Source organism: Ammospiza caudacuta, chromosome 13 (genome assembly GCF_027887145.1).
Source record: "Ammospiza caudacuta isolate bAmmCau1 chromosome 13, bAmmCau1.pri, whole genome shotgun sequence".
In the NCBI taxonomy this organism is placed as follows: Eukaryota; Metazoa; Chordata; class Aves; order Passeriformes; family Passerellidae; genus Ammospiza; species Ammospiza caudacuta.
Genome location: NC_080605.1, coordinates 9,192,603 through 9,318,175, shown reverse-complemented (window position 1 = coordinate 9,318,175; position 125,573 = coordinate 9,192,603). Strand labels below are relative to the sequence as shown.

The 125,573-nt window shown below is 37.5% G+C and overlaps 1 long non-coding RNA gene across 2 annotated transcripts; it reads right to left on the bottom strand.

The window, feature by feature from the left end:
* Nucleotides 1-6,325: 6,325 nt before the first annotated feature.
* Nucleotides 6,326-124,140, bottom strand: LOC131563641 (uncharacterized). 2 transcript variants are annotated; one of them, XR_009275305.1, is made up of 6 exons: nucleotides 124,090-124,140; nucleotides 108,586-108,673; nucleotides 59,705-59,810; nucleotides 7,925-8,026; nucleotides 6,607-6,657; nucleotides 6,326-6,436 (listed from the first exon to the last, which is right to left on the bottom strand). It is a non-coding gene; the product is annotated as an uncharacterized LOC131563641 (long non-coding RNA). The 2 variants fall into 2 exon arrangements; XR_009275306.1 differs by lacking the exon at nucleotides 124,090-124,140 and adding an exon at nucleotides 113,126-113,276.
* Nucleotides 124,141-125,573: the final 1,433 nt, after the last annotated feature.

The following is a 125,573-nucleotide window of genomic DNA, read 5'->3' as shown; positions in this document are numbered from 1 at the left end:
ACAAAGACAAAAAAATCACTGTATGATAATTTCATTGTTCTGAACTGCCACTGTGGTTAGTTACATATGTGACTGATGGGTTCCCTCTGACCTGAACAAGGCCTGAACACTTCTTGTTTTCCAAACTAGGCAAACTGAGATTTATCTTCTATTAGGGTAAGCTGCTTTATTAACACAAAGTAATCTTCCAAATACTTTGAAGCCAATATGATAATTACAACATAATTGATTGCAATTATTTCTTTTCCTAAGATGAAAGCAAATAATATTTCTGGCAAGTGTCTCTAATTTTTTGTCTCTAAACTTTATATAGACTTCTGTTGGCTGGACTCTCACTGTAAATCTGTAACTTAGACAACTGTTTCCTCCCTGTCATGCTGGAAATGAAATATTCCTTTTGACCATGATTTATTTTTGTCACCTATCCCCTGTCTTGGTAGCAAACACTGAGTTTTATTTTCTGATGGGCCAGATTTTTTTCTAGTTTTGCATATAAAAATTCCCAATAAGCCATCTTGGAGAGGATGATATCAGCCTGAATTCCCACTACTTTCCTCTCATCGAGGTATGTTAAAACATTATTTTGTTGCTCATCACAGGGCCTGATGTAACTGCAGTGTGGCTGGAAGGGCCTTTCTTCTGATGCAGCCATAAAATACCCCCAGCCTCTTTCACCATGTAACTGGGAAACTATGCACCCTGCAACAATCTCAAAAGGAATGGAAGCAGAAAATACTGCAGCTGCCAGTGAGAGGTAAAATTTGAATTCAGTTAAAGATTTGAATATCAGAGATACCTGAACACCAGGTGTTCTCAGTGTTCTCAGCACTGCCTTTTCATTTTGAAAAATGTAACACAGAGCTCCCATTTTGAGAGTTTAAGGGTTTCTCATTTCAGAGTTTAGGCTCTACCTTTTGGAGAGACCTTGGTTTGTAACATCCCAAATTATAAGGTGGCCAAACATAGCACTCTGACCTAACTCAATCCAACATTTCCTCCCATTCCTTCACCTTACAAAACCATTCACAAAAAGTCCTGGTTTGCCTATAGGATTCATTACTGCAATTAGACTGGGCTTCCAAGCTAGTCCCTGGAGACATTGCATTTCTACTTTGTAATGATTTTACCATTGGAAAAGTTCATATAGAAAGATGCCTGGAAAACAATGAAGCCACCAGGGGAATTCTTCACTTGAAGTATCCATCACTCCTCAGCAGAGGAACTGGAGGGATATGTTAGGGTTGCTACATCCTCTGTCAATCTTTTGTTTATTACATTATCAAGTTCCTTGCACTGTGAAAGATTAAAACAGTTGAGTAAGAGCAAAGCATGGAGTTAGTGAGCACTTTGATTATAAGTCAGACATCAAACTGGTATTTGAAGTGCAGAACTACTGAGCTTTTTCTTTGTCACACGAGCAGATGTTGCCGGAGGCAAGAAGGAACAGAGCCCTGCATTTTTTTATCTTGGCTGCTGAACTTTGCACTACCTGAAGAACCAGGCACTGTGTGCAGTTCCTGGTTAGATGCCTTTCAAACATGTCTTCTGCCTAAGGGCTACCAGATGTGCAGCTGAGGCAAACAGGTAGATTTTCCCATTGTGTATCTCCTCAACCTGAGAACGTGCTGCTTATTGCTCTAAGTGCTTGGGCTGCTTTATTAATTTAGGAGTCTGACAATGGTATTTTTCCCTTTTGCTCTACTTTAAGGAGAGTTCTTTCCAGTATGAGAATGACTATTAATGAGCAAAGATAGTCATATAACCAGGGAGGAAGACTTCATCCTGGATATTTATTTAGAATTTCATCTTGAAAGATCCAATCAGAACCATTTGCCATACATATTACTGCCTGATAACTGTGGTGTGCCACACATGCATTCTGACAACCTTTAAAGATCGGTGGGGATTTGTCCACAGGGGAATCCTTAAGTCTGGTGACTTACCCATCCCACTACCTAGATGTCCATTGAAGGATCCAAGAAACATCCAGTAAATGACTTTCCATGCACAATGAACTTACTCATGGGTTTTGGGTAAGTACATCTGTGTCTCTTAGTGTTCAAGTAAAAAAGTGTTTCCCTCTCTTTTCAACAGGCCTTAAGTAAACCTACAAGGAAGTACTATAACACATTTAACAGGTGTGAAATTCATCTAAATGTTTATGATGGAGAATGCCAGGGATTTTATTGACCATCAGTAGAACTGCACCCATCTCCCTCAAACATCACAAGCTGTTACAACATTTCCTACAGATTTTCCTCCTTTACATGCATCATATACACATCACTTGTGTGTTTGCAAGTACCTCCACTGCTGCTGCCTGTCACTCCTTATAATAATGTCCAAAACACCAGGGTGGAAAGCTGTGTATCTGTGTCCCTTACAGAGAGATGAAGGTTTGAGCTGGTGAGGTATTCCCCCACGTGGCTGCCACAAGCCCATGTCACCACAGATGCTCTGTGTCACTGAGGGAGCAGACAGAGGCTGGCATGGAAAGGGAAAGTGGCTTTTGGAGGTGAACTAATGCAAATGCCACAGTTACAGAAGTGAGAGTTCATTTAGTTCATTTCATCCATTTGAGAAGAGAACTTACAGAAGATTAACAATACAATGAGGTGCACCTCAGAGCAGAAACCCTCCTCTGAGCAAATGTGGGCCACAATAATATTTTCTAATTTACAGCTATCTATAGTCTCTTTTAAAGTGTATTAGTCTATGCCTACTTCCAAAAAAACCTGCTATCTTGCTAAGATTTTTTGTGTATAAAGAAATAAATATTAGACATTAGAATTGTATGTAGAATTACTTTTTCCCTAGATAGGTCCCTGGTGTCTTTTTGCATTATGTGCCATCATGAGTGACCCCAAGGTCAATTATTAACAAAACCTCACAGAAATCCCTGCTATATAGGGAGAAACATGAAAATCTCAAGGAACAAAGTATTTGACTGCCTGCCTAAGACCAAACCTCATTAGGGAGGTCCTCCAGGCAAACTTCCTCTCATTATTTATTGTCATGGTTTGCTGAAGATTCCTCAGTGTAACTCACAATTGGGTTTTAAATAAATCTCTCTGTATAGTAAATGTGACATTCTTGCATCTAAGCAACAGGGTTAGCTGAAAACGAAATAAGACCAAAATTTCACATTTCAGGGACTCATAAACAGCTTAGAGTCTGACAGCAATGCAACAAGAGGCAAAAATATGACTGACAACATATGGCTGAAAAGTAGGGTCACAGTGGCTGTACAACATAACAACAGAACAGTAAGACTGAAAAGCAAAAAGAATTAGCTACAAGTCTTGCTAATGTGGAATTATTTATGGTGAATAACTTCCTTATAGCACAAGGATGGTGCTGTGGTTATGATTAACATTTAAGGCATGAGGGCCTTGGATTTAAAGTTTTGCTTCCCATCCTTCATTCTGGCCTCTAGAGGGTCAGTCAGGACTGGGCTCTCAAATGTTTTGAGGCACTCTGATATCCTGGAGGAACTGGTCTAAGGGTCCTGGAGTTCAGCTGCTCATCTCAAAATTAGGGATGCTAAAGCTCTTTCTCATAACAGGTACTGTGAATGGGAGGGTGCTAAAGACTGGGAGTGTTTTATCAAATAGTTTTGCTATGAATCTTTTCAAAGTGGTGAAGGTCTGATAAGATTTTAGAAATCTTATCACATCCAAGGGTTAACTGATGTTTATGCCTAAGGTTACCATGACTTCCATTTTTAATTCCACTAAACTGCTGAGACCTCTTAAAGAAGTCCAGAATACCTCAGAAATTTCCATCTCTAATCAGAACAGTGTGGAGTTCTCTTCAAGGAGAAAATCCTCTGGTGTGGTCCATTTTTCTGCTGTAGTTAAATATTCTTGGGCTGATTCAGCATCTGGGCTGATGAGCTGGCCCCTGGAAGCTCCTGCTTTGGTTGCTCTGGAGGAGGCAGGAGGGGCAGCACAGTGGAAAGTTCCTCTCCTCACCAGAGGACATGCACAGGCCACCCTTGCCAGGGCACAGTCTCCTGACTCCCTTGCTTGGCTCAGTGCACTGCCTCTGCTCCTGCCCATAAAAGATTCATTCTCCTAAATTTCATATTTATCACTTTCCATAACAAGGTTTCTCTACTAAGGTAATACTATAGTCAAACAAATGTAAAGGTGGTGAGGATAGAGGGTAAAATAACTGAAAAGGTCTTTTTTACTCAGTGTGGTGAAAGGGGATATTATACAAACAGATGGCTTTTTTTAGTGCACCTATTATAGAGTCATGCCCACTCTTTGCTGAATGCATACCTATGAGACTCTGTGTGTGCAATAAAACCCTTAGTTTATTAAGCATTTTTTTCTATTCTGCTATGTCAGTCTAAATTCACTTTGAAGGCAGGAATGATGGAATTGTTCAATATATTGTGTGCACAAGGTTGTGACCTCTGCAGTCAGGCCCTGAAACACCACTGTGCTTACCACTGGGGCAGCTGAAATGAGTTATGAGGAAGCCTCATAAAACATTGTACTAAATCTGAGACCTCTGAATATGCAGTACTTGAGCATTTCTGTATTCTTTCTAACTTCCAAAATATTTACAACCTCTATAGGACTTAAGAAATGAAAATTGAAAATACTGTTTTTACTGAACGTCTTGTTTCTAAACAAGGTCTTAATCCTGCCAGAGCTCAGTTGGGTGAATGGCCTTGTTCTTGTAAAAAAATGTGCCACTGATTTCTGCATCCATTTCTGTTTGTGTTTTGCAGGAGACATCCTGGAATTGTTACTGTGTCATCCATTAGGAAGGCACAGGTACATCTGCCTGAGTGCTGGACTGTGCTGTGCAGGACACGTCTCTACACTGAGGCACATCCTAACCAGGGGAGTGGGGGGAAATGCTTTTGTTTTAGAAGGAGGCAGAAGGAACACCCTCAACAATAAATATGATTCACCAAATACCCTGCTCTTCACATAAGATCTGTTTGAAGACTGACCCAGCCAAGCTGGAGCACCCAATGTAAAGCTGTCATCACCCTGTATTTCCACACTCACTGAACGTACTTTCTTTCTTCTCTGTAACATGTAACTAGAATTATATCAGCCACAACAACAATCTTTTCCTTTCATCAGCTCTGTGGCAGCAGCTCTGCCTCCCTTCTGTGCTGTTACTAGCAGGGTAGCTCCAAATAATTGTTTCTTTTCCACACACAACAAAGGCCTATACAGCTTCAGCAGGGCCCATGAAATGGGAACCAACAAACAGAAATTCCAGTTGCTGAAGTTTATCATTGGTGCCTCTTATTCTGTAAAATTTTTAAGCACCACACTTTTACTAAAGCTGCTGTGAATATTCATTCAGTGCTCACAGGTGAATCCAGCTCACCATACCCCTGTATTAACACCACAGCTTTCACTCACTTACAGAACTTAAAAACATTCCTAGCAGGACCCTTTGAACAGATGTAATTTATATAATAGTTTTTTAAAATGAAGCTTTATTTATTCCTACCTTGAAGGTACAGGGCCTTGAGGAAAATGTGTTAACATGGTGAAAGGCCAAGCTTAACCACTCCATGCTCCAGGAAGGGAAAGCTGTCACTGAGCTGGGAAAAGCCAGGCTGTCACACTCACAAAATGTTGTCTTTGTTCTCTACATGAATCAATTTGTATTTGCTGATAACCCACTTCTTTCCAAGGATTTCAGGTTTAGGATTCCCTTTGATGCCAGACTCACTGCTGGAAACAGTAAACCACTCTAACTTTGATGGAGCTACAATTATTCCCTCTAGTCAGCTATTTGATTGTTTCTGCTAAAAATATTATGTCACCATTTCCTGTTTGGTAGGCTTGCCCTCCATCCTTTCTGATTTAAACCATGCCAGTCAAAAGTTACAAACCAGACAGCCCAAGAGGCATGTAATGTTTTCATATAAAATATGCACAAATTCATCCTTCCCTATAACATGTATGACTAAAATGATACCAGTGACCCCAGCAATCATTTTTCCTTTCATCACGCCCTGTCCAGCAGCTGTGCTTCCCACCTGTGCTGCCACCAGCAGTGCAGCCCTGGTACCTCTGACAGAGCCACAGGAGCACAGACACCACCACGCCCAGGGCTGGAGGTGCCTTGATCTGAACACGTGTTGGTGCCAACACTTGAGAGGGTTTCAGCCTGCCTGGAGCACAGGAGTGTTACATCAGGCTGGTAATGGTAACCTAAGCTACAGCAGCAGGGAGGCGTCGGTGCTGTGCTTTGCTCGGAGCAGCGCTCAGAGCTGTGACACTGTCTGACACTGACTGATTAAGATCCAGGTACTGTGGTGCTGTCAGGAAAGAAGAAAGAGGACTTGCCGTGCTGTTGTTGCTCATGGATCTCCAGCAGGGCAGCAGCCAGACACCAGTGCACAGCAGCATCGTGCTCTTCCACCTCTTCAGAGAATTACTTTCCAGTCAGCCTGAGGAGATGAAGAACACACCTTGTTTTTAACACAGCCTGGCCCTCCACACAGACTCCAAAGTCTGTGTATCACAGGTGATCCAGTCCTCATGACTGGGGAGGGGACTTTGAGAGGAGATGAGGGAGATGTGAGAAGAACAAAAATATGAACTCAATAATGAGCCTTACCAGGAAACCATTAGGAAGGCTGCTCCTGACTGCAGCAAACAAGACCAGGTCCTAACAAGGAAAGAAACAGAGCTACCTAGTTATGCCGCAGGTATAATCTTCCTTTTCTCCCTGGCTTCTACTTGGCATCTGTAAAAAACAGACACCCAAATTTCTCCCTGATCCCAATTTTCTGGGTGTCTCCAAAGCCCAGACTACACTACTAGTGGGAATGGAGAAAAGGATTATTTTTCCAGGCAGTCTAAGATGTGAGACTAGAATTTTAGTTTTATTTAGTTTAATTCTCAGGTCTTTCTCCAATACAAAAATGCAGGGTTTCCCAATGTACCTTTTCATCCAATCTCATAGATGATGAAATAATAATTTCCCTTCTCTCCGAGGGTGATGTGAAACCCTCAAAAAGACTAACATACATGATGTCCAGACTCAGGGAGACTCTGAAGCTCAGGGTTACATTTTTTGCCTTCTGGAATCACTTCTCCATACAGCTCATGCAGGTAGGAAGGCAAGCAGGAATACAGAAAGTCTCAGAGAAATCTCTGCAGACCTGACATTCTCTTACTCATTTGTGTGCCAAACCAGGCATGGTTCTGTCACCTTTGTGGTGATAGAATTGTCCTTGTCCTCCACAAAGCAGAGGAAACTGGAAAGATTCTGATCTTCCTCCACCACAGAGGAGGTAACTTGGCTTCCAGGAACCTCTATTCTTTACAACAACCAGGCTCTTTTCATCTTGGCTTTCTTAATAAAAATTTAGAGGGCAGTTCACGTTTTCCCTTCTGCTCTATGTAACAGAGCTGATTATTGCTAAGGTCAGGTGGCTCCATGAGCTAATTAATATTCACAGGTAGCAGTAAGAAATAAGTGCAAACCTCATCTCTCTCCTCAGCTTTAATTACAATATTAGTGCTATCAAATTCCATGTGGATACACCTCCTGCATCAGCTCCAAACAATTTCAGATGTGTATACAGGAATTCACAGCATCTTTAACTCATGATCTTCTGTCATTACCATATAATTACTCTAATGCATTTTTACTGTGCAACACCCACCAGAACTAACAACCATGGAGTGCCTTGAGTAATGACAGAATAGAGACATCAGAGTGGAATTTCAGCTCACAGGGACCTGCAGCATTCCTTCCAATCCCATTATTCAACATTTCTGAGCAACCTGACTCTTACCTGCCTCCCTTCCTTCTCTAAATTTACTTTATGAAACATTCATGTCACTCTAGCACTGAGAAGCCCCAGGTGGCACTGAAATCCCAGTGGGAATGTAGCACAAATCAATGAAGTGGCAATAAATTGTCTCACCTTGATCTGTTCTGTGGATACAGGAGAGGAATAGAAGAAGGTGAGTCAGGGAAGAGCAGCTGCATTCTGCACCTTGCTGTGCTATGGGTGAGGATCTGGGCCCTGTGCAGGCATGGGAAAAGAGGTTTGGAGAAATTTGACAGAAAATGCAATACTGACTACTTAAGTTAGCAAATATCCCTCAATTAAGTGCTGGTGGAGGTCAGATACAAAAGTCAGAGAGAACTGGGCAAGCTTCAAAGGGTCTTTGTGGCAAAAAGCTGAAGGATGAGCCAGTGCAATAACCTGTGAAATGACAAGCTATGGAGATGATTTTAGCCTTTCATTTCTACTACTATAGAAAATGAAGAACAAAGTACACATTATAAAGACACAAAATGGGATGAATTTTTGAACCTGTGTAAGGATTTTTAAAGAATAACTAGCTGCAGACATATCTCACAATGCCCTATGCAAAGTATTCCTGTGCCTTTGCAGAGATTTACAAAACTCTCTCAGTATATCAATTCCATCAGTCCTTTTACTTTTCTTAAATGGCAATCATTTCAAACTGAATAATAGCATCTGTATTTGTTGCATTTGGCTTTCTATGTGTTAACAGTCACTGTGATTAAAACACGTTATCAAGACTTGAAAAAGACAGTTAAACAGGAATGGCATTACATTGTCACCTATCCAAATTGTAATTGGTATTTAATTGTAGCTCTTCAAGCAAACACAAAAAGACAAACAACAAAGAAACCTCTGCTCTGATTGAAAGCAATTAAGAGAGGAAAACCCAAGAGAGCTAATATATGAAGTTTCAGGGAGGAAGCATTCCTTCCCTGAAATGCAAAGGCCCTTCTTGATTCTGAGAGAGGTAAAGCATGGGAATAGTGCAGCTGTTTCTGGGAAGTTGCCTTTTGAGTGGAAATGGAAATTAAAAGCTGCCAGGCTGATTTTTATCTCTCTTGTCAAATTTATATTGTATATGTTTGCTGATGCTCTGTAATATCCCAGTTAGCTCTGTTGTTTGCATATTAACTGTTTTGTGTCCCAGATGCTCATACTAGAATCATAAATATTTTGTGAAAGATACAACCATCACTTTCAACAGCATAAACTAATTTTTTTTTTTCTAAACAGCTTTCCCTCTGTTCTTGCAGAAGACTCAAATAATCCCTGAAGTACTTTAGGATGGGCTTTTTCACCATCAGCTGGGAGGGATATGCAGGAGGCTGTTCCTGAGCAAAAGGACTTCCACAAAGTGAGTTTGCCTTTAGGGCTACACTGATCCCAGCCATGGAGAGATGGAGGTGAAGCAGTTTCAGGGGAGCTGAAATTCTCAGTGCCTGAATCCAGGCCTTGGCTCTCTCCAGGGGTACCTGTGTGACAATAAGGGTGACATGTGCAGTTCATGCATGGAACTGAAAAGAGTTCCCTGGCAATAGACAGGGTTTGTGGTTTCACAGGGTGTCATCTCTAATTATCAGGAAGGTTCCTTGGTTCTGTTTCAGAATGGAAAAGGAAAATATTTTTATCTACTTTAACATCACACTGGCACTGGCAGATGATTCATGGGCTCTGGAGAGCACAGACATTACCAGCTCAGCACATTTGTGTACCAATCACCATTTGTCATATGTGAGTACTTCCCACAGTCCTAAAAAGGGATTTGTTTTCTGTATTATTTGCAGGAAATGTAGCAAACTCCACACTGAATAGCAAAATAAAAACAGCACTTGATTGTTTTATCGAATAGTTGCCTATTTACTTGGCAAAACTTCACTTTAGGACTTTTTTTATGCTGTCTAATAAAAGGACCCCCACAGCTGTCTTCTCTGTGGAGAAAAGCTGTCGACATCCAGTATAATTTTCTGCATATTGAGTGAAGTACTTGGAAGTCCCAGATCCATTTTAATATGTGAGCTGCTCTCCCATTTGTATGCAGCTGGAGAGAGTAGTTTTATCCTCATTTAAAAAAGCCATATGATGGATTTCTTTCTTTAAACAAATACTGTCTGAAACTTTTCTTTCTTCTTGCTCTTTCCCCCAGCATACACCTTTCCTCTCTTGTTAGGCACCAGTGTGCTGAAATCACTGCACAGTGCTGACATCTCACTCGTTACACATAAAATGATGTCAGCACCATTTCTTTTTTGATGTCTCTGTGCATGATCTGCTGGAATAATTCCCAGATTAACTGTTTTTTAATATAATTTTGGCAAAAAAGTTGGTGAGGAAATTCCATTGCACTGCCTTGAATAAGGTCTTCACTATGCTTTTCTGAATTTTCTGATTCTGGATATTGACAGCTTCCAATCCTTCCAACCCAGCCCTGGCCTGAGCTCTCTCCAATGCTGATCCTGCAAGCACTTTGCCACACAGCACGAGGCAGCAGTGCTCAGTCCTTGCACTCTGATGCAATGAAATGTTGTTGTTATGGGTTGCAGGGAGCATGTTTAACATCCACAGCTATTTTTAATGATTCTGTCAAGAGGAAGGATTATAGCTCTGAAAGCACAGGGAGGCTTTGTGTAACAGTCACAAAGCTTTGAACTCTGCACACACCATGACTGAGCATACTGTTCCTGTGCTTCAACACAGCCTGACACTGCAAAAGTCATGGCTGAAAAACAAGATATCTGAAGGTTACAGAACATTTAATGGCTCTAGTGTAAACAATACAGCACCAAGAACTAAGTGCCAAACATTACCCATCTCCCAGTCTGGATATGCCACATCTCACAGGCTGAGAATGACTCACTCAAACAAGCTCAGATGGCAAATCCAGGCAGGCAGGCTTGCAGTGATGCTACCAATTCAGCATGGAGCATGTGGTCCAAGGAGCAGGCACTGAGTAATTCTCCAGACAGTTCTTGCAGATGCTTTCACCCAAATTCAAGATTTCTGTTCTACATTTTTGTTTTGAATGAAAGTAAAGTAGTAGATTCTAAAAATTTTCTGTGGAATTAAAATTCTGAAAATTTTTCATTGAAAAAAAGAAATTGTTTTATTGCTGATAATTTTGTCTGAACAAAAAGGAAATGTCTGAAATGGTAAAAATCTTGGATGAACCTGGAAACAAGAACCCTTATGAAGGCAGCAGAACTGAGAGCCTCAGGGTTCTTGGGATTGCTTGTTCTCACCTACCAACAGAGTAGGAACCTCAGAAATATGGGCATTCACTTTAACCAGAAATCTTGGAATTTACAGTGACCACTGCTGGAGGAGAAAAAGAGTGAACCACTACCGGGGAAGCTTTCCTAGGGCTACCAGGTTTCCACCTCCACTGGCTGGGTATTGGGATAGGAATTAAGATATCCAAATTTTTGAATAAATGAGTCAAAGCTTCAGGAACCCCAACTTGGATCAGAGATCTCAGAAATTCAAGGTTTCCTACTCTACCAAAGATACCTGGAAGATATGTGAGCTCCTAACTGGACTTCAGGAAGCCTGCTCAGTGCCCTGGAGCTGGAGGAAGGCCATACAAAACCCAACATAAAAACTCAGGGACCCAGAGAATTTCCTGTGATATATTTTTGATCTCAGTAACTCAGCATTTTCTAATGAAGTAGTGCTTACTGGAAAGTTTCTGCCTATTTCCATTTGGGAGGACATTATTCAGATGGACATGACATATTTTGGATGACATGAGAAAATTAAGTTTGGTCTTCTTGCCAAATTACATCCTGGCAGATAATTTCTTACCTATTTAAATCCACCTCATATTAACAGAGCACAATTTTTTAGCTCCCATTCTGTCTTGCAGCTCTTGTACTGTTAAGTATTATCCACATTTCATCCCTTGTGCATCTGCTTTTCACCAAATTTAGTCCCAGGTTAGAGTATGGGATCTGTATTTGGGACTGGGAGCTCTAGGGGTCTCTAAAATCACCTGTGCTACTGCAAGAACATCAGTGCCATATGAAGGATCATTTTTAGTATTGGAGAAGTTTTTGCAGAGCAGGGTATGGTCCCACACAGAATGGAACCAGGCTGATGTCAAATTATTTTTTGCCATTACGGCACATGACTGCATTACAGAGTAGCTCTTGTATTTTTCTATCTCCTCAGGAACATTTCTGTCCTACAATGGGGATCCTGCACTGATTCCAGTGAAGACCCAGGCCCCTATTGTGCTAGGCACTATAGCAACAGACAGTAAAAGGCAGTCCTTGTTCCTTTCTATCTAAATAGACAAGACATTGCCACAGATTTATTCTTCCATTTATAACAGTTGCAAAACAACTTGGATGAAGAATAAAAAATGCAATGAATAGCATGTGATGATCCCAGCTGTGGGATGGGTCCATATGGAGGTGGGAAACCCCAAGCCAGTGAAAGCATCGAGGGGTATAATCCTGAACCAGCTGAAGCAACATGAGAACTCCTACAGACTCTGCTGGGAGCCAGATTTCCCTCTCTGCTCCTGTTTCACCAGGTGCCTGTGTGCAAAACACACTCAGAGTTGCAGTGATATTTCCAAATTCCCTGGCACTACAAGCAGAGCTGCAGTATGGTCCCACTGCTCCCATCAGGGGGATGAGCCTGGTGCTGTCCCTGTGCCTGTGATGCTGTGATGCTGTCCCTGTGCCCGTGGTGCTGTCCCTGTGCCCGTGGTGCTGTCCCTGTGCCTGTGGTGCTGTCCCTGTGCCTGTGGTGCTGTGATGCTGTGGTGCTGTCCCTGTGCCCGTGGTGCTGTCCCTGTGCCTGTGATGCTGTCCCTGTGCCCGTGGTGCTGTCCCTGTGCCTGTGGTGCTGTCCCTGTGCCCGTGGTGCTGTCCCTGTGCCTGTGGTGCTGTCCCTGTGCCCGTGGTGCTGTCCCTGTGCCTGTGGTGCTGCGATGCTGTGGTGCTGTCCCTGTGCCCGTGGTGCTGTCCCTGTGCCCGTGATGGTGCTGTGTGAGCAGAAGCAGAGTCCTGCTGCCCAGGCTCCTGCAGAGCTGCCTCAGAACAGCTCACTGGGAGAGCTCACAAGCTGCCCAGGTTCACTGGGCTGTCACCACATCACTGACCTACCACAGATAGTAAACTGAAAGATTAATTATGGTCTGCAACACTCCATGGTCTCCAGTGCAGGGGCTATTTAGGTGACAGTGAACTCCCTGAACATACTGTGTTTCTTGCTGCAAATCCTCTCTCTAAGGAATAAAAACTAAAAATATTCCTGAGGTATAGCTTGTAAACAGACATTCCCTGTTCTGATCTTGCTGATGTTCTGTGCTGTTATTTACTCACATTGCATAGCTCCCCAGCACTAATAGGACACTCTGGTAACTTTTTTCTTTTCTTTTGTAAGCAATGCAATGCACAACAAAGCAGAGATGATAATGATTTAAAAGATGCAGGTCTCTTTTTTGGACATTCTGACTATGAATATAATATAATAGAGGTTAGAGTGATGCTTGTTTTTACCCCTGAGTCTATCATAAGATTAACAGTCTTTATTATTTTGCAGAACAAGCAGTAACGCCTCATCAAGGGTATAATCACCTTAGTCAAAAAACAAAAAAGCTTTTCCTTAAGGTGCTAAAAATATAGTTGAGAAACCTTCGATCTCAAGCCGTGTGATAAAATAGACTGTGTTGACTGAGCAAATCAGCAGCTGCTGCTGTGCCGGCTCCTGCACCCTAACAATGCTTGCCTTTTTCTCTCCCCACCAAATTTAGAGATGATGTCAGTGTAGCCAACCCCAGGAGTTCAAAAATCAGAAGACAAACCAAAATAGAATCACAGCGCTGATATCAAAGCCATGGAAGTTATTGAAACTGAAGCCTATGATTTGGGGGGTCAGCCTTTAGATTTTTAATTCATAGCAGACAGCCTTCTCCCTTCCAGTCGTCTGCTCAGCTCTCCTGCCTGTCTGATATGCCCTATTTCAGAGTGAGAGACAACACTGGACAATGGGAAGCACAAAGGATTGGGAATCTATTTAAAGTACAGATGGAGCTCAATTCTCCACTGTATGTGGAGCCTTAATCCTGCAAAAACCTTCCCTGAATGCTCAGCTTCATTCATACAAGCAGCCCCATGGATGCCAGTGGGGGTCCCCTTGTACCTGAAGTTTGCCCCTTATGACTATTGCACATCAGAAATGTTGGCCTGCATCACAATATTAAGAATCAGCTAAGAATGAAGAGCTCTATTGCTGTTTTCCCTGTGATCTTGGGCAAGTCTTGATTCATTCTATACCCCAGCTTCCTGCTCTTTAAAAAGGGGTAGAATTTATCTCTACAAGGTTCTTGGAAGCCTCCAGAAAAGAGATAATAAAATGCAGAAAATTGATACATTGTCTCTTTCTGATGTAAATTGATTTCTAGATAACACAACTGGAAAGGATGCTTAAAAATCAGAAGTATGTCATAATTAAATCTCCTAATAAAACCAAACTCCTAGAACTGGACTTAACCCACTATGGATCAAGTCTGACTGAGCAGCTGAGAGAAGCAGAGAACATTCTTAGTGCAGAGAAGACAAACTTACCTCTAATTTCACTCACTGGACCTTCTGCACTTCAACAGGAGAACAGAACCCTCTCCTAAAAAGAGCAGTTCCTGGGAGCCAGGAATAACTCATACAGGGGTTTATCAAGATGTAAACCTTTAGTTTATTTTTTTTTTCCTATCCAAAATATCAAATTCCTCTGAATTTTAAATTAAAATAATTTATCCTATTTTAAAATTTAGTCTGAATGTCAAGTCCAATATTTTGAAGCAGCAGCAGCATGTCACAAGGAAACAGTTTTTTGGGAAAGTACTCACTTAAAATAATGGGAGACTTTCATCTTTTATTAAACATTAGAAATTACTAAAAGATACTACCTTAGAGTTGCTTAATTTAAAGAGGCAAACTGATGCATTTTGTTAATTAAACCATTAAAAAACTCATTTATGTGTAAATAAGTCTAGGTCATTAAATCATAATGTACAGTGTCAACGGGAAACTTCAAACTTTCTAGTCATGTTAAATGACTAAAAATTAATTAAAAATAGAATCAGCATCAAAGAACTTATTTCCTCCCTCCTATTTTTAAAGAAAAAAAGATGTATTTGTAGTAATAAAAAGTGCTATTTCTGCTCAGTCCTCCAGTTACACATTCTACAAGGCTTTGTTCAAACTTAGAGGTACAACACCTATGTGTTGATATCAATGATCTGTTTGAATATTTTTAGAACACAGCAAAAAACAGCTAGCAGTGATATTGTCACTAATTTTCATGACAGCAAGAAGGGGATGTGATTTCAGTGAAATCACATCTTGTGAATTAACAGCATAACAAGGCACAATGAGTCAAAAATGTTATTTGGCACAGTTGAAAAGGAAAGGCTAAAAGGTTGTCTTCTGTTAAGGTTTGTGAGTATCACAGTCACAAAGTCATATGCTCAGTTGCTCATAGCTTTGTGAAAAAGGATGTATTTAGATTAAAAACCTCTAGGAAATTTCCAAGATTGTCAGGCTGATTTTAGAAAACATCAGGGAAGAAAATATAAAAAAGATTTTTGAAAGTTCAGCTGTTCCCAGGAACAGAATAGAAGCTGTCCCATTTGATTCCAGAGAGATCCTGGCAGAAGCTGTTGCCAAGACACAGAAGACAGGATTGAGAGGAACTGGAACTGGGCAGTGCAATGCAGGAGAGAAAGAGGCTGAGTGGTCAGTGAGGTGCTGCAAGAGCAGCCTGTGCATCCTGACAGCTGAACAAAATGAGACTGAACTGGGGGCAGGAAAGGGCACAGGAGATAATGGTGGGATGGAAGAGACACCGTAGAGAGCAGCAGAGTGCAGCCTGGGGAAATGGCCTGAGGCCACTCCAGTCTGGAGAGCAAATCCCAAGGGTGCCGGAATCCCACTCCTCCTGTAAAAGCAAGCAGTAATTATCATTTAATACCCACAGGTCACAGATTCAAACATATAATAGTAACTGGTGAAGATTATTGATTTTCCTTTGTTTACCCTTTAATGAACAGGTAAAATTCCTTTCTTTTCCAGGTGCCTAAAATCAAGAGGATACAGAAATGCCAGTTCTGTGTGCTCCTAACCAGGCTTGCAATGCTGACATAACACACGGGGTGGGGGAAGGAAGAAAGATAGAACAGTGAAAATCATATGAAGGCTGTGAGGAGAAGGGATGCTTTTGAGGTAGTAGCAGTGACACCAGGTGAGCTGTAATGAGGAACTCCCACTGCCAGGAATGCTGCCCAGCCTTGGCAGGAACATTCTCTGCATTCAATACAAGACTCTATTTGCTTCCTGACTTAGGGACTGGTTGATATATGGACACATAAAACTCAGGGTGTTTAAAAATACAAAAATACTTTAATTGTTTTGAATCTTCCTGATCCACTTGAGCACACTACACTAACAAAAGACATTCTCTTTGCCTTACATGCAGACTGGATTCTTGCTTCGTAGATAACAATCTGCCCAGGAGCAGATGACTGACAAGAATCTTTTCACTGAAGGACTGCATTAAATATGGTTTTTCCTGCTCAAATCCAATATATGTAAATTATTCATGCTATATATGAAACCATATTACAGTTATATAGGAGAAGTAATTGCTCCCACTGTAGCATTCTTTGGAGTTGTGTGACACATGCACAATTAAGCATGACACAAGAAAATTCATCAAAGAATATTTAAATATACTTTAGGGAGCCACTGAATTTTCTGATGGTTTTACAGAAAGAAAACTAATTGCATCTGCACAATACAACAGTTTTGTAAGGGATGAGCTTATCAATGCTTTTACTTTTTTCCCTGGTAATCATTTAAAACAGTTTATTTAAATTGATTTAAAAAAATCAGAAACTACTGAATGTTTTGAATATATTAAGATTTCTTCCATTTTAGGTATGCTTACTTGTTCCTACTGACTTTCTGCAATATCAGCAATGCATAGAAATTCTTGACCAATCAAGGTGGCATCAGAGTGGATAATAACAGGCAATTATTCTTACAAAGATCTTGCACTTTTTCTAAGACTTGAAATTAAAGTCAAGCTAATTATATAAAATAATTCGTTGAAATCACTAAAAATTCTTCTGACATACATAATCAAGTTTGTTATACTGAATACATTTGGTTTTAGTAAGACTAAAAGGTTTTCATCTGTAATGGTATATACACCCTCTGAACGCATTAATGTAATTATAAGAAATTCTGTAAACTTTCTAGATTATTGCTGTCTTGGAAATTCTCTTAGTGTTCAGAAATGTGCAGAAAGAACCAAATAAATACTTAATTCTGTTGTGACTTATCCAATTATCTGGTGGGGCATTATGAGGGACAGGCTACAATCAGTAGTCTGAAATCGTCAAATTTCACACAGCTTTGATGTTTTCTTAAGTGGCTTTCTGACAAATTGTACTAGATGTGCAAAATCCCATATGGAGTCTGCTGTATTATATGGTCTTGCTTTACAATTTATCTAAAAGAATATTTTGCTAAGGCAATTTAATTCCTTGTTAAATTGGAAACAACAATGGTGCTACTGATCCATTCACACACCATGTTCAAGTTTCTTATTTAGAACACTGTGGAGCACTTAAATTGGAAGTCTTTGTTCCCCTTGGACAGGTGAAGATTGATTCCAGTGGTCTCCCAAACAGACTAAAAATCAGGATTGTTGAGATTGACATTTCATTGGTCTGAGCAAGAGAAGAGTCAGATTATTCTTTGCCAAGCTCTATGACTATGGAGCACCATCCTAATATTTCTAACTCTCTTCCCACCTCACTACTGATATTGTGACAGGATTTGTAATACCATTAGGCTGTGTTGCCAAGAGCAATTCTTTTAAAGAGTGTGACACTGAATATAGGCTCTGGTAAATTATGCCTTCAGTTAGAAAGTATTAATGTGACAGATCTCTTCCCAAACCTTTTACAGGGAATATGTCTTGACCAAAAAGTGACAAAAGAGAAAATAGTGCTTAAACCTGTGCAACACAGCACTGAGACAGAAAAATCTCTGCTGAAAATGCCTTTTTGTGCAAGAATTGATCTCACTGTCATTTTTAGTAATGTAAATCACAAAGAACCATTGAAATCAGTGGGAACTACAGCAGTATAAATCAGGTGTCATGAATAACAAAGTTGTAAGATATTGTTATTGGGTCACTTAGTTCTGCTGCATAGTTTTATTTTAGCTCTAACATTTATCAGCTTTGCTTGTCCATACCAACTCTTACAATCGAAATATTTTCTGCAGTTTGGCAACAATGGCTATTCTGGACTGAGTATTCACAGAGCAAGTAATAGAGAATTTGTCATAATGGGTCCATCTTCTGTTCTACAGCTCCTCTCATACTTTATGTGCCTACTTTATATACCCATAAAATATCTGAAATGACAGTGGGAAAAAGAAAGGAGTGTTCCCTTTCCATCATATTTCTCTGACACATGAGATTTGATCATCTGCATTATCACAGCCACAAATAGGATTAGCAAACACATTACCCAGCCCCATTGCATACAGACAGGTTATCTGCCATGGAAATTCCCATGGGCAAATTATTTTCTGCATAAAAAATTTTCTTTCATTTGTTCTAAGTTCATTAGTCCTTAATATCATGATGCATTTATTGCACTGAGCTGCAAAATAAACAAAAAAAAAGCAGAACATACCCCAGTCACTGTTCCTGCTACTCCCCAAAAAAACCATTTTAGGATGAAAATTTCCATGGTATGAAGTGGTAAATGATCCAGAGGAGTGTCATTTCATAACTTCTGAATCTTTATAGTCTTTGAGATGGTCTGTAAGTAAATCTTACTGTAGATCTCATGGGCTCTGTCACCTGTATATGAGCATTCACAGTCAGTCTATACATCAGTTGTCTTGACCAAAATTTTGAGTAACTCTTATAAAAAATAGAAACACAGCTCTTGAAAATGATCACTTTCATATCATCAGGATGTCATGAAAGCATAATAAAATAAATGCAAACTTTCAGACTTCTAGGTATTATACTGTTCTACAGTTCTCACTAGAAACTCAGCTCTTTTTGCTGTTTGGTTTTTTGGGGTTTTTTGTTTGGTTTTGGGTTTTTGGGTTTTTTCTGTTTTTTAGGTTGGTTTCTTTGTTGGGGGGGGGGGAGTGGTATTTTGATTTTTTTTCCCCCTGTTTCTTTCTTAGTTAAAGATTACCCCACAAAGACACAGTGCTATTTTCATGGGGTTTCGTTCCTCTGGAAATAATTTTGTCTAGTAATAATTTATAATCTCTAAAAATACATCTCCACTTGTGATCCAGTTTCTATTCTAATGCTGCTAATTTATGGAATTAGCATACTACTGATGAAATTTATAATGCTGCATGTGATTATTGCTTCACTAATCACTATGTATTCCACTGCTAGCTGTATGTGAGATCATTAATACAGTATATGTATAAACATTAAGCTTAATGGAGTTAAATGATGATATGGAAAGGCAGGATGGCTAATTAATGATCACACAAACAATTAGTACTCTTTCTTACCTAATTCACAAGCTGTTCTATGAGGGACTGCAGCTTGTAGGGCAAAATTCAGTGCATCTCCTAATTACAAATAAGCTAGGGACTTGTGAAAGCACAGAATACCTCTTAACCTTCTGTTACTATAGATTGGATTTAAGCTTCTCAGCAAGATTTTTCCTAGTCAGAAGGTAATTTAAAAGAAAACCCTTTCTACTATTTTTATTGGTCACCTTTAAGATGGGACCTAGTCAAGTTTTACATTTAAGAGACACTTAATGAAACAGTCTTAAATGGTCCTTAATTGGTTCATGTGAAATGGCTGTGTTGGTACTTAGTGCAGTTCTGAATTTCACACTAAAGGCTTATTTCTAGTAACCCTTAACTCATGCTGAGTATACCTCCGTCCCTTGTGCATAGTCTCATCAAAGACTGATATTGCCAGAGTAATTGTCTTTCTCTGTTCTACAATTCTAAATCTTTGGATTGATTCAATTAATTCTAACTTAATTCTACTATAGGACAAGCTATAAAAAGCATCTATGTGAATTAAAAACCTTACATTCACTTTTTCCATCTTACATATAGACTTTAAAATAACAACTTGTGTCCTCTCAAATGAGGTTCAGTTCTGTTACAGAGGAAGACCTGTTGTGAGGAAGAGAATTTCAAACAGTCCCTGTCACAAAATGATCAATTAACCAACAGAGAATTCCATGGCAAAAGTCATTTTGGAAGTTGTCATTAAGTACAATGCAAGACAATGTCCATTATAACCAAAATATTGGGAGATCCATCCATTCAACAATCTTCTTGCAAATCACCTTAACTAATCAATAGCAAAACCCAAATTAATTTAATTTAAAACATTGAGTAGCTCTGGAGTTTCACTTATGAGTACATTTAAATATCCTAATGATTCATCATTCAGTGCTTTCCATTAACTGAAAATGGCTCAATAACTTTCATTACCTAGAAAAGTCCAATAATAATTTTAGGGCTTTGCAAGACAGTGCTGGCTCTTTAGGAACACATAACAAGAGATACAATTCTGAGGTGCCTAATGATGTGCAATTATCTTAAACATCTTCATCACACCTTGAGTTTTGTTAATGGGATACTGAGTAATCCAAGCAACAGGCTTGGCCACATAATGACTTCCACAATTAAAACAAAAACATCTTGATCATGCCATTCAAAATAATTCCAGGAAGATATATTAGGCATAATATAGTAAGCATGTACTCAGAACACCTGGAAAGTGTTGCTTTTCTCCTGTCCCTTGGGCACAAACTGGCAGCCAAAATACTAGTAATTTAAAAATTTGTTTTCACAATTTTTAATAATTTATGGATTATTATGGTGTTCTTCAAACTACCTGTTGCATATTAAGCACAAATGTTTGAAAAAGTTTTTAAAAAAGTTTCATATGCTTTCCAGGGACTCCTTCTGCAGGTGTTCTTGCTGAAGGAGGTTAATTTGGTAAACTAAAAATAGCAACAATTGTGTTCCACAACTTATGGACAAAAAGAAAACAATACAACAGCAATGTAACAAAACCAAACATGAGAATTAGGATATGGAACTGTGTTGGGGACTGCTACCTGACTGCACCTGTAAACATATAAATAAAATATAAATGTTTAGAATAAAAACAAGAAGTGTGTTATTTACTATTGATTTTCAAGGCAGTGATGATAACAATGATAACTGTGATTTGAAATGCTTTTCATTATTTGAGTAAACTCTAAATAACTACTTTATGGTCATTCTTCTACTAATTCACTAACTGATTTGAACAAATTTCATTTCAATATGAACCTTGTCATTTGATATATGCCACAGAGAGGAAGAAGAGAAAGAGTTGAGGAAATATAAATGTCTCATTTTGAAGAATTATACCTCTCTCTTCCAGCAGAACGTGTCATGATTAAGTAGTAATGATCCTTTTGAACCATTACTCTGTGTGCTCATCTGCCAGCAGAGATTTAAGCCACTTTCATGTCATACAATGGTAAATTATTCTGGCAATTCTATTAGTGTTTTATTTCCCACATAACTCCACTACATTCTAGGAAAAATAGTTCTTCTCATTCTGAATTACAAATCTAAACACTCTTGGATGGTTTACTTGATTGAATATGATAGTCTATTATGTAAAAAAAACTACTGAGAATTTTTAATCAGGTAATCATTGACCCAACTGACTTAAATGCTTCAGACAGAGCTGTTAATGTCTGCTAGGTTAGTGCATGTGCTATTAACTCATAAACTAAACACCTCTTTGAATCTGCTTAAAACCTATTAGGAAAACTGACAGAAATTCCTTTCCTGGGGACTTCCAAGCCAATATCTTATGTTTCATTCACTCCACAACGTAAAAAAGAAAGCCTGAATACTCCCACATGAGACTTAAATAGAATGTTATCACAGGGGAGAGCTGAGGAGCTGAGTAACTTACTATGGAAATTCCACCTGCTTTACACTCATTCTGTGCTGAAGACAATTGAAACTGGTTGAGTTGTGGAAGGCATTAAAAGAAATGATTGTGGGATATGGGAGTACAGAAAGCACATTCCCATCATTTCTATGTGTGATCAAATATCCCAAGCCACAATTCATGAAAATGTCCCTTTTTATGTAATCCACTGAGAAGAGATTGACTCCATCACCTTTGTAATTGCTCTTCAAGTGGCTGTAGGTAGCTTTAGAATCTTTGCCAGATTAAACAAGGGCATCTCCCTCATCCTGAGGGCTGCTGCTTTGAGTCCCTCATGGTCTGGGCCACCCTCCACTGCATCCACTGCGGTTTGTCACCCTCCCTGTAGCTCTGGAGGGCCTGAACTGGTGCAGTGTATGGGGGAGCAGCCTCAGCAGAAGGGAGCAGACACATATAATGTAGCCCAACTGGGGATTTGCCTTATCCCTGCTAAGGACACTGGCAGCTCTTGCCAGTCCTGCATCACTCCAAACCCTTCCCAGCAGTGCTGGCTCTCTCTTTGCCAACACCTTCCTCACCTATATCTGTACAAATTTTTGTGCTTCACTTTCTTCATATTTATTAGGTTTATGTCAGCCAGATTCTGGAGTTTTTCCAGATCCTTCTGCACTGATGCAGAGGCATTTTGTTATGTCCCACTCCTATTAAGTATCATCTGCATTTCTGCCTACTTTCTATTTACCTGCATCATCCAGATGACTGACAAGGACTTTTGACATCAGCAGGAATTTCTAAATCTCCTAAAATGAACTATTGTGCATTGGTTTTCTGTATTCAGTAAAAATCAGAATGTTTTTTAGTGTGTAAATTTATACCAACCAAAACATCTATACAAATTTTTCTATTCATCATATACTACAGTCACATATAGACAAATAAAAGTGAATCACAATTTTGCCCATTTACAGGCTGTACCACTCAGATCCATCAAGACTGGGGCAATTCTAGGCCTGTCATGATGTACAAAAGAGGAGCCTGGTGATAACACTGTGGAGAAAAAATCCTGTCTTTTCCTCCCAGGTTAGGCAGAAGGCAGGCAGGCATTTTCAGCATTGTGATTTTGGAGACAGGTACCTCAGATCCACCTGCTTCCTGAAGCTTGCCAGACCACTGCAGTTATTTTGCACAATTCTGTCACTTCAGCAAGCCAGTATGCAAATCCTCCCTGTTGCACCTTATGTGGACACACCTGCCCAGTTCAATGTCAAGCACAAACAGAACAATGGGGGTTTCCTGTAGTCAAAAATAAAAAAGGACTTAAGCTTGAAATATCTGGCTTTAGAATGCCTTCCAAGATCTGTCTCTTGTGGCTGTCTCAAATTCTAGCAAAGCTTTGTTTTTTTAAGAAATTATTTTATAAAAATCAATTTTATACAGCAGGAAAATGGGAAGGATCTACATCTACCCAATCCATTTTAGTTATCAGTAAGCATTCATTAATATTAAAATGTCTATTTGGCATTCTTTTTCCAGTCTTACATCTTTTACAAAAGACATATGTATTACAGAGCAAACAGATCTTTCCCACAAACACAACTTCTAAAATAAAACAAATATTATTTAATATAAAATTGAATCTTATTAATTCAATGTATACTAAAGGAGCATTTTAAGCCTTTTTTTTCACAAGTGGCAGGTGTTATGAATAATAATCCATAAAATCTTCTGAATTTAAAAGAAGTGTATTACATAAAACTTTCATTTAAATCTTTCATAGTGCTCAAACACACTGAACAGTGATAGTAGTAAAACATTAAAGGCAAACCATTAGAATTAACTGAAATAAAATTTGATATTTTAAAAATCATTTAAAAGGATAATACTTCTCCCTGTAGATCTCTTCACAACACTTTATGTAGGCTAAACAAATGTAACTACCTACTGAACCACTGCAATTTCTGTTCCAAAAACTGAAGTACATGTAAATTTTTCTGAAAAAAAGAGCAACATCTGCCCTTTAATGTGCTAGAGAATGTAATACTTTCACCTTAAGAAAAAGAGAATCAGTAAAAATGATCTTATCCTTTTCATCTTTAGACATCTTGGGGGAAGAAAATGAAACAACACAAATAAAATACAGTTTAGTGGAAAACTAAACATCTTTAAAAATATTGTCCCAATAGATCTTAGTTTACAGTGGATCAGTAGTGCTAAAGGATGAAGTCAAGAGCAAGCTATAAACTGCTTCAATAGAAGCCAATTAACCCCTGCTTGCTGCTGCAGCCCCTCTGCCAAGTGGGCAATGTGCAGTGGAACTGTGGAAATCCAAGAATGAAGCAGTTAAATGAACTCTGCCAGAATAATTACCCACTGAGACAATAACAGCCACTAATGCATATGCAGAACCAAAGCTTGTGCTGGTTTCTGACTTTAAAAGCAGGATGTACTGTACAACAGAAGGTGTTTTCCAGTCATCTCCTGCTAATACCCCCAGGCTGAGAGACCTCTGGAAAGATATAAATCAGGCCTTGTTTATATTAGGAGATTGCATATGAATGATGGACACTTCTTCCTTTAAATTAACCCAACTCAGTGAAGAAAACCAAACTTACAGAATCAGAGATGACTAGAAAATATTTTCCCTGTTAGAATTTTAATGTGAAGGTATCACTTCTTTTCATTAAAGTTATTGAACTGGAATGCACTGTAAGAAAGCTAATGGCTTCAGTAAGTGTTTTTGAAATGCTAACTTTTGTTTAAAGATCAGCCAAGTAGCATAAAATGCTTTGCTACACAGCAATTAATTTTAGGTGTGTAGCACTTCCCACAGTAATTCTACACCTTGCATTTTCAAAATGCAAGAAAGTCATGGCTCTGCCAAATCTGATTCTGATATAGATTTTACTTCATGAAACTCCCACAAAAAACTGAGCTATGATGGCACTATATTCTTTCAGTCACAAGTAAATTATCCCCTCCTCTAGACAAAATACAGCAGTGATTTAATTTTGTACAGCAGTACTATACAATAGAAAGTGGAAATAAATGAGTCTACAGGAAGAATTGGTTCAGACAGAATTGCATTACACAGCCATCGGATCAGGGTTCAAGAGAAGATTTATTGCCATGCATTATCTACACATAGCACCTAGTTTGGAATATGTTAAAAACTCAGGGAATTCCCTACCTGGAGTTTTGAGTATCTTAAATTTGCATTTCATTTCATTTTAACCACTTTCATCTATGAAGTATTCTCTGATATCATCTGGGTATTGGTAGAGTGCTACTTGCTGAGTCACTCATTTTCCCACTCATCAGACTCCTTGATTTCCATTTGCATTTTCATCTGCGCCCTCTCCATTGTCTTCTCTGAGCAGTCCTGGATGTGGTGATACACATCAATGATATGCTATTTTGTAAGTTATCTGTAGTCTGAATCTAACCTCTTACCATGCCTGAAAGTGTCTATATGGAGACAGCAGAACAAATTTAATATTTGCTCTAATATTTTGAAACAGTCCAATTCTTCTATACTTTACTAAAGGCTGATGAAAATTCATCAGAGATGCCTGAAAATGAAATGCACAGTCATTAAGTTGTGATTATACTGGAAACACCACAGCACCCAGAGACTGTACAACTAAATATATACAGTACAGCAAACAGACAAAGAAATTTCAATTAAATAAGGTTAATATTATGTTGGCTCTTGCTAATTTAATGCTCACTACAGCAACAAATGCAAGACTCTCTTGCCTCTGCTCCCTTGCTGTTGAGATAGACAAGTCTCAGTTCTCAGAATACACAAGAACAGTTTGTGACTCACTTAGAAAAATGAATGTGAATGAATTAATCTGGTGGGTATTTCCCTCCTTCAGAACTCAAATACCATCCTCTCCCCTTGGACGTTTCAAGCTGACCCCCATTTAGATCAATGGCACTTTATGGGTTTCCTACTTAGATCAATGACACCACATAAACGTGGCTGAAGGAATCAATTTCTTGGCACTTTACACGTATTTTACAGAGTTAATGAAACATAACATAAAAACAAGCCACATTCTGAAACAAAGAGGTAACAATTTGGAGCACTTTCACTAAAAATCACAAATTTATCCTTCACTGTAAAAACCACAGTAAAGTCTTTTCCCTGACTCAGCTCCTGGTCCTTGGGATCCTTTCTTTGGGGTCTATTCCAGATTTGTTCACTGCTCATCATTAATGGATAATTATTGTGCCCATCAATATTTACAAACACTACTTTTTCCTGATGCAGTACACCTCTCTGTAGTTTCATGTTATACAAGAGAATTAGAATCCTGCCTCTTGCAGGGTTAGACAATAGGCTGAGAATTCATTTTCCTTGACCTCACTTAGGATTAATTTGACCCAAAGAATTCAAAAGTATTGGTGAAGACTTTGAAGGTATTCATAAATCCAGAACAGTAAACTCTAGCATGGAAGATTAGCTTTTGCCTCAGCCTAAATGTAGAGGCTAAAATGTGTCTCTGGGTAATACTTGCACAGGCCTCAGAAGGGAATAGGGCTGTAATTAAAAGCAGCACATGACCTCTGCAAGACATAACAGCAGAAGCAGATTCCTGCAACTAGTAAGATTGAGGTAGGAACAAAAATGAAAAAGGAAAAATATTTTTTAAATAGCTTTTAAAGTAATTTTATCCTATTTTCGGAAGAAACAAGGCAGAATATATGTCTGGAAAACTGAGATTTTTAGCCACAGTTTTTCTTGGGTAGAGATTTATGGTGAAAACTTTGAAGATGCTTTTGCACAAGCTTTGGCGGATGATTAGGAATATAAGGTCTGGTATTCAAGACAGTCTCAACAAAGTCATCCTTTCAGCCAGTTTCAAATTTTACACACTTTTGCCTTTAGGAAATACTGTCAAAATGGCAGAATGGGCATGGGCAAAGAAAGCAAGAAAGATACATAATGAAAATACAGTGCAAAAAATGTCATCATCTATTTTAGAAATTATAATAATATTAAATTATGTGGGAATGAAACCCAAGAAGCTGATAAAATATAAGCATTAAAAAGAAGAAGTTTACAGTTTCTGTGTTTTGTTCCTTATTTGCTGCATCTAATTTCTTTCCTTATAAATTGAACATTCTTTTTCATGCTAACAGTACAAAGTGCTGCATTCTGCCAGCCACTCTGTTAAGCTTCTATGAGAGATTAGTGAATTAAAAAAGGTGAGGAAACAGGATAAAGAAACAAACTCTTCCCTGGTTTTTGTACTACAGTCATTTCCCCTCAGGCTAGAAACCTCTATGTATTTGGAGAAAACAACCATAAAGTAAAGTGTTAAAGAATGAAAATAGATTTTGGAGAAAATCTAATTTGGTAGAGTATCAAGTAATATGAGATATTTTTTCAAAAAGTGAATAATTTTCTTAGTTTCCAGTGTGTTTCAGGGCACAAACTGGATTTCCAATGGAAATTTTTTAAGGACTTCAAAGACTGATGAATTCTTTGCTTACTCTTCAGAATATCTGAAGTCAAAAAGTAGGGAAAAGAATTCAGCTATTTGCATCAGTGTTAACAACCAGAATCATGACATATTTCCCCCAAGAGATATATGAAGAGTAGCAAGAAAAATGTATTCTCTATAGCACAGTGGGATGACCAAGCATAATTAGTAAAGGACTGTATGGACTTAATTCCATTTAATGTTTAATAAATCTTATCTTTAAAATATTCCCCTGGTAGCTGTACCCAAAAGATGCTGCTAGCTGCAATTTTGGAAATTCTTTTCCTCAGGTGCTATTTCTGCAAAGAATAACCTCTTTGTTACTGGGGTTTCACTGCTGAGGTTGTGATGCTTAGAGAAGGATTTGTTAACCTGCAATTGCTAAGGTTGCACTGTCTGCTGGGACTTCACTGAAAGCCTGCAAATTGTTTAGAACACTGTTCTGGGTGGATCCAGGTGCGTCTGTGGAAATTTTAGGAAATCATCTGGGTCAGATTAAACCCAAGGGAGTCAGCAGAGTTAAACAGTGCTTTTCCACAGAAACCCCAATCATTTCCTAAACAAGATAAGGTAATTTTGTTCTAATCTAGGAAATCCAACAGTAATGATAGATGGGATCACACAAGCACCATCCACAGGTTTCCAGGGGCAGGGAGAAATGTTACTGGTAGGAACAAACACACTTTCCAGTTATCTGGAATGCAGATTAATGGTGTTGATTAACTCACATGTATCAATAGCAAATAGAAAATTGTTCCCAGCAGTCAGCTCAAGGGAAGAAAACTGATGACAAGGTGGTGAAGGACAAAGTGAACCTGAGTCATCCCCAACACCACATACAGACCTGTTCCACTGAGACACCCTCCCAAGTTTTGTCTGCACTTTTTTCCTTGAGATTTCCTATAAGGTGATTATAGAATATGCCCCCAGTTGTCAATGGAGAGCTACATTTTTAGAGCATAGGAAAGTGGTTCTTCAGCCTCTCATATATTGTTTTCTCCTATTGATTTTGTCTTGATTCAAGGGAAATGTATTCACAGGATCAAAGCAAATTATTAGCTTTGAAAAATCTCTCAGATTTCTGAATTAAAATCCAGTTGGGAGGAGGAGTAAAACAATTCTGTGTCAGCAAGTAATTTGGATTACAATATTACAAACACCTTCTCTTGTTTTATCTACCTTTTTAAATTTTTTTTAAGTTCAGACAAAAATGGTCCTTCAGAATTATGAATTTGGGAATAATTTAAAACACTTGGGGTAGGGCGCAAAGCATGTCTACTAGGAGTGCCTTGGATGCTTCCTTTTTTCCAATTTTTACATAAACAAATTCACATGAAGTCTGAGAAAAAAAATATTAGGTCATTTTCTTTTTCTGTAGATTTAACTGTTTCTACAGCTCTGCTGCAGGTTTGTACAGCTACCTTTTTTAGGTTTTCTCTTCCCAAAAAGGCAAATTATATCGACCTTTTGTGTTTAGCTGCACAAGTTTTAGAACTACAAAACCAACAGACCTTTCTGGATTCTTTTAAAGCAGGAACAGTTCCCAGCATGCTGGAGAGCTAGTGGCAAAAGCAGTCAACCTGTTACTGTTTGATAGCAGTGGAGTGACAAAAGGAGCATTTCCAGAACACAAAACTTTCTAAACAGGGATTACTTGGTATCTCCCAGTATTAAACTAGATCTGATTAATAGAGGAGAGAAAAACACAAGATCAAATCTCTTCATTTTTAGATAAAAGCAGAACGTGTCTGAGTGGAAATACAAGACCAAAAAATTGTTTTCCTGGTTGATCAGAATGGAGAAAAGTAACAAAGTCATTGTTTAATTATGGAACAAAACTATTTCATGAAATAACTAGGTAAGATGAAATTTAATACTAAACACTGCTCAAAATAGTGCTTCAGAAAAGATTTTTCAGGACTATCAAAATGAGTTGCAATAGGGAGTCATCTTTCTGAGGAGATCCCAGAGAGCCCCAACACTGCACCAGGAATTGTCACCTTTGACTCTGCACCCTGGTACAAATGTCACTCCTAGAGAAGGCTGTGTGGAATTACATATGAAAAGAAAATACAAATGGCATTTGGGGATAAACTCTGAGAAACCAAAGATGGAGTGATAGGTTTGTAAGACACCTTTTCCCTCCATATATTTTTGTGAACTGTGGGACCCATCCATTGTATAAGTGGAAATTAGATCGTGTTTCTCTGTAATGAGAGCTGTGTTCAGAGGAAAAACCAATGCATCTTTTTGTGAGGAAGCCCTGTGTCAGCCTGATCTTATGTCTCCCCAGTTCAATAGAAATGAGGAAGAAACTGCCATGGATTAGCCAGGATCGGCTAGCAGAGAAGTCTGGTTCTGTGACATGAGGGAAAGGGAAACCTTTTTACTGAATAACAGTTTGGAAGAAAAATCTGCAAGAATCTGTAACCTCACTGAGTTCTATTTCCTGCCTGTCTTCTCTCCCCTTTCATCATTTATATACCCCTTCAAAGCAAGGCTCACAGGCTCTGTTTGAGTAACGCTTATTATGGCCTGATGAAGTTGCTTTGTAAAGTGAGATAAAAAGGAGAGAATAGCAGAGGTTACTGAGATGGCTAGATAGGCAATTATTTCTATTCATATGACTAATCTTGCACAGTAAGTAATCTTCAAAAACCACCATTTACCTAAATTATCTGAAGCAATTAGCAACATGGATATTTACTTATACTAATCTAGCAGAAAGCTTGCCCCTGAAAAAAACAGGAAAGATATTCTTCATATACGGTCCTCAGACATACCTAGTATTTACATTATGTAGCCCCTCTCCAGGGAAAATCAAATCTTTAGAAGCTATTTCTATAAAACTAGCAGGTTTTAATGTTACTCTTCCCTTGGGTCAGTCCCTGGATTTGCACTGGCTGCTGTAGCTTCAAAGACTAAAGAGCTGACAGAATCATCTTTAACATCATCTTCTTCTACATCTGTATTCATTAAGAAGTTCCACACCTTGCAAATCTCTGTTTTCACCCATCTAGAATAGTTAGAGGCAGAGAAATAATCTGATAAAGTATAATTTTATTTTCTCCTAGTACATAAAATTTTATGGGCAGCCTATAATAACACACCTAATAAAATCTACCATAATAAATGACAAGATCATACAACATTATCACTGACCAAAGGCAAGAACCAATAATTTTCCCTTCAGTCATTTGGTAAGTCTATTTATCAGCATGGTCATGCTGAATACTTCAAGAATGCTTTATTCAGACATGCACTGAATGTTCTGGTTTTTTCACAAAGATCTTATGAGCCATTAATTTCACATATTTCACAGCTATTTGTTTTACTATCAAGAACAAGTCATGAAGAAAGAAGTTTATCTAATCCCAAAGCACCTTGTTCTGGCTACTCTGTACAGCCACCTGTAAGAATCCAGCAGGTGAAAGAGGGAATCCAGAACAGAAATATATTTTCAGCCATCTGCTTTCCAGGCCTAAGAGAGTTGGACAGAGAGAAGCACAGGCAGTGGTTTGTTGTGTTTCACCACCTTAGTGGGAGTCCAGCTTGTCAGGATTTGGCACTGGGGTCACCTTTAACAGCCCCATGGCTGTTCATGAGCTCTACAAGACTTGGAAATCCCAATACTGCCTCTCTGGCTTTTTAGTTTTCTAAAGCAGTGAAATTTTCCAATGTAATGCTGATTCCCGGACAAGAAGCCAAAATAATTTTTTTCAGTGGGTAAAGTTTATTTAGTTCAGCCCTGCAGATTTTGTTATATATATTACAAAACTCAATATGATCCTTGTAGTACTGAGTTCTAGACTAAGGATAAGTTACAGTGATGTCATTTCCTGTCTCAGCATTAATTTACTTTTATTTCTAACACTAGTATTTGTATTTATATATGTTTTGATTTGGTAGAAGCTTTTGCAGGAAAAGTAAAGTTCTTTTTTAAGTCAAGATCTATATTAAGATCTCTTAATACATCTTTTTTTGGTCCTCTCAATAGCAAAATATTTAAGATGCTTATTCATGATCTGATTTTCCATCCCTATATTTAAGTGGAAGAATCACAATTGCTGCATTAACCCAGCATCATGTGAACTGGCTCATAAAAATGGATGGCATGATCATATCTGGAATTTACACAGGACCCTATTCAATAAAGCATATTCTGTCCTTACTGTAATATCATCCTCCAGAGCTTTAAAGTCTTTCAAGTGGAATAAAGATGTTGCTATAATGACAGTGAATGTAATGAGATTAAATGTAGTTGGGAGTCAAGGTAAATGGCCTTACATCAGAAAGAATGTAGTAACACAGATCCTTATAATGAAGACAAAGGATATTACCAGCACATTTTTGCTACATTTCTTTGGCAAAGCAAGGCCACAGCAGGACATGCTATGTAATATGAATTCTGTGTTCCTTTCAGTATTTTACATTTAATAAAACCTGCATGCTTTTAGACATAAAGGAATAACTAAAAAGTATCTTCAATAAGCATCGAGATCTCTGCTAGCAATGGTAACACCTCTAAAAACACCTGACAATCTGTTTTATTTAGGAATTAAAATAATTTAATATAAGAAATTGCTTTAGAATTGGGATAATTTTTTTGCTGTTAAATCAAAATAATCACAGGGGAGAATTCAAGGCCCATTCTGAGTCTGCCCAACAAAGGACATTACAGGTTTGATGCACACAGGTTTGCCCCAAGCTTGCACATTATTATGCAGAGCTTTATTCCAATAGTAAAGCCTAACTGGTTCTGAATTTTACTTTGATTCTATTACTTTTAACATTTCTGAAGGAATTTATTAATAATTTTGTCCTATTTAACTTGAGAATCTACCTTTCAATACATGAAATTAAAAGAGATGCTCAGGAGTCTTATTTATCACAGAGGTCAGCAAGGTCACAGACTGTTATCAAGCAACCAGGGATCTTTGAAATAATATTAGCTTTAATGTTAGCGATGTCTGTCTTAAAGTGCTAACCTACACTGGGAAATAAGCAATAAAATATGACAATACAGGGTTCTGAGAGATAAGATTATTTCTAGCAATAGCAAGTCACGTATCAGTGGTTTGTCCCAGCAATACTCATCTTTGTACATAGGAAACATAAGATATTAAACAGAACTTTCGTGAAAACTTTTAGTGGTAGTTGTGCTCTAATTATTTTTTCTATCTATTAAAATCAGTAGTTGGTGAAGATAAGTGTTTTCAAAAAAAAATTGATTTTAAAGAGAATTAAATATCAATATCCCCTGATTAGCTTTAAAAACATAAACCTCAAAATCTAAAGGCCCACATTTCTGAAAGCCTCAGATTCAATACAATCCCTAGAAATGTACCAATAGTGGTAAATGAAAATTAGGTCTCTCTGCCTGTGGGTAGTTACCCAGCTCTGTAGGTTTTCATATGTGCAATGACCAGGAGATTCTCTCAGTAAAATCCCTAGGGATTGAGGGTGGATTGCTGCAAATCCACCTTAATTAGTTCTGCAATTTATGTGCCTAAACTTCCTTTCCCATCCACCTGATTAGAAGGCAAGTTTTTGGGTAGACTTCTCTTACTCAGCTGAAATAAAAATGGAAACAGCAGTATCAACATAAGCAAAGTGCACAGTGGAACATGTGCACTGCATGACAGGCAGTTATTTAGGAGCTGCTTTCTAAATTAGTAATATGTTAATGTTTATGGTTTTTCCAAAAGACCTTAATTACTACAAAAAATCATTTGATTGTGAAAGGAAAGCAATAAAAGAGAGTTTAACCTTAACAGATTATAGTCTCCTACTGCTGCTGTGAGCCTGGAGGAGCATGGAAGGAAAACCTCCCTCTCAGGGACTGCACAGGGCAGAGTCACCAGCACCAACTGAACAAACTGCTCATCTCATCTCTGGTTAGAAAAGAAAAGAAACCAGCTCAAATCCTTCCACATTTCTGTCTTTTTGATTTCACCTTCTGCAAGGCAGCTTGGAAGGTTTCTGTCTTCTGAGATGTTGCAAGGTGCCACATGAATTTGTTTTACCTATCCAGACAGAGCATCCATAGCTCATGGTGGACTACACTGGAAACAGAATGAAAGGCAATTCACCTCAGTAATCACCCAGCTAATCCTTCTCTGAATCTCAGCAGAGCTTGCAATTCACACAGCTTTATTTGGCCCTGCCTGCTATTGAATTTCTGCTAATCCTAACAAAAGCCAAGTTTATTCTGTCTTCTCAGAATTGACATCACTTTCTCAAGGTTAACAAACTATCACTCTGTTTAATTGTCAGTAGAGCTGCCTTATTACTGAATTTGTGGTGTCAGAATAAACATGCTTTGTTGCATTGACTTTCTTGTCTATGAAATGAGACCTGTGATGGTAACTCAGCATGGCTAATGTAACCAAAACCAAGAGAGGAAAAGTGTAACATGAGTGTGGAAGCTCAAGAATGTGGACAGAATCATCAGCACTTTGTACGTGGCTAAGAACACCTAAATTCAAATAATTTTTCCAAATATCTTACAAATATTGTCAACACATGAAAACCTCAGCAAAAACAAGTTTGACTTTTTTAGCAGCAGAGGAGTCCTGAAGTCCCCGTAAATCACTGAGTGTGTAAAATCAACTTGCAAAGCCCACGTTCTCTATGTTACTTGAGTCTTCACCAAAACTTGCTCCTGCAGAGACCCTCCTCTTTTGAAATTTTAGTGTGATCAAAGTAAATTGAAAGAAAAGAGATTAAAAAAGCCTGACCTGCTTCCAATCCATGTTCAAGTGATGTGAAGTATTACAATGTTATGGAGCCTGAAAAGGATTCTTGCAGACGTGTTTATACCACCTTCTCTAAAGAGCCCTTACTATTTGCAGTCTTTCATAATAAACTTTATCATTTGAAGCTGTAAATAAGTGTAGGTAAGTGTTAATAATGAAAGAACAGCACAATTTAAGAATTCAAAGATACAGTCGGGGCACTATATATAAAAGAAGCTCTCTACTAAATATTCAGGTGCTGACAGCAAGGGAGGGAATTCTGCCTATCTTTAAAATTACAAAGGAAAAAAACAGAGTACAGCTGTAGCAATAAAATGTTTTTTCTTGAGAAGTGAGGATCTGAAGGATACATCTCAGATACACTTGTTGGAAAAATCAAAATTTGTAGGAGCTCTTTGGAGGTGATAACACTTTAGCTCAGAACTAAGTGCAGGATTTCCTCTACAGCTTGCATTTCTCTCCCTATGGTTCTTGTCATTCCTCCCAGAAAAAGCTTCAGAAATTTAATTTAGCAATATAAACACTAGGAAGGTCAGAAGAGGAGTAGATTCTGAACTATTCTCATTTTTAATTTTTGGTTATTTCTAAGAAACCATAGCAATAGTGACCAAACAAAAGTGAAGACTACATTAGACAGAAAGAGAAATTGGAAGTGACTTTTATCACTAGTGTTTGTATCTATGAAGGTTTCAGCAGAGCCTGTTATTATTCTGTTTCAACTGATTAAATGCTTTAAAACCCTGGCATGTTTTCCTATTTTGTAAGTAGGAAACAGAGGCAATATTTTATTCCATAAAAAATAAGATTCAGGAAGCTAAATCTGAGCCTTATTGGGAAAGCAGCATGTGGAATAAAAATTGCCAGTAGTCATCAGTTGTGTTTTATAATGACTTTAGGGAAAAATTTTGAAAAGAAGAGAGAGAGAGAGACTCAGTACCTCCTGTGCTGCCTGACGCAAGTCTAGAATGAAGTGACTCATTTGTGTGTTTTCTTTCTTTTGAACCTGGTGAGTGTTTGTTCCCATCTCTGTTCTCACAATCATCACTGCTATCTCCACTTTACTGGAAGATGTACATTTAGAAATCCATAATTTTACTCCTTTTTTGTTTTTTCCTGCACTGGTGATAATTATCATAAAATAAGCAATAAAAGTACTAAGTCCTTCTTCTTTCACATACAAAGAAGAAAGCTTCTTGTAGGAAGATCTCTCATTGACCCTGGCAGTAAGCAAAGCTCAAGGAAGAGACAAGCAGGTTGGGAAGTTGTCTGTTAAGTAAAAGATTGGGACAATTTTTAAGAATTCAATAATTTTCAGAAATTCTTGTCAAAGTTTGCTTATATATTTTCCCCTTTACGTAAACTGAAATTATGAACAGACAGGACAAACATCTACAGAAAAGGGTGACTAATAAGGCATGGTGGTGTTCCTTGTGGCAGCAAGGCATGAGTTCAGTAAGATACATCTACAAAGCAGCCTGAGCCTTCTGAAGGTCGCTTCTTTCCAGTGTGCTCTGCATGTCAGAGCAGCTGAGACCCACAAAGTGCTCTGCAGGATAAAGAACTCTCAGGAAATACCTCAGTAAGGGTCAAAGGAATCTTCATAATACTCATGAAAATGAAATGGGGATTTGTAGATCTCACTCTGAACATTTCAATTCCTTCAGCTCTGTTGGATTCCATCTAAGGAACAATTTGACTTTGACTTTCTTGTGGGCAGGTAAGTCACTGACATGCTCTTGCAATTGTTTGTGAGAATCATTTTAGACTCACTTATAAATGTGTGCCTGATGGGAACACTTAGGTTTATGATCAGAAGATTCATGCCAAATAAATGATAAGAACCACACAAGCAAAGCCTTGTCTGCCTTGAAGAGCTTATGTAGCTTTAGCTTTGGTGTCAGCAATAATGCAGAATGAGATGGCAAATCCCACTGGAACCAGCACAACCCCTGGGTGCTTCTGAATCAGTCAAGTAAAGATACAAAGGCTCTGAAAAGTCCCATAACCTTCTGATAAGTGCCTAGAAATTTTGTAGTGCCTCAAATGGTGAAGGCATTTTATTCTACTCACAAAAAACTGTTTTTCAGGATTATTTTAATTTAAGTATTTGTAGATACCAAAATAATTAGAAGTCAACATTTAAGAAACACTTCAGTATCTCATGTAACAATGATTTGTCTCTTATAAAACAAAAGACTAACTCTTATTTTCTATTTTTCTCTTTTTGATTGGAAAGGGAACGATACTATGCCAACAGTAACATTCTGAATATCATGAGGTTTATCTTAGTGAACCCTTAAAACACATTAACACATCTACAGAAGAAGTAAATGTTAGATGTAATTAATCCAGCAACTACCTGTTCTGTGAGTATTCTATCTCACAATGTGTCCTAGAAGGACCAACTGGTAAAATGACTTGCAGCAATGTATATTTAAGGGTTTTTCTTGTTTGTCTTTATGTCAGAAGATCAGAACTGCTGCTCTTAAAGTAAGAGTATTGCCTCCAAATTTAGACATTCATTTAGAAATCTTTCAAATTTGTCTTACAGTTTAATTTCCCACAGATTCATAAATTATTTCTGATTAGTTATAGAAAAGCATCAACACTTTCTAAATCTTATTTCAAACAAGACTTTCTGAGAATAACAGTCATGGCCATGTTAAAATTTAGGAAATATCAGGTCAATAAAAGTAAGTTTTGACTAAAATCAATTATATTTATGCTTTATGCATGTTTGTGTGTCTGACCTTTTCTCTCATTCTAGAAACTTCTGCTGAATTAGAATGAAATTCTGGCAGCATGGAAATCACACTGGGTTTTGCTATGCATTTTAGTGATGCCATATTTCACTCAGCCTTTTTATAGCTCAGCTCTCACAACAACCATTTCTATGCTTTGCTCCAGAAGGTGTCTGTGTGTGTTGTGGGCTCTGAATCTGCCCTGCCACAGCAGTGTCCCTTCCACATGAGAACAGAAGACTGCTCGTCCTCAAGCCAATACATTTCTGTTAATGGCAAAATAATATTCAGTCCCAAACTTATTAATCTCCATATCACTTTGGAGCAAAAATTTCCCAGACAATTGGAGAAACTTCATATTATTTGATTAAAACATTATAAATTCACCCCTCCCCCAAAATCTGCAGAAGGTAATGTCCACAAGCCCATCATCATGACCAATAAGTTGAGATTAGTACAACATTGCCAATGTTTTTTACAGAAAATATATGATATTTCAATAAAAATTTTTCTGTAATTGTATTGTGTTGAATATGCTTTCATAGATATCTCCTAAATAGTCCCACATTAATTATTCAAGCAGGGTGAAATAAAAAGAGAAAATGGGACACAGGCTGAATTGCAAAATGGGAATTCTAGTTTTTCATCATCTGCGGTTCTTCACAGTTCAGCCTTTGTTGTGTGATTTGTAGGCACAGAGTCAATATTGTTGCAGGAGCCATATGCTCCACAGGGAGTGCAGGAGCTGCACTGGCTGTGTTACTGAGATGCTGAGGCACTGCAGTTTGAATAAAGAACACCCCCACAGGACCCTGGCAGGGTGGGGAGGCCCTGGCACAGCTGTGGCTGCCCCTGGATCCCTGGGGGTGCTCAAGGCTGGGCTGGAGGGGTCTCAGGGTTACCTGGTTGAGTGGAAGGTGTCCCTGGTCACAGTAGGGGATGGAACCAGATGAGCTTTAAGGTCCCTTCCAACCCAAGCCATTCTGTGGGTCTAAGATAGACACAGAAATCACAGAAAAATTGTTTTCCACAGTGAATAAATATCTGGAAAAATGCTTAATTCTGCATGAGTTTTTGTTACAGGAAAAATGAACTAGGAAAATATTTTAAAACCTATTATGCATTTTAGAATTGAAAAAAACCCTTCATTTCAATTTACATTAGGATTCCCTTCATAAAACAGAACACAAGAAAGCTATTCTCCACAAATAACAGTTCTACATTCATTTCTCATCTGAATTTTTTTCTGCAAATTCCCCCAATCAGGAAGGATAAAGAAGTTCCAGAAAGATATGAAGTTGTGAGGACATGAAGAAAAATATGAAGTTCCAGACCAATGTGAATTGAGTCTCACCCTGAGCAATACACAGGCACTCCTTGTCTTTGGCACACAAATGCAGCACCGTAGCAAACAGAAAATGTTCAAACTACCTGAATATACAACAAGAAGATGTTCAAACTAATGGAAGGACAGAAAAGCATGGGGAAGAGTTAAGGTACTGTTCAGAGGCAGTGACATTGCAATATTTCCCTCAATAATTAAGATGTTTTCCTAACGCATACACTACATCATGCTGGATGCACATAGTTGCTACGCACGTGTCTAGGACTAAATTTATCTTCAGTTATGTGGTGAAATAATTACAGTGTCATTTATGCATTACAGTAAGCATCAGAACTTAGCCTCATTTTATGCTCAGTGTGTGATTTGAACAACTTTAGCACATTATATGATTTACTTCAAATGGAAGCTGCACAGAGCTTTAAGCTCTAGCATATTTTCAACTGAAAATGTACTTACACTGAACCAAAGTTCATTCCTTCAGGTGACAAAGGAAAACAGAACTATGTAAGAGTATTCCTTTTTCAGGAGTTGATTCCCATGTGTAGCTCACACTAGCACTAATCTTTTTATTCAATAAGTATATTTTCCCTTTTCTGGGCTTCAGGATAGTGCAAGGTTGTGCATTCATCACTGCCATGGTTTCATGTGTGTGTTTGTATATTCAGGTAGGTCCAGTATTTCAAACCCAAGGCACACAGTTATATTTAAGGGTTTTTATATTGCCTGTTCTGGAGTAAAGAGCAAAGAACATTGCTATTTATTTCACATTCTCTGTGATGGCAAATAAACCAACTCAAGAGACTTCATTTTAAATCAAATAAATGTATAACCTCTTAGGTGCTTGGAAATTACACCCTGTAAGGCACTAATTTCTTATATGTCAGAAATCAAAGAATGGGTTATAATTAAGGATTAGAAAAATTGCTATCTCTTTCTCTCATGTCTGTTTCTCTCATATTCTGAGTTGCTGAGTTAACTAATCCTAATTATTGCTTAGTGTGCTACTACTTCAAACAAACAAAAACCAAAACCAATTCTCATTTTAGCTGGGAAGTGCCAAAACTCCAGAGTGGAGGAAAGATGTGCATAATTATTTTAGCACGTTTTTTTTTGCAGTCACTACAAAACACAAACCCATTCCTCACTATTTCCTTTTTCAAACTAAGCAGCAATCTGGTCTTCTCCAAGGAATATTTCAATATCAAGATTCATTACTATGTTTGCTGCAAACCCTAGAGCATGGCAAGCTTTTTTTACTCTCCCAAAGTTATAAAAAGCACTTAACTTCATTTAGTTAGTTACAGGTGTAACCTACAGAAAAGAAAACCCCACATTGTGAACATTTGAACAGCTATAAATATATTGTCACCACCTATGCAGGCCTAAGATACAGCAGGTGAAACATCCCTTAATATAAAGAGCTAGTATATAATACATAACTGGTCTACAATAAACATTTCTTGTTGTACACACAAGTGCATAAAAGGTTTCAACTTTGATAAATAGAGGAGAAACTATGAATGTTCTAGGCTGCTAAGAGAAAGATGTTTTATTCAGTTGGTTCATCTCATCTATGTCAGCAAAAAAGCAGTGAAGTATAGAAAAAAGCACATAAAATGTCCCTCATTTCATTCCTCTCTCTCTCATTTCCTAAGTTTTGCCTGGGAATGATAAGAAAATAATAATCATACAACTTAAACACCTAAAGATATTTCTGCCAGGAAGCAGAAATACTTAGTAGTATATATAGAGATTATACTGTAAATATATGCTACAGGGTAATCTTTTTTAAGAGGAAAACCACCTGTGTTTATGTGTATAAAATAAGTGACAAAGAATAACTGCTCCAGATGTAAATCTCAGTGTACACTAATTAACAGTGAGGGTCTCAGCAGCTATAGGTTAACTTTGCAAACAACATTTCAGAATTTGTGGCAAATGACTGAAATATTTACCCCAGCTAACAAGTATTCCTGTGTTCCTAAAGGCAGGTAGCATAAATCTGAAGTCCTGTCAAAAAGAGATTTTTTTTCCTCAGCCCAGCTCAGTATTGATGTTTTGGGTCGTTGGCATTTTAAAAGTTTTTAAAACTTTTCTCTTACAGCAACCCAGGAGCACAATTTTTTAACATTTTCTTTTTAATAAGCTATACCTTTACAAGCATTTTCTCCATTTCATTGTATGTATTTTCTGCTTAAATAGCACTATCAGAAGGAAAACTGAAACCTATGAAAAGCTTTGACAACAATGTATCTTAATGCCTTTTCTCCTTGTTCTTGTGTCACTGATCAATAGACCCAAATACCATGCATTCATCAAGCTACAAGGTTTGATTGCAAAAGCTGTCTTAGCTCGTGCTTATCTCTTGTGTCCTACACGCCCAGAAATGTCACAGAGGAGGAAATCCCCACCCTACATGTGTCAGCTTCTGTCAGATGAACAGAGGTCCTGAATGAGGGGTGTTCTGGCATTCTTTTGTCTATCATGAGTAACTGGAGCAACAGTCCACTTCAAGGCAAAGAGAAGAAATAAAGACTCCTTGTTCCTTGGACTTCTTTTTCTGGTAATTATGAAATCAGCTGTTGATTTTGCAATCCTAATCTGCAGTTGAATTCAACAGCCTCCTAATGCTGCTCAATACTCATTGACACCATTATCTTTTATACTTATTTATACTATGATATTCTGCAAATAAATCTCCCAGATTTAGAGAAGCAGAGGGGAAAAAAAGGGGGACACAGACACATTTGTTTATCTCAAAAGTTATTTAGAGAGAAATTAAAAACTGTTATTGTGTAAAGCCAAAGAACTGCAAGATGTAAGAGAGTTGCCCCATTGATTTGTCTGTTTATCAAATGGAAAAAGCCCTCAGAGCTTCTGAAAAATGGCCATTTTCTCCCCTTCAGCCTGAAGACATAGACAAAAATAACAGAGAGGAAAATATAAGAGTAAATTGAGAGAATTCTAGCAGGTTCTCCTCTTCTACTTGATGTTATTGTTCAAGTTATTACTAGAGCCCAGATCAAAGGAGATTCAATTTTTAAGAGCACTGAATATTCTTCCAAATGCCTTATTTTGTTGTGAGAAAGTTAATGACATATGTGAGTGCACCTCAACAGTCTCACTGATCTCTGTAGAAAAGTCATTTAACCTCTCCTTCTCTCCTCTCTATCAAAATAAGCAAGAACATGCATTCATGGGATTCCTAAGAGATAGAAAAATGATCATTTTATTTATCAAAATCTAACATTTTGATTCATGTTCTTCTAAATAACATTGCCCATCATAAATAATTTAAAAGCTCATATGCATTAGAGAGGATACAAACTGAAGTAGCAGCACAGAGAAAATGAGCATGTTAAACCTATTCTAAGATATTCTTAAAGAGCTGGCTGAGAGTGCTATCAAAGGTAACAAATGTTACATGGTTTAAGAATTAGGGCAAAACAAATTGAGAGCAGCATATTACATCTGTTTCAGCTGGCAAGAAAACATTTTGCTGCTTTCAGAACATGTTTTATGTGATGCAAAAACCCTGTCAAGTGTCCCAAGGGGAGGTTACAGTTTTGCTTCAAACTGTTGCCAATGAATAAATAAGGAAAAAGTCCTTTACCATTTGAGCAGCAGTGAACACACTGTCAGAACTAAGTTGGCAGCAAACAGGACACTTCTCCCACTGTTATAAGACACAAGTTCAATCAAGTTATTTACAAAAAACATTGCAAGAATTCTTCCAAACCTGAAAATATTTATCGAAAGACATAAGCAGCTCAGAGGAGTCACTCATCAGGCCCTGTATGTCTGCATTAAAAGCCTTGATCACCTTCAGTGGGAGATCCTGCCCCTTGGACAGGTGAAGAGCTTGTCCTCAGCCCCACCAGGTGAACTGCGATGTCCTGCCATTTTTCAGGCTTAATCCTTAAACAGCAAACCTCCTTCTGTGGTTTTTTTTTTGTGCTTTTCTGTTACCATATAGAAAATTGTCCCAGTAATATTCAGAGCAGATGCCTGAGCACCAGGCATCATCCTGCACTTACACTGCAGTTCCTGCATCTTGCTCCTCTTCCCTCCCTATCCCACTCTCGTTTGCAGCTTGTCTATGATTTACTTGTGTTTATTCTTTGCATCTTCATTTAAACTATTGACTGATAAGAACACTGGATTAGAATTCAAGAGAGGAAATTTTTATTAATTTGCTTTAATTTAATATTTATGCAAATTACTCAGAAAAGGGAATATTCTACAAAATTATATTATTCTATTTGAAAAAGAATCATAATCAATTTTCTTTCAAGAATATTAGTTATTGAAAAGTTGTCTTCTTTGAAGATAGAAGAACTGTTTATCTCTGTTTCTTCCTGGTAAAGATGAATTTAGTTGTTTAGAAAAAGCTTTTCACATGTATGGGGAGTGTACTCAATTCTTTGTTGTTTTTTATTTTGATGATACAAAATAAGCTAATTTTTTCCCTGCATTCTGATGTCTAATTGTATTTCCAGGACCAACTTGTTTGAAAGCAATGAAATCAATTACACAAGTCTTTTCAATAGAATGAATGTATAAGGCTTTTTTCAACACGGCAGATTAATCTTTTTTGATAATCTCAATGTCCTTTAATTAACTAAGAGATAATTTTACTTGCATTTTCTTATTAAATTAGGCCTTGAGCTAATATTTTTTCAGTTTTGAATACTTCAGATGTAAAAAGGGATAGGACTTTTTTGGTGTTATTTTTTTATGCAAGAGTAAAATATCTTTGTGTGAGAAATGTCTCAATTAACATAAATACAGTTTTCACCAAAGGTTCTCAAATACTCAAAGGCAACTAAACTTTATGCTTTGTTAACAAAGAATAATGATTCCAAAGTACACTGAGAACTGCTCTGGCTGGTTTTCCACATACACTGTAATTGTGGGGAAAAATCATCCTGCACCTTGAAAGGCTGAGGGGGCCTAAAGATGGCAAAGACCCACAAAAACAAGAGCAAAGTCACGTGGTGGAAGAGCTGGCCCAGAGGGGCTGTTCCTGTCCTTGGGAATCGTAGGGATAAAGCCCTGGAGACCTGCTCTGACAGGGTTAACGCTGCTTTGAGGAGGAGGCTGAACTAGGGATCACCAGGGCTCTCTGCCAATTTGAAATATCTTCAATAAGAACTCTTCCCTTTTATTATTTTCCCTTACATTTTAATGATATTTCTCACAGAAGACTCATCTACAAGGTAAATAAAAAGGTCTTAAAGGCTGTTGTCAGATCTCCCCCTTTTCCTATGGTGAGTTACAGTCAGTTTTGCCTCTGTCACATTACAGAGGTGCAGTAGGGGGTTGGTCTGTGACTGCAGATACCTGTGAGCTCAGGCTAGGCTTTCTTCTCACTATTGTTGCAGCTCTCTTACCACCAATTTATAACCTTACCATCATTCTGTAGTCAATGCCTTCCAAGGAATTTTTAAAACTGAAAAATGTTGAAAACTATTGATCTAGAGAATTTCAGAGAGAAAGGAGCTTTCCTAGTGAGCAGAGCTTTATAAGCAATCTCTTTCTAAAGTTAAATTCCAGCTGTCTCTGAAGACAGGAAGTGAGGACCCTGATCTTTTCACAAACAGGTCATATGGTTTTCTGCACAAGGCCACTTTCCAGACCAAGTCAAGTTTATCAGTGCACTTTCTTGACAACCTTGCCTTGGAGAGAACAGGAGAATTTCCATGGCAGTGGGACAGCAAATATGTTAATTAACTTCTCAAATTAAGACCTTCACTCTGCAAACAGAATCCCAATTTTATTTAGTACAAGAAGTCTTAAGTGACAGGGGATACAGAAATTTCCATATAGGATTCTGATTGAAGAATCTAGAGATTAATGTTAGTTTGAATAATTTTATTGCATTGCTGGCTATATACTGAAATCGCTTCTGAATTTTTGTCAATAAAAATATCAAAGGTCATTTGTAGCAGATTCTCTGTGCTTGGATAGTTCTTTTCTCCCCTGGGAGCTAAAACATTATTTTATAGATTCATAACAGGACTGGAAGGGATCTCAAGAGGTCATTTCAGCCATCCTCTGTTCCAAGGCAAGATCAAACATATTAATCTTGACAGATATTTGTCTAGACTGTCTTTTTAAAAACTTCCAATCACAAGGATTCCAAAATCTCTCCAGGCAATCTATTCCAATGCATTGCTATCATTACCTTTAAAAGATTTTTTTCCTACTAACTGATCTTAATTTTCCTTATTGCAGGTTAAATCCAAAACTGCTTCTTCGATTGTCATTGACAATGAGCTTAGATTGTTTCCTTCCTCTTACAGATCTTTTAAAAATGCAAACTTCTACCCAACCATTCGCTCCCATCTTGTCATCCTGCCAAAACACAGTACCTTGAACATATACAAGCTGGACTACATCCTAATTTTTTTCCAAATATTGTTAGCCAATTTTGATACTTTCTGTAGAGGTTCTCCAGAGAGCATCTGCTCACTGGCTTAATCCCCTGCATGTACCAAGGAAGGCTGAACAAAGATGTCCCCAGGCTCCTCAGAAGGTTCTCCTTAAATTCTCCTAGAAATTTGCTTTCTTTCCTTTATTCAATAAGCTGGTAATATTTGATGACTGTGATATATTTCTTACTTGATTAGCTGCACAGCAGCTACCCAGAAAGTTATTAGTTCCTTGCTGATATGGGCTTATTCCCTTCTCAGCTAATGGCAGTGAATCCAGGATTTACTCCTAAACATCCTAAATAACATCCCTGAGGCAGAGCTCTGATGCAAAGTTATGTTTTCTGTTCCTGCCATGAATATACATAACCCAGGACAAAAGGGGATACAGGTAATCAATCACATTTAAAGCCCTCAATTGTGTAAATCAATACAGTGGTTTCAGAGATGCATGAGAAGAGTTAAACAGTGAAAGAAAGCTGGAAAGAGTTGGTTTGGGTTTATTCCTTGTTTTTAGAAAGTTTTATAATTAGTGCTGGGGAATACTGGGCACTGAATTCATCTTCTAGTATCACACATAAAAGCAAGCTGAATTCCTCTCAGTGCAAAACCAACCTCAAGCTACCTTGACAACAAGATAACAATAACCCTGTAATTTCAATTGTTCACTTTTTTTATAGGTTCTGTATCTCAGTGAAGTCTCATCTTCCCAGCCCAGTGCCATAGGCTAATAATCTGTAACAAAACTCACCCTCAAAAAATGTCAGATATAATGAAAAACACAACTTCACAGATGAGAAAGTCGGCCCTAGCTAAATCCTAAGGGCCCTAGCTCTCAGATTCTCTAGGTTCTGCTGTTTCATCCTCTAACCCTGAATTAGAAGGCTGTGTGAAATTGAACTATTCCTGCTTCTTTCTACTGAATCACTCATTCCTCATCAAAGAACAACTGACTTCCAAAGATTGAAAATTCCATTGACAGTTGATAAAAAAATTACTCCAGCAGTTGAACCCAAAACCTGACCACTCACCCTCATGATGTGCAAAGTGATATTTTTATTAATGAAGACATAGTTCTTCAATTGCCACTTATAGAATTTGAGTGGTTATCACCCAAAAATGATGAAGTATTTCCTCCCACTTAGGTAAGAATTGGAATATTTGGATTTGTGAATAAGCATTGAACCTTAACTCTAATGTCCTTTGATACACTATAAAAGTTGAAAAGTTTCATTTTGATTTGTGTTAAAACAATTATTTTCTGTCAGCAATCTAAAAAAAAATCACCCCAAACCACTTCTTTGCTCTTGGCTTTATCCCTGTCTAGTCTAAACACTGAAAATGTCAAGTTTTCTCACTAATTAAACATGTCTGTCTTAGACTCCACTTCTATCTTTCATCATAATGGTGCAGAGTTCCAGGGAGACATTATATATTCATGTTTTCAAATATAAGATGTAAAAAAATACAAATATAAATTTAATGCAGAAATCTCTTAATGAGCAAAGCAATTATGACATGGGAGAATTGAAGGAATTAGCCTTCCAAAAAGTTCTCAGTATTTATGGGCCCCGGGCTTCAGAGTCTGCTTAAGACCAGTTTTTATGCAGATCCTCTCTAAAGGAGTAGAAGAAAATGTGAGTTATTAGTGGAAGTCAGGTAAAATGGGCCTAAAAAGAGAGGATGGAATCACAATTAAATTTATAAGATAAATGATAAAATACTCAATTTTTAAGCCTGGAACTGAAATCTTGTAGGAAAATATTCTTAATATTTCACTTCGACTGTCAAAAAAGAACAACAAATAAAAAATATTATAGCAAGAATGAATCCTAAAAATTCAAAACTTTAGCAAAAGAGGTTTTTGTAAAGTCTAGGTTTAAAAATGGCTGAAGCTTCTTGGGGCTTGTGTAATATCTCCTAGATTATAGCAGCTGACACATTCATAGCATATATTCTCATTTTGCTGCTTTTTGTCATTTTCTTTGAGGTCTCTCTGTTGCCAGTGATTATTATGATTAGTAAACTGAATTTAACAAAAATAACAGCTCATGGAAAGTATATATTGTTAGTATTTTTCATAAAATAAGGAATAATCTATGAAAGGAGTAGAGTGTATTTCGATGGAAAGGATCTGTAACCATGGAATAAATTCAAAAGGTAATCAAATGTGCAATATGAACAACTGGGAAAATTCGATGGAGAAGAAACACATATAAATTTAAAATTCTATCAAGCAAAAAGGATGAGAGTAAAGCATGGAGTCATCCTTGCTCCTCCATTAAGGGGCACTGTCTGTCCAGTGCCAGCGGGAGGCTCACACAGGCTGGCCTGGCTGTCCTGCTTGCAGAGCTGCAAGGTCTCCATTCCAACGCGCAGCACAAGGAAAAGGCCACCTGTGTGCCAGGACTGTCAGGGCAGGGAGGGCTCCTGAGCACACCCAGGGTGGATGTGAACCTACAGAACAAAGTGAAAGCTGAGAGTGCACAGGGAGCTGCTCTGCACCTCCCAGGATGTGGTTCCTGGACAAGACCTAAGATCAGACACTTTCCTCCCCTCACCTGGGAGGAGCTCTGCCACCAGCTCTGCCCCTTCCCTCTTGCACAGCCCCACACAAAGAGCTTCAGCTGGGGAACATTTGTTCAGCTGATTGCAGAGCACAGCTCAAAATGCAGGTTGGAAAATCTCAAAACAACAAGCATTTGCTGGCCAAACCTGGAAAACTCTGCATTTTGAGCAGAAATATGGCACATAACTTTAAGAAACAGATTTGGGGAAGGTACCAGACAGACAAGTACTGCCATCTGGGCTGACTGTGGTCTTCTCTAGGGCACCCTCTCAGCACTGAAATGGTGCCCCAAAGCTTAGTGCAGCACTGAAGAACTGGCACACACCAAACTACTGGGGTTCACTGCCTCTTAACCCATCAGACTTTCCTGTAAGAGAAGCTCTTCCATGCAGGAGCAGACCCACACCACTCAAAGCAGAGCTGCACCCCTGCCACCTTTACCTTCCATTCCCATTTCTCAGTGGTGTTGCCCAGTGAGTGCCAAGGAAACAGGGAGTGGCAGTGGGTTGGGAAGATCAAGTGCCTGATGAAATTAAAGTGTTGCAGATTTAGCAGGCAGTATGTGGGTACGAAGAAGAGCACAGAGTTGTACAATTGTGGGAAGAAAAAGAGGAAGAAGATGAATTGAGATTTAGGGCAAAAAATGAGATTAAAGTGGTGTTTGGGCAGGGCTAACAAAGGATTTAAAGAAGAAATTACTCAAGCACCATTGAAAGAGAAAAACTATGTTATAGCTTGATTATTAATGTTAAGGAAAACCAAATCAATCTGAGAATTTTAATCTTAAAATATTTTTGAAAGCACCACTCATCTATTAGACAAATCACTCAAGCATTACTCCTGAAAATCCATCAATGGCTTCTGATTGTGATACAATTAAACTACTAAAATAATTAACCTCTTTTTCTGATATTGGTTTCATCTTCAACACCTTCTTTATATATTCATACTCCATCTTTCTCACCACAATAAGTATCTCTAAGAGCAGCAAGAAAGTCACTCAAATTCTGTTATAAATCCCATTTATGAGGCCTCCATACCTTACCCTCTCTATTGACTGTGTTCTTTTAAATCCTTGCCAGTGTTTAACAAGCTGACATGCAACACTACAGAAATTGTTGGGTAGTTCCTACACTCCCCCAGCCACCTTTCCTTTGCAGTCATCCAGTTCATCCAACTGGAAGGTCACTGTCCAGTTTTATTCCCTATACCCTTATCAATTTTGAGTTCTTTTAGGATATAATTCAATTTTGAAATATGTATTTTTGACCCTTTCAGTGGGAGTTGTTACATCAGCTTTTCATGGATATGGTTTATTTCCCCTGCACAATCAATATTATTCAACAATGTTCTATTTTCTTCAAAATATTTTTACTCACATCAATCACATGCTTTTCTTCTCTCAGGATTTCTCTGGTTTCTGATTTAATAACCTTAGTTGGTGGTGTGAAATCTCCCATCAATAAGATTCTTTCCCAGACATCTCTCCTGAGTGACTACTCTCTCTGGTGCCATCTTCTATTCTGACTTGCTCTCTTGATTTTGTATGACCACTTTCAAATTTTTTTATTTAACATTTTCTTTGGGCTCCATTTATGTCCTCACTAATCATAAACACTTTGTCTGAGAACAATTTTCTTTTGTGATCCTCTCCTTCAGCACAAACATTCTCAGCTGTGCCCATGAGGGTTACATCAGTAACTTCTCACTTAACACTGATCTCTCACCCTCCTTCAGATTCAGCAGAGTTTGAAAATGACTATTGACATCAGCTGTGTCTGTTCCAATAGTAACTCAGTGACATTTCAGGGCAGCCAGGACTCTAACTTCTTAACTTTTAATTAAAATGTAGATACATACATTCAGCTCTCTGTACCACAGATTTCTTCAGGATAAATTCTGCAGCCTAGATGAAAACTCTCAGTCTTTTCACTAACACAGAGTATCTGCTTTCTTGAGTGGTACTTTGATAATCTCTGAACAGCCTCTTTACAAAGGAACAGTGTTTTTGAATTGACATGCTACAGCATATTTTATTGCTACAATAAACCTGTAGCTATTAAAGAAATTAAACAATGAGTATGATGTGCTTGAGCTTTTAGCAAGTGCGTGTGGGTTAGTTATTTTATGATATCTGACTCAGCTACTTCTGATGAACTGACCAGAGAGAATACTCATATTGCTAGGAGAGCACTTTCAGTAGACTCAGAAGAGAAAACAGACACAAACTGAACTTTCCTTTCCTATTCCCAGGGTCACTAACCTAGTTTAAAGTGATGTGACATCACTAGAGAAAAGATAAATCCTACCTTAACAGAATTTTTCCCCTGTTTATTACATCTCAGCCAGAACCAATCCTGCAGGCATAAATGCCAGGTGCATGTGTATTTATGTGAGGAATGCAAAAAGCAGCAGGAATGTGGAAAAACTGTCTCAATGAGTATTTCCGTAACTTTGACTACAGCCAGTAAGATCCTGTGTTCTTTTTTGAAGGATAATGAGTAAAGCCATCCAAAAAACAAAGTGAGGGTAGGTGATTGGTAAAATGTCCAACTTCTTGTCAATTTTCAATTACTACCTGTGACATGTCTATTTACATGGAATCAGGACAGTTTCTTAAGAAAGTCAGAACAAATTAAACTGCACATAAGGAAAGTTATCTGTGACCTGGGGCACCAAAAGAATGGAGGCAAAAATTCAGAAAACTACATTGACAGAAATTTAGGGAACACTTCTATCCTAAAATTTATTTTTAATAGAATTTTTATGATCATATTTTATTCTAACTGACAGAGTGATGTTTTAATTGAACTTCTGCATATTTGTCTTTCCTCTCCCTAATTATTTATGATGACTGGGCATGTAGGGACTACAGATGATGAATCAAATTTTCCCATAATTACTTTTGAATTTTTTACTATCTGCAATATACAAAAGCCAAGGTCACAGAAGTTGCCACTTATTGGTGATTACAATAGGCCTGCCTTTTTCACATCCTAAAATCTGAATCTAAACATGGAAAAATGCCAAGAATTTAGAGAAATGGAAGGCCTTAAACAAATTTCTGGATGCCAGGCTTTGCTTTGGGAGGGAAAAAAAATGGAACAAAACCTGCCATAAAGGGACTATGAACATCCCACAAAAACTGTCTGCCTCATTTAAACCTTCCATGTTTATTAGGATGTCTGCTCACATGCTCTGAACTTTAGTGTGCTGATGACCTTACTTACAGAAGCAGCCATAAACTTCTGCTCCATTTCTGCTTGCACTGATAAAGGAAGGACGTTCTGCACTCAGAATTACAAGCTTTGAAGATAGTAAGGTAATTCAGAAAGAAATTTCATATTCCAATGATAGTTTGGACATGGGAAAAAGTCACTACAGCAGTAAAAGAAAGAAAGGTAAAACAGTTGAATACATAAAATGTCAACGATTACAAAGATGTTACATCCACCCATAAGGGTCTAGATACTACTGCCATAAAAATTGGCAAACTTCTATTTACACAGGGTAAAAGGGCAAATTTAATGGACTGAATTATGCCCATTAATTTGTTTCATTAATTTCATTTTATAGCTTTGTGAAGATTTTAATAGAAGATTTAAGGTGTGGCATGAGCTTAATATATCTGGTATTTAGCAACTGTGCAAAACAGTAGATTCATTTCACAAAGCTTAAAAGACTATAACAAATTTGGCCTGCATTTCGACACATTTTTATAACTCTTCTCAAACAAAACAGATTTTTCAAAAATTCCCTATCATAGTAAGAGCTAGAAAGCATTTAGTAGGTGTTAGTGAACATTCTAATTTTTTAAAAAACCTTTTCATCAAGTAGAGAGGGCAAAGCAACTATTACATGTACTTTTTCATTTTTGACGTGATAGGAAATGACATTAGAGTCAGGTATGGAAAATTAGATGTAAAAAAATGTCATTAACAAATTGGCAGGATTGACTTATCCTTCAAATATACTTCATTACATTATAGATATATTTGAAGTTCCATGCCCATAATGTGAAGTGGTTTACTGACATTGTGAAGAGAAAATTTCTTCATAAAACATGGCCATCATAGGGTTTGTAATCCTTTTCTAACCTTTCCCTTAGATATGTTCCTTTTGGATTTTTCCACAGAGTTTCCTTTACACAAATATTCTCTTGTGAATCTAAAGTCCCAGCAATTGTATTGCAGAGTTTTGAATACTAAAAACCCACATAAAGACTTGAGTAAGATGAAGCTCTATTATTTGGAAATAAACCCTTTTTTACACTGATGTTTATACAGTAGTAAGGCACCATAAAGCTCCAACTAAAGTGCAAGCAGCTGTGATATATGTGCCCCATTTATAGAATATGCAGATAATTTGTCAGCTACACTAGCAAATCTAACTAAATGTTGTATTTTGTATTAATGTAAAGAAATACATTTTTGTGGTGCATTTTTCTTCCCCAAGGAAGTGTAAGAATAATACTGTTTGTGTTAACCACATTAAAAAGAATTACAAAATAAGTACCTATGATAATAGGTAATTTTTAGGCATTTTTGAATAAAAAAATGCCTAAAGATTTACTATTCAAAAGCAATGGAAAGAAGTCGTTGGATTGGATTACCAAGAAGTTACCATTAGAAAAATTACAAACAATTCAGCTATCAAGGGAAAGGATACAAATTATTGCATGGGGATTTAGAGGCATAGACATGTAATGAACTGTAAATTAAAGTCATTTATAAGGCACTACTGGAAACCATATATAAAAGCAACTGCTTAGTCAGCAAAGGTGAGCTGAAATATTTGCCACTGCAAGAAGAAATCCATGGGATAGCCCACTACAGGCTTATCAAATGCTTGCTGTCTTCAAAATTTTCAAGACTATTGCTATGTCTGAAGGACAGCCACCAAGTTCATTGTTACTGCAACACTCTCAGCCACTGTCCCTGCAATGGTGAAAGAGGACACAGCCAAAAGTCTCACTGAGTGGATATAGAAAGTTCCTTTACCACATCCCCTCCGCTCCCCTCACTGTTAAAAGGTCAATTATATAAAGTAGTGATGGTAAGGAAGGAGCTTTAGGGAGAGCAACAATCTCGCAGATCTGAGATAAAAACGGACTTGGGAAGTGCAGCTATCCTCCTCCCACAGGAAGCTTTCACATTAGAATATCTGGTATGGACATTGGAGACCTCTAGCCAGTCTTTAAAAGAGTCTTGGGTTTGTTTTACTTTTGTATTATTTAATACAAGTGTGTATGTTATACCTATCTTGTACCATTGTCCTAAAATATTGTGAATTTATACTCATTAACAATTCCATTTCATAACAGCATATCACTTAAGTAAAGATGCTACCTGGTGCCATATAAAATAGAGTCATAATGGAAAGCACAGTAAAATCCTCAAATACCAATATTATTTTATTTTTATTGATTAAAATAGAATAAAAATGATGCTATGTTCTTAAAATACAATGGAGAGAAAGAGTAAAAGAAGTCATTCTCATGGGCTCCAGATTTGCCACAATGAGAGTCATTCTCAGATTTTCTCTTGTTATGGCTGCTTCAAGTTTTAAAAAGATTCTGAAAAGCTGCAGAACTATTGAGAATGTAAAATGTATTATATCTTGATTTTTTTTCCTAAAAACTTAATACAGTAGAAGACATGAACATATGCTTTTAATTGCCTTGCTGGAAATTGCAAGAATAAGGCACATGAATAAATAATATATTAAAGAGCAAGTGATAGAATGGTTACCATGGTTAAGGTCTGCAGGCTTTTCATATTGAATGGTAAATAGTTAAATATCTATATATACTCCAACAAGTGGACAGAGCAGGAAGAAATCAGCCACATAAATGTAAGATTTTTTTCTCCTCCTTTTAACTTGTTTCTATAACCCTCTTTTCCTTTCTTTAGTGCTGTTATCCTCCTCCCCTCTTTTGAAGAGGAAAGTGAGGGTTATTTTTGCCTCTAAAAAGAAAAATGATAAAGTGAAGATTGCAGGCTATCTGTAAACCTAGATTTCAGTTGGATGTGAAAAGCTCTCAGTATTTTGTACACATTTTGGTTCATTAGTAGAGGAATGTTATTTCAGACGGTTATTATGTGTTACAGGTTTTATTATTTGCCTCCCACAAATATTATACCAAAGCAACAAAGTCTTTAGAATTAAATCAGAACAACTCTGCTTATGGGTGCAGTGGCATTAAAATACAGATCTTCAGATGAAGATATTATCTATGAATTTTATGGTCAACCAAAGCAACTTGTCAAGCAAAGGGAAATAATTCAGTTATTTGAATAAATAACTCCTATAAAGAAGACCTTCCACATTTGACTGTAAAATACTATTAGAGAATAACTGGTCTTGCCTTTCAGCTGTGCTGACACACAGGTAATAAACTGGAAATAACATTTACCTCCACACAGGTTATAAATTCTTAGGAACTCAAGTCATTTATTTATTTAGATGGTGATATTGGAATTTAGTTGCCTCATTTCAGACACATGAAAGTTGCTTGGAATCATTCAAAGCTGGATATTGCTCTTCAATGATTTAAAATCATTTCACAAACAAATTAAGTATAAAGGGAAGTATCCCATTTTCAGAACCGTCTATCCACAAATATTTTTTTAAGAAATATTTGCAGTCCTATGGGATATATAGACTCTCACATTTGATAACATTTTCTGAAGTTGAATTAATGATAGGATACATCATTCATCCTAAGTATTGGCTCTTCAAATTGCTACAGTTACACAAAATGACTCATGTGTATTGCAGTTTGCTCTGGTCTTTTTTTAAATGTACATATCATAGCAAACAGATCATTTTTACTAAATGGTGATTTCCTCTACCTTAGACAATATTTACATGACACTTTTTTTTTTTCTAGAATATCTGCCTTCCTTATAGATGTGGAAGTGTTTTTGCAATGCCCTGGCTCTACAGCCAAGATTGATTTGTGGAGAATGGCTGGCAAGTAAAAGAAGGGGAAGACACTTTTTAAATCTGTCATGGGCATTTCTACGTCTTCTGTGGTATTTGAATTGTGTGTCCTTTCTGACAAAAAGGCCATTGCCTGCTGTGAAATAGATCAATGGGTGATATTGTGCAGTGATTGCTATTTGTTTAAGAGAAATCTCACTGACTGACCCACTTCCTGTAATGCATAAAAAATAAATGACAGAAGTAATATTTTTGCTCTTGTTTCACTTTCATTCATCTTATTTGATCAGCACTGAACAAAACTGACATCTCATCAAACCCAGAAGTGTATTTCTGCACCAGGTTCATCAGAGGGTGGCATTTAAACACAGACATTGCAGGAACAAATGTATTTGCTGGCTCTGTCCATGGATGTAAACCTGACCTTTATCCTGTAGATTTATTGACACCTTGCTGCCTTGTATCATATTTTATTACTATGTGAAAAGCCTGGAAGGTCCTCCCTGTAACACCACTCCTGATTTTGATCTGAAAATTTTTGTATCTTTAATAGATTCATCTAAAGATTGAGAAAACTTTGATATGTCTTAATCTTACATAACCAAGATGACTTAACTACACTTTATAAAAATGCCTCCACACTGGTCTGTGTTTGGTGACACCAGTTCTTAGGGACACCAGGCAAGGAGGGCAGCATCGCTGAAAAGTATTTTCCTACAGTCCTTTTCACCACCTCACAAAGCCTGTGTGTTAGTAATCATGTTCCAGAAAAGAACCTATTACATATAGTCTTGTGATTAGTATTTACAGGTGAAAAATAGTCAAATAAATTCCCTGTACAAAACACAAACCAGGCTCCAACAACTAAATTCCTAAAGTAACAATGGATTTACCTTGTTGTGATGCAGTATATTGCCACTTTGTTCCTACAATCACCTAGGAGACACATAAAGCCCTTAATAAACAGGGTATTCTAAAAGTCTTTGGATTCATACATAACCATTTTAACTATAACAGGTATATAGATAACAGGTCTGTGACTAAATATTTTGTTGTGTGGGAAATTTTGATGAAAGTAAATAACAATTAACAAAGCGAATTTGAATCATGCTGAAAAAACACTTCTTTCCAACTAATTGGCAAAATAACAGTTTGTATTTCTTCAGTATGTTCTTTTCCTAAATCCCCTGGAAGCTTTCCAACAAGCCAGAACACTGAAGCACCATGCTGCTGAGCCCTATGTGAATCACATCTGTGTCATTGTTTTCAGCCTTCTAGGCTTGAACATACTGAAAGAGTCAATGCTTGGCAGTAAAGCAAATAGACGATTTTCCTTCAAGAAATAAAAATCTATTATTCTTGTGCTAAAGTCTAAATTCCTAATATTTACCCTCATCTAAATGATGTGTCATTGAGTACTAACATAAACCAATTCCAGATTTCCCTCAAAACTATTGTTTCCTTTCTTAAAATAGAAGTGGAAAGCAAATGAAAATCATGTTTTCATTCCTGCATTAATTGAGGATAAATATTAGAGCTCAGTCCTTGAAGTCAAGAGATAGCCATGGGAAGGGCAGCATAAAAGGGGCATTTCCACTTGTCTGCTAAGTGTCTGAATCTGCACAGACATCTGTATCTAGGTAGTTGCCTGAAATCACTTTACAGGCAATGGAAAGAAATGGGCATTTCTAGAGGGCAATTTCGCTGACATACAATATCTTTTTTTGGGATATGGTAAACCGATGCATCCCAAAAGTAAGTAAAGCTTTAGGTAAAGCCGAAGGTCACACACACTGATTTCAGTGAAGCTCCGAACTTACATTTTTTTCCCCTTTGAGTGAATTTTGGAAATTTAAAACAGCGCTTTTCCAAGCAACAATTTAAAATAAACAACATCACAAAGTCAGAAGAAGGAAGGTACAGATTTTTTTACACATGCACAAAGGTCAGTTTCTCATTCACTAGATTTAGATTTCTCTAAATTTCTCACTTTTTAGATTTCTCAAAAATTAAAAGCAGAAATTTCCATGTATATAACTAAGATATCAGGTTTTATTTATTCATAAAATATCACAGTATATATAGATATTCATTGACTATCCTGAGTTGGAAGAGACCCACAAATATCTTTGAAGTTCAGCTCCTGATCCCTCATAGGACAGCCCAGCACTTCCCCCTGTGCCTGAGAGCATTGTCCAAAGTCTTCCTGAGCTTTGTCAGGCTGGTGCTGTGTCCACTGCCCTGGGGAGCCTGGTCAGTGTCCAGCCCCCCTCTGGTGAGGAAGGAACCTTTTCCTGATATCCAACCTAAACCTCCCTGAGACAGTTTCATGCCATTCCCTCAGCTCCTGTCCCTCAGTTCCTCACACTGTCACATGGAGCAAAGATCAGTGCCTGCCCCTCCTGTTCCCCTCTCAAGGAAACTGTACCTGCACTGAGGTCTCCCCTCAGCCTCCTCTGCTCCAGGCTGAACAGACCAAGCATCCTCAGCTGCTCCTCACAGAGCTTCTCCTCAAAGCCCTTCACCATCCTCATGTCCTCCTCTGGACACTCTCTAATGGCTCAATGTCCATCCTCTATTGTGGCCCCCTTTGGACACTCTCTAATGGCTCAGTCTGTCCTCCATTGTGCCTCCAAAGCTGTCCCAGCCCTGGAGGTGAGGCCACCCCAGCCCCGAGCAGAGTGGGACAATGCCCTGCCTGGGCCCCACGGTCACCCCAACCTTTGTGCCAGGGGCTCACACCACGTGCTTGTCCCCCTGATGTGCCATACTTCATCCAGAAGGATACTGCAAGAGACAGTATTGAAAGCTTTACTGAAATCCTAAAACATTACATCTGGAAGGGAACATTACATTTTCCCTTCATTAATGCTGGCAGTGCTTATCCCTTTACAGATACTATGGGAAACAGGAGAAGAAAATGTCACCTTCAGAACTAAGATCAATTAATAAAATTTAATATTTAACTGGTTTTATGGAAAGAAAACAAACAGTTCCAGTAGTTCATATAGAGCCCCATCTAGCTGGAATGAGATAGAAGTGTTTCCAGTTTTAAGAATTGATATCTATTGATTAGACATAATCAACAGTTACTTTTGAAATGTTCTGGGAATTTCTGTGTTTTTTCAAGAGATATTTTTGTGCCTTAAAATTGAATTTTATTTTGCTGTTAATACTGCTTTTTAAAAATTCAAAAAGAATTTTCTTTCTTAAAAATAAACTTCCTAAAATGCTGATCCATATGAACCATTTATTGCCATAGTTTGTTTGTTATAACAATGGCAAATAAAGTGTTTAAGACTAAGACTCCCATAATACTTCATTAAAATTGAAGGTCAGTACCTTACTCCTGGATGATCTCTGTTCCTAATTATGAAGCAACAACTCAAGTGATGAACAAAAGTCAATTTAAAGAAGATAAACTAGATGAATTGACTACTTATCTCCAGACTCATTTGAATTTCTCTTTCAACCTCTTATAGAGAAGAAAGGAAGTTCTAGAAGTGTAGTCTATAAATTGTGATAAACAAGAAGAGATAGATGATGAGAAGATGAAAGGAAGGAAGCTGACCATCTCTGCTGGCCAATGAAACAGGAAAAACAGATTTATTTTATAATTCAGAGACCTCATTAGAATAGAAAATAGCTACAGCAGTTGTATTCACATATAAGGAATATGACTTGTAAAAACAGATGCTTTCTCCATCATCTGCATTCTGTATCTAAAAATGAGTCTTTAAACCCATCCCTTTAGTTTACTGCCTGATTACCATTACAGATTTAATATTTGTCACAACTACATTCTACGAGTAAGTTCAAGCCCATTTTCATGTGAAATGCTTAGATGTCCAGCCAATTAGACATGGCCATGAGCTCATCACATAAAACTTATTTAGTAGCAAAGTTAGTTCAAGTGATAATGATATTGCCTGTTGAGACTTGCTGGGGGATCCCTGAAATGGTTGTTTTAATTATGTTATGAATATACTGTCTGGAGATCACTGTCCTTGTGTCTAAAGGATGAAGCCCAGCAAGCCTATACAAGCAGTTCACATTAGTTTGTCTAAGGATCCAGCAAAATATGAGCAACTTTCACCCAATAGAATGTTCAAATTATTTGCCTGCACCAATTTTTCCTGCAGTTAAAATGCAGCTTCTAGAACATGTTTGTTAGTAGAAATGTAATTTGCATGGGCAAAACTTTCATCCTGACAAAATGTTCCATTTTTAGCGTTGGAGGATGTCAGTTTTTGGTTAAAATGAAAAAGCCACTGTACAGTGTGTTTTCCCTGCTCAGATCTCTGTGGCCTCTTACAACTCCAGAGAAGGTTTTTAATATTTTGTGGCACTGCCCAGGGAGGTAACTGGCAAACAACAAAGAGTATTGGAAACAAGGAGCTTGAGAGCAATTTAAAAATGGGGAATGTGCTTAGGTGCATGTATACATCATCTGAAATCATATTTACTTTTACAAACTTCCTTATCTTCATAGAACTTCAGCTCTGGCTTACAGTAGTGATTATGAAAATCATTAACAATCACCATTAATCTTATCAAGACAAAAACCAATCAATGTGAAAATAGAAGTCTTTTGCAGGCAACCATGGACAGACACTGATTTTTACTGCCAGGAAAACATTGTTTTCTGCAATAGCCATATATATTTTACTGAGGATAAAGCTGGATTTAACAATGATAACATTTAATACGGACTTAATCAGTCAGCCTTACCTCTAGTACTTAAGAAAGTTGCATTCAATTGTCTGCTCTAGTGCTTTTCTTAACATATCTCATTTGAGGTATACTCTGCAAACAGCCTGACAATGATTCCTTGGTTTGGGATCAAGAGGCAAACATTTGCAGATGCTATTTTATGTCCTGGCTCAATTAGCAGGGAAGGGTTGTGAGAAGCAGTTTTATCCTGGTGCTGATAAATTGCCTGACTAAGCACACTTTTGGTACCGGCTGCAGATGTTTACCTGACTCACAGATTCATGGAATCTGACAGAGATGACTTTGAGGTCTCCATGCACATACCTGATGTATGCAAATATAATTAATATATTAAATATGAACCATGCTGGCGCAGTAATTACTAAATTGCTTTATCTTTGCAGATATAATGCCAATAATATTTATACAGCTCCCTCAGACTGCATTTTCTAAATACTATGTGAAATTATTCTCTAAAAGTAGGCAATGATAATAATATTAATAACATCAAAAAGGAAATTAGTTCTTTCTTACTGAAGGACAGAATCACAAAACGGGTTGGAAAATTACTGGAAGTCCTCTGGTCCAACCTCCCTGCTTGGCAGGATGCTGTAGATAGAGCATGTTAGTCAGGACTGTGTCTGGTTGGCTCTAGGATATCTCCAGGGAAGGAGACTCCACAAGATCTCTGGGCAGCCTGCAAAGGTCATTTTGAAATTCCCTTGATTCACACATGACAATTACTGTGATAGGGAGGTGGAATGTGTGTGATACAGGAGCTGTTTGCCTTCAGTTGCAGAAGTTGTCATCAGACAGGAGAGGGCTTCAAGGACAATGCACCATGGAGTATAAACACACAAGCAGATAGGAGCATCAGCAAGTGTCAAAGATAAAAGCAACCTTCTTACCTCAAGAATGCTGGCAATCTAGTATGGTTTGGGTCACTTATCTTGACTAAACCAGGCTTTCTTTCATGGAAAACTGCAGTTCCAAGACACACAGCAACATTGATAACTAGAAGGTAGAACAAGAGAAAAAGAAAAATCACTGATGGTAAGGAATAATTATATCCTCAACAAAGAAGTGTGTGCAGCTGTAAATAACTGCAGCACATCTCACAGAAAACCAGTTTAGTATCTGCTGCTTGGAAATGAGGTGGACCTGGTCCCCTGGAGACACTGGATCAAGAAGAAATAACAAAACAGTTTAGAGGATATTTAACCTACAAAGCAAGCCAACTTTTACATTTTGAAAATCCTCAGCCTGATCCAACCATTGTAACACAAGTTAATTGAAAAGATCAAATTAAAAAAATCCACTTTAACACAAGAATTTAGGAGGAAAACAGCGCATACTTTAATACCTCATACTATTCAAAAGAATGGCAGTGCAGTGTAGGAAAACTATATCCAGCAGTTAAAAATGCTTTATTCCTACATCTTCTACCATTGGAGCAGTTTCTTCTCAGCAAGGCTAAAGGATCAATGATAGGTATCCTTAAGTGTCTTAAACCCAAACACCCCAAGAAAGGGAGAAAAACCTATTTATTGTGGCTCAAAGGGTAGGAATAATAGGATGCAACAGAGCAAAGGCTGGATTTGGAAAGGAAATACTGATAATTAGATGTATCTGACCATGTAATAGTCTTCTAAGCATCCCGGTGAAATGCTGTCATTTAAGGTATTTTAAAAAGGATTAAACCCTTGGAAATGTGCGGTAAAGATCTTTTCTGTATTGACATAGGAACAGACAAGGTAATGATGTGAGTAAACCTTGTTTATTTAGAACTTTTTTAATGCTATGATTTCTAGATTTTATGTGCTGGAAAATTATGGTTTTCCTCATACTATTTTTTGCTATTGCATTGTTTTCCTGTTACTTCCATCCTTCTTTCAATTTCATTCTGACATGTTTCACTTCATTGGAAGACACCAGACTTCTATAGTTTTCAGGAAGTTAAAAGTTATATGTATACAAAATCAAGGTTAGCCTGTCTGGAAATTCATTCAGCAACTGAGCAGAATGAGTTGCTTTTCTGTAATTTTTTTTTTCTCTAAATTGCCCAATAGCTAATTGGTACTGGCCTGCGAGACTGCATGGATTTAAACTGAAGGAGGCTGTCACAGGGGAAGGAATCTGTAAAGAAAATTTATTAAAAAACAAAGATATATTTCAAAGATGAAAGGAGAAGGAAGCTGCTCATCTCGAAATATTTGCTTTTGTCTCCAAATATTTCTTCTTCTCTCCATGTCCTGCCCCAGAGACTCATAAATACCCTTACTAACATTGTACTAAAATGCTCTAAAGAACAAAAATCACTGCCAGCAGCACTCCTTGTAAATAGCTGCTAACATCTCAACAAATATCACTATTTTGTACAAGTGCATCTTGCCATGATTACAACCAATATTACTGGCAAACCGTTTCATAGCCAGAGAGGAAATTAACTTCAGCATTAAACATTCTGAGAGTTACAACAAGATTAGCTGTAATTTAAAGAAAAGGTATTCCAGAGGAAACAATGAGGAAGCACAAAGCACACATTCTTATGATCTGAAATTTCCTTTCATACTTAGCAAAAGGGAAAAGAAATTTTCCAAGTTTTAGCCAGACCTGAGGTTCGCTTTGGGATCCTTATCCTTGCTTTTATTTACATAGGTTACATACTTGGATATATCCAAACTGTACCCTACCATTCTGTAAGTTCAATTTACAGTCACACTTTCTAAAAGCAGACACAAAACATGCAAATATATGCATATGCAATTTTTTCTCAAATAATAATAAAAAAGAAAACCTAATTAAAGAGCAAAGTTGCGCATGACCAAATTTTAAAATAAAGGCTTGCATGCAGGGGCACTCACACCATAAACTTAAATTGTTGGCTTTAATCTGCACAGTCACATGTGCAAAGTGCATATTTCTATCTGGAAATGGCTATGCACAAATTTAGAAGTAGTATTTAAGAATAGTTGTAAAAGCTCTGTGTCTTTTTTAATTGCCTAATTCAGGCTCTTATGCCCAAATATTTGTGGAAAACATAATAGATTCTAGCTAAGAACAGCAGCATAAATTCACCAGGGGATGGCTTAGTCTAAAAAGATACTAAAGGTATGTGCAATATTTTTTTTGAAAGATAAAAATCCTCTTGATGAACATGTTTATTGAAATTAAATTGCAAAATTTAGCATTCTAGAATTATTGTGAATGTTTTTGAGTCTAATTTGACTTATTCCTACCTAAGCAAGTGCAAATAATACAGAATTAAACACAACCTGGAATACTGGTTTTTTTCTTTTAAGAAATATTTACTTTTTGATGTGAAATATTGAAATATTGCAGGTTGTATATAAAGCGTAGACTAAAGGTATATAGGAAGAATAAAAGCACAGCAAGATCCAGTGATTTATTTACTCAGTGTCACAGAGTAGATCAACATCAAAGAAATCATGAAGGTCCCTCTATCCAGCCACTTGTACATCAATTTCTGTGTATTGCAAATCAATTGTACATCCCAAAATTCCAATCCAAAAGCTGTGGAGCTCAGTCAAGCTAATATGTCACATCCCTCTGGGATGCTTTAGCTTTGTTCCCCCTAACCCTGCCAAGCTGTCCTGGGCTGGGTACACTGAGAGCAGCAAACAGCACACAGGGATGGCTGGGAAATGTTCTTTATAGGCAGAGGGAGCTGCTGCAGCTGGGGGAACAGGATAATCTGAGTTTGGGATGAGCTGGGATCCCATTCAGAGAGAGAAGGGCCCAGGAGCAGGGGCTGCCCAGGGCAGGGGTGGTGCTGCCCTGCCCTGCAGGGATCGCTGGACCCACCCAGCCTCATCCCAGCCCACAGGAAAACCCTCCTGGGCCATGACTACACTCAGCAAAAGTTATTAATTTCCAGCATGGGGGAAATCCAGTAAATTCGCATAGGGAAGAGAAAGGAAACTCTCACACACAGGTACAGAATCTCTAATTTCCTAATCTCTAATTGTTTAGTGACTTTTAAATTATCTAACTACATTAGGGGGAAAAAAATGGGATTTTCCTTTAGGAGGGCGAAATGGATCATAAACACAAAGTTACAGCAGAGACCCTGACCTTTCAAGAATAAACAAAGGTGTATAAGCATCATTAAATCAGCATTTTGGGATTGGTGTAGAACATGTGCTTTTCTTACAAAAACACATAATTTAATAAAACAGCATAAGAAAATCTCCTGGAACGCAGTATGTGTTACTAAATCAGAACAAGGGATTATCAGCTGCCATGCTATTTGATTAAGCATTAACAAGGAAAAACAGCTTCTTAGTGCCCAGTGATAAAGATTAATCCAAATAGAAGCTACTATAAAAGAACAAAAGTCCAACAAAACCCTTATTGACCAGTTTCAGTCAAGCATTTTAATCCAAAAGATACAGGGGAGCAAACAGTAAGAAAACATACATTTCTAAGATGTGGAATACTTCATCAGCTCTTGGAAAAACCAAATTCCTATAATCTTATGCATTTTATTCATATTTTACTGGAGAAAGGCAGATGCTGGACTTTAAAGAAGCCAACACAAAAATACTGACACCTAGAAAATATTTCCAGGAGGTCTCTACTGTTAGATACACACACCCAAAAAAATTTTAAAAATAAAGTGAATTAAATGATCACAATCCAATCTTTGAAGTCCCTCAACAAATGTAAACTTCAGTGAATACAATTCATTAAAACCTAATTACAAAAAAATCAATAGTGCAATTTAGCCCAACCCAAAACTTATTGTAATGCACTGAACATTTGGAAACTCAGGTCTTTATGAACAGGGCTGAAGTGACATTTTATATTACATTGCAGAGTGTCTCTGTAAAGCAATTAGCACAGGCTGCCTGCCTTTACTCAGAGAGGATATTACAATGAGGAGCTCTCAGAATAGTGCATCTACAAACACCCACTCTCAAGGATGCAGTGAAAAAGGAAATGACACTACTAACAATAGCCTTATAAACCCAATTTAAAAGAAAAATCAACTATTCATATCCCAAATACATACTCTTCAGAGTTCACTATTTGTATTGCTATTTGGGGAATCAAATGCCCACATTTTCCTTTTAATTATCTACCAGGAAATCCAGTGACAATCTTAGAAAAAGTATAGTCTGGCCTGTAGACACTTTTTTGTCAGGGAAATCAGACAAAATGGGTTCAGAATAACAGTAACCAGCTTTTACTATAATTATTTTAATATTTAAATTGTACAATATTTTTAAACATTTTAAATGCCCTAAAATGTAAATAAACCGCTACTATAACATCTTTTAAAAATGAAATATGATTGAATAAGAAGATATGATATGTGATTGTATAGAAAGATAATTTTGTATCACAGATTGCTCTAGAGGACTCTGAAAAAACAAATTCTGACCAGTCTCTCCTAATGTTTGAGTTTACAATTTTAGTCCATGTGTCCTTCTCAGACTAAAAGAAATGATGCCACATCAGCTCCAAGAACACTGAAGCCACATGAGCACTTGTAGTGCCGAGGTTCTTGTCAATGCTTTGCATAAACTGATTTGTCCTCTGGCCAGCTGACCTTATTTCAATTATTTCAATTATTATGTGCTTGGGTAATACACGCAGCAGCCACACAGCCATCAAGCAGAACATAAGTAAAATGAAAATTGAAATAAATGAGGAAAATCACACTGTTTTCTTTAGGATAATCATCTCAGGGCCCCATCAATAATTTTCATCTGCTTCACTTTATCTTCCAATGGTTTGGGGTTTTTTTTAAAAGCCCCAAGTTCTCCTCAGACAAGCAAGGCTGTTCAGCTCACACATTCCATCCCACCCTATTTATCTATGCTAGGGGAAGAAAACACCAGAAGAGGGTGGCACCACACTGGAGGTGAGGGGTACCAGGCAGAGATCTCTCATATCCTGGCACAGCCATGAGGTCATTCCAGCAGAGGCTGTACCAGGTGTCTGATATTTATGTACATTTATATTACACTTACCTAACCTAATCACAAACACACAATCCCCAATAAAACACCACAGACTGTCACTAATACAATAACATCCTTCCATAAACTTTAGCTACTTTATATCATGAACATGCTTTGATATCCAGTGAGAGCTGAGGGACCAGAGAACCTCTAATAAGGAGAAATGAGGATCTAAAAATGATGCATGGTGACAATATGCTAAAAAGGTAAAAAACCTTTCCTGTTCTGGCTATAATTGCAATGGAAATAGCATATAAACTAATAAGCCATAACATTTGGAAGAAGCAACTTACAAGGGCAGAGATAACAAAAACACTATTAAAAAAGAACTCAATAATGTTGCTAATACTTCACAGAAGAAGGTCGAGTCCTTCAATAATTCTGGGTAAGTACTCACCAAGAGTTTTCACAGCAACATATTGGCTCCAGCAGCAGAGGCACAGTGTTAAACCTGGAGTCAGAAGATGTATTTTAGTGGGACTCCATCACTGTTCAAGGAGGGTGTTATAACAAGCTAATTTTGTGTTTGGTAGCAAAGATAGAAATGCCATATACCTAGGTAAAGGGAATTGAGAAAAATGCCTCCTCCTTACAAAGTTGCACAGGCAGTATGATTTCTGTCTGGATTAAATAAATACTGAGCTGAAGGACTGAGTCTGTCCATGGGCTAACAAGCTCATATATGCCAGCACAAATTCATTTGAACTCTTTTCATAAGATTTTGGGTGCTTTCATTAACTTTTTACTGCCCTGCGTGCCATCTGAACTGCCTACAGAAAATAGCCTGACTAAGGAGTATCAGTGACCTCCCAGCTCCAAACAGATTGTTTATTCAGACAGCTAAATTAGATTTCAATACTTACACTATAAAATTAATCAGAGAAAACAATTTGATTCAAAATCAAATAACTGAAACTAATCAGGCAGAATAAAAAGAGAAAGCTAATTAGATATTGCAAGCCATTTTTGTTTCTGAAGAATATAAATATAGTTATATACACTATATATTTATACATTTATACAGACCTCACATCTGAGGTGCAAGTAGGGTTAAGACATTACCACTTGAATAAAATAATCAGCAGTTCCTCTGAGTGTATCCTTTGATAAAACAATAAACTCCTCAATCCATCAGGAAGGCTGTGCAAGGTCTTTAAAAAAGAGCTTTGAAATGTCAAGGTTACATTACAGAGGCTGCAGAATTCTGACTTAATAGGATCAGAATTTATTATTTTTTAACAAAACATTCATAAAACACCTATTTAGAGACCATCTGATGTTTTTAAATGAGTTATTACAGAATAAAAGTTAATAGTGCAAATAGGATTTTAGCCCAGGGCATATCCTTAAAGGATGATTCAAAGGATGAGCCACAAAATATAGCAGAAAAAATTGCTCATGTTGCCAAAGGGAACTTGGGAAGAATATGCTTCTCCTGAGAAGCTTTTAGAAGATGACACTGGCCACAAGGGACTTCAGCAGTGAACATTTTTTGACTGGACGTGCTGGTGTGCTTGCACCAAAGGAACAGCAGAGCCAGCCCCTCTGCCCTGCTGCAGTGCACGGGCTCAGTCAGTCAGAATGCCCAGCAGGGGCAGCTGCCCAGAGGCTGCTGGGGTATGGAGTGCCAGCATGTAAACTTCCACTGCTCACAGTCACTGGAAATTAGGAAATGGAAGCTGATAAATCCAAAGGGCAATATTGGAACCAGACCTTTATCACTGACTGGTGGGTTTTGTCCAAATGTAAGTAAGTTACAAGTTTCGGAACTGCAAGCATTTCCTTCACTGCCACCCAGCCAACAACTCGTTCTTCTCCCTTCTGCTTTCTCCTGCACAGCAACTCCCCAGCTCTGTGCAATTTTCTGTGACCCAAGAACTTGTAAAGAAAGCGAAACATACTCCAGAACCTGGCAAGATCACAAAATTGCTCCCAATTGGACAGTAACCTGCTCAGCCAGAGAGACATAATGGATCACCTTCTTCAGCCCTGTTTATGCGCTGTGTTTATGCACATTGCATATCCAAAGTACTTTCTGCATTGTGCTTTTGCACACAGCCAAAACAGAGGGCAAAACAGCTGGCACACCATGGCAAAGAGCCCCAACAGAGGCAGGCTGGGAGATCCACTCCAAGCAGCTCACTAAGCCTTGCAGGCACACACGATCTGGGACAATGATTCAGAAAGAAATAAATCAAAGGAGAGAAAATCACTAAGGTTTCAGGGGGAAAAAAGGCTTCTAAAGAAGAATTTGGAAACAAACAGAACAGCTCAGCAGTACAGAAAGAACACTTCTTTTTCAGTTTTCAATCAAAATAAAAATAATTCATGTTCTAAGGAGACTTAAATTTAGAGGAACTTAGTTTTATTATGTTTGTATTAAATCTGTGTTAAATCTGTTTAACATCACATTGCAGAGTTATGTGAAAATGTTTTGTATTTCCCATACGTGAGCAGTGATGAAATGTTTGGGCACATAGTGTATTAGTTATGGTTTAAAGAAAAAAATATATATACTTTGAAAGGAAAAGAAAAACTGTAGAATAATCAGAAGCCATGTGACACAAGGAGGGCCCAAAGAATACAGCTCATGGCACCTCCAGTTAATGCAACATGATCTAAACCATAAACATTATCATATACCATAAAGCACTACAAAGCCACCAAAATGCTAAATAGTCCTAATCGCAGCTTCCTCTAGAGCAGTGATGCAATATTTGTATATTTCTATAATTTGAAGATTTTTTGTTAAAATGTGGAAGTCCTTTCCAATTTGACTGCAATTCAACTCATTTGAAACAAAGTTTAATTAAACATGATTCATTGTGCTTTCCAAGCCAGGTATTTTATGTGTGCTGTGGTAACTACATGATTATCAAACCTCCTGCTTCAGAGGACAAAATGTATTTTCATGGAGGTCAGCTTCTGTCATGAATGTATTTTAATTGGTTATCATTTAGAGGATAAAAAAAATCCCCATTTAAAAAAACCTGTGAAGAACTACTGCTAACTGCATTTGTCCCTTTCTCATACAGAAAATATTTTCTATATTTATTGTAATTGACACAAATTTTTTTTTCTCACTCACTGAACTTGGTTGAACTGTTTAGCTCAGATTTAAGGCAAGGTCCTACCTCTGACTCTGCTGGGGCTGCAGTCTCACCTTAAGTTGCATTCTGAACTGGCCATACTTTGATAAATTTATTTAAACTGTAAAGGCTGAGCTAAGATGGAATTGGGGCTATGGTTCAGCTGAGCACCCAAGAATTGAAGTATTTAAGCACTTAATATAAATTGGACCCAAAATGTTATTGCATTCAATATCCTCACTAGATTGAGGGTCATTTTCCTGCTTGTAAACCAGTTACCAATTATTCTTCCATTGTCCTGGAAATATTCCAGAAATCATTATATAGTCCTCTGTGTTCTGATAGGCAGTGAGTTTGTCTTTTTCATACATCTATTCATTGTAAAAAAGTTAACCTTAGACTGAAGGTCTGGCAGATTCTTTGATACCTATAATTAGCTACATTAATAGTTTCAAGTGTAATAATTACTTAACAATATTGTATTAATGCTTTAGCTATTCCTCAAAAATCAAAATGTGAGGAGGATTACTCTGAAAGTACAACACAGGGAGCAGTATAATTTTTTTTAATCAGCAAACAGCTCTCCATAAGATTATTCTGCAACTAATCATTCTGCTGCCAGCAGCAAAATAAAACAGACTCCCCTGAAGTAAGTTTGTCTTGGTATGGTTTCAAGATAACAGATTGTGACACAAACCACCTCAGGTTCATACAGTTGCACTGTTTTGCCTTTTTGAATAAACACTTCTGTTGAAATGTTTATCCATTAAGCATGTAAACAGTTTCATCACAAGCACAAATATCTTTTTAATGTAGATGAAGTGAGTATATGTACACTAGAATCTTACAGACAACAATTCCTTGGTATCAAAGGCTCCAAAAAACTCATGCAGAGTTTTTTGAAAGACGTAATTTTGTGCTTCCATGAAAAAACTATCATCAGATACTGGATAGCCGCTAATATTCCTGGTTAATATGTTTCCTCTTTTAGACTCTACCTGCAACATATTGCCTGTAATTCTTTATCTTCCAAAACATTCTCTCTCTGAAATCTAGAAATATCATATAGATTTGCAAAATTCTTCCCATGCCTGTGATGACAAACTTGTTTGAATGTTTGGAGGAACCCATCTACAATCCAGACCATGGAGATAGCACTTCACTGCTCACAACTGACTCCTACTGAAAACAATGGACTCTGTAACAGCTGTCTTTGAATGAACTGAGGCACAGGTCCTGATGCTCAAATCCTCACAGTGCTCTTTACAAACTGATATCACCTATGGCTTGTTCAAGAGCTGTCCAGCTCAGCCAGCTTCTTTCTCTGTGTGGTGTTTGAACAGAAATTAATATGTAGGACATTTTTTCCATGGGCTGACTTCTCTGTTCTTAGCATTTCTCTAATCTCCTAAGACAGTAAGTCCATAGTATCACATTCATGGGGCTTATTTGAAATGCACTTTCCTATTTTACAAAAGATATTTGGTTCCCCCAGTGTTTTTAGTCCCCATCCCAAGGCAGCAGCACAAATTGTAGGTGTGGGGTCTGCCCCCAGAGCACCTGAGTACGTGCAATAATGAAAGAATTCCTCAGCATTTTAACAATGTTTTCTTCTTACCCCCCATTCTCACATGAAGGACATTTTCCTTTCTCTTAAAATGTCCTAAAACATTTCCACTGTCTCTGCAACATTTGGGAAGTTCATTCCCCACTACATTCCAAGGATGATGTAGCTTTAAATGTCTGTCCTTGTATTTATGCTGAAGCTGATGTTTGGAAGAACAGATGGGCTCTGTCTGAGTGTTCTTACTTGGAAATCCTATTTCCTTCCCAGATTCTTGGCTTTTTAAAAAGAAAATAACTGAAATGAGAAGCCAAAACAAGGGGCTTGAGCAGAGCAAATGTGTGAAAAGCCCTGAAAAACATCAGGACTAACTCTAGCCTACATTAAAATCCTATGGAAAAGTCATGCAAGTTGGCAAAGTGTAACAACTACATTTTCATCTTAATCAGAAAAAAAAAATCAATAATTTCCTTTGTTAATGTACAATCAAAATTATAATATACTGGAACAAATTTCAAAATACAGACATATAAAATGGTTTCTGTAATCTGAAAGGTTTTCAAACTAATTCCTGTGCCTACCAGTTTTGGTGTTTCTGTGGAACAGGGACTAACAACTTTGGGGAGAAAAATCATTTAATGGTCTGAAGTACAACAGACTAAAAAGAAGGTGGCAATAAGTCATTGTCGCTGTTTGCAGCACTGAGAAAAGCAAAATTACCAAATCCCTTTAATTTCTCTCCAAAATATCCATGTTTACTAAAAAATGGCCATATGATTTGATTTTATACACATACCAAGAAAACAGAGCCTATCAAAAATGCAGTATTTTAAACAGACATTTCTTTTCAAAATAAATTGTCAGTTCTTGATTTTGGAGGTCAACACTTCCTTGTGGCTCTGTTTGTTTGTTCAGTTTGTAGAAGAGCAAAGAATCTGTCTCTGGCATTTAATTAGGGGAATGTAGACACGAATGAACAAGAATTCTTCATTCTCTTTCTTTTAAAATCTTGTTTCCCTATTGTTATTCTCAGATGAACAAAGTTAGTCCTACATCTTAAACAAAAGCTGTCCCTTATTTTGCAGTGTTCTGCCAGTGAAGGCTCTACTGACCCTAATAAATGTGTCCTGTTGCAGAAGCTCACTTCACACCACAGAATGTGATGAACAAGACTTTTACCAGATCCAGAGAAAATTCTGTGGGTCTGAACCAAGTAGAGCAGTATTTGACTGACAGGAATTCACACCACCTATTTTACATAGGGCTCAAGGCAAGGGAAGTTAACAGCTTTAAACTCTGACCATAAGAGGGATTTCAAAAAATCCAGAGCAGTTCAATTTCATCTGTAAAATTGTCTCTAAAATTGGACAAATACTTCTAATCCCATTTCTATAAGCTAAAACTATGGTTTATAGGACACTGAAAACACCTAAAGCCAAGATAAAGCTGGACAGTTCAGAATGGGATTCAAGAGAGGATTTTAAAATCAGGAAGTTCCCAGAATTCACTAATGAGAAATGCTGAAGAAAGAAGAGAAACATCTGTAATCTCAACATTTGTCAGCATCTAGCATATTTATCTCTCCAGACAAATCCAGAGTCCAGTATCCATCCAGACAGAGAAGTGAGGGTATTAGTACCAATCACCCTTCCCTACACAGTGGTTATAGCCCTGCTTTTTTTCCCTAGGTAAGAGCTTCCTTGATGTACGATTTTAAGTGACTGACACATCTAGGATCATTACTGAGATAATTGTTGTAGATGATGTTCAATTTGCTGAAGTTCTTAATTATTTGATGATAATACTGAAAAGGAGGATCCAAACAAACTCAGAAAACAAAAGCACAAAACAAACTAGAAGAGAAAATGGCCTTGCTATACATATTTAATGAAACAGTGAAAATATCCTGCACAAAGAGAGTTAAATTGAAAATGTGTGTATGATAAATGGATATAATACTGTCTATGTAATGGGTTTCCTATTTAAATTTTGTGAGGATTTAATAAGTTGGGCACAGCTGTGCAGGATGCACCATAAACTACGTTGAAAAATATGTAGACATGTACATTTATCTGCTACAAATTAAGCTCACTTAGAGGTGGTCTTAATGGACCATGTAGCAATCATTACAAGCATAAATTTTAAACTGTCTCTTTCCAGTGAATTTGCTTTGAAAAAAAATTAATGCTCATCCTTAGTGGAGCACAGTAATAAATGGAAGTACCCTTAATCTGTTAAGCACTAATAACCTACCAATTATTCATCATGAACCCCATGCTGTATAATGTATGTCTGTTACAATTTTATTAGCTATTCTTTACTTAACCTGCAAAGGTGCAATTTTTATTCCAACTTACACACTGAAATTATATGATGTTTTAAGTGATGTGCCATTAAATTTACAAAATGCTCTGTCCCATTGGTTTATTGTAACACATCTGTACAGTAGAGCATTGTTACACCTCATGATCATTTATGACTTTCAGACTTTCTGCTTCTATGAACAGCAGCATCATTCACCTTAGAGATCAAAAAGCAGTGGCTTTGTTACAATGCAACACAAAAAATAACCCATAAATTATTTAACATGGAAAATGGATCTCACTGTAATCAAAGTGAATCAGTGACCCAGTTGGAGCTGACCAGAAGCTCGCAGCAGTTGCATGTTCTCCTACAGGGGTTGTCACTTGGAGTCACCTGTGTGCTGTTCTGGTGCTCAGAGAAGCAAAGGAAACCAACTCCAGTCACTGAGGGGTCTTTCTCACTGAGGGGTCTTTCTCACCCAGGTATTGAAAGGCTGACCAGAATAAAGATTGCCAAACCACAAAGGAGGAAATCCATGCTTTTCAGTAACTGCTCTGGGTTTGCATCTTGTCTGCCCTGCACCAGTCAGAAAAATTGTTTGTTGCTCTTGAAAAGCAGAAGAACACATCAAGTTTCTCAAATAAACCAAAGAGAGACTTGGAAATAACAAACCATGAACTCAAGCAAGCAATAGGGTAAGATTTCATTGTGGAGAAATTATGTGTCTCAATCCCATTCATTGACAGAAACTTTGAAATCCAAGATGCTAAAGATTATTTCATGATCTCAGAAAACGAGATCAGGAATATTTTTTCAGGATATTTAGGTGAAGAGCATTTTCAGGATTATTAGGTGAAGAGCACTTTCAGAGGAAAAAAAAGAAAGAAACAAGAAAAAAACAAGCAACCAAAAAAATCCCCACTAAAGCAAAGCTTATTTTTATTTAGGGAGAGTCAGCTCAGGTTGTCTAATTCTTTTCTTCATCAAGACTTATTTGCCAGTTCCTTTGCTGATGGAACTGCTCAAACCAAAGGCTGCCAACATGCTCTACTTTGTCTTCAGTGCATTGGCCAAATATTCCACCCAGCTTTAATCCAAACTGATGAGGACAGGCTGTGACATTTCCTGCTAGCACCCTCTCAGAAGCAAGGAGCTGCAAGCTCTCCTGCACTCCCAGAACTGCCCCAGCTGACTCTCCTGGCAGGAGCATCAATCCCACGGAAACACGAGAGGTGGGGAAGCAGAAATGGCAGCACATGAGGCATCTCCTGCACAGTGCAGGCACAGGGGGTGGTGTGTGCATGGGAAGTGTGATCATTTAAGTATGCATCAGTCAAAATAAAAACGAGGGCAAAAAAAGAGACAACTACATGTGGAAACAAGCCAAAGAAAACTGTTTGATTACATGAGAGGCTAGTACATATGTTGTATATATAACAAATACTTTTTTAAGTTCAGTGCTTGACTCAGAGACACTGTCACATCAAATTCTCTATATTGCTCTGAAGGATCCTTGTGCTGAAATGTCAGCTGGTCATATCACCTAAAGGCAAAAAGAAATTGCCCTAACATTATGCATAGCATTCCACTGCTCCGTGCTCCATAGCACTGTTTTCTAAGAATAGCTATTTCAAAAGGAAGCTTCTCTTCAGTGTGAGCCAGAGGCAATTGAATTTTACCCTAAAAGTGGCTATAGGCTTTGTAGAAACATTTAGGAATATTAAATATTCATGTATTTGATTTAGCAAAATTCATGACAGTAAAGGCATCCACCGGAATAGCTCCAATGTAAATATTTTTAACATTTACCACTACAACTTGAAGTATGGATATTATGACAAAGTGAAATGCCACAAAGAACAAATGATTGGAAAATTCCCTTTTTCCTCTTGTAGTTAGTGGGTGTTTATGAATTATTTTTCACCCCAAATGGCAATGTCCAGAACTCTAGCCTTGCACTGGGAGGGCTGTGCCCTGCAATGAACTGTTCTACATCCAATATTTTCAAGTTTAATTTCCTTTCACCACAGTCAATTCCACAAAGTCTGACATTTTTTCAGACCTAGATCTACATCTTACCCTCTATCACTGATATAAGCAAACATTTAAAACAGAATTTTCAGTGAACTGTGCTGCTTTTCACACCTCAGAGGGGAAACATGAGACTGGATGTAGGTGTCACAGAAGAAATGGTGGAATCTTATATTACCATGTGATGTGCAACAGAAAAAAAGCAGGAGAAATAAAAAAGGCACTATTAAATACACCCGTATGTTTTGCCTTGACTTCACCTAAATTATTGTCAGAAACACAGATCTGCTGTAAAAATACACTGCACTTTGTTATTTTGAACAGCAAAAGCATATTTTATGAAGTGCTCTTTAAAGCACTGGATTAAATCCCCATATCAAGGGGTTCCTTTTCTAGAGGAAGGCATTGCTTAAATCCATAATTTCATACTGCAGAAAAGCTCAGCCGGAATCCATTATATACTGTCTCTCACTAACTACACACCTAGACATGGAAATGGGATTAGGAATTCTGGATTTGGATTTCTATATTGAGATGGAAGAACCAAAGAGAAAAATGCCGACAAATTCTTAAATTTATAGATGTGAAGATAATCTAAAGCACCATGACACAGGAGTTTAGAAATTTGTAGACATAGTGAAAAATAAAATCTCATGTATTACAAGTAACTAATGACTATACATTATATAATACTCATGCATGAAAAAATTGTACAGTTTACAGAGAGTTTAAAAATAAATATACTACATTTTCTTGGCTAAATTAATCTACAGTTTACAGTCAAAACAGAATAAAACATTTAAAATTTGCTAATTAAATATAATAAAAGGAGATAAATATAATTATTTTATAAAGCAGCCTTTCATCTTTTATATCTATGAAAGCTTTTCTAAATAAAATGTGTGTGTATATATATAGATAGATAGATATATGTAATAAATAAAAAACTTTCAGAAATAGCTTATTAATTGTAGAGTTAGGAATTTGCCAATTGTGTTTCCTTGGTAAAAATACTGGAATGAATGTTTTAAATTAAGGAAATGTGGCCTTTTTGAGTTCTTGCATCCAACTTAAATCTATATTTCTTATCTTGTCAGAATAGAAATTATAGTGTGATGGCATAGATTGAATCTTACTGGATTAAGAGACCATATGAAATTATATATATATATATATATATAAAATTATATATATATATGTGTGTGTGTGTTTGTGTGTGTGTGTGTTTGTAGGGAAATTGGAATTGTAGTGGTCAGAGCAGCCCATGGTTTTTTCTGTATTTATTTCTTTTAGGAGGACAGATACCAAAGTCCCCAAAGCACCTGGCATATCAAGTTACTAGTACTGCTAGCTTGCTCTCCAGCAGGAAGCACTACACACTTCCCCAAAGCACGTGACTGATAAGCAAAAGTTGTTTCAAATTCAATATTTCTGAGACCCAGAGCCAGGGCACTGTGTTCTCAACATGGGGTTGAAACAGCAACAATGCTTTGCTTGCAGGGGATGTGCCACCACTCTGCATTCTCTCTCCCAATGTCTCTTTCCCTATTTTAAGTTTCAAGGATTTCTCTCTTTCCCTCACCACTTCATCTCCAAGTATACCAGTGCAGTATTTAATAAACACACAATGTTCTCTTCTCTCCCATTTCTTCTGAGCCAAGCTGCTAAAACCATATTAACACCAGGATGAGCCTGTGTCCCCCCACCTCTGGAGAGGGGTTTATTCTGGATTTGCTGCTTTCCCATCTCCCTCCACTGTACCCAGTCAGGTAACAACATTAGCAGACCAAATTGCTAACTGTCTACAAAACACATGCAGACTGATCTTATGCTAAGACCCAGATGTTGTTCAATCCCTGTAAGGAAATGCTTTATTTACCATTATGTTCAGCAGAATTATTATTGAAAACTATTTTTATATATATAACATAATTTTTCTCTGTGCAATGTAGCAGATGAGACTGCAGAAACCAATTGCCCCTGAACCAAGAATGACATAGCCAGTATTCAATGTTTGGTTTGAACTGTGTTCTAAACTGTTTGCTTTTAAAAGGCAGACCACCAAGTGGAGAACTATAGTCTTCTAAAAATAAAAGCCCTTTCACTATGTATAAAAAGTTTCCTGTAGGGTATTGTCTACAGTTTTATTGTAGTAGAGGAATAGAAAGAACAACTACAGTGATATCATACAGTGTCAAATAAATAAAATTGAAAATTATTCTGTTTCAGTTTTGTATGACTCAAATCAAAACCATCACCTAACTAGGTAAATGTGTCAGGGCTATAGTTTGGGAACAAATGCACACATTCCTGGGACACCACTGAAGACAAAGAATTTGCTTTGGAATATGAAGAAATAAATTAAGACTGGTCTTTTGTAGTGCAGCAAAGACAGCCTCAGTGTAACAGGGCTCTGCAGTTCAGCTGCCAAACTGTGGCTGAACCACTGCTCCCAGCCTTGGACACTGCATGATTATAAGGACACCAGCCAAGCCTTTCTTCTTTCTATTTCTTTCATTTTTTTTTCTTTTTCCCTTAATGAAAGTTTTCACTAAACTCTGTCTGAACTAAGGATCATTCTTGTATAACTTTTGAGCCAAAGTTAACAATGCTCATAAAAGCAGAAATTTATGTCTGAAAGTATGGCGACTTTCTGGCCAGAAAAATCCATGGACTGAAAGTCAACCCTATGACATCAACTCTCCATTGCAAAAAAAAACACCCAAAAAAGAATAAAGAAGTCAGCAGGTCCACATCACTGTAGGTCTCATGAAATCCATAAGGTAATGTATACAGGAAAGGGATCACCACATAGCACCAATTTTTAGTTTCATTTACAAAGAAACAAAAGTTAAAGAACTGATTGAGTTTCTGCTCTTTGGTGCTTCAGAGTTCAGGAAGTTTAATTTATTTTTTTTTTAGTTCAGACTGTCTTGATGGTGGCCTTTGACTCCAAAGAGATTCTACAGGCCAGTGGCTCATCGGGCAGGGTGTGCTGCCAAAGGCAAACGTCAGTGGGGAATGAGATGATAGGCAGGGAGAAGGGATAGGAAGGTATAATTCATGGTCAAAGCAGGCTTAGAGACAAGTTAGAGCTGTGTAAATATAATTTTTGGACACAAACTGCCTTCCAGAAACACATCTCTTGGAGGATTTTGCCACCAAAGTCCAGAGAACACTCCAGAGCAATAACAGGTCCCCAGATGCTTGGTAAGGTCTTACAGCTATCATCCATGTCTGCATGTATTCTAAACTTCCAAAGACAATAAGCTTAACTTCTGCTGCTGTCTGCTCACAAATGACACCTTATCTGGAGAAGCTAAGAGAAAATGAAACCCAAGAGAGAGAAATACAAAATGTAGCACATTGCCACCGTCAGATACTCTCAAAAGGACAAACTGAACCCAGTGTCCACAATCAGAAGAGAAAAGCTGTATTTAGGCTACTAAATAATCTGAAAGAATAGATTTGATTTCCAAAACCTTTCATAACAGAAGTTCCAGATAAAGAAAGCAGTGATGAGTTGACGAAGCCCCAGTGCTTCAGAATACTGAGAGCACCAGTTATACTTTCTGTGCCAGTACCTTAAGGTGAGACACACAGTTGTATTGGAATTGTTCTCTAAACCACCTCCAGCTGAAGTTCTTTCATCTGCTTCTTGGTATCCCTAAACACAGTTCACAGTACTTTAAAAATTGTCAGAACAAAAGGTGGTTTAGTTTTTATATTCTACAGAAGGCCATTAGGACTACCACATCTGTTCATGCTTCTGTAGTAAATCAACAGAAAACATTTTTCTTCTCTTTCAACAATTTTAATGTTTTCTAACTTTGCTTATGTCACGCAATTTCTCATTACATATTTAATTCTTAACAATTTTTCTTGTATCACTAATAATTTGAGATGAGTTGTACGAAAGTTTTTTCTACAAATAAGCAAATGATGAGCACCTTCAACTCCTGGCAAGCTGCTTGCAGCACAAGTCAATAGGCAGCATGCCAAGAGAGTATTAAAACAAAACTACTTCTAGAGTTCCAGGCTTCTTCCCTTTTTTCAAGGTTGCTTATATTTCCAACTTGTTTAGTGGTATGGGGATTTATGACCAGAGAGGCTCTTCTAACTAAATCTGCAAATAATGAAGACTTTTTGAAACTCTGGAAAAGCAGAAAGAAACACCCAGCAGAGACATACAAAGTCAGCAAAGATGAAGTGAGACTAAAAATAATCTTTGTCTTTCCTTGTGTGATCTGAAATAACAGTTTGTGTCACAAAAGAATTACACATTTAGATAACAGACTCAAATCTATACTCATGAACTTAATTTGGTCTACTACGAGTGGCACTAATAATGTTGAATGCAAATGTTCAAATGCAGAACTCAAAGACCAGATGGCAAATTTTGTCAGGATTCATCACAATTTGATTAGTATGAAAGTCTTTAATAGATTCTGTGGTTTTCACCCTAAAAAAGTTCAAGTATCTATAGCAAAGACTAAGTTTTCGTACAGAATATTGTTCTAAGACAACAGCAGAAGAGGTAATTTAACAATGACCATGTCTGATTGCACTTATTTAAATGCTGGTGCTGCTACTAGCATCAGTGCTTTAAAAAACACATTGCCTTTTCAGTAATACTGCAACCAACAGCCACCATTAATCTAAAGCTGATATACAAAACCCGACATTTGTTAAAAATATCTGTAAAATTTGTAAAAATATCTGAGTACCCTCATACCTACTTAAAGTCATGGACAACCAAAACTAGATGTTTCTGACTATTTCTAAACTGGTAAGAATATCTGTAGGCTCCCAAAAACAGAAAACCTTTTTCCATGGTGGTTAAAATCTCAATCCTGCCCTATCCGGCCTCAGGGTGGGAGCACCCAGGGAAGGAGGGAAGCTGCTGCCTTTGCTCCCAAGCCAGCCCCAAGGGATGCTTATGCATCAAACAATCCAATAATAATCCAATATGAGCGGTCAGGCATTGGGGGGCTGGAAAATAAATGGTATTTGGGCATTTTTACTGCATTAACTAAGAAAAAGATGCATTATTTATAGTCTGTACAAGGCTATAGGCTTAGCACTGTTAAAAAAATAAAAGCCAACTTTAATATGTTTTTGGCTTTCATATAAAGCAGTTGGTACCTTTGATGCACCATCAGTAAATCAGAAATCCTGCTCCTGAGCACCACTGAATTCAAAATTCAGCATTCTGCTGCTTGGGAGCATAAAAATACTGCACTTTTGGGCAGGCAGAGTATATAATTGTAATTTACCTTTGAACTGAAACAAATGGTGAGTTATGGGAGAAAGCAATTTAGAACAGGATAAAATCATCACACAGTAGGTCTATGTGAATTTTCATGAATGCTGATCATGATTTTATGATTACAAATCATTGCAAAGTTTTACACTCTTATAGCAAAATGAGGAAATACATTCTAAATTATATTTCAGTGAGTTTTTACAAAATATCTAAAATTCTATGTTCATTTCACCACTTTGAAGAATTTCTATGAGCTTTAGGAGCTGAATACAACTGGACATTATGCACTCTTGCTTCACTGGCAGATCTGATTTTAGCTAAATTTTCCATCTATCAAGGAAAGATTCTTACCACTGAAAACACAGATGAAACTGTGTGATCCAATATTTTACACTTATTTCTTTCCCCAGGATTATTCCACATACTTTATACAGAATTAGTCTAGCCTTCTCACACAAATTATAAGTGAAAGCAAAACACAGCTGAATGACCAAAATTTCAGAAGATCATTGGAAGTCTGATCAGCCTCCAAGTATGCAAAAACCTCTCAAAGTTAGACTATATCTTAAAATAAAAAGAAAAATCCACAAAAGGATTTGAACCGTTTTTCCCCAAGTTATTTCTATATCAAATTGTAACTACACAGAAGATGACTGTTAGACAAAGAGTAGTTTCAAGGCCACAATTATTGAAGATTTTTGAATTTTATCAGTGAAAAAAACCTTTGCATCAAAACACTAAGTCCTGTTATACAATTTCTCACATAGTGAAGAGCAACAAGACCTCCTCCAATATCTGTTCCCTCATTGAAAAATGTCAAATTATCCAGAAAAAAAAAAGAGACTAAGTAACTCAAATGAGGACAGTAACTCAGCCCACCAAATTTTCTTTAATATTTTCACCTGGCACTCTTTCATCTCCATCTTTGCTCCTTTGGTTTTATATATAAAGAGGGTTTTTTACGTATTTGGCAACTGATTATGTCAACAGCCATTTGGAAGTAGCCAAGATAATATGGTACCACCAACCCCTGAGCCCTGGCAGGACATCCAACCTCAACAGCAAAAGTATTTTTCAGTAACTTCAGGTCAAGTTAAAAAGATAAACACCACAGAGTAGGCCTAAGTCATACAAATATGAAAATCCCTCTTTGTCACTCTTCTCAAGCACAGGGTAATATCTCTGAACAAATAGCAGGAAACCAATGGAGAATTCCCTTCAAAATCTCAGGGTATATGGTGGCAGAACTAAGAACTACAATTTCAATTCCCTTCTTGGAACAACACAAACACACATTAATTAATAACAATCAGGTATTTTTGGTAGTTTAGAACTTGAAAATATTTATTTTGTTTCTTTATTCAATTTCTGTTAAATTAATTTCATAATTTTGTCTTTTATTTTTCTTGCTTAAAAAAAAATTCAGCACTAACCACATATGGAAAGAAACACCCAGCTGGGCCATTTAGCTGTGTAGTACACAGGTTATTTTAATTTTCTCCTAGTAAGCATCGTGTACTAACTTATGTGCAACACTTCACCCACTAATATCAAGACACTTTGCTAATTTATTACTAAAGATCAGATTCTTTTTCATTAAATTGCATTTATCTGTGTTACAATCCACTCAGAACTAAACTCTGAGCTGAATTCAGGTAAATCCATAGAGAAATTCTGTGATATAAAGGCCAAAATGCAGTTCACAGTTCACCTATTTTTGAGTTGTAGGCAAAAAATTCAGCAAGGTCAAACAATGAAGCACTGTCTGAGGGGATTTGTTCCTAATACACTCAGTACAACAGTTCTGAAGATTTTACCTTGGTTTTCTTTCAGAAGTGATATTTTAATTTATTTTTTTTATAGCAGACAGTGAGTATGATGAGATACACGCTGCTCACAGTACAGGATTTCATAGCCTACTGAACAGGCAAGGATATAAACAGATACCTAAAGTTTAGAAAGTGCACAAGTTTCTCACAGAACTGGAGACAAAGGCCCTGCAAGTTTAATCTTTTTTGTATCGTAGAATAATTGTGTAGCTTCAGTCAGCTCTCTATTTCTCCATGGCCCACATCCATTGTAGATAAATAATAATCCCCACCTAATCTCAAAACCAGGTAATTAATTAGTTGCTATCAGCAAAGTGCATTGCAAATATTACACACTACAAATGCTACTGTTTCCCTTTCCACAAGCTCAGGTGATGTCCCTCTGAACATACAAAATTTCAGGGTTGTATTATAAGACAAAATGAGAGGGCAAAACTACCCTCTTAGAAAAATAGTATCTAGTTTGGAATGGATGACAAGAGGGGAACATGAGATGTGCACAAGATTGTCTAAGAAATTCCATGTCCCTGTGATAATTCTTCCTATCCAGGTACACATTTACACATCTAACTATACACAGATTTACAGTTATCATGATGAGATCTTGAGATGAGGTAAGAAAAGTCAAAACCATTTCAGCAAAGATTCAAACTCTATCTATAATTCATATATTTGTGGAGAATATTTGTTTTCATAACTGCATGACTTCAGGGGAGATTGCAAGCTGTCTTTTTTCCCCAGTTTCCAGGGGTTTTTCATTTGGTAGCATCTCATTTGTATTATTTATTATAGAAGTCACACACTTTCCATCTGTATACTACTGCAGAGAAACAAGACCTCTCAAAATAATGGCAGAGTGCATACAGGCAAAAGGAGCTTTCTATTTAAGAATATGGGGGTTTTTAAAGGGAGGGAAGAAAGGTCTGTGTGTAAAACAAACAAACAAATGTCAAAACCCCAATCGATTATTCCTGTATGTATTTGAACTAAAGAGAGAAGAAAAAAATGCAAGTAGTAGACAAAGATTTGTGCTCCCCATTTTAAAGTAAGCAAATAAAGGACTTCTTGTTTCTCTTCCCCTTGCTCAGCTCTGACCAGTATGGTTCAAGTTTATGCTTCCCACATATTTAAGTTACAGTCTTGACATTTCACTGTTTTTGATGAACGTAGAGCTGAGAACACAAATTTAGAGCATAAAATGACCCATCCTTCAACATCATCATCACTTTTTGTCCCACTTCATCTCCACACTGGCACTGGTTTTTTGTTAGTCTGAAAACATAAACCTGCATGTGTAAAGCATTTAATGTATAGGAAGGAATTTATACCTTCCCCCAAAATAGATTTCTACATGTGTGTAATGAGTCCCCCTTAGTTTGGGTGCTGAAATATATATCCTTCCAAATTTACTAATAAGCTTCTATTTCAGTCCTGAAGGACAAAAGGAAAAATTCTCATTTCATGCACACCAAAACCCTCCCCCAATCATTCCCATCACAAGGAGCTGATATCCTGGGGCTGCACCCTGCTCGCTCTGCAGAGCCCACAGAGGCAGAGCAGGGAGAGGGATGGATGGCAAGGGTTTGCTCCCTGCTGCCCCCCGAGGGAAGGCACAGATCCCGGGCCAGGGGGAGCAGCAGTGGCCCCGGGCTGGCACTGGGCACGCTGCCGCTGCCAGGTGGCTCCGAGGGAGCAGCCTCAGCTCCTCTCTGCAGCCCTGGCACGGCCAGCACGGAGCTGCCCCAGCAGCGCTGACACTCAGACCTGCAGGTATTTTTGTGAAGTGCTGTGATGTAATCAGGAAGCCCTTAGCTTACAGTCAGTAAAGGCACAACCTTGAATATCTCTGTTATTTCTATATGCAATCCTTTAGCTTGGTACAATACACATTTCAGACTGCATCTATTACTTCACGGCAAAATGTAAAAATTAGAAGCATAAAGAAGTGGAGCAGCTAATGTACATTTTGGCTTAGCTGTTGTATCACAAAATAGAAAATAAATTGTGATTATCAGAAATCTTTTCTTTGCCCTAAAGTGAAATGGCTGTTTTGAAATTATTTTCCCACACTTATTCTGTAAATTGTATCAATTTGGAATTGAAAAGGTAATTTTTAACTTTAAAATCAAAATCTTTGAAAACTAGTGCAGGAAAATGTCAGTATTTGTTTTCTTTCTCATTGCAGCTGTAAAGGCTTATCAAGCTCAGGTAGCAGTGAGAAGTAGAGAATTTCAGCCCATTCAAATAGCATTGTTTGAAAAATTATTGTTGATAAACTAATTTATTGCACTAATAGATTCTTAAAATCTCAAAGTCAGTATTTTCAGGTGATCTAAAATAGGAATAAGCATCCTTTGTAATACCTATCAGAAACAGGATGGATGTTAGTGTCTCCAACACAACATAAATTTACAAGAACCACAGAGACGGTTACCTGAGATCATAGGGCATGATTGTATTCCAGGGGTCTGAATACAAACCATCATTCTCTCTCCATCATCTGCACTGGCCCTCAAGGTCTACCAAAACTGAGAGCAAGCATCTAAATCAGTCTCAACTCCTCTGGCACTTCAGCACAAAAATGGCACAGAACTGTCACTTGGAGACCTGAATGCAGCCCTAACACAAACACACAGAGAAACCAAAATAACACATCAGTGGAAACGGTGGCTGATCAAAATCTCTGCAGAGGAAAGCAGCAACTGAGGAGAGCAAAGAAAGGGAGCACTGGGCAAGAGGCAGTGGCAGGCTGGAGAGGAAATTTCCAAGGCACAGGCTGGAGATGTGTTTGCACAGCTCACAGAGACTCTGCTGCTCCTGGGGCCACCTGGGTGTCACCCCCTGTACCCTGCCAGTGAGGGGATGCAAAATGACATTCCTTGGAAGTCATCTGTGCTGTTAGGAAAACTGAGCTTGAAATTGCCTCGGTTAAAATTAAATCTAACTTGGAAGAGATGATGGCTACAACATGAAATGGTTCAGGGTTCATTTCTAAGCTCCTTAAAACTGAATTTATGCATACGTGAGCTTCAAGGGCTTTTAAAAAATGGAGATGTGCAACTGTACAAACTTCATGCTATAGCTGCACATGTGGCACATTCTATGGCATTTAAGGCTCATTAAATTCTGAATCTTCTGTCATCTGCCCTTGGCTTAAAATAGTTTTGTGTGAGCCTTTTGTCTCTAACTTCCTCTTTAACAGAAGTTGTTTCTGTCAGTCTCTTAGCTCCCTTTATTTTCTTTACCACATCAGTGCCACAGCAATACCACAGGGTCAGATTACATTCCTAATCCTCCACAATTTTACTCCCTTCATGTTTACTGAGAGGAAAGCAAAAATAACTGAATAGTTTACAGAAACCCTCTGTGACCAATTAATAATTAAAACCATTTCAGAACATTAAAAAAAAAAAATTTCCAAATTAAATTAAAAATAATTTTTTCAATAAAGGTTCTAATTTTCTGATACATTTAAAGCTCTATCTGTAACAGAAATATTTTCTATACAAAGTCTAGGAACTGCAGGAAGGAACTGTTGTAAATTCAGAGGAAACTACCAAGATGATCAGAGGGACGGGGCATCCCTCCTACAAGAAAAAGCTCAGCAAAATAGCATTGTTCAACGTGGAAAAGAGAAGTTTTGGGGCGACCCTACTGCAGCTTTGAAGTATCTGAAGGGAATAGGACAGGAAAGACGGAGTGGGACTTTTTGACAAGAGCACAGAGTGGCAGGACAAGCTGAAATGACTTCCCACTGACAGAGAGGAGGTTTGGATTAGGTGTTAGATAAAAACCCTTCCCTGTGAGGGTGGAGAGGCCCTGGCACAGGTTTCCCAAAGCTGTGAATGCCCCATCCCTGCAAGTGCCCAAGGCCAGGTTGGACAGGGCTCTGAGCAACCTGGTCTAGTGGAAGGTGTCCCTACCCATGGCAGGGGGTCTGGAACCAGATGATCTTGGGGTCCCTTCCAACAAAAGCTATACTATAATTCTGTGATTCAGTTTTTTTCTATGCACCAGCTCTTTAACATCACTAAAGACCTGACAGAACAGAATCTGATATATCTCAAGTTGCTCTGACAGGAAATGTTTCTTTTTATGAATCAAGAGACTCATCACAATAGCAATATTACATTGCCAAAGAAGTTTCCATTTAATTTAAAGCATGATCAAAATTCAGACACTTAGTGAAATCAAGAAATATCACACCACTGCTGTCTGCTTTCAATAGCTGTTTGAAGTTATTGGGAGGAGAAAAAAGAGACTGTCTTATTACAGGTTGGCAGTAGAGATTTTATGACAAATTTCTTCCCTGCTGTAAAGACTTTATGACTGAAAAGGTACAATGCTTTATAAAATGAAGCATCTTTTTCCATGATAATAACTGTTAAGTTTTTCTTCAGTGCTCATATGCCTCCAGCTTATTTTGTAATGATATAACACCTGCAATGGATTAAATTTGCACTGTAACTGTAGCAGAGAGCATAAGAAATGTCACTTCTCATTAGCCTGCATATAAATCTGCCTTTTTTGGTAAGCAGTATAAAAGAAAGACCACTGAACCGCTAGAAACTCAAAGCATATGTTGTTCATGCAAAAAGGACACTCAGCAATATGAGCCTTTTCCATGCTGTTCTCTTTCAGGACTAGAAGAATGTTTTTGGAAAGAAAAGGAAATGCACAGAAATGCATCACCATCAACTTGTAGTAGATTTTTATAATTGCTTGCTGACACAGCTGAATAGTTGTAAAATATCAGAGAGTAAATGAGTTGATAATGTAAAGCAGTAATTAGGATTTTGTGCATGCTTATGCTATTTACATATTTTAAAGCTTTGATATTAACATGTCAACTTTAATAGTATGTAAATGAATTCCCGTGTGTGAGATTTATTCTCCTCAGCATTAGACATGTATTCATTGACAGCAACTGTAAATTTCCTTTCTTATTTGTCTTTTTAGAAAGACTTTCCAGGATCTTAGACAAAATGTTTTCACTGCAAAGCCCTGTCCAGCTCTAATAGACAGAACTACCCCAGCTCCACATGTGCTATACAAATACATACACACAACCTCTTTGTGCCTGAAGTTCCACAACAATGTAAATAAAAACAGATTATTCAATGTAAATCAAAACAGATTATTCAACTCCATGGCTGTCTCTGCCTGTCTCTAGGTAGTGCTGATGCTCGCTAACAATCTGATATAACGCTGTTAAGCTGACAAGTGTGAAAACACATCGAAACAGTGATGCCTCAAAAGACAATGGCACACCCCAAAGGTATTTTAGAAGATTCAGGATTAAACATAAACATGTCTTTCAAATTTATTTCACTGTGTTCTTGATCAATATTCTTTTTCTGTTGAGTACATTTCTGGAAAGTTTTCACCTTCAGATGAACAACAATTAAAAACAAACAGTTGGAAACCAAATGTATGGTGTGATTAAGAAAAAAGAACAGCCTACCATCAGTTATTGCTTTACAGTGCACTGCAATTTAGTTCTGGGTGTACTGCAGAACCTGCATAATACAGCCAGAGTTGCCTGGCAACAAACAGGAACTATATCAGAAAGGAGCAAAGGTGTGAATGAATAAACAGAAGTGACAGGGACATGTGAAAATGCTCAGCAAAACCATGTTCAGTGCTAGAATGTCTAATCAGGCTTTCACAACATTTCAAGGGGAACATTGAATCAAATCCTCCTCACCATTAAAGTAAGATTCATGCACATACTGGATCTGACAAAACAAGCAGAATATAAAATATGGAAAAAAGGCAAATTAAAGAATATTTTGTCGTCAGTTTAGATACTGAGTACATCCACAGATTAAATACCTAACACTAACCTGATTAGATGAAGTGGAATTGATCAAAATTCCTGGCTCAATTCTAGATGCTCATCAGGTATCCATTTTGGGGCTAAATTCCTGGAAACCCAAGCACTCACACACTGAGTTTGAAAAACCATTGATCACTATTTGTACTTCTTTCCATTCAGGAACTCCTAGGATGACACACTGAACTGTTTTGGTACTTTATAATTTATTTGCAAGATTCTTTGGTTATAACCAACAGCCATGCAAGGTTCACAACGCACACCTGCACTTTTCAGTGTAAAGTTAGTACTATGCAGTATTTTAGCCATTCAATATTTTATTGTGAAAGCAATGCCACTTTAACTGAATACATAATCAAAAGAGAATAGACAGATATGAGAAAATCCTGAAGGTCTAAACAATATTGGTATCTCTGAAGAGTGTTTTGAAAAGGAACAGATTTCATACTGAAAAATTGCAAAATTGTAGTTTGACATATTGAATATACATGGCCAAGCCCTTCATGTGGCATATCTCAGAGAAGCTCCCATCATCCAGAAGAGCCAAGCTACTTTATCACAACTAAGGATCTTACTGTTTTTCACAAAATGATGCAGAAATACCCAGCTAAATCTGAGTCGACCTTTTTCTTCTCCATAGGTAAGACAATGTGATCAAGCAGAGATTGATTAGTCAGAATTACATTGACGTAATGTTGGGGCACAGACTTGCATGAGGTCATCTTCCTGAACAGATGGTCTAGAGATACTGGTTTTAACTAGCACATGGTTGAGTAAATAATGTTTAAGTTTTCCTTGAGAGCCTGGGGAGTGAACCAGATAGAGTTGAGTGAAATACCTGTGCCTCCTGCCCACATCATCTGCTACTCCCAGGGTTTTCATTTCCTGCACTGTTTGTGCTTTATCACACGGCTCACTGGTCAGGCAGTCTGTGCCCTTGGTTCAAAAAGCTTTTATTGGAACATTGAGAGAAATGTGCACTTAGTTCCAATTTGTCATTTCTTTAAAAACACAGGTTGCTCCTTACAGGTAAAATCAGACAATAGACATAAGTGTGTGGATGAATGGCATTTTTTCAGTCAGAATGAGCAATTTCATGTGTAGAAATAAATGACCGTAATAAAATAAAAAATCTACATTATCACTTGCATGAACAATTTTGTTTCTATTGAGATTAAATGCATGTGTGAACACACAAATTTGTTAATTCTTATGTTTGTGCAACATAGACATGCCTAGCCCTTTTTGTTTACAATCTCAAGAGGACTGGTCCTTTTATTGTATTATTTGTTTTCTATATCATTGTTTAGAGTAAATTTACAGTGGTTGAAAATAAAGCTCAGAAGATTTCTCTGATACTTTTTAATTCTTTAAAGAGGAACATCTCTTTAACCAAAGAGCTGCTAGATAGCTAGTCAGCACTAGTTATCTGACACAATAATTAGTCAGATGTTATTGAGTTTTTCAATAACATCCAACTACTGTGTGTTCTATCACGCTTGCTTTTCATTATAAAAATTCTGGGATTGTCATTGTTATAATATTCAAATGGTTATTTGATAATGAAAGATGGCATATTAAAGATTAAAAATACAGCACAAGACTCAAAATCAGGGTAATGATTTACAGACAAGTAAATGACTATGTACAATTAAGATTGACTAAATATTAGTTTCCATTTTGTCACATTACATAACCTATTCGTATCTTAAAATGACCTTCAAATGCTAGTGATTCATAACTACAAATTATTATTCTCAGTAGATACTAAAATAAAGTACAGGAGTATAAACAAAATGCTATAGAAAAATTAAGCAAACAATAAAACATGCTTGTGCAAGCAATGATCAGATATGGTAACAATATTTAAAACAAACTGCCTGCATTATCTGTGTGAAAGGAGCACTCAGATCCATAGGTCAGCTGCTTATTCAGCTAATTCTTATTAAACATTTCCTGCTCCCTTCACCTTCTCTCTCTAAAACCTGTTGACTGCTAACAGAGCTTGCACATTTCTGTTTTTCTGGTGTTTATAAAAAAGGCTAAAAAGAAAGCAATAAAAGAAAAAAACAGTAACATTAGCATCCTGATTTATTTCATTTAAACCAACCTTTGAGCTAAAAAAGAGAGCATTCTCATATTCCAAGAAAAGAAAAACATATACAAGCCTGGCAGCACTGCCTGTACAATTTCTTAAATTACAAATAGGTCTATCCCAAAGAATTCAAACCCCATTCTCCAACAAGGCTTCTGTAAAGGAGCAAAAGGTGAAAAGGGGGAGGAGAAAGGGATACAAGGCAACGTTTTATGTATGAGTGAGAGAAGATTCAGCTGGAAAAAAAATAAAAAAAGAACAAAATCAAAAAAAACCAAGCACTTTTAAATTTCATCCCATCTTCCTCAGCACTTTTAAATTTCATCCCATCTTCCTCACAACAGCTCAATATATTATGTTCTTGGCTGGCTGAAATTCATCATAGAAACATGCAGCTTCCTCCACTTTTGTCCAGAGGATTCAATAAAAGGATGAACTTGTTGTTTTGCAATGGTATTTATGGAAAACTTGTGATCAGAAATTCACTTTAATAAACCCACTTACACTACACATGAAACTATGCAGTTTGCAATAACCCGCTTTTACTTGGGGCACCAGAAGCAGTAAGGTCATTACTAATATTATTGCAGACAAGTGTTTTTCTCATGTTTTATGACTGTAATGTCATTCCTATTTGACTTCACTGACACTACTTATGGCAGAATTGCTTATGACATAATTATGGAAATACAAAGCTTATTATTGCATAATAGCCTTACAAATCTCATGCATGCATCATTATGCAAATTTGAATAGTGGAGCAAATGTTGTTGATATCAATATGTCCATACAAGAATAAGCTAAACAAATGAAATATGGTCCAATTAGTAGTTTGGTGGGCAATCTTAAATAAAAGGAAATGCTCAAGGGAGGAAAGAATTCTTAAAAGTTGTGGCAAAATCTGACATAACTTCAGAAAAAGCAAAGATTTCTATTCAGCTGATCCCAAGACACTGTAATTCAAGAAATGATTGATGATATACATACCAAATTCTAAGTTCATTAAAGCTACATGTCAGATAATTTAATTTGACTGAGATTTAGGAACCTGAGCTTAGCTGGTTTTGTAGTTACCCCAAAAGTTAACAGAGAAAGGAACAGGGTGAAAGAGAACAAGAGAAAGACCTCCAGAGTCAACCATGCTACTGGAGATCTTTATGCTAAGGTGATGTTTAATTATTTTCTGCAAGTATTTACTTCTCTCCCATGCCCACAGGCAGAACTTATAGTCTGGATAAATAATGAACTCCTGAATGCGTTACAACCTAAATTCCAGTGTATATGCTGCATCTATATAACAGAGCAACCCTCACATCCTACCCTAACTCCAATGTCCAGGCAGCTCCTTGCTCAGACTGGGCAAATCTGTGCCATATCCTCCATGTCTTTATTTGGTAGAGAAATCTCTTGTGGTTTCTGATGGACTATATTAACTCAAGCAGAAGTGGATTGGTAACTAAATTTAAACCTCTCTAGAAGGAAATTAAATTTTGAAATTGAGGAGAACCTCAACCCATCCAACTTCCTCCAGTCTGATACCAATGCCAGCAATAGATGCCCAGACCCTGGAAAGGGGCTGCAGATTAACAGGAGAGCACGTGAAGGACAACACAAAGGAATACCAGCAACCCCAGCCAGTAGGTCATCTTCATCCGGAGTCCAGCTTTAACGATTATGCAAATACATGTGGCACAGGGAATAAACAAGAGGGGCTCTGGGACACACTCACACCTGCAGGGCAGGGATCTTACTGGTGTCCCAGAGCCAGTCACACCAAGCTGCGCAGTGCAGATGACACTGGAGGGGAGGGATGCCAGCCAGGGGACAGAGGTGCACCTGGGAGATCCTCATGCAATTCAAGGCCAGGGTCCTGCACCTGGGATCAGACAACAAGCCACAGGTACTGGCAGGGCAGAGAAAGGACTGGGAGGTGTTAGAGTACTAAAAGCTCAGCAGGACCTGGTTGCATGTTCTTGCAGCCCAGAAATCATTACTTCTCTTTCTCTTGGCTGGCTGGCACAATTGATGCATTAAATTCCTTGTCTCTAAACCAGAGTTTGTCTTTAACACTAAAGAACTGCACTAGCCTACGTTTTCTACAACCTGTTGTATCCGTTCATTCCACCAAGTAGAGCAATGCCAATGCTGAAAGCCTGTAAGGGCTTACTCAGTATGTTTCCTACTCCCCTGCAAAGCAATTTAGATGATTCAGACAGCACTAGTGTTTCACCATTCTGAAGCCAGTGGTATTGCATTGGCTGCACAAATTTTGCAAGAAATCTTGGCAGAGCTTTCTTTAAACATCCTCTAGAAGGTGACAAGGTTATTGGGTGTTATTTCTTGATTTTTTGTTCCATTTGTTTCTTGCAATTATAGGAGATTACATTACATGCCTTCACAGTCTAATTCACATCTAGTCCAATTCTTTGAGAGTCTTTGATAGTGGTTTTCATTAGCCAAAAGTACTTTAAAAAGACCCAAACATTTTATTTCTAGGAAAAATGGTTTTTATGTGTCAGGTGAGCTTTTCTCAGGGTAGCTTATACAGGGTAGCTTCATTTTAAATTAACTGTAGAATATCAGTGATGGCTCCCTCTTTGGCCCTTTCATCTTGTACACAAATATTTATGTATAACCTAGAAGGGACAAGATGTCCATGTTTTTCTACCTATGGCTCCTTCTACTGCTATTTGAAATATGGGGATGGGGGAAACACATCCAATAATAAAAAAGAACAAATAGAAGAAAGTGCTACCTGATATCTGCTTCTTCTTACTGGTATTATATTTTCTCCTTCAAGTAGCAAACTAAATACTGAAGTTTTCAAGCAAATCTGTGTACAGTTGTTTACAGCATAATGGTGTAATATGCAGTGTCAGCTCTGCAGCTCAGCACTGACCTTTTTCCACTGCAGTCAGGACATGAAGGTGAAGACTATATTTAATATCTTTTCCTATTAATAAGGATTAAAGATGCTCAGATGCTGGTCTTTTTCTAGAAAGGATATAAACAGAAGGAAACTGTTTTTGTATTCTGGAGTTTAGGCTTCACTTCAGAGATGAACTAGACTGACATAACACTGGTTGGAAAAAAGAAGGGTGCACTTGCAATGTACTTGAAATCACTCTATCTTTGATTGGAATAGTCATACAATGTAAATATTGTCTTGAAAAAGCCTGCATATTAAGGGATTTTTTTAAATTTATACAATTATATTGTGTGGCCTAAATCTTTTCCCTTTATGTTTGTTTTCTGTCCAGACCTCTCCCTCACAAGTGACATATATAATGAAACATGGCATAATTAAGAGAAAGAAGAAAGCTTCCACCATCAGAGAAAAAATAAAAACAATCAGAGCACGTTTCATCCTTACTGCTCTGCCTGTAATGAGACACAAGTAAGCCCCAGTACCCCCAGAGAAGTACAACCCCCACCCCATTGGCACAACCCTTACCTCTTTCTACTTTGCCAAAGTCCTTTCCTTAAAGATGAAAGTGCTGGTCTGCCCTGGGCCTGACTTCTCAGAAGCAGACACATGAAAAATATTCCACTGCTCTTGCAAATAGTAATTCATTAACAATCCATCTGCATGTTATTGTTATTATTATTGGCATCCTTACTGTGTAAGCAAAAGCTACATTACTATTCATGCCATTGCACCTTTATTTTCCAATTCAACATTTTTCCATATGCATCCTGGTAGGATTATTCTCTTTGCTACAGTGTTCATCCTGTATTTGTCTCTCTTTTATGCAAGTCTAAACTGTTCTTGGTTAGGCATGTAAATGAGGAGAGGGTATTCTTTTTTAAAAATAAGGTAAGTAAATTAAATGTGGCGACTTTGCCTGTCACAGCAAGCAGCCATAAACGTCAATTACGATACACTTAAGTTGAAAAATCTCTCTTGTCACATCAGGGGAAAACCCCATAGATTTCAATAAGGTAGAGCATCACTCAGGGGGCTGTATCTCATATCACAAGTAATTCTATGAATTTCTATAGTTATTTTTGACTCACTTCCATATGATTTACCTCTACTATTATAACATATAATGAAACAAAGTGGAAAGCTATATTCTTTTATCTTTCATAGCAAAATAGGACATTTTGAAAGTAATATACCATGCCCCTTAAATGCTGTATTCTAATTCTAGGTATATAAGTCATGTATATTTAATAAAACTAGTTTTACTAAAGTTATTTACTAAAAATAGATTATTGGGAAAACTTAACATTTGTCCATGCAGAAAACAGTGAACTGACAAATTTGAAATATGTTTTTAAAATGCTGAAATTATTTTAAAATATTTTTAATAAGTTTGTTTGCTTTTTTAATTAATTATTGATCATGGATGGCCACTTTCTATTTTCTATTAAGAACATTACTACATGTTTTTTTAATCTTGTATAGCATTTAGGATAAAAGGAAAGAATGATAATTCACAATAATTTTTATTTTTCCTTTGTTTCTGTAGGTGAAAAAAATATTTGTGCATATTATCACAAGTAATTGAAATGAGGAGACAAAGTGAAGGAGGGAATATCTAAAGCTCTAATAAGTAGGGACACCTCTCTCTGACCTGCGTGAAATCCTGACATTCTCAGTGAGACTACTTCCAGACTATAAAGTGAATAATCTTTTTGTGAGAGAAAGGAAAATAAAGTCTTATCTGGAATATTATCTATAATACTGATCATGACCTTTGTTTAAAAAGTTGAGCTTCAGATGGAAAAGTGTCAGAAAGGGCATTAGACTGAGGAGGTGAATGGAGAGCATGAAAGAGGTTAATAAAGGAACTATCTCGCTCACTCCAGCAAAATGAAGGCTGAGGGGAAGCTGATGGCTCTCTCTACATGTGAGGGAAGAAAAACATCACTGAGAGAACAGCACTCAGTTAATGATCAATGGTACCAAAGGACCAAATGCAAGCAAAGAGATTGTGAATAAATTCAAGCCAAAAATTAAAAAAGGGCTTTTCAGTAATTGAAGCAGTGAGGAAGCCACTTGCACTGATGCTTTATTTTCTGCCCTATTTATCACACACAACCAGGAATCAGTCTGTTTGTTGGGTAAGGCCCTACACAAATAATGTAAGCTAAATCAAAGGGCTCACCTCAAGAAAAACTTTTATAAACCAACTCCTCCCACTCTTTGCAAATCGAGTTGCAAAACATTCAGGCAATTCTAGGATTTCACTAGATCAAACTCTTCATTCCTATCCCATCTCAGATCTACTCTTCCTCCTTGGTCTCTTTCCTGGGGAGCAGATATTTCCACCCACTGGCGGCTCTGCTGCCATGTGCAACAGGTAGAACAACCTCACCCTCCAGAAGCAATCAGATCCTTTCCAACACACATCCCAGCACTCTCAACTCAGTTATGCTGCAGAAGGACTGCAAATCTACCTCTGCATAAAGTCAAGGAAGAGCCAGCACAGTTCATTTGCACATCACAAACACAGCACCTTGCCAGCTGGGAACCACAACCTGACAGACACAACTTCACTCAAAAACATTTGCCATCATACCCCTGCTGAAGGATCTTTCCAGCTTAATTACAACTTCAACCTGAAAAATTCTATCTAAAAGAAGCTGACAAAGCAGGCAGTCCTTTTTGAATTTGGAGAGCTTTGAGCAGTGTAAACCGCAAGTCTTTCACAGCCTCTCCTTTATCCTAACACATTTCAATACATTTCTTTCTGTGTAAAATTGTATTATAACTTCCTTTGGCCTTTGTCTGTGTTGATGGCCATTACTGTTGGTGATTTGTGATGAAAATATCAGGTGTAGAATTCTGTAAACATATCAAAAACAGGGCAAAAGTTGGGTATATATAATCAGGAGTCATAGGATAAACAGAGCATCTATATCTTCTCTTAATATTATCAGCAAAAACTCAGTCACACTGAAATCTGTTAGCCTATCAGAAAGTCTCCCAAAAGATGCTACAGAAATTCCATCACTGCAAATTTGAAAGTGAACTTTGCTTGATGCAGTGAACACTATTTTGGAAGGACATTGGCAAACTCCCTACAGAACATCTTTGCTCATCAACAGTGTAAGGTTAGTTGTCCTCCTGCAAAAATACCCTGGATTAGAACCAAAACCACCATTCCACACAAGAATGAACTCAGAATCTTTTGAAAAGGGACACCTGTATAGGAGAATGGTCTCTCCTAGTCTCTTACACAGAATGTAAGTATTTGCAAGACCTTTGCAAAGATATGGGGGACCTTGTTTAAGTAAGTGAATTGAATACCTTTCCAATACTTCAGATGAGTGTCCTAACTACCCCATGGCTCTCTCTTCTAATCCTTTAACGAACAGTGAAAATGAAGTGTTGAAATTTATTCCAGTGAAATACTGATTTACTTGCAGCTCAATGTTTTTCTTTTCTAACATCAAAGTTTGCACTTTCCAGCTGTACAGACATTTTCTTTACAATGTTATATCAGGACGGTCTAGATTATTAAACACTGGCCACCTTCATCCCTCATCTCCTGCTACTAAAAAAAGACTTGCATCTTAAATGTTAATTATGCATTTGCAGGCAGTCTAAATGACTCAGGGGACTGAAATCTGACTCTAGCTTTTCATCAGCAGGTCATCAGTTCAGACCTGACTCAGATCAGCAGTGGCTGGAAGCCTTCAACAATTCAACAGCTGTTTAGATGACCTACATGAAAGAATATAATATTATGTTATATGCAGCTTTGGATGGAAAAGAATTCACATCTTAAAAGTCACGTTCAGAACTGACATTAATTGGGATCCATGCTATCAGACACTAAGAGGACAGTGGGCCTGGAAACTGAGCTCTCCTGTCTCTGCCATCTCCTCCACACTAAGGATGGAAAACTTTATGATGGAACAGGTGGTGAATTTTTTTTTTTAATTATTTTCATGGCTTCTCCTGTTCTCTGTGGGTTCAACAGAGCAAGTGTATTCATTGTTCATGAACACACATAGTTTTAAAATTGGGAGTGAGCATTGTAACAGGTTCCAGATAACTATTCTGTGCTTGATAACTGCCTTTTTGTGTGCACAGCATAGGCACCAAGAAATCATCCTTATGAGACTTCTTCAGAAAAAAAATATAAAACCAGAGATACATCAGACTCAATACATTGAAACAGGTGAATCAAACCTTCAATTTTCCCTATTCATAGGCTTTCTAGAAATTGGATTATAAATCTATATATTTATGTTCACTGCCCCTGTATAACCTGTAGAGAGTTGTCAGAATGGAAAAGCATTAGAACCCTTTTCTTGGGCTTATGTGAGAATTTCAACACTTCTGTGGATAAAACAAATTTACCATCCAGACATTTATTTACTAGTCCTAATAAAAGTAAGCAGCATTCCTTTGTATTTGAAATTCTGCCCTTGAGTAGTGTGAAGAGCCAAAACACAACTCATGGATTTCTTCCACTCCCTGGGGGCAGGGAATCTTTCCATTGGTGTACAAATGGACAAGCTCACACACCCACGAGCTGCAGAGGCAGCCAGGGAGGGGAGATCACTGGTAAGGCATAAAAACATTTTGCTCTGCTTTATCAATTCTCAGCTTGACAGACTCCTCTGACTTGTGCCAAGAGCTGAACAACCATAGATTCAGCATTGAGTCAATAATTCCTTCAAGAGATGTTCTCATCCCCAGTTAGTGTAGATCTGGTAACTTAGCTCAGAAATCCAGGATCTGCATTCCTGACTCTGCTCTGCAAATCAGTGTTATAAGTATAGTTTAATGTACAATATTCAGTCCTGGGTTTGTAAGACACCAGTCATGAGTCTATGCACTATTTCTGGGAAGAAGGAAACAGCCCACCTGATGTGTGTATGCATCCTTGGGGTTCATATAAACACAAGATTTCTATGCAGAATCCCATACTCAGAACTACAGGTCCCATGTATATACAAAATATGCATTACCTGCAACATTATCTCTTTTTCTGTAACTTGGCATATTGGACTGTCAAGTTTGGTGAAATAATTCTTATAGCATTTAGACTAAAAAAAAGTCCAAACAAATATTTTTTGCTTTGAAGCTGTTGTTAGGTTTTATATTTTCAAAATATCATAGGTGTATAATCTGATATAAGAATTAACTGTCAACAAAATTACTTTTAATTCTACATTGGATGAGATGTACTCTTAATTCTTCTGCTGAAAATTAACAATATTTAAAGAGCTAATAAAACCAGCTTTGCTGAACACATACTGGAGATAGTAATGTGCACATCAATTCTTATCCTGAAGTGGACAAAATATTTAATTACCCATAAAATTTGTAATTAAAAAAAATCTCCTAGTAATTACTGATTGAATACCATCTACCACATTTTCTCATGCATTTACCTTGTGTATGGACAAGCTGGATGTTAGAAGACATCCCTCATGAGTTCCTGTGGCTCTGATATGAAACCACAGTAGCTTTCTATGAATAATTTTGCACTGCCACTGAGTATTTGGGCATAAGAGCTACCTTTGTGTCTGTAAACCAGTGCATCTGTAAGTCCTGGAACCTGGTTCCCAATGATAATTTTTGAAGACCAGGTTTTTCAGAACCTGGAGGAAATTGGGTCTTGGAGCTCAGCTACCTTCTTTGGGGAGGCAATTACCCTGTAGAAAGGGGAAGCAAAACACAGGAAACCAAACTGCTTCACCCTTTGTCATCAGAACCAAATCACTGAAGATAGCGACAGTTAATCATCAGAGATTTTGTTCTGTTTAATTTCTTCTTTTTTGAGAGGCTATGTGAGGTTACATTTAAATACACACAGATCTTGCCCATATCTGCTTTCAAATCATGGAGAAAATGAGGGAAGTGAATGATAAACAGTTTTAACTCACAGAAAAGAAAAGCAAGCACATCCATAATAATTTTTTTTAATTCTCATTTCCTTGCTGTTTGAGCACTTCACTATTTTGTCTCCAGTTACAAAACCCTGTGACCAGGCAAAATCGGAAAATTATGTAGCTCTAGTAGATGTGCAGCCAGCTGGAGTTGGAAGAATGAAACACAAAATGGGACTACACAGTGGGCAGTGGGCCAGTGCAACAGCATCCTCTCCTGAGCAGCAGGAAATCCTCCCCAAGAAGCTCCTCAGTCATACACACACTTCACAAAAGACGGATTTTATCCCCAGGTATGGCACACCTGTTTCCAGGCCCAGGCAGTCATAAAAGGTTAAGGCCCTGTCCCTTTGACACACTGCAAACTCAGAAAATGAGACGTCACACTTTCTGCCAGAAGTTGGAAAGGTTTTCCTTAGTTAAATTCAGTTTTAGCATCTACATTGACATATCACCCAAAATACAATGGTGACAACAGATTATAAAAATGTTTACTAAATATGTAATTAACTTCAGGGTTGCAAGTTTTGTTGTTGTTCTTAAATTTAGCAAACATCAGCTGGCAAACAAATTGCATGCCTTAGAGCTTCTTCAGAGAAAAGCTGTTTAAGGTTTGTTATTTTTAAACTCTGCAAGGCTCTCAGCTATTAGCAACAAAAATAACAGGAGTCAAAAACTATCTTTCTATTATCATCATTAGTTAAAAATGGAAGTATTTGGGTTGGTTAATCAGAGGATTCACAGCCTAGCAATTAACAAAAGCTATCCCATATTATGAGATACAGAATATAAATAGAATCTAGTTGCCTCATAAAAACAAAATTTTATATAGAAACATTCAATGTGAAAGCTTGCCTTGACACTGGTTCTGAGAATCTCTGTATGAGATAGAAAGAAAAGCAGCACAACAGAGGAAAATAGAGCTTTCCCTGCTATTTTAAACAGAAGAGGACCTGATTCTTCAGTGTGCTTTTTAAACCACTAGTACCACCACCACTTGGTCCTTGACACAGGTTTGGGCCCTTTATCAGAATTTCTACATACTTAGGTTACATAAACTGCTCTCATTTTTATTCATTTTTTCCCACCTGCTTTCCCCCCTGTATCCAAGCCATCTTGCATATCATATCAATAATCTGGCTTGTAACTTAAATATCTTTTAAGACTTCTTCAAAACTGTTTATTCTCCAAAAATCTGTAATGCCTTTATACAACACAGACCCTAGTAACTTTTGACAAATTGTCAGAAATATAAATACTATGATCCCAATGTTTGATCCTTTCCAGCTTTGATCTCCCTAGCAGCTGCTTTTATGCTGACATTGTACATGTGCAAAAGAATTAACAACAAAAACACTTAATACTACCTCATTGTTAGCAAAATTCAACATAGCTTGAAAAAAATGAACAGTACTGGATATTGAACAACAAAAGCTACACACTAAGCTAACATTGCATTGAAACCCCAACAATCTCTTTTCCCCCAAAAAAAATTTACCTAGACAACAAATAAAATCTCACTCAGCTGCGCCAGAACCAAGTGCACCAAGATTGGTCAAATATCAAATGCAACTGGTTTTTTTCTATGCTTCTTGTGCTTTCATTTCCCTGCAATTTCCTCCATGTAAAAACTGGATAATACTATATCCACAGCACATTCTATTGACCCTCAGAATCATCCCCTTGATTTGCATAAGTTTGCATTTATTCAATTTTAGCAGCATGTATAAATTACTGATGGGAAGAAAAGGAGGTTGAGCCAGTGCACAGGGAAAGATCAGGGACAAGAGACACAAACTGAAAATTCCACTTGAAAAAATTTGGTTTTAACTGTGAATATAAACAAAAATTCAAATTAATTGCTCCAGATTGTTTGCAGATTCTTCCTTATTGGATCTATTCAAAGCTCCACTGGACACATCCCCAAGTACTTGCTTTGGAGCAGGGGAGGTTGAATCTCCCAAGGCCCCTTTCAACCTTAACTTCTCTCCAATTTTACCAGCATATGTTTCCATATTTCTATGAATAAGTTGATACAGCAGTTAATACAGCAAGTACTGTGATTATAGGAACTTGACATAGGTGTTACATAAAAACAGCCTTAGTGAACACAAAAAAAAAAGCATTAGAACTTACTTGGCATTATGAAATGTGCTAGTTGAAGTTAATATTTAAATGCCACTTGGGAAAATTGTTCTAGCTCACAAAATATTGCTGTATTCTATAAAAGAAGTGCAAGAAAATCCCATCTTCTATATTCAGATATCAGAATAATTCATCAGTGACACAAATCAGTATTTATATTTCCTAAAGAATGAAAATACAGCTCTGGACCTAAGCAATAGTACAGTGAGAATTTACTTATTGCTGGTTTTAGAGAGAAATTTGCAGTACTTGCTAAATCCTTTGCCAGGATCATCTCGGTCACCTCCCCCAGGCTCCTACTCCTCGCAAAAGAAATTCCCAAGCAGTGGCAGTCATTGCTCTTCATCTCCCCCCTTAGACAGTCATCAGCCACCCAACACTAAAATATCTTTACTGTCTTGTGGATTTATTTGGCTGTGCTCAGACTGTTTGGTGCTGGAGACAATGTACTTTGTTTCCCTGCAAGATTGCCTTCTGGCAAACACTCCCTATAAACTGCAGAGCATTCTTGCCTTGTCTTCCATCTCTTTTCTCCAGATTGACCTAAAATCCATAGAAGTGACAAGAAAAAGTTTTGCACAGAACACAGAGCTAATAGAGCAGGCTGATAAACTTTGATCATCCATTTAAATGGAGCACCAAGGAACAAAGGTATGGCTACTTCTCAAGACAAAGCAATTTTTCAAGAGTGAATTCCAAGCAGGTGGTAACTAAGCAACAGCTCACCTGTACAGGGACTTTGATCACTTGACAAAGCAGATCAGAGCAACACAAGGGAAAGAGGACTAGAGATTACAAGGAAAAAAAGAGCCTTTTCTTGGCCTATCAGAGAGAAAGATGGAAAAAAGCCTAAGAGATGCAGCAAAAAGGAGCCTGATGATTTGGAGAACAGAGCAGCTGAAGAAAGGAGCTCATGAACACTTTAGTAACCATACTTTATACTTTAAACAGCTTGTTTTATTTCAATAAAAATCTGTTGCTTCCCCCAGTGATGACAGAAATATTTGGGAGAACAAAAAACAGTGCTACTTCCTCACTCCAGGCTTGAAAAACACAGTTTTTTAGCTTTGGATGAGACGGTACCCATGTGAAAGAGACCTTGGCCAATGAGGAAGAAAAAGATGGACAGACAGAACTTCAAGGGAGTTGCAGGGGCAAAATACCAGCAAAGCTGGGGAGAAAGCTGTTGAAGCCTAGGGTGAAATCTGCTTCAGGATCTAGTATCTAGGGGCACATACTGAGTTAATGGGGATTAAGAAAAAAGTATTAGTAAATTACATGTAGAAACTAATCAATATATAGAAGATGAAAGGTATATTGCAAAAACATCTACAGTATACCAAAACAATGGAGATGGGCAATAAGGAACAAACAGATGGCAGAGGGAAAGAACAACAATCATTTTCAAACACCTCACAAATCCATTGATTGTAAAGTTCAATTTTATCTCTTGAGGCTGGCAATAAAATAAGTATATCTCATCATTATTACTCCTCTATCTGCATATTGCAGAACTGTTCTGATGCTGCCTCCCTTATGAATTAAAACTGCATTTGCCTTCAAAGGAAGCTGAAAATTTGTCATGAGGACAAGATTAGAGCCTGGATTTGTAAGTATTTATGTTTTGTTGGGAGCACCTGGACTGGCCTCAGACAGGAAATGAATGTGGGCAATAGTCAGACTGGTACTTTTTCTGAGGAACCTTGGTATCCTTTTCTAGTGCTTAAGGTTGCTCCACTCCTGAGGGAAAACAGGGAAGAACATTTTAATTAAAAATGAACAGCCACAAAACTTTATAAGCCACTTTTGCAATTTCATTATTCCAGCTAAAGAAGAAAGAATCTAAAATATTATTAACATCCCTTAAAATATTTATTAAGAGAGATTTAAATTAGCTGTCTGAGTCCAGCACTATTGTAATGATTCCATTTCTTTGGTATAACCAAGGTAAGGACTAAAATAATATTAAAATAACAGCAAGAGCATTGATGATGCAACTGAGCATTAGAAGTTCTGATTAACAGTTTATTTTCCTCGATGATTGGTAATTATTAAAGTACAGAGTTTCTCCTTATTAAGTCCAGAGTCCACCCAAGATCCTGGGGATCCTGAGCTGCTGCCTTTTCTCCATGATTTAAGAACAGCTGCAAATGACAATGATACAGCATAAAATGTCTTGTGTGTGGTGAGTACAATTAAAGATTTTCTCTCTGCATTTGTTTGAAGACTGACAGCTCAGCTGACAGGGCAGCCAAGTTTATGCAGTTTTCTGTAAGCTCATTGACAGTTTTCCCTGTGAAACTCTTTCTGGCTCTCTTCATCAGGTAAAATTCTGAACCTTTGTCAGACAGCTCTTTCAAGAGCAAACAGGATGAGGAGTCCCACCATGAGCAGCTATGAAGTCTCATTAAAAAAAGTCTTTCACACTCTGTTGTCCTTGTTCTGTATTATAATGATGGTTTGCCATAAAGTGCAAAGAAATGTTATTCTAATGAACAGAGGAGAGGCACTGCAACAGTGAGGCATGATTAACGAGCTGAAGTCGTTCATGAAGTCATTTTACATGTCTGGCTGGTGACCTTTGAATTTGAAGAATTGCATGTAAAATATAATAGGAGAAATTATTTGCTTAGCATACAATGTATTCAAGGTTTAACAGAGGGATTTGGAATGGGTTATGGTGTGGGAGAAAAGGCAGTCCTGACACAAAGTGAGATTTCTTCCTCCTCTCTCCTTTTCCATCCCCAGATTTAAATGCAATTGAGGGCCTGTTCTGAGCCATGAGCTCCCCCATGGCTATGAGCACCTACCCATATGCCATCATCTGACAGAATTCCCTTCCTTTGGTAAGGCCAGGGAACCTAGAGAGCATGCAAGAGCTGAGGGAGATTCTATCTCTGTTTGGATGACACACAAGAAAAACAAGAAAATTAGATTTTCTGTTTAGAAGGTTAAACTCCATCCTTTAGGTCTCTTCAGGGGGCCCATCTCTTTTCCAGCCTATGTGTCAGTGACCCACACTGTCAGACCCAGCCAGCAGCCCCTTTCCCTCATGTGGGGTGGGGACAGTACAAGCTGTACTCATAAAATTCCTGGAATTGCTTCCACTTTGTCCAGACTGTCCCAGTTTCACTAGGATACCTGGGAACCATAACCCTCATAAGTCCACACAAAGCCATTAAGAGCACGAACCTCTACTTGGCCACTTTTATACATCCCACATGGGATCTGCTTTTGTGGGACTGAACAGAGGATAGAGGCATCAGGACCCTTTGTTCAAAATCTTCCTGTCTGCCAATTCCTTCTTCTGGCCCTTCGTCTCAGCATGTGAGGTGCACCTACCAGCTACAGAAATCATAATGAGGTACAAGCTACACCCTGGTGAGGCTCCAAAGCATTCCTGACTGAGTGAGCAGCACCAGGAACACTCCTTTCACAGCAGAATGACAGGCACGCCCATTTGTGCTAAGACCTGCAGGACTATTTCCTGTACATTTTTGAATATAAAGGAAATGACCAAAGCTGATAGCAGGCAGGACATGAAGGAGGCAATGAGAAAGGATCAATTAACTACTTTGCTCAAAGTGTAATGATCAAAATGACAAATGATCAAAGGCAGCAAAGAACACTACATGTGGTGCTGCAAGAATTCAGCTGTTCTCTTATACACTGCTGCTTCCAGAGTGAGGTAAAAATGGAAATTCTACCTGCTCCAGCATCTGCAAGAAGTAAGGAGAGGACAGAAGCTAAAAATACAGTTAACCTAGTTTGAAAGTTAAATACTGCTCTAATACTGTACATGGAGAGGAAGTAAGTGCCTTTGTTACTGTTTTCTGACTCTACTGCATTTTTACTCATAAATAAGAAAAGTTAATTGGACCACAACCTTGAGTACTCAGCAGAGAATTTTTCCTCTCATTCTGATTTACCTTCTAGGTAAGTGAGCTCTATGCTTTTAAACTGTGCGAGCTTGCATTGCACAAGATGGTTTGGCCAAGGAAAGAAAGGTATTTAGCACTTTTCAGTCTCCAAATCAGAAAGAGTAACAAATAACAGGAAAGAGAAAGGATTAAAGACAGTCTCTCCATACTTTTTAGACTTTCACTCAGAATAGACTGTTATAATATTGACTTGTACTTTCTTTCATGCCTCTTGCTGTGTGTAAATGAATTAACAAGAGGAAACCCTATTTTTTTCCCCCTTTATCTGCAAAAATAATGGCAAATCCTTGCTATCAAACTCCCTTTAAAGTTTCCCATCTACTTTTGTTCAACTTTGCATTATAGAGCTTCCTTTGAACTACTGACTATATTATTGCCACAGTATCATGGAAACCTTAACTGCTGTAAGACAAGTACAGTTAAATGAAGCACTTTTGTCTCCTCCCTCTGTGCAGTCTCAGCCTGTACTTTCTTTCCTTCTTTTGTGATGGAGTATTTGCAAGGTTAGATGGTGAGCCAGCCCAGCAAACCAAGCTGTATCAAAGTTAATTCAGTCCTATTTTGCCAGGGTAATTTTAAACCAATTTGTCCCCCTTTCTTGTCCATTTCTGTGCCAGCATAAGCACATGAAGGAGGACAGGAATGAGCTGCAGGTCAGGGCAGGTTGGGAACACTTCCCAAAGCAGTGGAATTGACTTAAACTGTTAATCCACAACCTCTGACACAGATATCCCAACATCAACCCAATATATTATTCCATTAAAAACTCTAACAAGAGTGACGTCCTCAGAAAGAACACTTCAATTTTTGATAATTCTGTATTTTCATACTTTGCTGTGACAAGGGGAGTGAGAGAGCAACTTTTTCTGCAATTATCAATGGGAGGCATTTTCAACACACTCATAGAGCTGCACAAATGTTTTAAGCCACTTATAGCTCCAGAGAGCCTGGACAGTGGTGTGAGAAGTAGTAAAAACCACTTGTTTTCCAGAAAGCCCCTCTAGGGTTGCCAGGCTCTCTCAGCAGACTGAGCAATATACACTGAGGCAACATGATGAGCCCAGGGAGCTGGTATGACATTGAGAATTCACTTGTGGGACACTAGACCAGGGATTGGTTTATTCTTTCCATGGTGTGGAACAGTACAGTTTAAATTGTCTAATGAGAGCAGTAGAAGAGCTAAGTAGGATTTGATATTTTGCCTAATGAGGTGTGCAAAAAATTGCTAATGGATTTAATCTGCATTTATTTCTTCTAGCATACATATTCCCATGCACCCACACACACTACTCTAAAACTCAATTGCTAATGATGAATTTCATTTGTTCCCCCACCTGACTTAAGACTATTTAATGAATTGTAATGTATAGTTAATTATCACATTGGTAACTTAGATCTTGTTTATATTGAGGCTGGGTGGGGGAAAAGAGGATCCTTTCACAGCTATACCAGGGCAGTATAGCAAGCACAGTGTAAATGCAGAGAAAGTGAGGCTTACAACAATTGCATAAACTCTGCTGAGCAACCAAAGTTTCTACTTTCCAAGGCAAGATAAAGGTGCTGTGTAAAGCACCTTTAACATAATAGCTTTTTCACCAGGACTACAATATTAAGTATAATCAGAACAGTGCACTGACAAACTCCTTGCAAATCTGGGAAAAAAACATGTAAGTGATTCATTGTTACCAAGGATTCATTCTATAGCCAATTCACTGAATTTTCCACAGAAGAGAGGGAAAATAAGAAATACTTTCCTCAGAAAAGGAAATGCATGCAATGCATGGAATATTACATGTATTTTCCTTCTGGGGTAAAAAAAGGAGTGGGAACATACCCAAAGTGCAATTCAGCTGTATGGGCACAAATCTATTCTTGGAATGGTGTGAAGCTATACATTTCTGTCTCAAGTATCTCAAGCCTCTTACCACTGGCAATAGTACTGGATTTTCTTCTGAACTACAGCAAATCTTCCTGCACTGGGCAATTATGCCATCATTCCAGTCAGTGAGTCTCTTACATATCTCCTTTCAGACAGAGTAGCTCCTAAACACAGTTTCTGAAGTACTGCACTACTAGATGCATTAAGTTAAACATCTTGCTGTAGGATTACTGCACCTGAACTGTGTTTTCAGGAGGCTTCTATTCACTAAAACAGTATTGTGAAACTGTCTGTTTCTAGGAGTAAAGGAGGAGCTGGAAACTAAGCAGCTCAAGAGGTGGGCCGTTCTAGAGAAGCTGCTTTCAGAATGAGTGTCCATGGCAGGGGATGGACCTAAATTATATTTAAGGTCCCTTCCAAGCCAAACCATTCTATGAATTTGGCCCATTCTTGACCAGTTAAATCCTAATTTAACTTCTGTAACTCCTTTTTGGTGAAAACCACTTTTTCATTTTGATGGTAGTCAGCACATCTAATACAAAGTAACTAGCAAGGTATCTATGGACTGTTTGTTGAACAAAGGTTTCAAAAGTGAGAGGAAGAAAGAAGAAATTAAAACAAGTGAGCATCAGTGAGCTGGTAGAGGTTTCAGCAAGGTCTGCCACAGCACTACCTCTGCATATCCTCTTGGGGCTAAGCCATAAAAACACAAGTACAGCAGAGAATAGATAGGTAGAAAATGGACAAAAACACAGCTAGATATCTGAAACAGATGAATACAGCGACAGATTTCAAAATAAAATATTTTTGGACTTGCTGAATGCACCCATTCAATATAACTTACAAAGATTTGTATTTTTTAGTAACATACATCCCCAAATCTCTTTCAGAGCATATTGTTACCTGCATTCTGTCTTTACTTCTTCCCTATAAATTTATGTCAAATGTACTGAAACTTAATGCATAGCTTGCTTATGGAGTAAAATATCTCAGAAATGCTTTATAATGACCAATAGCTACATTAAATATAATACCAGATCACAACATTTGTACCTGAGACTTATTCCCTGAGCAACATAGACTATTAGTATTCCCATGACTCAATACCATGCAATATTCTTATTTAAACTTAGCTTCTATAATCTAGTGTTCCTAAGAAAATTATTTTAGATAGCAACTGAAACAATAAAAGAGATAAACAGCAATAGTCCGTGTCCAGAACCTATTACACCTCAGCTGACAATAAGAACTTCTTTCCTGAGCTACCCATTATCTATTCAGGAGACTGAAATAACAGGACCATCTGGCTACTTGCAATAAATGTGACAGTGCTCACCTCTGCTGTCCCTGCTCTGTGCAGACACAAGCATGGAGTTTGATATTCCAGATATGTCAGCCTGGTGAGGCTGAACAGTTGCAGTGCTCTTACTATACAGGAGCAGGGCACAGTTTATTCCTGTCTTAACCAGCATATTTCAGGACTTAAGTTATTTGAATGCCCTTCATCAATGAAGCTATTTCATAATAAAGGGCAAGAACTTCAAATGAAATATGAACGCTGAGTGACTCTGTGGACACTTATTTTGAAAGCATAAGTCACCTTCAATGTTGGAATCACATGGACATAAGTTTCTTATTTTTACAGAACAACCTGGTGTATTCCTGACATACTTTGCTGTGACACTTTTGACAGTAGTTGACATATACAAGGGTTTTTGGCAGAAGGTGATATAAGCATATTAATTTATAATGATTATTTGGTTTATATTTCAAATGAAGCAGTAAGTAATACATGAAGATTGCTTTCTGGTTTCCATAGCCCAAGTCCATTTTTAGCAATCACACAGGCTAATTTGGAATAGACCATGTAGCAGCTTTGTCCCAGGCTGTAAAAGCAATTATTTCAGAAGTGCTGTAAAGCACATTGTTTGTTGTTTGAAAAAACTCAAATTGTTTACAAGGCTTTTAAATAAAGTTCTTGGAAATAAATATTTGCAAATACTTTGTGATACGCAATATTAACACGCTTTTCTATATAATAAGGTAATGCAGATATGATAAATACATTCTAATTATGAACTACATTTGTGAGCCTACCAATTCCCACTGAAATCACAAGAATTAGATGACTCTAGAAGCATAAAACTCTGGATTCCAAATCATTAATTTTAAGTAGTTAGAAAAGGGGCCAAGGCATAACTGATAACTGGCTGAAGGGTTAGTGTGAAGAATTCTTTTAAAAGGTATTTTATGTTCTGTTAATTTTATGTATTAAATGCCACTTCAGGAGGTTTGGGAGTTTAGCAGCACCAACTGGTTTTCATTGAATTAGAAGAGAATCCTCTCATTGCAGCAGCAATGTAAATCCAAGGAGTAGATGAGGAGATACCTTGCTTTTAATTCTTTGAGTAAGCCGCTGTCATGATAAATTATAGGGAAGAAACCCTGGAGCTGTGTCTTTTCTTTTTTTTCAACACCTAAAACTTCAGAAAGAAGCCAACTAGGTCATAGAGAGCCACAACACAGTATCTCAGTGTTAGGCAGATTATATGCAAGTAGGTTAAGTGATTCCATATATTCAGCAGCGTCTCTACTGACCACATACAATGGTTCACACGTGCCTACATTGGAATAATTATACAGTTGCAACATTATTCAGATCCAGAATGTCCAGGAAATGTACATGGAAACACCTATGGAACTTCTCATGAAAAAGCAACCTGTTACATTTTGTGATGTTTACAACCAAATACCTGACCTAAAGACTGGCAGAACACTGAGGCCATGACAGGCCAAGTACAGGAAACTTATTGGAAATGTTTATTAAATTTATACCTTGACCTATCAGATATGTCACAGTAGGTTGTGTCATTCAGATTTCATTGTGTCACATCATGCCTGTCAAATTATAATGGTGCTTGACTGGCAAAACTGCATCTAGAACCAAATTTGATTTTATCTTACCTATTTGGGGATTGTGAAAAGCACAGCAGATTATATGTCCTTTAAAGTGTTTTAACTTTCACCCCAAACTTGTTCACTTGCTGTTCATCTGAAAAAAAGAATATTCACAAGTGAGGGCCTTGTGTCATACAGGCACGCAGTAAATTGAGACCGGACAAAATGATAAAGTTCAGGTAACAAATGAGCTGTGTTTACATGAGTGTCTGAGGATCAAACCTGATTGGAATATGATGCTGAAAGTTGTGAGCTTTACAGCTCAAGCATTAAAGCAGCAGGACAGGTTCCCCAGGACACATTGAAGCACCACACAGCCACATTTATCTGACAGCATTGCTTCATGTTTAAGTTATCAACATAATTTTTTTAAAACAAAGATGTGTCAATGCCTAATGATTTTATTTGTATTTTTATGCATCAAACAATGAGTCTGACGTCCATAGGATCACTGCCATATTGACTGAAATAGGACCTGAGTCTGCCTTATCTTGATCTTATTTTCAAGGCAGTTAAGACATCTGTATTTTCACACCACTAAAATAAAAGCTTTCAGAATTTCTGAGAAGGAAATTATTAAAAAAACAAAACACATTGTACAGTCTAATTGAAATCAACTTGCAACCTAATCTAATGCTGGCATGTTTCATGTTGTGCTGCCAGGCTTTAAAGCTGGGGAATCATTCAAACCACAGAAGATTTCCTGCTTCAAAACCTTTTTGCCACCAAAATGGGTCATTTTGGCAGGTATGCTTTTTGAGCAATCTGAAGAGAGTTTACCAAAATGGAAATGCCTGTTAGAGAGTGATACCAAAATTACCTCAATTGCATACAGAGGTTTGAGCCCTGAAACAAGGACTGAATGCAATGCTCCACATTGCTGTTATGGATGTCCTTTGTTTGAAAAGAGAAAGTGGCTGCCTGTTCAAATCTCACACACAGGCATGTACACACATTTTGTATGTCACCAAGTAAACCCCAGGGTTCTCAGTTAAATAAAGTTCAACACTGAAATCTAATAAAAAAGGTGAACATATCCCAAATAGCAGCCACATGATGGTGGAAATTGTTGCTGTCTCTTAAGATCCGCAAGTAATTAATGTCTTTTAAATGAAAAATATTCAAAGAGAAAGCATTTTCCTTGCAAATGAACACCTATTACACAACGTGTTAAAAGAACCAGATTCAGCTCTTGCCCTTCTAAACATCCAAAATGTATAAGGCAAAACAGGAATGCAGTCCATGCACATCCTAAAATTGTGCAAGAAATATACTAATTTATGTTATTTTTATAATGGCTTATTTTTCTGTATTTTGCCTCATTTGTAGTTGTTTTACCATTATCTAAGAGAAAGTCATGTTTCCAAAATTATCTAATTGACACCGAGAACTAAGGTTGTTCAGAAGTGTCTTTTTCATGACATTGCCACATCTCCATTGGAAAACAGGAAAACACAATAGATGTACTCATGGGCTGAAAATAAATGCTTGAGGAAAAAAATTAAATGGTGAGTGTCATTCAATTTGGCACTCAAAGTACTTTTCACTCCTTCTAGGAGGCTGTCCTTGTCAAAAGATAATGAAGAAAGTGAATGATACCCCTTTTTCTGTCTCTAAATACTTCGCTCCTAGGAATATTTTCCCACTATTTCTACACTGAAAACTGTTTTGTGTTATAGGTAGAGGAAATGAAGAAACCTACTTTAAGAATAAAATATTGCTTAATAGGAGTAAATGTGACTCATCCTGATAGAGAAAAAATTTTTAAGTATTCAGAGTGAATTACAGGTAATCCTATTTTTAAATTAAGTCTCTTACTACTTACAAATACCTGATTAAACACTAATGCCTAGCACTTGCTCTTCCTTCTTAAATTCAGACATCTACTTCATTTACATGCAATATTTTAAATGCATTTATTTAATACAATGCCTACCTCTGTACTACAAATTGCTTTTACTTGTCATGAATTCTAATGCTCATTTTTTATTCTGCTTTGAAATATCCAGCTACCCTTGGCTTTCTTTTCTCTCAGGCTTTGATATATTGGAATCATTTCCCCAGGCAGCAATCAGTGTTGATAAAAGAGTTTGAAACTCAATTCACAAACACATAGCATATTTGTGGGTAAGAGAACTAGTACTTTATTTCCACTGTGTATCAAAACAAACGTGGGAATACTGCTTCCAATAGAACTGAATTCACACAGCAAGGAAGACATACTGTGGATTTCACAAGTGGTGCTGATTTACAGCATTTAGGGGGTTATTTTCTTTCTAGAGATAAAGTTCTATATGTGCAACTAACAGCAACACATCACCTTCAATCACAGAAGCATACAATGATGGCATTCACCTTAGTGGTGTTCCTTCTGCTCTTTCTCTGCCTTTCTTCCCCCCTCTGCATTTGCCCAGCATTTTCTGCCCTCCTAAACACCCACAGAGGCACCACTGGTATTGCTGGGGGGCTCAGCTGTACCCTGTGTTAGAGTGGCTCCAGAACCCTCTGGAACCAGCCCTGTCCCACATGGAGCAGCCCCAGCTGCTCCACAGAGATCCCACAGCAAACCTGAGAGGGACAGCTGGGACCCACAGCACCCTCAAGATCATTTGGCACCTGGCAGCCCCCCTCTCAGCCACAGAACACCATTGTAACATCAGCCAGGACTGCCATAACACTCCCAGAATCACTCCTTCCTTTCACAAATAACAGAAAACCCAACCAGCCCCTCAAAAATGCTAATCAAAGTTGAATTTCCCTTTCTCTCAGCAATAGTAATTACTAGTGAAAAGAGCTGTTTTACCCAAGTGCATCTGTGTTCTGTATTTCAACAGCATTTCACATGTGCTGTAAACCAATCTGTCTTATCCAGAGTCTTCCAAAACAACAGATGAAAACAGTAATACATTAAATTACAGAATTCTGTTGGTTTTTTCCAAGAAACTTCTGGGATGAACACAGTGCAAAGCAGACTGCTAATCTGATATAAAAGATGGGTAAAATCAGCAGATGGGATGAAGTCTTTGACCATGTCAGTCTGTCTTACAGCCATAGTGATGCCTCCATATACCTGAACCATTCCAGAGAATATATTGTAAATATACCACAGAAAGCCCTCCAAAGATAAACTAAATAAAATCCCTCAGACAAGAGCAGCACAGTCTGCCTGGGTCTGGAAAATGCTCTGGCCCTGTGAATGCCCCTTTGGTAGGAGCACAGCCAGCATCCTGCCCAGAGCTGGGCCACAGGGGCTTCCTGGAGAAAGGGAAAGTATTCAGGGTGGTTGGAAGGACAGCTGCCATGAGAGAGGGATCTGGGCTATACTCAACGCTCTGGAGTCACAATGAACCTGTAATTCTTTGCTCCCCTGCTTTCCTTTGGGTACATTTTCATTTGTAGAAATGATTGGAGACCCAAAAGCTGCTAGTAATAGGAACTGTACTTTAGAGTCTTGTGCTGTAGGTATGTCCATACTGACACACATCATTTCAGAGGCACACATTCCTCCCAAACTTTTAGACCTATGAATAGCAGCAGAACAGCCCAGTTAAAGAAGCTCTCCAGTTTTCCCACATTCTTATCAACAGGAAGCTTGATAAGCCTTTCCAATCACTTTACCAGGAAGATACAAATATGAGTCAATATTGCAAGGGGATGGACCCCTGTTCTCAGCTCTTTCTTTTTAAAGTTTCAGCATATGCAAATAAGGTAGAACCAGTAAACTTTGAAGAAGTTACCAACACAATCATAAGCTAAACCTCAATGCCTCTGAGATCTATTCCGTATATGTGTCTCCCAGCACAGACATTTCACATCCTGGCCAGCCTGGGAGATGAGGTCAACATTCCTAAGAGTCAGGTAAATGCCAGTGGAACCTTTCAGAGGCACATCAGATTGGAACACACACCAATAGCAATCACACTTATAAACCTCACTCAATTACAGGCCTTTCAGGTCAGGATGAAAAACATGCCTGCCCTAAAGAAATGCATTTAGGCTTTCTCATTTCTGAGTGGTGAAAGAATTATGTCAGCCATCCATTATTGATCTCCTCAGGAAAGACAGCGTAAAACAAAGCAGCTCTGAAGATACTGCTGCAACAGGGTTGTGCTGACTTGCCACCTTCATTTAATGATATTTTTACCTTAGAAAGAGTTCATCTTTTAGGAATACAGAAACATACATCCAAAACATATCTTTAACTGAATAGCAATTAATCCTAATTTTTAATATAAGCATTCAGGACATATCTAAAAACAAATTGTAAGGCCAACTTTCTGTACAGGACTAGTGGTTGATGTGAAATAGTATAGGAACATTCCCCTTCTGCAGCCTCCTGGGACACAAAAATCAAACTTCACAAGATAACTGTGCACAGCAAGAGACATTAAAGCATTTCTAGCAAATCATTAGTAAAACTTTCCTGCCTATTTGCAGGGAAAACAATAAAAATGTTATTATATCACACTTTCCTAGGAGCCTCTCCCTCCCATCCTTCCAGCTTTTACTTAATTTTTGCTCCTGTTAAATAAAACTTATTTCTCACCTCAGAAGACATCTCACCCAGGAAAATAAATTGAAATCTTTCTACCAATTACCAACACCTTCTAAATCTCTGGAGAAATTTTGCACGGCAATTAGCAACCTTCTGGGCAAATGTGCTGTAGCAGGAGAGGACTACCACCATCCTCCCTCCCAAGCTTCTTCAAATACCTCAGCTTTAATCTGCTGAGCCACCCTTTTGATGGGATTCACTTACAAATCGTTAGCACAAATGGGCAACACCTGGATCCTTGTGGGGGTTTGGGGGTGGTGTCTTTACCAAGCATTTACTTAACAAGCTGCAGGTGGAACTTTGGGGGTGGGGTTGTTAAAAAGTTCTCCTCTGCTAAACTGTGAAATTCAGAATATCAATGTATTTTTTTTTCTTCTCTCACCTCTTCTTATTTTCTCATCTTTTTTTTCTTTTTTTTTTTTTGAAAAGGCCAGTTTTATTGTCACATATGGGATAGATGGGGTTAGACTTAGCAATAATTACTGGCAACAATATCTTTTTCAAGGGAAGTGACTACCACTGTGCTTGTAAAATTTAGTAAGGTTAAGGTCAACAAAGCACCTTCTGACAGGGATTTTTGGAATATGTCAGCAAAACAGAAAAGAAAATTAAATTACTATTTATGAACAAGTAGCAAAATATGTACACTGGCAACATTTTAACTGCATTCTGTCCTTTCCAATATATGTTCTCTTTTTTCGTGGCAGATTTTCCTCAAAATTGTATGCTGTGCTGGTCTTGGAGTTAGGCAATTATAATGGGGGTTTGGAGGATTTTTTGGGTTTTTTCACTTGTATCTGACCATCGAAAGAAAAATAAAGGGAAAAAGCTTTCTACTAAGGAAATTATAACCTAGATATATTAGCTGTTAAATAAGTCATATTTTAATAAAATATTTTTCAGCAGCATACAAAGAATAATTTGCTTCCTGGCAAATAAAAGGGAATATAAGCAAAATAAATCCAAAGAACCAAAATGTAAATCCTCTTTCTACTTTCATATACTCTAAATCTACAAAAGTCACTAGATTACTAATCTAAATCTATGGTAACTGGTTATTTGTTATGAATAAGCTCAGAATACTATTACAGTTCTACAAAAGCCTTCTCCTCTGGTCTCTGGTGAATTAAGGTATTCTATAGACTACCAAAATGCTCAGGATGTTTAAATCATCATCACATCATAGTTACTAATAGTGTGAAACCTTGAATTTGAGGGTCAAATTCAGAATAAATTTGCCTCAATGAGTTCAAAGGCTCATCCACATTGTGTTGTCTTTTTTTTCCTCTAAAAAATCTCTACCTTGGAAGATATACAATGACATGCCTTTTGGTATTTTAAATTATCTCGAAAATAAAATAACTAAGAAAATCTCTGAAAAATAAAATTTGTTTACTAAGTTTTGAATGGAACATTAAAAAGCTCAGTAATGAAACATAGCAAAATTATGTATTTACTCATAACATTGTAATCACATGCTTAAAATTATCCAGCTAGTAAAATCATCTGTTTCCTACCATCTGGCCTGTGTGCAAAGAAATAAAAAATATTAAAGACAAAGATTTACAATTTCAGCCATAAACAAGAGCTTGCACAGGATAAAGTTGAGTATTCTTATATTTAAGCCTTTGTATTTTTTTGATTTAAGAGAAGCTGGTCCAGTCAAGTACATGTAAATTGCCCTAGAAATGAAGAAATCAAAGAAATGTCTATCATGGATAAAACACAGGGACAAAACAGAATTATTCCATTTAAGCTGCCTCAGATACTGGAACTAGGGCAGCAGAGCCACTCTTGCATTAGTGGAAATTTTCTGTATGAGATTCTCTGACATGAACAGGTCCTTGTGGAATAAGAATATTAAAATGTCTAAAAAATATTTTACTAATGTAGAGGTGTCAAAAACTCCCCAAGCCTGAATAATTCCTCCCTGGAAATCTGAGCTCTGATTAAATGTCAACAAGTCAACAAGATGAAAGCAATTACAGCCTTCCTTTGCTTTCCACTAAAGATCAAACTCAAAGCTGCCCAGGAGTGTTTGTTGCATATGGTGTCTGTTACAGTGTGGCATCTTTCGAAAGGTTTTCTGAACATGAAATAGGTAAGTTTGAAAGCAAAAGGGAAAATAAGCAATGTTCTTATGCTGAAACCAGCAAACAAACACTCACTGAGAACCCTCCTTGCTATAATCTGCCATATCTATTCTTCTATTCACAGTAATTCAACAGGCCACAAACATGCTGTCCATGGCACAAGTAGATTAATAAACCTCTTCTTGTAAAACCCCAAGCTCAGAAAGGACCAGTCCAGTGCTACCCTGGTAAAGAGGAAATCTGGTCAAATCACACCCTGTGTCATCTATATTGACACAACCTCCAGTATTCTCAGGGTGACAGCCTTAGGGCTTTTCTTCTCCTCATTTTTTTAATCAGAATTTCTGTTTCTCACCACCAGTCTTTCTTTCAACTACTTAACTCCTTGCACTGAAAAGAAATCTATAAATTCCATTTCAAAAAAAATCTGTTCCAAACTGTTCTCCTCCAGCACTATTTCTCACATTCTGTTCTCACACACACAAAAATCTTTTCTGACCCCTCTCTCTCTTTTCCTGTCTCAAAAAATAAATATATAAGCAGCCTTCAGCTTCCCTAGTGTCCCTTCCATGGTCACTGGTAACCAGGGAAACCAGATGCTATGGTAACTCAGGGATGACAAATCATTCCTTAAACTCCAAACTATATGTAAAGTCCTCATCTCTTTCTTCTCTAGGTGATGAAGTGGCAACAAAAATAGTGGCAGCAAATCTCCATCTTTACTCATTCAGTCTTTTGTAAATTTGTATTTTCTCCATGTATCCCTTCCAGTTTTTTAAGTGCCCTGCTATTTTTAGAGCCATTTCATGCTCAGTCCAGTTTGTTCTAAATTAGACCTGAGTGCTCTCATCAAAGCTTTATAATTGCGTTTTTAATTTCTTTTTTTTAATGTCTGAAGTTATTCCAGTTCAAAGTATATGGATGCTCTTTTCAACTAGAGAGGAAAAAAAAACTTCCTTGGTTAGTTTTTGAGCCTCCAACTACCAATAATAATTGAGATTTCTGTCTCAGCAGTGAGTTTATGCAGAGTCCCTGATGTTTAACCAAAGATTAATTTTGTTGTCTTCCTTGGGTAAGGACATAACCATTCTCTCTCTCGCTTTCAAATATCTATCTCTCATTTTCATGAAACGTGAGCATACCCAACCTCTATGACTTTCACCCATGCCAAATTTGTTTAAAATTTGTCAACAAGTTCAAATGTTATATAGGAGGCACATACCAAGGGTAGGATCACAAGGATGCCACTTTTTAGGACAACTTGAAATGAAAAAACCATAACTAAAAATTTCTAGATTATCAGTGTTCCACAAATGCTTACTCATTCTTGAGGAAAAAAGTCAGTTCCATCTTCCAGAGCCTTCCATACTTTTATAAGAAATTTTCTAGCACAGTTGATTTTAAGTTCATTTTAAAAAATTAAGTTAATGCTAGCAAGAATGATTATGCATTAACCATGCATACATCATAGAAAGTACAATTTTAAATTCTACTCCCATTGTACTCTGTGGAAATATGGTGAGCTCAGTAGAAATGGTAGGTGAAAAACTTCCAAAGCAGCCAGTAAACACAGAAGACATCAATTTCTCTTGCTTCCACCTCTGTGTTCTGGGTTATATGTTCTAAATTACAGGGGAGACAAATAATGGAAAGCTCTGGTTTAAAGTATCATTCACAACATGAGGACATTTTCTCTTTGCTCATACCTTAGTGTCTCTGCCTCCTGGAGTAATTCACCTTGGCTCATTTGCTGGCTGACTCAGATCCTCTGGTCACTCTAAAAATAACAGTATTACCCTGGACAGTCCAAAGGCAAGCCCAGTCCAAGAAGAAGAGATACCACATTGATTTTATAAGATGTGTTTGGGTTTAAGTTACTGTCTCCAACAGGCAGCACATGACCCTACAGTGAAGAAGCTGTTCAGGTCCCAGTCAGCCCAGTCTTGGAATCTGATGACAGAGAAAATTAGTTCCAGAAGACTGAAGACACAGCTCCCCTCTGTCTGGCACTTCCTTGTTTCTCAGACCTCTGCTACAGTTTCCATCTTTGCTAAACAGAACTGTAGCGTTTGCTGTCTAGGTAAGAAACTCCACTGCCTTTTTTCTTTTAATTTGCTGTTCAGTGTGACAAATTAAAGAATCATAATACTTGCCATAAAAAGAAGCAAACAGAAAATTTCCCAGCAACAGATTCTGTTGAAATCCACTGTGATTCAGTAGGACAGCTTTTCTCTCAGTAACTACTGAAAAAAAAAGCAGCTGATTACTGAGAAAGTAATCAGTTAAGCTAGAACCCCTATATTGGTGTCTCCTCCTCTTATTAAGTGCAATGAGAGAGTCAATATCCAAGCATCCCACAAACACTGCATGATAAATCTTCCTTTCAGCCTTTGGTCAGACAATACAGTGCCCACAGAAAGCTGATTTATAAAGTGTGCTGCTACTCCACTTGAGACACTAAGCATCCAATTCCAGAAGTTCTGAGCATATAAAAAGTTTACTTGAAGCCACTTTCAGCATCTAAGAAAACCTCCAGAGCACCAAACTTCCTGTGCCACATAATTGATAGCCCAGAACCAAAGGAAGTAAAACCAGTGTCTTTATGTACTTAGAGTTTCCTCATTTCCAACAAACAGCACATCTTCAGCGAACAAGTCCCTTCTGAAGTTTTAGACAAGGCATACATTTCTTTCTCTTTTTCCCCTGCTTGGCATGCTATATATAACATCCTAAACTGAGTATTTATTTTCCTTTGTAGATCACCATATCTATCTAAGAGTGTTGAGAAACCATTCAGAACTAAAGAGACTATATATAATAATAAGCAGTAATTTGAAGAACAGAAAACGTTTTGGTTCCAGATTTTCAACAGTTTTCAGAAAAACAGATGTGGGAGATCAAGCAGACAAGGCACTGTGTGCTTGTGCACCCTCTCAATAATTCTAATACATATAAGATGATAATAGCACCAATTTATAAGTGTCAGCAAGCAGCTTTTAGTTTGCAGAATAAGTAAAGTGTCTGATATAGAAGAAGGGGCATTGGCAACGTCATCTGATTCACAAGACACAAGGAAAAAGCTGAAGCTATGACTCTTGCTACCTTAAAAAAGCCATTATGGAAGTACCAGCCTTGCTCCTGGATGTCTTCCCCAGGCAAGGCAGACCAATATTTTCAGTTAAAACATGACTAGCCTTCATATTTATCCCCTCTTCTTCCCTCCTCTTTCACTGGATTTTTTTTAATTGATTCAGATAAAGGAAACTGGTTTCCAAGACACATGAAATTAAAAATTAAGATTTACAATCACATTGAGGAAACAGTCCCATATTCACAACATAGTTCTGGAACCACTAATGCTGACAATAGAAAACAATGCATAGGGGAGGGACACAGATTCGCAGAGGGTGAGGATTTGTCCCTCTGAAAGATTCAAAGCATGGGATCAAAGCACTATTTCAATTCTCAGAATGGGACTTGAGCAGTGCTGAAACATCCAGGGATCTCTATGGAGAAACGCTATTAAATACAGAAACTTCTTGGAGAAAGGGAAATATTTCAAGCAAAAAGGTGGACTTGCATAATTTCAGCTCAGTGTTGATTCTGTAAGTAGAAAGTGGAAAAGGAAAAAAGTGCCTACTTTCTAACACATTGTCTATTTAGTGAAAGTTTCCAATGTTATTTTGCCATTTTAGTATCACTGAACTTAAAAGTAAGCAATAAAGAAAAATCTTTCTGTACCATATATTTGAAAAGACACCACTTTGCATTGTTATTCCAGCTACCCACATGAAATACATTCTTTTCTGGTGTCCATATGTAAAGGAAAACTCTATAACTTTCAGCACCAGCAGGCAATTCAGAAATACAGGATATTTTACTTTGCACAGTTTATAAATGTTAGTAGTTTGCAGTATTTCAGATCAAAACTTCAAAGAGCTAAGGAAGGAATGAGGATGGTACCTTTGCATTATTTTTATGATCAAGCTTTTGTGTATTGTAAGGTACATTGTTGAATTTATTTTGTAGTCAAAGTTTCTATCACTTAGTAAGACTGATTAACCTGGCCTCCCCATTCCTCAAAAAACAAACTCATGCAAATTAAATTAGTTTTTAGAGAAAGAAAAAAAGGAACCAAAAAAAGAACTAAACTCTGCTCTTTAACAGTTACACATAAAAATGGAGCACATTATGAAAAATACACTGTGTGCTGTTAAGATACCAAAGTATCCTGCAGCATATAAAGAATTTCAGTTGGAAAGGAGAAATCTTTTCTGTCCTGTGATATCATCTAAATCTCTTTGAAAGAGCTGCTGCCTATAGAGAGTTGGCACATGATCAATAGAGGTGGGGAAACCTCATGATCTCCTTCAGCATCCTGCAGGCAGTTGAACAAGTTCTACCTCCTGCAGGACCAGAGCACTGATCCAGTGCATATCATTTAACTCCCCCACAGAATATAATTTCTTTCCAATTGCTTCCTATAAACATTAAGAAAAAGTAGGTTCAGTATCCATCCCTTTGGCCTACTTTCCATTTAATATTGGACGTGTTTGAAAACCAGAAGTATAGCTGTTAGTATTAAAAGGAATGCTCCCTGTTTCTTACATGGGTCTGTCTCCAGACTGGTTGAAGAAATTAATGATAAATCTGAAAGTAGCCTCTGCAGAACTTAACAATTGTGTGAATACTCAATTTTGTGTAATTAGCTAAGCGGGAAGTAACTCACTTTGGATTGTGGAAAACTATGTTTTGGCAACACTCACAGAAAGGAGCTCATGAAGAGGCTCTTTTTCCAGAACTTGTTCACAAATTCATTTCTAGGATTTAAGAATATTCTTTCACCAATAATGTCTTACAAACTCCCTGATTAACAAAAGTAAGAACTGAAGATTAGCCCTCCCCTTTGCTTATTTGATGGACAGTTCTGTGGCACCCGAGTGAAAGGCAGAGCCTCCTTCTCTTGAGTTCTCAGAGCAGTTCCAGGGCACAGGAAGGGCTGAGACACAGCCTGGGGCAGTTTAGGACACGGTGCCTGCCAGCCCCACTGAGGGGTTTAGCAGTGACCAGGTGTCATTGTCACTGTGCTCCACTGAGCCTCAGAGACTGAAACTCAGAAACTACTGTGCAAAAGGGCATCTCAGGAAAGGTATGATTAAATTTTTTTAATGAACTACTCAGCGAAAAAAGGATTGCAGAAAATGAATATGGAAAAGGAGTCTGTTCATGAGCTGCTGTATGTAAAGGTTCAAAAATAAAGAGAAAGATCCACAGCCTCCAGAATCCCTCCTTGCTCAGCCAGTCAAGATGAATTATTACACCTGCATACAGCAGAGGAGAAAACAGAAAGTAAAATTACTTCATTGATTTTGTTCTGCTGTATGTAAATAACCTTATTGTGAGATCTGCCCTTTCCAGAAGAAAAAAAGTTTTGTTTAATTTGCCAGTTAACTTTTTTTCTAAATCTGATTTTCATATTTCACAACTTCTCTACTGAGGATTCAGTAAACAGTAGCACAATTAACTGGAATTATATTTACTTCCTAATCTATTTCATAGATATTTCAAAGAGCTTTTAAAGTTTCTTAATAAATTTTTTGTTTCACTAATATGGTGATTTAGAAAATGAAATTCTCTTAAGTGATTTCAAGCATATCCAATATTTCTATTTTCTCACCACAACTATTAATTAAGGCATCATTTTATGAATATATTTTAAGTGAACAGAGCTCTAAACTCTTATACATGTTGCATATGTCTCAATTATAAAACAAATATTGTTTTGAAAGTAAAATAATCTATACACCACTAATTTGAGGAAAGGAAGCACAGTCTATAAATCTATGGATCAGTTCATTTTTAAGCCAAAATCAGCCAGTGTTAGTGAATGGCTGGGAATATCCATGTGGACAGTCACTGGAGGGCAGAAGTAATAACCAGCCTGTCAGTCATCTTAACAAGCTTCAACCAATATTGATTTTGGGGGTAGATGAATACAGTATAATATGCACGCGTTTAGAAATGTTAATAAAAATGTGATCCATTGCACTTTTCTCACTAAACACAAAAGGCCAAAAATAACCTAAATAATTCTAAGAAAATCGTTTGCTTGGCAAATCCATCTGCAAGGGATGTGGAAATAAATCAAGGGTTCCTTGATGTGACATGGCATATTTGAACTAACAGATCAAATAGAAACACCAGCTACAATTCAAACAGTTACAACTCAGACTCATTAGAGGCAAGAAAAGCAAATTAGATAAAAAAAATATAATCTTTCTTAGGTCATCTTTCAAAACCAACTGAAAAGTTAGAGAAGTACATTCTCAGTGCTCATGAGTCTAAGTGATGGATTTAATATGAAATATATAACTTTGCCATATTCTTCATATCTACAGCTAGTCAAAGTAGAAGGATTTTTTTATGTGCCTCAAAATAATCTCAAAGCACTGCAAGCTCCCCTAATAATCATATTGTATTTATATGCTAAATAAACAAGCCAGACAAAATTCCAAGTAGAATTCTGTGCTCTGCCTATTATAAATGAGAAAAACATACAAGGACTGTGCATCACTAATTCTGACCATGCAACTTAAATACAGGTTAAACACTATACAAGATCCATACCTCATATCATGTCATGACTCCAGGCCAGCCAATGAGCTACTGTTGTCTTTGAATATCTTATTTGTTTAAAAATCAGTTTGATTTGGTAAATTTCTATTTCCAGAAGTAAAATTGCCTTTAACAAATGGTAGTACTGAGTCAATAGATACTAATAATTTACAATTAGACTAATCACTTTAACAGGTATCTTCACAATGGAGCTGTAAAATTTAGCAAAAATAACCATTATATTTGAATTATAGGTAGGAGGTCAACTTCTGAACTGAACCCACAGTATTCTACAGGCTGTAGAAAAAACAGGTGGGTAAATAACAAAAATTGAAATATGCTACAAGGAAGACTCAACACAAAAATTACTACATATAAAGATTATAATGCCATGCTACTGTAAAATAATCCATTAATCTGTTGTGAAGCAAAACAGGTAAGCATGTATCAATACCTTTGACTTTTACAGACCACCAACTTCCACAGATACATCAAGAACTCTGTATTTTACTGCTTGTATTTCAAATTTTCAAGTGCTTTCACAGTGCAGGACATCATTTAAAACAGGAAAATACAGAAAAGTATATATCAATTAAAAATAATGAGACATAAATAAAACAATGGCATATTCTGCAACCCAACACAGTAAAACCAAAGCAGCAAAACTTCACAGAAGTGCAGAGCAGAATTCAGGGAACTGAATTACAAATAACATTCAACATTATTAGCTAAAATCTCATAACAAGCCTGTCATTAAGAGCAGTCCATGTCTCTAGCCCTACTGCTTTGAAACTAAGGACTTTTTCATGCATCATGCTGTACAAACTTTTTCCTTAAGTAACGTTTTCCACATGGCCTCTCCCCAGGCAACAAAGCAGGAAATGCAGGCAGATGAGCAAAGTATTTACAGCAAGCAAGCAAGGACTTACTCACAAGCAGATGTCTGTCACTTGTAGCAGTGTACTAAATGAGGATCTGAGGAATAAGCAAATTCCTAAAGACATCTAAATGGTGGGAAAATGATAAACCCTCATGTGAGAACTAAATTCTTGAACTGAACTCATGAGGACAAAAGTACAAGCATGTAAAGGATGCTCTGAGGTCACTGAGCAGGACGAGCATGTGCTCTTCACTTACACTTCAAAACAGCGTTGTCATTTTCTTGGAATATTTCATAAAAGGTGACAACTTTGAGCACAGCAGTCTGAGAATTAAACTGAGGTCACAAAAACCTGGCCAGTTAATAGCAACCCCAAAGCAGTCTGTTCTTTATAGGACAGCAGCTTCAAATAAATGAGACATATAAATATTTAATGACAATCCTTACTTTTGCATAAATAAATGTAGCTCTTGGCCATGTGCAGAAGCCTGTTCTTCCACAAGTTAAAAGAATCCCAACATTAAGAAAACAGAGATGAATTCACATATAAAAGGAAAATCACAAAACTAATTTAGTTATGTATTTATTGCATAATTAGGGGGTTATGCTATATACTCTGAATTGCCTGTTTAATAGAATCAATTTCAAAACTTCCATGTAAAGACAGAAGGAATAATGGTCAAACTCATAAAAAGTCTTGCAACAAGGGGGTCTGTAACAGATTACATTTTCACACACAAAATAATCCTGATTTTCTGTCTTTAAACAGCTATATTATCTAATTAAGCAAAATTGCATTTGTATGTGAAAAAGAGAAAATATTGAAAAACTTCACAGTAACATATTTCTCCATTTTGCATGTAAAGATTTTAAAGAGCAAGGGAGTTATTGCATTGTATACAAGATAGGTAGAATTATATTGAAAAGCTTTTAGAGTTAGCTCAGTTATGTATCATTCTTCCAGAGATGTTTGACTTGCATGGAGTAAGGGACAAAATTAAAAGTTTTAAAAATATAAGCTCTATCAGGGCATTTATTATGTAAGCATCACATTCTAAAACTCTGAAAATAGAACCCTCAGCTCATGAGACTTTCCCACTGAAAACATGAAAGAAGCCTGGTGTGACTGACAGAACAGACATCCCTGTGCACAGGGCCCTGCCCAGGAGGGACTGCACAAACCCCAGCAGGAGCCTCCCGCTCCCTGTGCATCAGGCACTGCAAACTGATGGCCAAAGGCTCCTGCATTTCAGCACTGGACAAAACAATCTTCATGCATGCAGCAAACATATGCAAATACTGTACAAAGACATAAATCTTCCTTTAAGGATGAAAATTGTTGTCATCTTATTTCAAAAGTTCCATACCTTCTTAGAGACTTCTCACAGGCAGCTCATCCCAGCACTAACTCTTTTTTCATCACAGCCAACAAACTCTAACTCTCCTCACCCAGCTAACCCCTTCTTTGTAGCACTAATCTTCTCATTGGACACAGCTGTGGCCTGTTAAGGGCAGGCCTGTTCCTAATCTTTGGTGATTAGCACAGCTGCAACTCCTCAGGGGTGAGATTGCCTTCTGCACTATTCTCTTACATTCTATCCCTCCACAGAAAATTAATTATATAAATGCATTCAGCATTTTTTTAAAGTGTGTATCTCCCTTGCACCAAACACAATAGATTTAGTGCATTTCATAAAAAGTAGATCCTGGTACATATACTCAGATAATAATATATCTGCTAAAAAGTGTACATCAATTATTTCCTTGGTTGAATTCTAGCAGAATAGCTGAAATCCACCACATGTTACTAAGGTAGTCAAAGTAATTGTCAAGACACAGCAGAAAGGTCATTGTTAAAAAAGACTATCTTACAGTAACATTCAGAGGCAGCTATTTCTTCCAAAAGACATAGACGCTGTGACAAAATCAGAGTTTTTTCTCCTGTGACAACCTTCAGTTTCTTCATTCCTTTGAATATTGTTCCTGGTTATGTTTGTAAGAGTCCCTAAATCTCAATTTAACTGCTGTTATTGATTCTTAAGGGCTGAAACACAGGTCTAAACAGAGTTTTTGCCAGCTCCTTAAGTGTCTTTTATATAAAGCATTAAGGACATTGATATATTTGTTTTCTCTTTCGGAGAAGTACAGATAACTCTATCATTCTATACATCACCTTCATTGATTGGTTTATTTCTAAAAATATGTGACAATTTACCTGCAGGACACTTGTTCCTAACTCATTAAGAGCGATCAGTAAACCCTGTGGTGTTCATTAGGAAGAAACTTCTGTACACAGCAGCAAAAAATATTTCCTTCAGCAACAGTGCTTCAGCATTTTAAGGTGGCTGTAAGGTCAAGGAAATAGATAACAAATACATTGAATGTAATCTCTATTGTCTCTCCTTATTCTGAGGTCATCCTGGAGGCCTAATTGTTTGATTCATGCATGTGGGTTAGACTACTACCACCCTTTTTCCCAGTTTTTAATAATATTTATTTTCTGGGAGTTCATAAATTCTGAAATTTAGCAGAGAAGGTTTCTGGTGAAGTAATGAACCAAAATATGACAAAACATCAATCAAAGGAGCATGTGGCTTCTGACCCTTTCTGGGTCTTGGTTTTATGACTTTCATATCTTTGAAGTTATGAAAAGGAGACAAGATATGACAGGTACTGTGCTTGGAGAAGTCACTTAGTCAATTTAATTCCAGCCACCTGTGAGCAACACCACAGAACTACTTCAGCAAATTTGAAGGTGTTCAGCTCCCTGTCTTTCACAGTAGTAACACATAAGCACCATAATAGCTTGCAGGTATATTTGGCTGACTTTCTTTCATTCCACTGATGAAGT